The sequence below is a fragment of the Dipodomys spectabilis genome, unplaced genomic scaffold (assembly GCF_019054845.1).
Source record: "Dipodomys spectabilis isolate Male_0828 unplaced genomic scaffold, ASM1905484v1 ptg000002l, whole genome shotgun sequence".
NCBI classification, from domain to species: domain Eukaryota; kingdom Metazoa; phylum Chordata; class Mammalia; order Rodentia; family Heteromyidae; genus Dipodomys; species Dipodomys spectabilis.
Genome location: NW_024870679.1, coordinates 4,482,445 through 4,626,623, shown reverse-complemented (window position 1 = coordinate 4,626,623; position 144,179 = coordinate 4,482,445). Strand labels below are relative to the sequence as shown.

Genomic DNA, 144,179 nt, shown 5'->3' with positions numbered 1-144,179 from the left:
AGCCTGTGACAAAATTCATTAACCTTTTATAAAAGATCTGAAAAAAACAGGAATGTACTGAACATAGTAAAAGCTATATATGACAAACTTATAGCCAACATTATATTAAATGGAGAAAAAGACATCATATTATTTATTTTAATTGAACTCAGTTGTTTTTTATTTTATTTTCTTGTAAAGATACTATACAGAGTGATTAGAGTTATGTCAGTAAGATAATGAGTACATTTCTTGTCGAGCCTTGTTACCCCCTCCTTTGTTTATAAAGTTTGTTTTCAACATCGTGTCTTCTATCATTGTTGTAATGGGTCATCCTGTATCATATTCCTTAAAGTTGGAAATGAGACAAGGGTGGCCACTCTGCCCTGCTTGTACTCAATATAGTACTGTAGTTCCTAGCTAGAGTAGACAGGAGGGGAAAGAAATAAAAATGGGCTTAAATTGGAAGGAAGAAATCAAATATTTTCTTTTTTTTTTTGGTCCGGTCGTGGGGCCTGAACTCTGGGCCTGGGCGCTGTCCCTCAGCTCTTCAGCTCAAGGCTAGCACTCTACCACTTGAGCCACAGTGCCACTTCTGGCTTTTTTCTTTTTGTTTATGTGGTGCTGAGGAATCGAACCCAGGGCCTCAGGCATGCAAGGCAAGTGCTCTACCACTGAGCCACCTTCCCAGCCCCTCAAATATTTTCTGATGACATAATCCTAAACTCCAAAAACTGTATTGTGTCCGGTATTGTGTCCCAGCAACAGAAACCCAGTGAATACACTAAATGGAGAATTTTTGTCTCACTGGCTAGTTAGCCCATTTATGACTAGCTCCCTCTCCAAACATGCTTCTTCCATCATTCTCCTGGTTTCCTACCAGGCTCTGAGCAAGGTCCCAGAGCTTGAAACTCATCCTCAATGCTATTCATTTCTGCCATCTGGACAATCGCCAGATCCTGACCTCTTCAAGCTGTCGGCTGCATCTGTTCTTCCCACAGCTTTAGCTTAGCTCAGTTTTTATCATCTCATTGTTGCCTTGATAACTCATCCTACCATCCTCCACTGGATTGTAAATCCCACTGAGATCCAGACCTCTTTTCATGAGTCTGAGAGCAAATAGAGCCCTGACTTTCTTATTACTCCCCTCAGGGTTTTCTTTTTCGGTTTAAAATACTAAGACTGAAATGAGCTGGGCTGTTGGGTAAATGGGTGTCTATAGTGTATCAGTTACAGATCAGCACTGGTTTCGATGAAAAAGGAAAATGTCCTCTTATAGCTCTTACAGTCCAGTAGGTGTAAGAGTCTGGTACGCAATTGAGGAGGAAATCAAGTTATCCTGAGTTGTATACAGTGATACAAGCCTGCTAGTGTCAGTTACTCGGGAGGCTAAGTCAACAGGATCAATAGAGCCGAGGAGTTGAGGCTAATCTGGGTAATCTCTTAAAATCTAAATTAAAAAAGCAAACAAACACTATGCTGGATTACAAATTGAAATCTATGTTCATAATAGGAAGAGATGTTCTGGAGATAATACAGACTTTCCTTCCCAGGTTGGCTTCAAACCACAATCCTTAGATCTCAGCGTACTGATTAGCCAGGATTATAGGTGTGAGCCCTCAGTGCTTCAGCTTTGTTGCTCACAACTGGCATTCTACCATTTAAGTCATGCCGCCAATTCAGTTTTTCTGCTGTTTCACTGGAGTTGGAGGCTCTCAGACTTCTCTGCATGGGCTGGTTTTGAACTTTGAAGCTTAGATCTCAGCCTCCTGTGAGTAGCTAGAATTACAGGCGTGAGACACTGGTGCCTGGCTGGTAAACTCACTTGTGAAATCCAGATGACGTTCTATGAAGAAGCCTATGGTGAGCAAGACTCACATGGAGTAAACTGAACCCCTCCTCCCTTGCATCCACACTTCAAGCACCAGCTTGGCTTGCCAGCCATCTATCTGAGTGAATCATCACAGATATGAATCCTTCAAACTCAGTGTGCCACTTTGCCTAATTCCTAATAGAGCAGCTTTACCCATATGCATAGGCATATGCTACAACTGTCTGACAATTTGCATCTTTCTAGGCTGGTGCTTGATCAGTGACTAGAACTGGTGTAGCTAGCTAGAGAAGAGTTCATTCCTCTGATCTCAGAATTCAAAACCATAAGAAATAACTTGACTAACTCATCCAGCTTTTTTTTTTTTTTTTTTTTTTTTTTGGGGGGGGGGTCTGGTCGTGGGGCCTGAACTCTGGGCCTGGGCGCTGTCCCTCAGCTCTTCAGCTCAAGGCTAACGCTCCACACTTGAGCCACAGCACCACTTCTGGCTTTTTTTTTCTTTTTGCTTATGTGGTGCTGAGGAATCGAACCCAGGGCCTCAGAGGCCTGCAAGACAAGCGCTCTACTACTGAGCCATCTTCCCAGCTCTCATCCAGCTTTTGGAATTTTGTCATATCTACCCAAGCAGGTAGATAATACTCTACCAAGCAATATGAAGATAACCTTTGGAATATCTTCTCTAGAGAAGAAGATACAAACAAAAAGTCCCATCTTAGCCAGACACCAGTGGCTCAGGGTCCTAACTACTCAAGAGACTGAGATCTGAGAATTGAGGTTCAAAGCCAGCACAGACAGATTAATCTAGCCATAGCTCCAATTAATTAAGAAAAAAAAGAGTCCAATTGGACTCTTAGCTCCAATTAATCAGGGAAAAAAGCCAGATGAGGCATGGCTCAAGTGGTAGTGCCAGCTCTAAGCAAAAGAAAGTTAAAGAAGATCACAAGATCCTGAATTCAGGACCTGGTGCTCACACACACACACACACACACACACACACACACACACGCACACACGCACACACACACACACACACATAAATCACATCATCTCAATTTTCTACAGTTGAAAATCTTTTCTGGTTGTAAAATATTTGGTCCCTCTCATTGGTAGGCAGTAATTCACATAAAGTTGCAACCTCTATTATGACATGGGCTTACTGCTGCAACATATCAAAATGTAACGAAATAATTAGTTTCCAAGGATCGAATATTTTCTTTCTGCACAGTAGCAAAATAATGCTGACTGTCTTTGTTTAATAATGGCCAGTGAAGCATCTGGCCTCCTGACAAGAAAGGGCAGGGTAGAAATTGAATCACAATCTAAATGTAAGCCATGGTTAGTGAAGAAGAACTAAGGTTTGAAGTGCATGAGTCCCAATTAAACCTGGAAAATGCTCCCGGTGTCAGCCATATAAAACTCATTTCATATCCACAGCCTGTAATGATTTTTTTCTTCCAGAGGCTATCATATTATGTAAACTTTAGTCCCCATAAACTGCACTGCCAAGAACAGGGTATAGAGGAAAAGTGCTTGTACAACAGTGCAATTACTTCAGCAACTTTTATTACTCAATGTTCTCTACAGAAACAGAATCAACAGAATGTATGTGTGTATGTGTGGAGAGGAAAGGTGCATCTATTTTAAGAACTGGCTTATGCTGTTTTGGAGGCACAAGTCCAAAATCTGCAGGATAATCAGCCTAGACATCCAGGGAAGAGTTGCAGCACCAGTCCAAAGTCAGTCAGCTGAAAAATTCTCTCTAGCTGAGTCAGGGTGGAAGTGAGAGATGGAAGATTAGAGCAGGAGAATTAGTCTTTAGTCTACAAAGAATTTCAACTGATTAGATTAGACCTAGGCACAATCTGGAGGATAATCTTCTTAACTCCAAGTCTACCGTTTAAGTGTTAATCTTTCTCTCTCTTCCTTTCTCTCTCCCTCCCCTCCCCGCTCTCTTTCTTGGGCCTGGGCACTGTCCCCCAGCTTTTCAGCTCAAGGCTAGCTCTGTACCACTTTGAGCCACAGCACCACTTCCTTTTTTTGGGTGGTTTATTGGAGATAAGCATCTCAAGGACTTTCCTGCCCAGGCTGGCTTTGAACTGCGATCCTCAGATCTCAGCCTCCTGAGTAGCTAGGAATACAGGTATGGGCTACCAGCACCCCACCATAACACGTTTTTGATACATTTATTTACAAATCAATGACCATCACATCTAACACTATAATATTCAACAGATCAACACATCTAGGACAGAGTATATACTGAATTAAATTACATATTAGACACACAGAACATACAACAGACCTAAGAACAACTGGAAACAGAGGCCACTCCATCAATACAAACCACAAAATAGAAACAAATTTTAGAAAATGAGCCAATTCTCTAAAAGTATCTTCAAAGCGACATGAAAAGTGATACAGGAATTCAGGGTTTTGTTTTTTTTTTCCTAGCACTGAGACTTAAACCCAGTGGCTTTAAGAATACTAGGTGATCATTCTACTACTGAGTCATGCTAGATTATTTAAAAATCTAGAATACCAGCTGGGCGCTGGTGGCTCACGCCTGTAATCCTAGCTACTCAGGAGGCTGAGATCTGAGGACCGCGGTTCAAAGCCAGCCCGGGCAAGAGAGACCATGAGACTCCTATCTCCAATAAACCACCAGAAAACCGGAAGTGGCGCTGTAGCTCAAGTGGTAGAGCGCTCGCCTTGAGCTGAAGAGCTGAGGGACAGTGCCCAAGCCCAGAGTTCAAGCCCCACGACCGACCAAAAAAAAAAAAAAAAATCTAGAATACCAGAAGTACCTTCATAGGACCTGGGGATAAAAGAATTAGCAATAGACATTTGCTTACAGTCTTTTTTTTCTTTTGAGAGTACTTGGGTTTGAACTCAGGACTTTGTACTTGCTAGGCAAACATTCTACCACTTGAGCCATGTCCTACCCCCACTCACATTTAAAATAAAATTTGTCAGTTATGGGGCCTGAACTCTGGGCCTGGGCGCTGTCCCTCAGCTTCTCAGCTCAAGGATAGCGCTCTACCCATGACCAAACAACAACAACAAAAAAAGTTATGGCTCAGATTGAAATATACAACCAAAAGGCTCATGTGTTGAAGGCTTGGTTCCCAGCTGGCAGCCTATTGAAATATGAAGAGGACAAGAGAGTACAAATTTACTTGATCCATGGATTAACACATGGATGAGGTCATAGCTGAATGAGCTACTAGGAAGTGAAGCCTAATTGGGAAAAATAGGGCCCTGGAGGACACAATGTTTATTTTTGTGATCTGGATAGTTCTGATGACAGCTTTAATATTTATAATTGGTCATGCATGTCCTAACACTGTGCTAATGCAATAATAACTAGGGTTTTTAGATGTTGTGATACATCTATTAGTAAAGTTTTGTTAATCTCACTCATAACTGGTGCAGCATAATCACCTGTATGGTTATAGCTCATTGCTAGCATTACTAATTTCCTGGTATCCCTAAATGCTTGGTATAAATCTGTCCAATTTAAATTATCTCAGTATCTTGTGGGGTTGCAGAAAGGGTTTTTGTTTGTTTGTTTTCCAGTCCTGGGGCTTGAACTCAGGGCCTGAGCACTGTCCCTGAGCTGCTTTTGATAAAGGCTAGCACTCTACCACTTGACCCACAGCACCACTTCCAGCATTTTATGTTTATGTGGTACTGAGGAATTGAACTCAGGGCTTCATGTATACTAGACAAGCACTCTACCACTAAGCTACATTCCCAGCCCCAGAAAGGGTTTGTGATCCAATTCCATAATGACAGGACTCTGAGAAATCTGTTGTGAGATCTGGTAGATTTGGAGTTTCTGCTAAGAAGATGAGATTTATTTCAGAGCCACTCAGGGCTATTTTGTTTGTTCCTCTGTCCCACAGGTGTACTAGGCAATTGCATTGAACATTTTATCTCTGACAAAATATCTGCAAGAACAACTTAAAGGATAAAACATTTATTTTGATTCATTGTTTCCAATTTTTCAGTCAATGGTTAGCCAACTCCATTGTTTCTGAGCCATAGACAGAGCATCATGGAAGGACATGGAAGAGTAAAATTGGTGCCTCATAGTCATCAGGAAGCAAAGAGAGATATACAGGAACGGGCGAAGGCAAGATACAGCAAGACATGCCCTCAATTACATATGTTTTCTAGCCAAGCTCCATCTCCTAAAGTTTCCAGCTCCTTCCCAAACAGCACCCCCAGCCTTCAATACATGAACCTTTTGGGATAAGACATACCATATCCCAACCACAAAACCAATGCATGTCCATGGCTTGGTTGCACATGAAGTTTCTCCTTCATTTACTCTGGTATATTCTCTGTCTTCTGCTATATCTTGAGGTCTTCCTTGCCCATAGTTATTATAGTTTTAATATAACGTGTCTCTACAAAAGTCTTCTGTATTGCAGGCTTGGTCCTTAGCTGGTGGTGCTACGGAGAAACGATGAGCTTATGAAGGTGCTAGCTTTCTCCATGAATTTGACACTGTCTAGGGTTCAGGTTCATTTTCTCCACTTATTAAAGAATTAAAGGGCAGGAAAGTATTTACAACAGACAGGATAGGTTTATTTGAAAGTAAAAGAAAAAGTGGAAGAAACAACAGAGTGGACCCTTGTTCAAGGAGGGACCCCGAGTTGGCTGTCCACAGCCTCTCTCCAAGGGCCTCTCTCCATTGAGTCCCTTGCCTCTTCCCTCTCAAGATGTGCTCTTGCTCTGATTGGTTGAGGCATGGACATGTGCTGTGGGAAGTATCAGGATTGGCTCCTCTATTTCTGCTGAGGCATTTCCTCCACCACCAAGTCACGTGCACTTTGCTGAGTCATCTTATCCTCAGTCACCTCATTCTGCTTTCTGGCCATCAGATGTGAACAAGTTTGCTTTTCTATGCAGTTATACCTCATGACAGCCCGGAAACAACTTAGTCAGCTAACCAGGGTCTGAAACTTCTGAAACTGTGAGAACTTTTCCTTTGGACTGTTTCTCTCAGGTATGTGACAGAGCAATGAAGTCTGACTAACAGAAAGTTGTCACTGAGAAATGGGATTTTTGCTTGGGACCTATACCCAACAATGTGGTTCAAAAGCCTTTTGAACTGGTTTGCAGGAGGAACTTGGACAAGTTTGGAGACACAGGCTAGACAAACTATAGAGGCTTACAGGGAGCTTATTGGGTGGTTCCTGTGGGTACTTAGAAGAAGAGAATGCCCCCTCCCCCACAGTATAACCCCTGCTTTCACTATATTTAATGTCAGTATAACTTGTGAAGGAGATGGGGAAAAACAAGTCGTTTAAGGATACAGGTGGACCTGTTGCAACAATGAGAAGTACAAGTTGTCATGTCCAAAACGAGCTTTACAACGTCGGGGGAGGGGAAGATTGGGATTGGAGGGGAGGGGGGAGGCTGGGAAGGGATGTGAAGGGTAAACAAAGGAGGAGGCCGCAATGCTTGGTAAGAAATGTACGCATTATCCTGCCCATGTAATTGTAACCCCTCTGTGCAGTATGTTCACAAATTAAATTAAATTAAAAAAAAAAAAGAAGAGAATGCCTATTGGAATGTAAATAATGTTCCCAGCTGGGCCCCAGTGGCTCACACCTGTAATCCTAGCTACTCAGGAGGCTGAAGTCTGAGGATCTCAGTTCAAAGCCAGCTCCAGCAGAAAAGTCTATGAGACTATTATCTCCAATAAATCACCGGGAAACTGGAAGTGGCACTGTGGCTCAAGTAGTAAAGTGCTAGCCTTGAGCTAAAGAGCTGAGGGACTGAGTTCAAGTCCCACAACTGACAATAATAATAATAATGTTCCCAAAGGCTTATTGGGGATTGACTTGGAAGCCATTCATGTTATACACTGGCAAAGAGTATGGCTACATTATATCCATGTCCTGAAACTTTGAGGGAAGGGTGCTATGCTAGTTTTGTAAGAATGTAGAATGTAAGACTTACAAGGGTCTTGAAGATTTACACAGATTTCAGATGAAGGCCTAGAAGTCAGGCAATGTGTAGTAGCAGTCAGTCTCTAGGCAGGATTGTATAAAGCTAGGAGTGAACCTAAAGGTACACTGGTGAATCCAGGAAGTCAGAGATACTAGGAACATGGAGTGTCTGCAGGGAGAGCCCCATGCAGCAAGCAGAGCCCATCCTGGGCAGGAAAGTGTGAGACTTTTTTTTTTTTGTCAGTCATAAGGCTTTAACTCAGAGCCTGGGGGCTGTCTCTTAACTCTTTTTGCTCAAGATTAGCACTTTAGTACTTGAGCCAAAGCTCCACTTCCAGCTTTTTCTGTGATTAATTGAAGAGTCTCACAGGCTTTCCTACTGAGGCTGGCTTTGAACCATGATTCTCAGATCTTAGCCTCCTGCATAGCTAGGATTACAGGCATAAGCACCTAGTGTCTGGTATATGTGTGACCCTTATCTCCAATTAACCACCCAAAAGCTGAGAATAGAGGTGTGGGTTAAATAGTATAGCACCAGCCTTGAGCCAAAAAGGTAAGGGAAAATACCCTGACCCAGAGTTCAAGCCCTAGTACTGGCACATCACACAAAAAGACAAATTCCTTGAATATGAGTAGGTCACTGAGATGAATAGCAGATTAATAAAGAAAGAATTTAGGTAAAAAGGACCTACTTAGCAAGTGTGAGGCCTGAATTCAACCTCCAGTATCATAATAAATAATATCAGGACAGACATGCAGAAGGGTCCTAAGAATAGGATTTATTAAAGAGGCCGGTGTAGAAGTGAGTTTCCTCAAAGGAAACTGAGAGCAAGTAGCTTAACTAAGCAGTGAAGTGAGTCGTGCTCCTGGGGCTGTCTGGTCCTTTTATATAGATACAATTTAAGAAGTATCTTAGGGGTGTGTGTGTGTGTGTGTATGATATATATGTATACATATATAAGTATACACACACACACACACATATATAATTGTGGGGATTTGTAAGGAATGGAAAGGCCTTTCTAAGAACTGAAGAACAAGGAGTACTTTTCCTAATAAGGTGCCCTCACAGCCGAGGTGATGATTTGAGAAGAGTGTGTACAGAAATCTTCAGCTATAATGAGATATACATGAGGCCTCTTGCTAACCTTTAAGATTGGAAGAGTCCCTTTTGGGACCTGCTGGCCACCGTACCAAGAAGAAGCCTTAGTCACAGTTCGCCATGGCTCCAGGACAATGGTAGAGGAGATGCTTGGCAAATTTTACCTAGATATAATGCTATGTGTTAGAAATAGCTCAGGATGTTGGGGTGTCACACAAGAATTAGGACACCAACTCGAAACTAACTTGGCAAGTCAGAGTTTACTTCTGCAGAAGGTTGTACCATCACTCAAAAATCTGACAAGCATGCACACCCCAAAGAAAGCACTCATGCGCGCTCTTGCTCTCTCTGGCTCTCTCTCTCTTTTATCCATAAAGCAGCAGGTTCTGCTCCTCTGTTCAGATTAGCTGAACTCTGATTCATCTTTACAAGGATGTTGCTTAATTAACAGGATATAACTAAAATTCAAGGAGCTTAATTAAAGTGTTCAGGAAAAGGATGTATGTAACTAAAATGTAATTAACAAAGGCCAAGACATCTAGCCAAAGCAGGAAGTTTTTCAGAAAAACATTTCTCTCAAGATTAGCAGAACATAAGTGAATTATTTTGATAGATGCTCTTCTCATATTTACCAGTTCTTTGGCACCTTTCTAATACTTTTCCTCTTTCTACCTGCCTACCCCTATTTCAGAGCCACTGTCATAAGTTGCTAACTTCTAAATCTAACTCTCATATTCTGTATCTAATGGGTCAAGCCTGGCCTATTTCCAGTTGGGAAATAGTTTGTATTATAATTGTTTTTGGAAATCAAAATGGGTCTTCTATTTGGGGAAGATTGATGTTATTATAGGAAGTTACCCATTCATAGAGACAATATTTAATTTGTACCTTAGAAAAGTAGTGTAGCATGCAGGGGACCCTAAGTTCTATCCAGCAAACACACATACTATTTAAAAACAAAAAAACAAAAAACAGGAAGAAAACTATGCCTTTAAGTCTCAGGTCACAAAAGCCACAGTACTCTTAAACACACAATAATGCTTTACATCAAATCCTATAGTTCATTCTCCATATGTTATTCATTTACTTTTCCTAAGAATCTTTCAATTGAGTATTAGTAATTTCATTTTACATATGAGAAACTGAATTAAGGTCATGCAAGTCCATGGTCCCATAAGTAGTACACCTACACTGAAAGCCCAGATTCTTTGGCTCTTGTCATGTTCTGGTTGAAGTTGAGGTTAAGACTGTTTTTTCCTTAGGTAAGGGGGAAAATAACTCTAATTAATGTAAAATATATTCAAAGATGCACAAAAGCTAGATCTTGGAGCAACTTTGAGTCTCTTGAACGCTTCTACTCTTTACCTCTGCTCTTTCTTTCTTAAAAACTCTTTAGAACAGGGAACATGTAAAATTGTTAGGCAGAGATTCTGTGTGTGTGTGTGTGGGTGGGTGGGTGTTCACGTGTGTGCGTGCACGCGCGCGCATGCACATGTGCATGCACATGCTTGTGTCCTGAGACTTGAACTCAGGGCCTGGGTGCTGTCCCACTAGTGCTGTACCACTTGAGCTACAGCTCCACTTTCGTTTTCGTTTTTTTTTTTTTTTTAGTGGTTAAGCGTCTTATGGGCTTGTCTGCCAAGGCTGGCTTTGAACTAAGATCCTCAGATCTCAGCCTCCTGAATAGCTAGGATCATAAATGTGAGCCACCAATGCCTGGCTAGGGACAATCACCTGAGCTTTCAGTGAAGAAGAAAAGCTGCTGACTCTTTACTGTTAATTATCCTGTAGACTGTTTATTTGTTTCAGATAAAGGCCTCCAGAGAAAGCTTACAAGGACATCGCCAAAATTACTGAGTTATTCTGAGTCTCTCTTCATGGTGACCTAGTCTAAAGTTTGCTTATTACAATCCAGGCATACTGGCACACACAATCCCAGCGACTTGGCAAATTGAGAGAGGAGGATCCCTAGTTTGAGACTGATGCAATCTAGGAGTCCAGATTCATTTTCTCCACCCATTACAGAATTAAAAAGCAGGAGAGTGTTTAAGGTAACCAGTATAAGTTTAATGTGAAAGGAAATCTATGAAAGAAGCAAGGCTTTCCATTTGGACATTGGCTCCAAAGAATAGTCCAATAGAGTTCTCTTGGAGGGCAATTGTTATCTCATACCTCCCCTAGGCTTTGTGCTGATTGCTTGAAGGTTTGTACGTGTACCACCACAGCTCTTTTCAGTGACTGAGTGAGCCACCCAGAGCATTATGGGAGGAAGCATTTGAATAGAAATGGGAGGCACTATGGGAACCAGAAACACTATGTTAAGCCAAACGTTATCTGCCACATGTCTGCAACTTTATCCCTATCTACCTAACAGTTCCCCTCAAGGCCCTCAAGGCCAGGGTGAACAATTTAGTAGAGACCTTGTCTCAAAATAATGAAAGAAACAGCAATGTTGCTCAGCTTCATTAACATGTGAGTGGCCCAAGGTTTAATCTTACTATACACACATACACACACATTATAATGCTGAATTCTCCACCCAGGAGGCCTTCGTGTGTGTGTGTGTGTGTGTGTGTGTGTGTGTGTGTGTATGCTCACATGGGCACACATCAGTACTAGGGCTTGAACTGAGGGTCTTGAACTTTCGCTTGGCTTTTTCTACTCACATCTAAGGCTTTACCATTTGTGTCACACTTCCAGTTCTAGCTTTCACTAGTTAATTGAAGATAAAAGTCTCCTGGATGAGTCTACCTGAGCTATCTCTGAACCATGATCCTGGATCTCTACCTCTTGAATAGCTAGTTGTAGAATCATGAGATAATTGGCATTTGCCCTTTCTGCAATTTCTGAATATTTAATGTATGTAGAAGCATGATCTGTATAACTGAGAATGTTCAGGAATGGGCCTGACTCTGTATGTCATATGAGTCTTTCCAATATAAGTGTCCATGTGTTTCCCCTTTGCTTTCTTAGGGAGAAACACTAGTTTGGGAGTTATTCCATGTTCTTCTTACTTGTATAAGTAATGAGGTGTTTGTCACTCCTTTATCTCTTAGTTGTACTTTCTGGCAAGTTGTACTAACCCACCAAAGGGCAAACCCATTGTATTTAGTTACAGAATAAATTCATTTATATGTGTTCCTAGTCTCTCAAACATCTGATTTATCAACGCTTTATCATGGGTTTTAACTAGGAGGCGAGTTGAATTAGGATTTTTTTTTGTCAGTCGTGGGGCTTGAACTCTGGGCCTGGGTGCTGTCCCTCAGCTCTTCAGCTCAAGGATAGCGCTCTACCACTTGAACTACAGCATCACTTCCGGTTTTCTGGTGGTTTATTGGAGATAAAGAGTTTCATGGACTTTCCTGCCTGGGCTGGCTTTGAACCGTGATCCTCAGATCTCAGCCTCCTGAGTAAGTAGGATTACAGGCGTGAGCCACCGGTGCCTGGCTTTAGGATGGGTTTTAAGCTAGGATGTTACGCATTGTTAGCAGGCTTACATGGATAGCTTTCTGACCTAGGAGAAGGAAGGCTCCCTTACCAAATAACATCTATTGTAGCCATAACAGATATTAGATATTTAAGGAAGCCTGGGTTCCCAATCAATTAGTAGGTTACTCTGGAAAATGAAGTTTATTTGGTGGTGAGTAGGGACTGAACCCCAGGGCCTGGAGTAGCCTAAGTAGGCACTCTATCGCTGATCTATACTCCCCGGCCCAGAAAAAAATGAAATTTAAAACATCATCCTTGTTACTGGCAAAAGATCCTGATGACGGTATCCTCATTGTTACTTAGTCACTTATTAAGGGCCAAAAGATGGGTGGGAGGTATTAAGGGAAGTTATCAAAGCTTAGAACACAGCAGGAGGATGAATTCATATCCTTTCAATGATATTTTTGGTTGAAGCCACTGTATCACACATGAGCTTTACCACTGAGCTACACCCCCAGTCTTTCCATGTCATTGTTTAACAAGCTTTCAAACCATTTTAAGTAGTAACATATGCTTGCTTACCACTTTGAGTGGCAGAGACTAACTTAAAAACAAAGTGTTACTTGAGAATAACAAGGGCTTATGTTGGAGGACATTCATGCTGTTGACAGCCCACAGGTACTTTCAAGGGGATTGGGACAAAGGGAAGCTTCTTAAGGTTGAAGATCAGTTCACAGGAGATGTTTTGAATCAAATCTCATTGGCTACAGCAATTTCCTGGCAAGCATTGGCAATTACTCCCTGATAATTCTGGGTATTGCTGAGAAGATAGTCCCACAAGAGTAGTTTATCTGGAATTTTTGAAGTTTTTGTGGTTTTCAGGGAGTCCTGGCAATAGTTCTTATCATAACAACCATGACAGGCAGGACTTCCTACCCTCCTAGCTCCCTTTTGGGGGGCCTGAAACAAGTTAACTCCATTGTGGTATTGAGGACATCTACTCTATTTACTATCTGACTATGGTCTAGACACTGTGAAGTTAAATGTCTACGTGAAGATTTCTGTTGGCAAGAAACATTATCTTAATGATTAGTTGTTAGGTAGGACTTAACTTTTGTTTCTTTTAGCACATTCATTGTTAAATCTTTTATGTCTCCATTATTCAAACTGCCTTTTGAGTTAGCTTTATCATATTACTTTTTCCATTACAAAGTTGAATGCGGTTTTGACATGTATTCACTTGGTACTTAAATGAATCATACTCCCCCCATCCCACTTGGAGGTTCTGGGAATTTTACCCATAGCCTCATGCATGCCAAATACACTATTACTATGTTGAAAATGAATTATACTACTTGTGGGTGAGGACAGGAGGGAAAAACTGGGAGTGAGGGAAGAGGTGACACTATCCAAAAATAAATGTACTCATTGCCTGACTTATGTAACTGTAACCATCTGTAACATCACTTTTATATGATAATTTTTAAAATTACAATTAAAAAAAAGAAAGCAGGGTGAGAGTTCAAAGCACTGAGATAATACCCAACACGGGAATCAGGCTTTTTACTTCTCTTCTAAGCATTTATACTTTGAGGACAAGACTTTGTAGTCCCAATGAGGTTTATGATACTGAAGCACAGAAATGAACTTAATATCAGCCATGCTAAGCTCTGAAGCACCATCCATCATTCCATGTAAGACCTCACTAAAGGCATGGAATCCCTTACCTGTATGTGTTCTTGTAGGGCAATTGACTTTCAATCAATCAATCAATTAATTAATTCCCTTCCTTTATGAGGAGGAATAAGAAGCTATATTTAAATGAAAATCTTCCTTGTGGAAATATTTCAGTATTACTTATTGAAGGTGTTTGGTATATAGCCAACCTATTTTATCTTTTCCTCTTTTAGAGATCCTTTTATCAGGAAAAATGTTTTAGTTAATTTTGTGGCACAGAAAGTAATATATATGTATAGATATATAATTTTATCCATTTTTTTTTGTTTTTTTGTGAAGTATTTTGTTGTTGTTCTGGAATAAGGACTTCAACTTAAGACCTTTGAACTCACTCTGCTTTCTTGCACACTACTGGCTTTCTACCATGTAAACTATCCCGCTAGTCTGGAAGTAGAGCTGTGGCTCAAGTGGTAGACCACTTGCCTTGAGCAAAAGGAGCTCTCAACGACAGAGCCCAGGCCTTAAGTTCAAGCCCCAGGACCAGCAAAAAGAAGGGAGAAAAAAAGTCAGTCTCAGGGATTTTCCTGTAAGAGCTGACTCCAAACCTCCATAGGATTACAGGCTTGAACTCTATGTGCCCGCTTCCTAGTTATTTTTTATTTTTATTTTTGGTTGGTCATGGAGCTTGAACCCTGGGCTTGGGCGTTGTCCCTGCGCTCTTCAGCTCAAGACGAGTACTCTACTACTTGAGCCACAGCGCCACCGCCAACCGGTCCTAGTTATTTCTTAATCCCATCAAACTGGCAATCAAAATTGACTGTCTAGCACTGTGCCAGTGGCTCACGCCAGTAACCCTAGCTACTCAGGAACCTGAGATCTCAGGATTGTGGTTCAAAGCCAGCTTGGGCAGTAAAGTCCGTGAGACTCTTATCTCCAATAAACCACTAAAAAACCAAAGTGGTGCTGTGGCTCAAGCGGTAGAGAGCTCGCTTTGACTTGAAGAGCGCAGGAACAGCGCCAAGCTCAGAGTTCAAGCCCCGTGACCGACTAAATAAATAAATAAATAATTTGACCATCTAAACTGGACGAAAAGTCTGAGAGCTTGTGTTTCTGAGTTCAAGCCTTAGTACCAGCACAAAACAAAGTAACATGGAGTAATCCTTGTTTTAAATATCATTGAATTCCTGATGTTTCATCTTCATACTGAATAGTGGCATTCCATGACCACCATGCCCCTATATATATCTATTATTTGTATCTATATCTGTATATGTCCTGGCTCTCTTCAACTGGACTATTTATTATTTAATCAAAACCTTTCCCTGCCCTATATTCAAGCTGTTCTCTGCCAATAAAACTGCCTACTTTGAGTGCATCTGTAGAAACTTACTCTCTGCAGCCTTAACCATCCATTCGGTCTTTTCTGTCTGTCCCTTTGGGAGCCGAGAATGATGGATTTATTACGTCTTTTCTTTAAAAAAAAATAAGTTTATTATGAAAATACCATACAGAGGGGTTACAGTTACATGGGCAAGATAATGAGTACAATTCTTATCAAGCATTGTTGCCTCCTCTGTTTTTCCCCTACCATCCCTTCCCTCCCACCTCCACAACTACCCCCCCCCAACCCCAACACCTTTTCTTTACCTCCTGTACTCACTCAACCCATCCCTAGTGCAGAGCCCAAAATACTAGAATTGAAAGATCTAGAGTAAGTAAGAAAAAAAAAGTCACCCATCAGTACCTGGAACACTCTACTAGGTGCTACAGGCCAAGTAGCTTCTTTAGTGCTCACAAGATGCTATGACAGGATTACAAATGGGTTGAGAATCTTGAAGAGTTTTGGACACTACAGGCCTGGGCAGAGCTGAAAAACCTTTCATCAGCATCGCCCTGTGGGAGGTGGAATCCACGCCCTTAGTCCTTTCGGGGAGACTCTAAAGCAGGGAACTCAGGTCGAGGCCTCCGATCTTCCAAAGGAGTCACGAACCCCCGAGTCCACAACGGCCCATGCGAGCACCTTTCGGGGCCGACTAGCAACCAGGGCAAACTGCTGGTGCCTAACCCCTCCCCACGTCTCCCCCGCGTGGTAGGGTGTGTGAGGGGAGGAAACTCCTCTAAAAGCCGACACCGCAGCGACTCCGGCACGCAGAGAACGGCGCGGAACCGGGAAGAGGACGCGCCAGCCCGCTCGGGCGTCTCTGATTGGCCGCCGGCGTAGCTTGGAACGCTGGGGGTGTTACGTCACATCCGCCGGGCCCGCCATCTTGTTCCCAGGGGCAGTTGGCGGAAGAGATCGCGCTCCGGGGTCGCCGGCTTTGCCTTCTTGCCCGGAGTCCTCGCAGCCCCGCATCTCGGGGTGGCGGGGCGTCTGCTGTCTACCCCGGGATCCGTTCGTCGACTTCCCCCCCGCCCCCACCCCTCCGTCTCTCTGCCTCGCCTGGCTGGGGCAGAGCCACAGCGCGGGCCCCAGCTCCTGGGGCGGCGATCCATGGAGTAGGGTCCCGGACCGTTGTCCCGACGAGCGAGCGCGACCGAGCGTGGCCCCCTCCCCCGCCCGCCCTCCCTCCCTCCCTCCTCCAGCCGCGACATGGCCAACAACAGCCCGGCGCTGACGGGCAACTCGCAGCCGCAGCAGCACCAGGCGGCGGCGGCGGCGGCCGCGGCCCAGCAGCAACAGCAGCAGTGCGGCGGCGGCGGCGGCGGCGGCGGGGCCGCCAAGCCCGCGGTGTCGGGCAAGCAGGGCAACGTGCTGCCGCTGTGGGGCAACGAGAAGACGATGAACCTCAACCCCATGATCCTGACCAACATCCTGTCGTCGCCCTACTTCAAAGTGCAGCTGTACGAGCTCAAGACCTACCACGAGGTGGTGGACGAGATCTACTTCAAGGTACGTCGCGACTGGGCCTTGGGTGGTGGTGGGGGGGCGGGGAAGGCCTGGTGGGGGGATTCCAGGTCCGGGCTCCGAGGGGGTCTGGAGGAAAACCCGGTGGAGGCGGCCTCTCCCCCCCCACCCCCCTCCCCGCTCCTCCGAGGCCTGAGGCTTTGTGGGTGTGGTGTGTGTGTAGGGGGTGGGGGTGTGTGGGGAGGAAGGGGAACCGAGGCCCGGTTGCCGGGTCGAGGAGAGGGACCCGGGGTCGGGCCGGGGGCCGCCTTGTCTTCTTTACAGATCTTTTTTAAGAACCAGGAGCTCCCCCGCCGCTATCGAGGTTTCCTCCTTTTCTCCTCCGCCTCCTGCCTAGCCCTCGGGGGGGATTCGGTTGGGGTGGGGGAGAGGGTTTTAGGAGAACGGAGAAAAAAAAGAGTAACCGAAGCCTCTCCATCCAGTTCACGGTCTTAAAGATAACATTCCTTACGATGCGGATCTCTCCCCCAAGCGCCAACTTGGTGCTTTCTATCTCTCTCACCCCTGGGCCAGAGCGTGTAGTGACTTCGGTGTTGACCTCGTGTTTGGTACTGTCCAGGACAGACAGGATAATGGTCAGTGCTGTGAGTGTGTGTGTGTGTGTGAGTGTGTGTGTGCGCGCGCACGCGCGTGCCCGCGTGTGTGTGTATGGTGTAGCGTAGAGGGCTGGGCGGTATGAGGGTGGAGAGGTGCCAGGGCAAGAGGTGTACAGAAGGCCTGGAAATTTTCCCAGCAGGAAGTGAGGAGTAAGAGGTCCCAGCCACCTGCGCATTGGGCATATTGCGAATTATCTGGGCCCTGGGCTTCTGCGGCAGGGTCGGTGCTGGCTTGGCTGTGCTGGGGAGCTCACCAGGCGCCTCCTCACTGCACTCTTGTCTCAGTTCTTGTTTCGTTAGCAGGATTGACTCAGTCTTGCAGCGAGGCTCGGAGCAGCCCAGGGTCGCAGGTAGAGGTATGCACTATTAATCATGCTCAATCGCCATAAATGCCTATTTCCCTGGTTAAATGAACGGCTACTTAGATTTTTTTGGGGGCCATTGGTTTTTGGTCGTCACAGACGAGGTTAGCTTTCTCCGCTTCCTTGCAAATTACATAATTTAAAAAATAACTTCCAGGCCTCCAAAGTTAGTTTACGTTTTAACGTATATAAATAATAGCCCAGGGCGCTTAAGCATTTTTAACTAGAACATCAAGTAGACAGTATTTTGTTTGTATTGACACTTTAAAAAATCTCGACATACCCATGTATGTCATTTTTCTGTCATCTGAATACGTGTGTTGACAAAAGGACATTCTCTTTTGCTTGCCATTTTTTCGCAGTTAATTGCTTAGGTTATGTTACTTTTTTATAGAAAACATCTGGGGGAATACAATTTAACTTTGGGTGACAAATTTGGTATTAGTTTACAAGAGTGTAGTAGGTTTAACTGTAACAAAATGTACTAGTTTTAACTTTTTAAAGGTAAGATCTTTCAACATGGATACAGCGTGGCACACAATAATTAAACATGCAGCTAACTTTGAATATGTGAGAATTGGGTTCCTGCACCTTTTGTATAGGCTGTCTTAAAAACTAGGTAAATGTTGCTGTAGTAGAAGATTCTTGTTTACAGTTTAGTTTCAAGTATTGTTTTCAAACAACTTAAGAAAGACCCAGGTTTTGTTAAGGTATTTGGATCAAATAATCATTGACATAGGTAGGCTTATAATACTTTGATCCATCTGATTTTTATCCTTATACTGTACCTACTCTTTGTCTAACTTTTAAGGAATTAAAGCATCTTTATATAGCAAATTCCAGGAAGTAAACTCTAAAAGCCAAGGAGTCGAGCAAAACAGTGTAGTGCTTATATCTAAATGCAAACTTCCCTGTCTAAGCAGTGAGGACTACAAAATGTTTTCACATATATGTGGAAATAGACTTTTAAGAATATGTACTGAAATAACTGGATTTAAGGAACAAGTTTTGTGGATTTCTTTCATATGTAAAAATGTCTTGTATGGTTTTTATAAAGATAATGCTGTTTCTTAATGCCTGTTCACACTTTATGTTCTGGGAAAACCAGATTGGTTTGCATAATTAGTCTAAAAATGAATTAAAACTAGAATGAATTTGAAGCTGGGCAATGGTGGCTCACATCTCATCCTAACTACTTAGGAGTCTGAGATTGAGGATCGTAGGTGGAAGCCAGCCCAAGCAAGAAAGTCCCTAAGACTTTCCTCCAATTAATCACTATAAAACTGGAAGTAGATCTGTGGCTCAAGTGGTAGAGTGCTAATGGTGAGCAAAAAAGCTCAGGGAAAGTGCTCAGCCCTGAGTTCAAGCCCCAGGACCAATACGAAAAAACACACACAAAAAACAACTTGATCCTAGTTAAAATTATAAAATTACAAAAAAAATTAAAAAACTAGAAATGTCTATAATTCTTTATCAAAGTAATTTGTTACAATTCTAGTGAACTTTGAAGGATTCTGGGGATCTAATCCATGCTAAGGCAAGCACACTACCTCTGAGCTACATCCTCAGTCACTACTTCTTATTGTATGATAATAGATTTAAAATCCATCAAAAAATTATACAATTCTGGTTATTTTGAAGATACTCTTCAAGTTAATGCTTAAGTTTTAGTAATACTTTTTACTTCAAATTGTAAACTGAAGTTTTGTTAAAATGTAAATCTTTAAGTGATTCTTAAGAAGTTGTGCAAATTTCCTGATTCTCACGTGTGTAGATAGGAAGGACTATCTAGTTTAATGGGATTTCTGCTCTGCAAACTTTTGAAGGTTTTGTTAAGTGCTAGTAGTTCTGTTTTCTTTCAGAGTCTATACAATTTTTTCCAAAGATTTTTACACTCTTAATGTAAATGAACAATAACGTATACAAAAATGCCAAAATAGTTTTTGGGAAACTGCTCTATTATGAATTTGAGATTACTTCACTCAGGTTTTAAAAAAGTTCAAAGTGTGAATGTTTGTTGTGTTCCTCTTTTCTATTTTCAGGTCACACATGTTGAGCCATGGGAGAAAGGAAGCAGAAAAACAGCTGGCCAGACGGGGATGTGCGGAGGGGTAAGTAGAAGTACGTGCATTTTTTCAGTTCTTCTGTCTGATAACTAAGTTTATTGGAAAACTAAGTCTCATTAAGTCAACTGAGAATTTATTTGCAGATCTTAGACATTTAAAAATGTAAATTCAGTTTTCCAGTGAATGGTCAGGAGAACTGTTTTTATACTTCACTCTTAAGAATTATGGCTTCTTAGGTTTTGATCAGATTTTGGGTGTGAGGTATCTGTTAATTGTTTTCCTTTTTAACTGTTTCCCCTAAAGGTTCGAGGTGTTGGAACAGGAGGAATTGTTTCTACAGCTTTTTGCCTGTTATACAAATTATTTACTTTGAAGTTAACTCGAAAGCAAGTGATGGGTCTTATAACACATACAGACTCTCCATATATTAGAGCCCTTGGATTTATGTATATAAGGTATGCATGTATTTATCTACAATTTTAAATTAATAGCTTCATTTTGATTCACGGCGTAATAAATGTTTCGTTTTCTAGGTATACACAGCCCCCTACAGACCTGTGGGACTGGTTTGAGTCTTTTCTTGATGATGAAGAGGTATGTCAGCAAGGGTAATAATTCGTTTTTTTTTTCTGCTTACTTTCATACTCCTATTCATTAGAGTTTTAGTGTTTTCTAGGATTTTCTATACACTTAATTCAATCACACTTGGAGTTATTGTCCTTTTGCTAAGACTTGATGGCATTAGTATTTTCATTTATTTAATATATATTGCTAATGACCAAAATTTTTCTCTCCAAATTATATCCTGTGTATTGTATTGATCCTAACTTGTACAGTTGATAGTGAGTTTTTTAAGAGGGCATGCTGCAGATTGAGGTAATAAGAGACTTACTTACACATTGCATGTTGATCCAAATGCTAGTATCCATTTGCATAGAAGTACACACTTAGGGAGATTGTTGTGACTTAGGCTGAGAATTTAGATGAGTTAGTCAAGATGACAAAGTATTTTAATTCTAGCTTTTTTTTTTTTTTTTTAATTTTGAAGTGAGAGTCTCACTGTGTTACTCAGGCTGGCCTCCAACTTGCAGTCTTTCCCTTCAGACTCCTAAATATCGAATTACATACATCACTATATCTGGCTAATTAGAACTTTTGGACTCCTAGTATACCACACATGATTTAAAAAGAATTATTTTTTAACATGTTGGTAAAGACATGGGTTTGATGCCTAGCACTGCCAAAAGCAAAAAAACAAAAGAACTTAATTACTTCAGTTTTAAAAAATTTTTAATCTAGCTTGCCACCCTGAGACTCACATGTGTTCAGAAAAGGAAGTTTACTTCAGAAAGCTGTATTTACTGAGTCAGATTTAAAGCATACTTGTGTTAATTTGTTTACATACTTAAGTCTAAAATATATCGATGTACTCAGTTATGAACTGTGTACATGTAATTTCCACTTTTTTTATGTGCTTGTACTGGTACCAGCTTAATTTAGGGCCTCTTGTCCTGCTGAGCTTCTTTGCTTACAACTGATGCTCTACTACTTGCATCATGCCTCCAGTTTGGCATTTTTCCTGGTACAGTGGGGATGGAGTCTCTGACTTTTCTGCCCTGTCTGGCTTCAAACCCCAATCCTCCAAGTCTCAGATTCTTAATAGCTATTACAGGCACAAGCCACAGGCTCTTGGCTTCTCCCCTAATAAAACAGATTTTTGTAGGCTGTATGTTGAGTCCTGTTTTAAAATCTCAAAAAGAATTTGTTGAATTATAGAATGTTCTAAATGGAAAGGTCTTATTTTCACTATTGCACACCTAAAATAGTCTCATTTAGACATTTTTATTTTTCTCTACCCTTTTTCCTTCCCCTTTTGGACTATTTACTGATCAGTTTAATAACTCAGAAGATCCAGAAAGCATTCTAGGTGATAACCATAATCATTAAAGCTTTTTTCTTCTTTAGTTGAGTGTTTTTACTAAAGCACTTCTTTCTGTCTTCAAAAAAAGCATGTCCCTTTTTATAACTGTTACATTAGGTTTTTTTCTGAATGTTTCTGATTAATCTGTTTTTTTTACAAACGCTCAGGTCCTCTATTTAAGCTAACTCATGTTTTCTTCTTTAGATATCTGCAGCGATTATATTTGGAAATACTGTATATCTGAACACTTAAATGTGTGTGAGTGCAAGCAGTTTTACCTTTAGCTCTTGTTTTCCTGTTTAGATAACAAATCTCACTTTCCTTGTGTGCTTGCACTATAGGTTTGGGACTGACAATAGCTGACTAACATGTCCTGAGCTGTGAGAGGGCATAGCAAGAAGGCCTTCATGCGGTAATGACCCTTTTCAGAGACAATGGTCATCATGGATTATGCGTTTCCAATTATTTGTTCATTTATTTATTTTCTACATAACTTTAAATTAGAAACCTCACTGCTTCATGGCAGTTGGTTTGCTATTGCTTCCAGTTTTCTTAGGGCTTCATTTTGTATTGCAGCTATTAAAAGATAGCCAAGAGTTAACTGAACTAGTTCATATACCTAGGTTACATTACCAGGTATAATGTATACAAATGTGTCCACAGACAGATATTCTTAGTAAGTATGTGGAATGGAAATTTAAGTCAGTTGTTAGTCATGTAAGGGGTTTTTCATATTAACTCAGTTCCCTTTATGCCCATGAAACTGCAGGGTTTGTTCTCGCCTGCATGTACACACTAAGCCCAAATACTTCTCTTATCATTCATTACCAGATTAGGATGCAAAAATTGAAACTTTCCTGTTAGAATCTTTTTATACTTGAGATTCCAAAGATGGTAAATTATTTTAGTATGCAGCTATATGCTGAAATCACCTTTTTTTTTGACGGTTAGGGTATCTTTTGTGTTTCATAGGACCTAGATGTGAAGGCTGGTGGAGGCTGTGTAATGACCATTGGAGAAATGCTTCGGTCTTTTCTCACAAAACTGGAGTGGTTTTCTACTTTGTTTCCAAGAATTCCTGTTCCAGTTCAGAAGAACATTGATCAGCAGATTAAAACTCGACCTAGGAAAATCAAGAAAGATGGAAAAGAAGGTGCTGAGGAAATAGACAGACATGTGGAACGCAGACGTTCAAGGTAATGTGACAAACTGTTTCGGTGGGGTTTTTTTGAAAGTATACTCTATACAAGCTGGTGGTTCTTGGTAATTAGTAGCAAGTTCTGAAGAGGCTGCGGCGGCGGGGCGGGGGGGGGGGGGGCGGGGGGAGGGGAGGGGAGGTTATGTGCCACTACTAGGACTTGAACTCAGAGTTCTTACCCTCTCCAACTTTTATAGTCACAGTTGGTATTTCAGTGCTTGGGCCACACCTTCAGTTCCATTGTTTTGTTAGTTAGATATAAAAAGCCTCTGAGATTTGTCTGCTAGGGCTGGTTTCAAACTACAATTCTCAGATCTCAGCCTCTTGAGTAGCTAAGACTATATAACCAGTGTCTGGCAGGTTTTATACTGTTCATTTTACTAGTGTGTTACTTCTTCCCCCTCCCCATAAAAAATAGTCTTTTTGTATACGCCAGTCCTGGCTTGCATGGATACTGTCTCTGAGCTTTTTTTTTTGCCTGTCCTGGGGCTTGAATTAGGGGCCTGGGTGCTGTCACTGAGCCTCTTTGTACTCAAAGCTATAGCACTGTGCCACTTGAGCTATAGTGCCACTTCTGGCTTATTTGAGTAGTTAATTGAAGATAAAGAGTCTCACAGGGATTTTTCTCTGCTTGTGCTGGCTTCCAACTGCAATCCTCAGATCTCAGCCTCCTGAGTAGTTAAGACTACAGACATGAGCCACTGTCACACTGCTCATTTTATTTCTTTATGTGGACAATCAAACCGAAGGATTTATATATGAGGAAGCACTATTCCACTGAAAACTATACTTCCAACTGAGGATTTAATTGTTCCTGATTGTATGTAAGATAGGATTGAACAGTGCTAATGGGATTTTTGCAATATGTTTGGGTAGGTTTTGAAGGAAGGGGCTTAAGGGGCATTGCATGGTGTTGGGAATTCAACCCAGTGCGTTGAGCTATGTCCCCAGCTCTTTATAATATTTCTATTGATATTTCCTTATTTCCCATTTTTTAGATCTCCAAGGAGGTCTCTGAGTCCACGGAGATCCCCAAGAAGATCAAGAAGCAGAAGTCATCATCGGGAGGGCCATGGGTCTTCTAGTTTTGACAGAGAGTTAGAAAGAGAGAAGGAACGCCAGCGGCTAGAGCGGGAAGCCAAAGAAAGAGAAAAAGAAAGGCGAAGATCCCGAAGTATTGATCGGGGGTTAGATCGCAGGCATAGCAGGAGTAGGGAAAGGCATAGGAGCCGCAGTCGGAGTCGCGATAGGAAAGGGGACAGAAGAGACAGGGATCGGGAAAGAGAGAAAGAAAATGAGAGAGGGAGGAGACGAGATCGAGACTATGATAAGGAAAGAGGTATTGATCGAGAAAAGGAGAGGGACCGGTCCAGAGAACGCTCCAAGGAACGGAGAAGTAGGGGGGAGGTGGAAGAGAAGAAACATAAAGAAGACAAAGATGATAGGCGGCATAGAGAGGACAAAAAAGATTCCAAGAAAGAAAAAAAACACAGTAGAAGTAGAAGCAGAGAGAGGAAACACCGGAGTCGGAGTCGAAGTAGAAATGCAGGGAAACGAAGCAGGAGCAGGAGCAAAGAGAGATCAAGTAAGCACAAAAATGAAAACAAAGAAAAATCAAATAAACGAAGTAGAAGTGGCAGTCAAGGAAGAACTGACAGTATTGAGAAAAAAAAACAACATAGTCCCAGCAAAGAGAAATCTAGAAAGCGTAGCAGAAGCAAAGAACGTTCCCACAAACGAGATCATGATAGTAAGGACCAGCCAGACAAGCGTCGGAGGAGCCAAAGTGTTGAACAAGAGAGCCAAGAAAAGCCACAGAAAAACAAAGATGAGACTGTGTGAAGATTTTTGTATAAGTGGATCACATTGAATCCTATCAACATTTGATTAAATCTTTTTTTTCCCCTGAGTTAAAATTGTGCAGTAGTTAAACTCTTCAAGCTCTCCATAGGCTGCATTTTCATTTCTTCATTTGGTGTAGGGAAGTGCCTTTGTAATCCCATTCATTGCATTGACATTTTCACCCACTTGTTGAGTTGATGATACATGATGCACAGAATGTTCTTGCATTTTTATTGTTTGGTTGTTGTTGTTTTTTTTTTTTTTAAGATGTACAGTCTGTACATATGTCCTGAAAATGTTTTAATTCCTTTAGGCATGGTTGCCATGTTGGTTAAATTTGTATAAGGCAATAAACTGCCGCTACTTATATTTTTTTGTAGGTGTGGGATTATGGTTGTGTACTGAAGTTAGCATGGCTGTGCTTTCATAATAGAATGCTGAAGACTTTGGGAATGGATCTTGGATGTCGTCTTCTAGGAGAGTTGTGTTTTCAGTGTACATGAAGGCGACAATTGTAGGCTTAACAATTCTTGTCCACTGTATATTATCTTGAAAGGCTCTTGTTAATATGTTGTACTTAATATTCTCCACAGTTAACTTTAGAGAGAATTTATAAGAAGTTAGTTTCTGATGCAGAAGTTTAAATTAGGCTGTGATTGGATCAGGTCCTTTTAGCATTCTACCTCAAAGGGACATTTAGTATGCCTAAAACGTATTCACTTAGTTATCCTTTTTTATTTGAAAACTACATGTAACCTTTTTTTTCCTTGATTCTTTCTCAGATTTTTAAAGTACTATATTAAAAAAAAATTAATGTCTAAAGCCTAGCATTCTTGGAGCAACCCTGTACTAATATGTAATTGGGAGAGGGTGGGGCAGATGAATAGAGAAACATATTCAAGCCTCAAGCTTCCAAAGCATTTTTATAAGTGGAAAATACTTAAATTATGAAACAGCTTGATATAGCATCCTTTTTTAAAACTCAACTTTTTTTATTGATAATGAAGATTGCTGTTTTGTTTTTAAACATAATATAGAACAAAATTAAAAGTAATGCTGTGCTGCATTATTTAAGACTATCAGCAAATTGATAGATTGTTCTTATGACCTGTATTCTGAGAACTATCATGAGTGTGGAATAAATACTGGATTAAATCCTTTATTCTGGGTGTTGGCTTTTCCCCCATTTGTTACCTTTTCTTTTTTAAAGTTCTCTAAGTGGATAAAATACTAGTAAAGTCACACTGTGTGGAGAAATAACCTTGGCTATAGATAGATAAAAGTCAATTTTAAACTAGATTCAAATCTGATATTCTTAATAGCCGGTACTTTTGTTGGAGATGTTTTGTCAGTCACTGAGGAGGGTAATCTCCTGATTAGTTAGTTCCATGTTAAAGGTGCTTATTGGTGTTAATTTTTCTTGGACTGTATGTTAGTATTTACCATCTGAACTTGAAGGAAATTTTTATAACCAGTTATTTTTAAAACAAGCCCAGAGTGATAGATTTCATTAGTGGCAGGACTAAGTGAGTGTTGCTGACAATATAGTGGTGTTTCTGTACCAACATGTATTTTAACCTAGTGGTTACGTTTGCCAACCGAAGGACACTCAGAAGCTACCTTGCAAAACTGCTACATGGAGCCAAGAGTCCTCCATAACATGGGCTAAACATTTGTACCTAATTAAATTTAAGAAGAAATTCATTAAATGAACAAATTCCTCTTTAAAAATGCTGTTTGGTTTTTTGAAGAAGATTCATGTTTGAATTGACCATCAAGTGACATATGTAGGTAGACAGAAAAGGTAAAAATCTTCATGAAAGCCAGTAAGGTGGGGAGTAGGGGTGTATTTGGATTTTTTTTGTGTGTGTTGGGGGGGGGGGGGGGGAGGTCCAGTTGTGGGACCTGAACTCTGAGCCTGGGTGCTGTCCTTCAGCTCAAGGCTAGTGCTCTACCACTTGAGCCACAGTGCCACTTCTGGCTTTTTTTTTTTTTTTTTCTGCTTATGTGGTGCTGAGGAATTGAACCCAGGGCCTCATGCATGCAAGGCAAGCACTCTACCACTGAGCTACCTTCTCAGCCTGGATTTATTTTATTTTATTTTTAAATATGTAGTCTCAGTACAGCCCTGGAAGGAAGGCCTCAATCCTGCCTTCACTTCCTAACTACTGAGGTTCTAGGCATGTACCACATACCCAGTGTAGAACAAACTTAAAAATGGGTTTCTGGTTTTTGTTTTTGCCATGCAGAGGATTGGAGCAAGGCTTACAGTAGGTAAGTGTGTTGCTTCTGAGCTCTATCCTCAGCCTCTGAAGAATCTGCATTTAGCATACCTAAATTATGCTACTCCGTTCAATACAACCCTGCTTGAAATAGTTTGGTATTTAAATGGTTTGGGCATTTAAAATACCCAAGTTGAAGCTGGACTCCAGTGGCTCACACCTATAATCCTAACTATACACATACTGAGGTCTCAGGTTCAGTGACATCCCAAGCAGGCAAATTCACAAGACCTCTCCAGTTAGCCACAAAAAGCTGGAACCAGAGGTGTGGTGTAAGTGAGCACCAGCTGTGAGTGGAAAAAGCTCAGCAACTAAAAACTCAAGGAGTGGAGTTCAGGCTCTCCAGTACTAGCACAAAAAAATGGAGTTGAAAGTGCCATCACAAGTTATGATTTTGTTTTTGGTGGCCTTGTGGCTTGAACTCAGCCTTACACTTCCTAGGCAGGCATTCTACTAAGTTACTCCTAGCCCTTATATGTGCTTTTATGTTGTCAGTCATATCTCTTACATAATCATGATCTGTGCTGTAGCATGCAGGTATAATATATTCAGGTGTGTAGGAGAGTGCTATTTCAGCTCATGGAACAAAGGATTGTGCTGTTCAAGTTGAGCAGCTGACCTAATGCATTTCATACTGCACATAAACCATGAGGTTTATCATAAGGGTTGGGAAAATTCTCATAAGCTCTGATCTGCAAGTACCTTCTCCTGGGGCTTTATTCTGTCAATTACTTAGCTAATTGGGTCAGTTTTAACACACACAATGGATGTGTGTGTGTGTGCCTGTGTATCCCATCAATTCTAACCCCCTAACAACTGAAATTAACAAAACAAATGGCACTTGCTGAGCAGATGCAAAAAGTCTTGTCCTCTCTCCCTCTTAGAGACTTTCAAGTCACCAGACTCCTAGATCCAGCAGTGCCAGCAAAAGACATTTCTTCCTGAATGGAATATCTGATCCTTATGTGGGAAATGGAGTTATACCAAACCTTGTTCAGTACAGCTATTTTTGAACGTGCCAGTTAGCTTTTAAACTTTTTTATGGGAGATAATGTGTGGGTTGTCGGGTTCCAAACCCACTTTTCATGGCCCTGCTTTGTGATTGTGGAACTCAGGTCTTCCAAACTTTCCTTTGCCATCTGAGAAAAATTTTACTATGGAAGAGGCTGCAGAGGGCATGAGCTTCTGGCTACTGTCTTGGTTCTGCCAGGTGTAGAAGCCAGTAGGATAATCCAGGTCATTCCGCAAATTTCAGTGGCATGTCACTGATGGAAGTTCTTAGCAAATTCTCCCTGCCAGCTTCCCAGAAAGCCTTGTTGCACCCCAGCAGGCAACTTCCCAGGGAGTCATAGCACTTCACTTAGTAATGGCCTAGTTTTTTGTTGACAATCCTCCTCTCCCCCATTCTCCAGCCCCCCTTCAAGATCTCAGCGCCTAGGTCAAAGCTACATTCTCTCCATCAAAGTCAGTTTTTCAAGAGAACCTCTTCTAAATTTGTGACTTGTTGGGCACTCACTATTGCTATATTTGTTCTCTTACTAATCCCCTGTTACTGATTACTAATTCTTTACGTCAGACTTTCCTTGTTGAAATTAGTGTATTCAATAGACATAGAACATAGGTCCTGAATGTGTGTTGATGCCCATCCCCTAGGAACCACCTCATTAAGTTGATGACTTCTGATGTAAAGGGCTTGCTTAGCTCAGTACATTTACTGATAATTTAAATGAATTAGACTGGCTTTCTTCAGAGGTTTAATTGAGAAATAAGAATTGAAGGATGGAGATGTGGCTCCAGTGGTAAACTTTTGCCTATCTAGCAAGCATTTTGCCTTGAATTCAAATCCCAGTACTTAAAACATAAAAACAAGCCGGGTGCCGGTGGCTCACGTCTGTAATCCTAGCTACTCAGAAGGCTGAGATCTGAGGATCACAGTTCAAAGCCAGCCTGGGCAGGAAAGTCCATGAGACTCTTATCTCCAATAAAGCACTAGAAAACCAGAAGCGGTGCTGTGGCTTAAGTGGTGGAGCGCTCACCTTGAGCTGAAGAGCGTAGGGCCCAAGCCCAGAGTTCAAGCTCCATGACCGACTAAAAAATAAAAACAAAAACAAAAAAAGTGTCAAACAGTTTAGCTGGGTGTGGGTAGTGCACACTTGTAATCTTAGCTACCTCTAGAGGCTGATCCAGAGTACTGCAGTTTGAAGCCAGTCTTAATAAGACTGGAAAAGCTAAAAGCTAAGCCACAGGTATGGTCCAAGTGCTAAGATTTGCCTAGCAAGTGAAAGTTCAGGCTACCATCAAAAATAATAAAGAATTGCCTAATTCTTAAAAGTTTGTGCCAGACTTGCATTCTCATCATGTGAGGTTTTAAGGATTGTCATAAGAACCAGGCACCAGTGGCTTATACCTGTAATCCTAGCTACTCAGGAGGTTGAGATCTGAGGATCATGATCTCAAGCCAGCCCAGGCAGGAAAGTCTGCAAGACTTATCTCCACTAAATTACAAAAAAAAGCTGTAATGTAGTTGTGGCTCAAATGTTTCAGCATTAGAAGCTCAGGGACAGCCCCCAGGCCCTGAATTCAAGCCCCAGGCTGGCACCAAAAAAGAAAAGAAAAAGGCAGTATACCCTAATGCTACCTTGCTTCCTGCTAGCCATCTAGTCATTTTCTAGTCTGGCCAATGTATATCCTTGTAATTTCTCTTTTCCTTAAGATGGCCTGAGTTTCTTTTCCTTGAAACCAGGAACCCCTCCCTGGTTTATTTTATTATAATTCTGGGGGAGGGGGCTGGGAAGGTGGCTCAGTGGTAGAGCGCTTGCCTTGCATGCATGAGGCCCTGGGCTCGATTCCTCAGCACCACATAAGCAAAAAAGAAAAAAGCCAGAAGTGGTGCTGTGGCTCAAGTGGTAGAGCGCTAGCCTTGAGCTGAAGAGCTGAGGGACAGCGCCCAGGCCCAGAGTTCAGGCCCCACGACTGGACCAAAAAAAAAAAAAAAAATTCTGGGGGAAATCTCTATCTTTCTCAATCTCTGTCTGTGTCTGTCTCTCTTCATGGGATCAAATCCAGGGCCTCATGCATACTAAGCACATATTCTACCACTGAACTAAATACTAATCCTAAATACTTTTTAATTTTTTTTTTTTCAGTTATGGGACTTGAACTCAGGGCTTAAGCGCTATCCCTCAGCTCTTCAGCTCAAGGTGAGCATTCTACCACTTGAGCTACAGCACCACTTCTGTTTTTTTTTTTTCAGGTAGTTAATTGGGGGTAAGAATCATATGGACTTTCCTGCCTGGATTGGCTTTGAACTGTGATCCTCAGATCTCAGCCTCCTGAGTAGCTAGGATTAAAATCTCCAATCTTCTTTTGGCCTCTGTATCACTGATATTTTTTTTTTTTTGAGAAGGGAGGTGTCAAATCCAGGTCCCCACACTGTCTAGGCAATTGCTCTACCATTGAGCTAAATCCCCAAGTCCTATATTGCTGGTTTATCTTTTTATTCCTCTCTTTTAAAAATTGTTATGAAGTAGTTGTACAAAGGAGTTACAGTTCCATAAGTCAGGTTATGAATACAATGTTTCTTGGTCAATGTCACTCCTTCCCTAGTTTTCCCCCATTTCCCTTCTTTGCTGGTTAACCTTAATATTCTTAGTGTTACGCTACTAGCACACTTACAATGTTGAAACAGACATGTTTGTTGTTTTGCAAAAAAAAAATCTGAAAAAATTTCAGGCAGCCAGTGATTTTAGTAATTTCAAAACAACCAGGCACTATGGTGCACAGCTATAATTGTAGCTACTTGGGCCATACTTCAAAGCCAGCCCAGGCAGGAAAGTCTGTGAGACTCTTATTTCCAATAACCCCCCTTCCCCCAAAAAGAAGTGGGGCTGTGGCTCAACTGGTAGAGTGCTAGCTTTCATCAAAAGAAGTTCAGGGACAGTGCCTAGGCCCTAAGATGAAGCCCCAATATCATCACAACACACAGGAAGGAAGGAAGGAAAGCAGGCAGGCAGGCAGGCAGGCTATACTTTCTTTTTTTGGGGAGGGGGGGGCGTCTGGTCATGGGGCCTGAACTCTGGGCCTGGGCACTGTCCCTCAGCTCTTTAGCTCAAGGCTAGCGCTCTACCACTTGAGCCACAGCGCCACTTCCGGCTTTTTTTTTCTGCTGATGTGGTGCTGAGGAATTGAACCCAGGGCCTCAAGCATGCAAGGCAAGCTCTCTACCACTGAGCCACCTTCCTAGCCCAGGCTATACTTTCTTGTTTGGATTACCCTTGTACTTTTGTTGAAAGCCAATTGTCTATACAAGTGTGGGCCTATTTTTTTTATCTGTCCCATTGATCTTTATTTCTCTATCTTGATGCCAATACAACCAGTCTTTTGTTGTACTGTTGTTTGGTTATACGGGAATTGAATCCAGGCTCTCAGACTTGCTAGGTAAGCACTTTATACTTGATTCACATCTCAGTCCTGATCCTACCCTAATTATGAACCTTTATAGTAAAGTACTAGGTAAGCACTTTATACTTGATTCACATCTCAGTCCTGATCCTACCCTAATTATGAACCTTTATAGTAAAGTAGGAGAGAGTAAATACAATCCTTTTTTTAAAATACCATTTCTTGGTTAAAAGCAGAGATCAGATTGGCTATTTTGAAACTCAACCATTTAATGTGTGATTTCAGACAGGTACTCATTTATGTATTTTAAGAATTAGATAGTAGGTCAGATGCTGATGGCTCACATCAGTAATCCAAGTTACTCAGGAGGCTAAGATCTGAGGATCAAACTTCTAAGCTAGCTGAGGGAGGAAAGTTCATGAGCCTCTTATCTCCAATTCTGTCATGAAAAAAGCTGAAAGTCACCAAAAAGCTGAAAGTGAAGCTGCAGTTCAAGTGGTAGAGCACCAGCCTTTAGTGAAAAAGCTAAGGAACAGCACCCATGCCCTGAGTTCAAGCTCCTGTATTGGCACCAGAAAAAAAAAAATACACTAAAGTGCTTAGATTAAATGCTAATTTTTACTTAGCCTAAACTAGAATGGCTTTGGGAAAAGGTATTGGAACTACAGGGTGGTGCTGGGGGCAAAGAACAGACAGTGCTTAGAAGGAAGATCTCTCCATCTTTTCTCAGTTCTTTCCTCTTTGGTCCTAAAGCTCAGCAACAACTTGCTGTTGACAGCAAAACGGATCCACTCAGACCAAAATAACCACCCTGAGCAAACCACTCACATAAGAATGAAAATTAAGCAAAACTGATAGGGATCTTAGAGTTTAAAATTCCATGGCACCAATAATTTTCTGTATAGTTTTGCCAATTTTTTTTTTAGGGAAGTATATTTCACAAAAGAAAATAAGCACAATCTACACATTACCTTGAAGCCAAGATTACAGCCACGCTTTTGGCCCGCTTGGCATGGCTTTCTTCACCTCTCTTTTCAGTCTTTGTAATACCAATCTCTGCCAGTTCTCTAAATGCTCCTAGTACAGGTAAGCTCAACAGAATCCAGCGTCCGCTCCCATTGCAGCCCCACATCCCATGAACTTCAGTGCTGCCCTCCTGAGGGCCAGAGGACCCTAACTCTATTCTTTTGTGCCCATGAGTTTTGCTATCTACAGGATGGCTAGGGGACCAGAAAAATATCTGTCTTTGATTGGATTCAGCGTCATCTGTCTTAAAATGGTGAGTTCACCTTCACATTCATAATGTCTCTCTCTCTCTCTCTCTTTCTCTCTCTCTCTCTCTCTCTCTTGTTTGGATTACCCTTGTACTTTTGTTGAAAGCCAATTGTCTATACAAGTGTGGGCCTATTTTTTTATCTGTCCCATTGATCTTTATTTCTCTATCTTGATGCCAATACAACCAGTCTTTTGTTGTACTGTTGTTTGGTTATACGGGAATTGAATCCAGGCTCTCAGACTGGCTAGGTAAGCACTCTATACTTGATTCACATCTCAGTCCTGATCCTACTGAGGGGTTAGAGGAGATAGAACTCAAAATACTCTAGGGTCATACCAAGATGGTATGTTTAAAATTTAATGTGACATATTAGAAAAAGAAAAGATTATCATTATATTTTAAGAACAAAGATTTTTGGAAGAAGAAATCTGTCAGCAGCTTCTGACTTAGTTCAATAGGCAGATTCAAAAGGGGGAAAATGAAACAGTAATATGAACTACCTCTGGCCTGTAAATTCTGTTTGGATTCCTTTGTGGTACATTTGTGAACTGGAAATGAGTTGTACAAAAGAATGCTTGTGTGGATTGAAAGATTGCTCACATTCTGTACAGAAATATGATTCACCTATTACTGTTCTCATTGTTATTAGTTGTCTGTTTGAGGGCTCTGATTTATGTTTTATATTTCCCCAAATGATGTTTTTCCCTATGGTTCTAATTTCCTCAACTTTTCTTTTTCAGGTTGTTTCAGCTAAGACAGGTAAAATTTTCTAACTTATAGGTTTTCCTTCCTCATATTTTGATTTTGATCTCTATTATCAATTCATGGGCTGCCCTCAAATCTAAAGGCAATACCAAGAAAATAATAATATTTTCTGAGCACTTACATGAGGTGCTAACCCCACTGTATCAGGTATTGGGAAAGTTATAACTGGTAAGACAATTGGATCATGTTTGAAAATAAGTTCTTGTAAGTTATTCTTAATTGTGTATCAAAATGTGTAAAGTTATATAGCAATGAATTTTCTTGTATACAGTTGGTCATGAGCAAAATATGACAGGGATCATTATTCTAGCCAAACAAATAAAATCTTAGCTACAATAGTCTACCTTACAGAACTTTTCTTATTCATCTTCTGGGAAATTAGAGAAAACTAGAAACATTGTACTTCATTCATGATTTAAGATTCCCTGCTTTAAACAAAAGACAGTTTACACTTTCAAAGCTACATGTTTAAGATACAGTAACTCAAAGCTGAAAAGGAGCTTGCTCTTCTTTTTTAAACATGTATTTGTTGAAGTCTGCATTTTCTTTCTTTATGAGTTATTTTGTTTTGAACTTCAAAAGGTTGTACAATTTAATGTGCCCATCTAAGTATCCAGTGAGGAACTCTCTTTTAAAAGGATTTAAGATTTTTCTTAAATTAGTGACTGAAGGCAAAATAATTTTTCTAGGAGGTTCTCCTGGCTTATTCATCCAGAAATCTAAGCCTTCGGGATGAAAAATAATGTTTAATGTAATGGAATTTAGATTATCTGTAGGAACCCTCTAATATTAAATACTTCACTGATAAACACTCAATATAAATTAGAACAATTTTCACTTTTTTGTCTACATCATAGAAGAGGGAAGTAGAGTTAAGACGATTTTAAATTGATCATATACGGCTGGGCAATAAAATTTCATGAAATCCATGAATATATAACTTTTTTAAAGATGACTTTCTGCTTTATTCTCATTTCTTTGTTCTTGATACACCCATAGTGTTATTGAGGACGATGAGAAGGGACTATTTTGCCATATTCCAAGTGGTTTTATTTTTTTCTATTAGTTTTTATTTATTTTATTTGAGTTAGGATCTCCCTATATTGCCCAGGCTAATCTCAAACTCCTGGCCTCAAGCAACCCTGCTTTAGCCTACTGAATACCTGAGACAGGTATATACTATCACATGCATCGTACAGTTATTTCTTAAATAATCAACCTTCAGGTGACAAAACCCAACGGTCTCTTACAAGGTCTCACCCAACCAGGACACACTGACCTCTTACAGTCCTCCCATCACTTTCTCTATACAAAAGAAGAGGGGTGTTCTGATGGAGATATCAGTGAATCGTGTTTATTAATTCATCCTTGCTTTTCAGTAGCTTGGATGGGTTTGCACTGTGTAAAAGGCTTCATGGAGGATGAGTGTATTTTGCTTTTCCTTAAGTTCTGGCTATTTGTGTCGGGCCTCTGGGGTCTCTGGGCTAGTTTAGATCTCTGAGTTGGTAGAATGCACAGAGGCTGAGTATCAAAGGTCGAGTGTCCGAGTGGTTGGGTGCACGGTCTGGGAATAACGTCTTATCTTTCATCAGTCCAGTTAGTGGGCTAATTCGAGAAGTAAGAAAGAGAACAATTGCTACTCCATAGAGCAAGACATTTACCACTCAAGCATCTCAGTGTTCTGCCTCTGTCTAATTGGAGATAAGAATCTCATGGTCTTTACTGCCCAGGCTGGTTTTGAACTGTGATCCTCAGATTTTAGTCTCCTGAGTATTATAGGTGTGTGCCATTGGCGCTTGGCTAAATGATGTCATTGAATAGTATCGTTCAGCTGGTGGTATAGTTTGGTGGTAAAATGGTCATGTAGCTTATATGTGTGAGGCCCTTGGTTTGATCCTCAGCAACAAAACAAAACTTTTGATCACACACAACGAAATGTCTCTCAAGTCTCTTACTATAAATGTGTAGCTGTTACTTATGTTTCCAAATTGTAATCAAATGACATAGTATCAATAGGTTTGTCAGTTTGCTCAGAACTATCATTTCCTTCTCTAGTTCATGCTCATTCCTCTCTTCTTTCCATGGTCTTGCTTTGTTGTTCTGTTCTCTGAGAGTTGTTGAGGTTTGTCATAGCATGAGGAGTACCTACTCACCCATCCCTCCCGCCAAACAAATATCCCCTATGTCTGGTCCTACCTTTTATCCTGCTGTATCATGACTGGCACTGGGCATATGAGTTTACTCATGTTATAGCTGGTGACTCCACTTGCTCCCTACACAAAGCCCGCTGGCCACAGCCACACTTGAATTCTCCCACCCAGACTATTCTGCTCTCTCCTTGACTCTCCTACCACCCCAGATAAGCCTTGTGACATTGTCACATGACTTGCTGTCATGGCTGGCACTAGTCAAAGCCTGCTGAGTGTCAACCATAAAACAGCACACTCTCTCTCCAGCCTGCACTCACCCTTTACTTCCCAGAATCTCATTCTCACTGGCATCCTCCATGGTAGTACTGCATGGTCTGGCTTTCCCAAACACACACACACACACACACACACACACACACACACACACACTTTCAAACTGCCCTTACATTGACTATCTCGCATAACCTTTACAATAACTCAGAACCATAAAGGGTTTACATTTTAACGTAAACCCCCAATTGTAGATCTTATTAATATTCCACCTTGCTCAGAAGAGAAACTGGAGATGAGAATGGTTGAAATGACTTGCTCTTTTTCCCACACAAAGGTTAAAAATAGAACCAGGACTGAAACCTAGAGTTTATGAATCCACATCCTTTTGTATTTCTCTACCACATGCTTCTAAATTTCACTCAGCTAACACTGGCTCCTGGTGGACTCCTCTCTGAAGAAAGTGCCTGTCCAAAAGCCAAGTCAGGCTTTTGTCAGGCTCTGTGACAGGCAATATGAAGCTGATCTAACATGCTAAACTACTTATTATTACCATTCATATAATAATTTTGTACTAGTACTGGGGCTTGAATTAATAGCCTCACACTCTTGCTTGGCTTTTTGCTGAAGGCTGGTGCTCTACCTCTTGAGGCACATTTCCACTCCAGGCAATTTTTTGTGGGCAAATGTCCAAGCTGGTTTCGAATCACAATCCTCAGATTTCAGTCCCCTGAGTAGTTAGGATTATAGGCATGAGCCACCATTGCCAGACATGCCAGTCCTTTAGATTGGCTCTATGGAAGCACTGTCTCTTTTGTCTACAACTATTATTTTTTTTGGTCGGTCATGGGGTTTGAACCCTGGGCCTGGATGACAGCTGTCCCTGAGCTCTTCAGCTCAAAGAGGGTGCTCTACCACTTGAGCCACAGCACCACTTTCAGTTTTATGGTGGTTAATTGGAGATAAGAGTCTCACGGACTTTCCTGCCTGGGCTGGCTTTGAACTATGATCCTCAGATCTCAGCCTCCTGAGTAGGTAGGATTACAAGTGTGAGCCACTGGTACCTAGCTCTGTCTACAACTATTTAGCTTATTATTTCCCCAGGAAGTTAGTCCATTCCAATGAGTAGGAGTGACTATCACAGGAGGTAGGAGGTAGAGGAAAAAGAATGAGTTGGGAGAGATCAGAAAATGAGAGGAAAGAAAACACAGACTCCAGGACAAATGACTAGGAGGAGAAGAGGGATGTGGCCCAGGGAGGAAAAGGGAGCTCCAGCTGTTCTTTAGGGGCTTCCTGCAGAATCAGCTTCCACAGGCAAATGGCTCTCAGGCCTGGTCCTTCCTCTAGCATACATTACCAGCATGATTTTCTTTCAATAACAGAAGAGACAGTTGTGAGTGATGTTCCAGGAATGTCTGGCCAATGCACAGTGGAGACATTGTTCATTTTTGCAGCACGGTTATTTCTGAGATAATGCCAAATTCAACTTTGGGCTATTGGTAGAGAAAGAGAAAGTTGCCTGTATTGTGCACATAGGGATTTGGCTGGGGAGAGGGGACTTGAGAAGAGTGGATGCCAGCAAATCACTCTTCTGTGTCTGTTCCTCCTTCCTCCTTGCTCTATTCCTTTTGCTTTTTAGTTTTGCATCCAGGTCTTGGCTCATCCCCTAGGCTGATACGGAAACGATCCCACTGGAGATTCTCCTACCTCTGCCTCCTATGTGCTGGGATTATAGATGTGCACCACCAGGCCCAGTTTGCCCTTTAGTTTCAAAATTGGCATGTAGTGATTTGGCCCAGCAAATAGAATAGATTAAATATAAAAGGCCAAAATCTCTAGTTTCAAATATAAAACCTAGCTATGTTCATTTGACCTTTCCTTCCATTTGAATCTCTGATATCCAGGACATTGCTGTGTCTGTGTCTGTTCTAAGGTGGGAAATTGGATTACCATGCCATTATCTCCCAGCTCATTTCCAAAGCAGAGAAACGAAGGCCTTGTGTGCTCATGGTGAGCATTCCTATTCCTATCCCCATGGCCAACAACAGCTGAGCCCAGGAGGAAGCTCACAGCCCATTCTTATACTGATAGAGATTCTCAGTAGGGAAAGGGAAAACAAGGTCTACTTTTGTTTTATATTAAAAAAAACTAAAAATCATTTTACCTCAATAGTAAGAAGGTACCATGATGTAATTATAACAAAGGGCTCAACTCTCCCTCCTCTTCTGTTAGAGTAAATACCATTGGGAATTGCATGAAGTGCCTGAGAGAGTGCACTGGGAGGTAGAGATGAAGGGGTTCAAGCTGGGAGCATGCAGCCAGTTTGGGGACATGATGCTCTCTTTCCTTTCAGCATTCTTTTCCATGATCACTTTCCACTCCGAATTCTTCATAGCACAGAAAGTACAAATGACTCCACAGGCAACTGGGGGAAAAAGTCTCTGTAATCTAGGCTGGCACTTTACCACTTGAGCCACATCACCACTTCCAGCTTTTTTTTTTGGAGGGTGGCTGGTTAATTACAGATAAGAATTGCTCACACTTATCTGCTTGGGCTACCTTTCATATCTTCAGATCTCAGCCTCTTAAGTAGCAAGGATTATAGGCATGAGCCACTGGTTTCCTTTCTTCTTCTTTTTCTCCCCCTTAGCTTTTTTTTTTTTGCTTATGTGGTGCTGAGGAATCAAACCCAGGGCCTCATGCAGGCAAGGCAAGCACTCTACCACTGAGCCACCTTCGCAGCCCATTTTAAATGTAATTTTATTGTTATTATTTAGGTGTTGTATAGAGGGGTTACCTTTTCATAAGTCAAGTGACGTGTACATTTCTTTTTGGACAATGTCACTCCTTCCTTCACTTTCCCCCAGTTTCCCCCTCCCATTCCTGCCCACAAGTTGCATAGTTCATTTTCCACAGAGTCCTATCTTTTCTCAATCTGGAAAGTGAGGGCAAAAGCTTATATCTAAAAGAGGGAAACAGAATGGTATAGTTTGAAGAGAAACTGATACAAAGATATCCCTGTAAGATATCCTGGCTAATGGACAACTTCACAATGTCTCTCAGCTCCTGAAATACCCACTATTGACCAGGCATATTCAAAACTCAGCAATAGTATCACTGTAGAATGGGCCACAGTACCAGGGGCTACCAGTTACCTGCTCACCGCTGAAGATGGAGACACAGTCATTGAGACCATGGTGGCCAATTCCCCAGGCACTGTGACAGGCCTGAAGGCTGCCACCTTGTATCAAATCACCATCAGATCCATCAGTGCGGCTGGGAGAAGTCAGGCATCACGTCCGAAGCAGGCAAAGACAGGTAGGTAGCTGAATGCTGCTCAGAAGTTGAACATTTTCCATGACTTGGATCAGTGACAATCTAAACATATATGTACAGTGTAGTTTGATGACACTTGATGGCTACAATTTAGGACTCAGAAGTGAAAGCCAGCTGGGAGATTGTGGTTCACAAACCTGTAATCCTAGCCTCTCAGGTAGCTGAGATCTGAGGATTACAGTTCAAAGTCAGCCCAGGCAGGAAAGGCCTTAGGACTCTTATCTGTAAGTAACCACCTAAAAAACAGAAGTGGAGTTGTGACTCAAAGGGTAGAGTGCTAACCTTGGGCAACAGCAACAACAAAAACAAAAAAGTTCAGGATAGTGCCCAGGCTCTGAGTTCAAGCCCCATGACCAAAAAAAGTGAAAGCCACCAATGATGGTTCATTTTGGTGTCTTTTTCTTTTTCTAAGTAACTCAGCTTTCTGTGATAGGGGTAGCATTTAAATGCCAGATGCTTTCTGCTTTGGAAATTAAGGCCTATTTCTGGACATCTTTAAAAGCATTCTTGCTTTTAAATCTCTGAAAGACAGATTTCCATTTTTTAATCCAGGCCAAACAAGCAAAACATGGAAATGATTTTGCTAAATATGCCATAGACACATGGCATGTATGTTAACAAATAAAAACATTTGGTTAAAGCATACCTAAGTATATTTCTGAAGGAATATAGCTTGCAGTAGTGCACTTGTCTAGTATGTACAAGGGCCTAGATTCATTCCTCCATACTACAAAAAATGTTATGTGCATATTAAAATAGTATAAACTGTCATTTACCCCACTTCTGGTTTTCTGGTGGTTTATTGGAGATAAGATTTCATGGACTTTCCTGCCCAGGCTGGCTTTGAGCCGCGATCCTCAGATCTCAGCCTCCTAAGCTAGGATTACAGGTGTGAGCCACTGGTGCCTGGTTATAGGGATATTTTAATCCAACTGTTGACTAACTTCTGGTTGAAAGTACTGTCTCATATTTATAGTTTTTTGATATCTTTGAAACATTATGGTTTATGCAATCTTAGACTATTTATTTTTAACTTCCTTCTTTCCTTCTTTCCTTCCTTCTTTCCTTCCTTTATTCCTTCCTTCCTTCCTTTTTTCCTTCCTTCCTTCCTTCCTTCCCTTCCCTTCCCTTCCCTTCCCTTCCTTTCCTTCCCTTCCTTTCCTTTCTTTCGCCAGTACTGGGGCCTGGGGTTTTAACTCAAGGCTTCATGTTATCCCTTAGCTTTTTTCCCTTATGGCTGGTGTTCTATGAACATGAGCCACATTTTCAGGTTCAGCTTTTTACTGGTTAATTGAAGAAAAGAGTCTAAGGACTTTTCTGCTTTGAACAACTCAGCTTCCTGAGAAGCTGGGATTATAGACATGAGTCACTGGCACCCAGCTTTGTTTATTTATTTCTTCAATGTTATCATGCTGGGGATTGAACCTAGGACCTCCCACATGCTAGGCCAGTGGTCTACCACTGAATTGAATTCCTAGCCCACAAGTAGCAATCATTTAATAGTGCTCTGCCATGAAGCCTGCCTTCCTTCTTCCTTCCTTCCTTCCTTCCTTTCTTTTTTCTCAAAGCAAATAGTTGTTTTTATCACATGGATAATCAACCTCTGTTTACTCACTCCTCAATAATTTGAATTATCCTCCACTGGATTTCTATAACACAGATGCATGACCTGGTATTGTTTGTCTTTCTAGTGTTGGCAGCACCAGTTCTAGAAGTAAGCTCTCCGGGTCCAGATTCCATCCTTGTGCAGTGGGAAGCTGTATATATGGCCATTGGGTTCTCTGTTTCCATTATGCAAGCCAATGGTTTGGGTAGGATTTGGAAAGAGAATACTACAAACACCTCCTTGACCTTCAGCAGCTTAGATGCGGGGACTCTCTACACGATAAAAGCCTATGCCTGGAACGCCAATGGAATCCCTGGGGATGACTCCACCTGCAATCAGAGAACAAGTAAGGACTCTGGTTAATGACAGGGGCCATGTACAACAGCTCCCGGGAGCAATGTTCAATGATAAGTAGAGAGCAGCTGGCAGTTTAAATTTATTACAAAGTTACTTATAGTGCTAGCTGCCTCAGCACTTTAGACACTTGCTACACGGGAAAAGAGATGGCTAGGGGAACCAAGCAAGCACTTGGTGGCCCACACCTGTAATCATAGCTACTCAGGAGGCTGAGATCTAAGGATTGTGGTTTGAAGCCAGTCCAGTGAGACCAATCCGAGAGACTCTTATCCTCAACTAACCAATGAAATGTTGGAAGTGATGGTGTGGCTCAAGTGGTAGAGTGTCATCCTTGAGTGGAAAAAGCTAAAGGATAGCACTTAGTCCCTGAGTTCAAACACCGGTGCTAGTACAAGAAAAAGAAAAAAGAAAAAGGACTGTTGCAAGGAGTACACAGAAGGGAGTACCTCTCCCTGTGATCCATCTCAATTGTAACACCCACTTTCCATGTCACACAGGACATGATTCTTCTAAGGTGCACCAATCACTCCTGTCCCTCCTGTTTTAATGTCCCCCCCCCCTCCCATTTTCTCTTTTATTTCCTTTTGCGCCACTACTAGGGCTTGAATTCAGAATCTGAGCTCATCCCTTAGCTTTTCCCTTAGCTATACTCTACCACTTGAACCACAACTCCACTTTTGGCTTTTTGGGTGGTTCATTGGAGATAAAGAGTCTCATGGACTTTCCTGCTTGGACTGACTTTGAACTTCAATTCTCAGATCTCAGCTTCCTGAGTAGCTAGGATTTCAAATGTGAACCAACAGCACCCAGCCCCTTTTGATTTTTATTTATTTATTTATTTGTGTTTTTTTTTTCTTCTGCTTATGTGGTGCTGAGGAATCGAACCCAGGGCCTCATGCATGCAAGGCAAGCGCTCTACCTCTGACCCACCTTCCCAGCTTTATTTGTGTTTTACCAGACATCTCTTGTCCTGTCCTGGCTCCAGGTTATAATGAAAAGATCTGGACCAAACAGGGATTTACTTATTTAACAAACGTTTAGTGAGTGTGTGCCACCTTGGAACTATCATTGCTCCAGAAACACAGCAGCAAACCTGACAGATATACTGCTACCTGGTGCTTTATATTGTCCTAGGAGTCCATGTGTTACATGAGGGCAACGTGGAGCTTGCCACCACCTCTTCCCTACTCATGACAAGCTGGACTGTAGTGTGTTTTCTTACCCTCTCCGTGCTAGGAAAGCCATAAGGAGGATTCCTACAGCAATTTGGAAGGCCAAATTGAACTGCTGCAGCAAACCAAAGAATAAGAGAGAGCAAGAGAGGAAGGAGAAAGTCAGAGACAGGCAGCACGAGGTGTGGTTCTTTTCCTTAGTAAGCAGTCAAGTAAGACAAGTAAGACAAGTAAGACAAACAAATAAATGACAGGCTTTCCCCAAACAAGCTCAACCAGATTAGCTGTTTTGCTACTTGGGAAAGGATCTAGGAAAGGATCGGAAGAAACCAAAAGTATTTTCTTCAACTTGAGTTTTAGAAAGGAATGAAAGACTCATTGTCTACAGGCCAAAGCAGAAATGTAGGGAGAAGGGAAGGGCTTTGTACAGGAAGAGACCATAGCAAGTAGCCCCAAGGTGATCGAAGAAGGAACTGGTAAGTTGGCGCATTGTGACAAATCAGACTTCCTGGACCTTTACTTACCTTCCTTCCTTCCCTCCTTCTTTATTTCCTTCCTTCCTTCTTTCCTAACTTTCTTCTCTCCCTCCCTCCCTCCTTCCCTCTCTCCCTTCCTTCATTCCTTCCTTCCTTTCTTCCTGTCTCCATTCCTTTGTTTCTTCCTCCTTCCTTTCTCCATCCTTCTTTCTTCCTCCCTCTTTTTCTTTCTCCTCCCTTCCTTTTCCCTTCCCTCCCTTCCCCTCCCCTTCCTTCTACTCCCCTCTCCTCTCTTCTTTCCTTCCCCACTCCTTCCTTTTTCTGCTTTGCTCTGATGCTCTCCTCTTTTTCCTTTCCTCTCTCTGATCCCTTCTCGCCCCCTCTCTATTACTCTCTCCATTTATTGAGGTCCCACTATGTGCTGAGAGAGTTTAGTTGATGGAATACAACATTAAATCAAGCATGATTCCTCTCAAATAACTGATTATGTCCAAAGGTGCATTAATCAGCTGTTAGAGTGCTGTGTAATGAAGTGTTCAAGTGGAAAGTGTGCAGTGGCACAAAAGGGAGCATTTCCGTGAAGTTGGGAATTGAGAGAGCCATTTGGCTTCTTGAGGCTTTCCCTCTCATTTGTTTCCTCATGTTTTAAAATGTTTTTAGAGAGTTTGCACCTTTGTATTCGATTTTATACCAGCTATACTAAGTATCCCAGATTGGGTGGCTTACACAACAATAGTATGTATTGTTTCACATCAGTGGAAGCTAAGTCTGCAACTAAGGTATTGGCAGGGTTGGTTCCTTCTGAGGACTGTTGGGAAGGATCTGTGCAGCCTTTCTCCTTGACCTGTGGGTAGTCATCTTTATGTTCATATGGTATGTGTGCGTCCACTTAAAAATACTTCTGTATTTATTTATTTGGTGTTGATTCTGGGGCTTGAACTCAGGGCCTGGATGCTGTTTCTATGTTCTTTTGCTCAAGGATAGCACAGTACCTCTTGAGCCACAGGTCCATTTGTGGCTTTTTGGTGGATAATTAGAGATAAGAGTCTCATGGACCTTCAGGAACCACAATCCTCAGATCTCAGCTTCCTGAGTAGCTAGGATTACAGGCCTGAGCCACTAGCACTGAGACATTTTCTTCTTTTTTTATAAGGACATGAGTCATGTTGAATTAGGGCCTACCTTAATGACCTCATATGAATTAATTGTACCTAGTATGACACTATTTCCAAATAAGACCATATTCTGACAGTACAATGGTTAGAATTTCAGCATACAAATTTTAGGAGAGCCCTATTCAACCTGTATTGTCTCCCTCCCCCACCCGCCCACCCCCCCACCCCCGCCCAACAATTGTACCCATGTTTCCTAGTTCTCAATGTAAAGCTGCTTGTCTGAAAACTCTGTAGGCTGCTCCCTTCAGTCTTGGACCCAGCATTTCTCCAACACAGGCCTGTCTCAATGGAACCCCGCCATGCAATGAGGAAGAGGCCTGTGGAGATGGTCATAAGGACAACACAGCACTTGTCTGACTTGCCAAGAATGAGTTGGATTCCTTCTCTGTATCCCAAAGTGTGCAGAGTACTCTCTGTCCAGTGCATTCTCTCTCCAAGTAGTCTGTTCTCCTTTGAAATCTTTATTATAACGCAGACTCAAAGGGGAACTGAGGCCAGCTTTTTCCTCTGCAACCCAGGAGGACATTTCAAACTTCAGATTTCTGTTTGGTTTTATTGGGTTGGGTTGTGTGAGAGTCTCACTTTTATTATGTAGCCCCAGCTGACTTGAAACTTATGATCTTCTTGCCTTAGCCTTCTGGATGCTGGGATTACAGACATGTGCCTTCATACTCGATTTTCCTCAAGTTTTTAAAATGCATTAACTCTAGTGATAGGAAGTTGGGTTTCCAATTCGGGTTTCACTCAAGGCTAGAGCCACAGCCTCTGGAGCCTTAGCCCCATTTCTGGCTTTTTGGTACTTTCTTTGGAGTTAAGAGTCTCATGGACTCAATTGCCTAGGCTAAATTTCAAACCTTGATCCTCAAATCTCAGCCTCCTGAGTAGCTAGGATTACAGGCATGAGCCACTAGTGCCCAACCATATCCAACTCTTGGGGTACCATATTCTCTGGATTTTCAGCATTACTAAGCTGAATCTCACTTGGGTTCTTGAATCTATCACAAATCTTGATTATTTCTCAAACACACAGGTCCTCGTGCTCCTGCCAACATCCAAGTGTCTTTTGACAGTGGGGCTTTGAGGGCATCTGTTTCATGGACCCCGACAGAAGGGGCTTTCAATTATACTGTGAAGGCACTGAGTGACTCTTCTGAGCAGAGCTGTAGCACAACTTTCAGCTCCTGCAGCATCTCTTCCCTGCAGTGTGGCACTGAATACCTGATTTCCGTGTTAGCAAGTAACGATGCGGGATCCAGCGAGTCCTCTTCAGCAGTGACCTTGAAGACTGGTATGTAAATGAATGAAAACCCTTCTAGTCTGGCAAGGCACAAGAGGCCACCCCAAGGGAGACAGAAGTCTCCAGGCAATATTCCAAAATACTCTGAAAGCCATAGAAATCAAAGCCTTTTCTCAATGAAAGCATTGAGTGAGACATCCTTATGGGTTTGAATATTGATTTGGAAAGCAGGTACTATACATTGCAAAATGCTCCTTTGGATATTCAGAGGCCTGGTTTCTATTCTAGATCTTTTGTTGTAGGTGAATTCAGTAGCAAGATACAGAGAAGCCACATTTTGCTCCAATCGGGAGTCTTTATTAAAAAGCCAGCGACTGCATGTGGACTCCTGTCTCAAAGACATTGAACCATGAAGGCTAGAGAGGAAAGAATTAAAAAACAAAAATAATACCAATAAACCAATTCAGCTCCAGTGGAGAGCTGAAATGGGACACCAGGGTGACCAGAGAAGAGCCAGGAGACTGGAGACAGGACATGAATACACAGAGATACTTGTCGCATGGTGTCATGGTGCCAGGGCCTAGAGTCAGGTCAAGGGGCAGGGTCACAGGAAACTCAAGTCCTAGCACTGGACTGACAGTAACTTGTCATCCAAGTCCCCACCCCTGCTTCCAGGGATTCAGGCAGGTCCATCACCTGGGAGGTGGGGGCTTCACCTTCCCCGACCATGAAGACAAGATGCCAGACTCTACCATCCACCATGTGGCCAAGATGGCGCTGGCCAGACAGATCTCCCTACTTCATTTTCATACACTTTTCTTCCCTCAAATTTCTATTTATTTATATATTTATTTACGACAAGTGTCCCCAGTAGCTGCAACATTCTTTTTTTTTGGGGGTCCGGTCCTGGAGCCTGAACTCTGGGCCTGGGCGCTGTCCCTCAGTTCTTCAGCTCAAGGCTAGTGCTCTACCACTTGAGTCACAGTGCCACTTCCGGCTTTTTTTTTTCTTTGCTTATGTGGTGCTGAGGAATCGAACCCAGGGCCTCATGCATGCAAGGCAAGTGCTCTACCACTGAGCCACCTTCCCAGCCCTAGCTGCAACATTCTTGACATGGCTTTCTTTCTTTTTGATTGGGGTATGGAGGTGGCTGATGGGAGATGACAACAGAGTCTCATTATGTAAGTCCAGGCTGGCCTGGAATCCATAATATTCCAACCTTAGCCTTCCAAGTATAATCCATCTGAATCCAAGCTTGGACTACAGATGTGTACCACCACTGCTAGCTTCTTGTTTTTGTTTTGTTTGGGTTTTTTCCATACTGAGGCTTGAATCTGTAAGCATTATGCTCACCTTTGGTCCTCAGCTCCACCCAGACCTGAGCTCCTCCCAGCTCTGGAGTTCCCACCATACAGCTGGCCCCTCCCTCTCTCTGCCCAGACCCACCTGAGCTCCCATCTACCTCACTTCCTACCCCTCAGACCCTGCTGCTACCTATAGTGGAGGCTGCCATGCCCTCTCTCTCCGGGGCAAATATGGCTCCTCTAATAAACCTTGTAATAATCTTCCTCCTGTGCCTGCCTGCCTCTGTGTGGTCCCCTGGCAAGGATATGATGATCCCTTCATGGATCCTTTCAGAACCCAGGGCTTCACATTGTTGCTTGGCTTCTTTTTCATCAGTACTCTGCCTTCTGAGCCAACTTCTGTTTTTGTTTTATTTTTGCTGGTTAATTGGAAATAAGAGTCTCTCAGATTTGTGTGCTCAGGCTGGCTTTAAACTGTGATCCTCAGATCTCAGCCTCCTGCTTACCTAGCTACTTTTTTTTTAAAAAAGATAAAGCCTGTTCTGAATATGTTCTGAATTTCTAGTTCTGAATATGTTTAGATAATTTCCTATTTTCATTCTAATAGGAGATGTAAAAGGCACACAAATGTGGAAGTTTACCCCTTTATTAAGACACACTTACATGTTTTTGTAATTGTAACTAACGTTTAGTGGGGCATACTGTATCTCAAACACATTATATTATTTACTTTATATGACAGAAAGTTTAGTGTGGAAGGTTCCATTATCTTCATTTTTAAGATAAGAACATTGAAGATCAGAGAGACTCAATAATTATTTTTCCAAGGGCACACTGATAATGAACATTAGAGGTTTAAGTTCAAGTTTGCTGGACTTCAGTTCTCTATGCCAAAGAAAATGTAATAATCTCCACTTTATCCAACAGCCAGAATTATGTCATTGTTAGTTAAAAAGGCATCTGAGCAGAGAAAAAGAGTTCTTATCAAGCCAATGAACTCTATTTTATTGGGGGAAAAAACATAATGCATCTAATCTCAAACACGGTTTCTTAGAGTTATGTCAGTTATCACGTATAAACACAGTGGTTGGGAATCTCTTTTGACATCTCTAGTTTAATGTGGATGGGACATTAGGTATGGTCATAAGAAAAGGGTAATGAATGGTGAGAGAAGAGATAAGAGTTACTCATTTAATGCAGGAGAGAACCATCCAATCTTCCATACACATCCAAAGGGTGAATGATACTGAAGTACATTCTCTATGTATATAGATGGCACAAGGCTCCCATTGAAAGCTGTTGAACAATGGAGAAACAGGGAGACAGAGCAATAGAAGAGGTTAATCCTGTCAATGTACAACATATACATACTGTGGTGAAATTCCTTTGCTCAATTAATATTCACTAACATACAAGAGCACTTGAGCAGCTTTTCATAAAAATCTCAATACTCAGACTTAAGGCCACTTAAGTTGGCATTCCTGGGACTAGATTCTACATAAGAATCGATTTTAAGGGGCTGGGAAGGTAGCTCAGTGGTAGAGTGCTTGCCTTGCATGCATGAGACCCTGGGTTCGATGCCTCAGTACCACATAAGCAAAAAAAGCTAGAAGTGGTGCTGTGGCTCAAGAGGTAGAGCACTAGCCTTGAGCTGAAGAGCTGAGGGACAGTGTCCAGGCCCAGAGTTCAGGCCCCACAGCCAAAAAAAAAAAAAAAAGAATCGATTTTAAAAGCTCTTCAGCAGATACTAATGCACAGTCAAGGCTAAGTGTTGCTGAAATTGTCTGTGATGTTTTTACTTCCTGTCCTTCCCAGTCTAGAAAGGACCACTGTAATTTTTATATAACAATATCAGTCATGATCATGGGAACAAATGTGATTTATAGTAAAGGAATTATGTTTGGGAAGTACTATGGTTTCCTGGGGCCCAAAAAATATGTGATATATTTTAGGAAGAATCTGTTTAAAGATCATGAATAAAATTTTGAAAGCAAGGGGTTTGAATGAATAGTTTTCATTGGAAATTGTTCCTTCAAAGACTTCATGCAATGTTGATCTTGGATAAATAAAATAGTGCCTTACAAGATGCTGGTGGCTTATTTAAAAATCCTAGCTAGGAGGCTGAGATGTGGGGATGAAAGTTGGAAGCCAACCTGGATAGACAAGTCCTAGAGATTCTGTTCTCCAATTAACCAGCAAAAAGCTGGAAGCAGAGATGAGGCTCAAGTGGTAGAGCACCAGCCTTGAGCAGAAAAAGCCAAGTGAGAACACTGAGTTCAAGCTCCGGTACTGGTAAACACACACACACACACACACACACACACATACACACACACACACACACACACACAGATGTTGGAAATAAGCAACTTCAATCAAAACAATCCATGCCTATTTCATACATAATCAAGCATCTATTATAAAAAATGAAACAGGACATCTGAGCATATCTACTTGGTTTGTACCAAATTGTGCTACTATTTGATTTGTTCAATAATACCCAGCATCTTAACTCCCAGCTTGATGTCATGGGCATGAAATTGTGTTGTCTTTTGGTACATGGGAGCTGCAGCTAGGAGAATGTCCCAGGTTTTCTGCTTTGCCCAGAAAGACCCTTTCTAACTCTGCAATCCTGGGCAACTCATCCAACTTCTATGAGCCATATTTTCCTCAACTGTAAAAGGCCCAGACCCAGAGTTAAGACCCATGACTGACAAAAAAAAAAAAAAAAAAAAAAAAGAAAGAAAGAAAGAAAAAGAAAAAACCAAATACCTAACTCAAAGATATATGCCATATCACTCAGGCTACACAAGCTTAATAAGAATGAGGCCAACTGTTTCAATGAATACTTGAACAATGCAAATCCTCATATCTTAACTATCAAAAGCTAGGTACTGGGCTGGGAAGGTGGCTCAGTGGTAGAGTACTTCCCTCACATGCATGAGACCCTGGGTTTGATTCCTCAGCACCACATAAACGGAAAAGGCTGGAAGTGGTGCTGTGATTCAAGTGGTAGAACACTAGCCTTGAGCTGAGGGACAGTGCCCAGGGCCAGAGGTGAGGCCCCACAACTGACCAAAAAACAAAACAAAACAAAACAAAAAACAAAAAAAGCTAGGTACTGGTGTCTCATAACTATAATCATAGCAAATCAGAAGGCTGAGATTTGAGAATAACTTTTGAAGCCAGCCCAAGCAGACATATCTGTGAGACTCATATTTGTAATTAACCAGCAAAAAGTCAGAACAGGGTATGGCTCAAGTGGCACAGTGTCAGCCTTGAGCAAAAAAGCCAAAAAGAGCACTAAGCACTGAGTTTAAGCCCCAATACAATACCAGTAAACACACACACACACACACACACACACACACACACACACACACACACACTCTGATGGATATTATTTCAAATATTATTTCATAGAAAATATTATTTCATAGAATTCTAGGGGCTGGGAATGTGGCTTAGTGGTGGAGTGCTTGCCTAGCATGCATGAAACCCTGGGTTCAATTCCTTGGTACCATATGAACAGAAAAAGCTGGAAGTAGCATTGTGGTTCAAATGGTAGAGTACTAGCCTTGACCAAAAGAAGCTCAGGGACAGTGCCAGGCCCTGAGTTCAAGCCTCTAGACTGGCAGAATGAGAGAGAGAGAGAGAAAGAGAGAGAGAGAGAGAGAGAGAGAGAGAGAGAGAGAGAGTTCTATTAGTAAGGGTTTGGCACCCCTAGTGTACATTGTGGTTCTACAAAGAAAAGAATTCTAATGTTTCTGAAATATAGTTTTGCCTGTTGGGTACCAAATTCAAACTTAAGAATTGCTGACTTGGTTGTGTTGAAATTATGCAAAGAAAATCTGCAGTAGTCTCACCGGTACTTATGATCGCTCATTTCCTAGTGGCTTGTGCACCTGCAAGAGTGACCATCCAAGAAGAAGCCCCTGGCCACCTGTCTGTGGCTTGGTCGAATGTAGATCTGGGTGATTACTATGTGGCTTTTGTGAAGAGTGATGATGGCTTGGAAGTCCACTGCAATACATCCCTCACACAGTGCAACTTCTTGTCCGAGTGTGGCTTTACGTACTTTATTAGTGTCTTTGCCTATAACAAGGCAGGGCAGAGTCCTTTGGGTGATGTATTCAATTATACCACAGGTAAGTCACATTTGAAGCTTGTGAAGATTGTTCTCAGCAGCTGAATAAGTAACCTATTATACTCATTGACTTAACGAATTGGGTGGAAGTCATCCTAGGGCCAAGAACAAAAAATGCCTCTCTGGCATATTCTTTGTAGAGAGTGAAAGTTTAGTTTCAGGAACTCAACATAATAAGAATGCACGATTGAGGAGTAAAAAGGGAAGAAAGAAATTCTCACAACTCAGGAGACTGAGATCTGTGGATCATGATTCGAAGTCAGCCTAAGAATGAATGTCTACGAGACGCTTACCTCCACTAAACTACCATGAAAACTGGAAGTAGAACTGTGGCTCAAATGGTAGAGCATTAACTTTGAACAAAGGAAGCCCAGGCACAGTGTTCAGGTCCTGAGTTCAAGTCCCAGGACCAGTACAAGAGAAAGAGGGAAGTGGGGAGGGAGGGAAAAAAAGAGAGAGGGAGGGAAGAATGTTGTTCAACCCTGCTTTGAAATTTAAACCCTCCACAAAGATGTGCTCAGTATTCAGGCCTGTGCTAGAGCCCAACAAAGATTCAGCCCTTCCATATCAGGAGTTTACTGTTTCCCTGAGACCAGAGAGACACAGCAATGGCTAAGATGCTCTATGATATGGAGAGGTTAGGAGCAGGACACTTGGGTTTAAGTCCTAACTTCCTATCTTGACTACTAACTCATTCATACAATGGAAATAATGGTGGCTACCATGCTGTTTCCATTGCCAAATGGAACAACTAATAACCATAGGACAAGTATGAAAAGATCTTTGTGGTAAAACAGAATGCTAATATTTTCATGCGCACCATTATTACCATCAGTATCCTCTCCATTCAGCTTGGGTCTTACACTAAGCAAGAGCTTATGTCATAATATATCTTATCTATCCCTTTTTCCTCACTTCTAATCAGAGTGATCAATATAAGAGAGATGCTCTATTTTCATTTTTTTTTTTTGTGCTGGTATTAGGACTTGAACTCAGGGCCTACATGCTGTCCCTTAGCCTTTTTGCTCAAGGCTGGCACTCTACCACTTGAGCTATGCATCCACTTCTAGCTTTTTTTGCTGTTTAATTGGAAATAAGAGTCACAGAGAGTTTTCTGCCTAGGCTGGCTTCAAATCCAGATCCTCAGATCTCTGAGTAGCTAGGTTTACAAATAGGAACCACTGGTGTCCAGGTCCATTTATTTGTGTGTGTGTGTGTGTGAGAGAGAGAGAGAGAGAGAGAGAGAGAGAGAGCGAGAGAGAGAGAGACAGACAGACAGACAGACAGACAGACAGACAGAGACAGAGACAGGGAGAGACAGAGAGACAGAGAGACAGTACTAGGGCTTGCACTCTTGCTTGTCTTTCTTTTTTTTTTGGTCGGTTGTGGGGCTTGAACTCTGGGCCTGGGCGCTGTCCCTGTGCTCTTCAGGTCAAGGCGAGCGCTCTACCACTTGAGCCACAGCGCCACTTAGGTTTTCGAGTGGCTTATTGGAGATAAGAGCCTCACGGACTTTCCTGCCCGGGCTGGCTTTGAACCACGATCCTCAGATCTCAGCCTCCTGAGTAGTTAGAATTACAGACATGAGCCACCAGCGCCCAGCTTCTCCTTTGTCTTTTGAGCTCAAGGCTGGAACTCTATTCCTTGAGCCATGCTCCAACTTCAGGCTTTTTGCTTGTTAACTGGAGATAAGTGTCTTAATATACTTTTCTTTTTAAACTGAATTTGAACCTCGTACCTTAGATCTCAGCCTCCCAAGGAGTAGGTAATTATAGGCTGATAGTAAATTTTATCACTATGAGGGATCCAAGTAATGGGTGCTTTTGGAATTTGGAGTAAGAAGCTATTTATCAAGTGGCTCAAGTGAGCCTTGCAGAGGGAGTAGCTAGCTCGAGTAGTTCAAATGTAAATGGAATGTAAGTGGGCAAGAACGGATCTTAAAGGAACTCCAAGGTAAATTAGATGTTTATTAGTGAGCTCCTTTCAGGTTTCTTCTAAGATCAACTAGGACAATTATGTTTGCCCCAAGCCCAGCTTTGTCTAAAGAGACTGAAAGGATTTGAGGAGTTAGACTCAATATGATTGTGTGAGGCGGAAGCACAGAAGAGGAGCCGGCTTTCTAGAAGAGAGTTCCGTTGTCTTCAAAGATACAGAAGTGAGAGCATGTGTGGGGTGGAGAATTGAGAAGTCAGCTGGGGCTAGGAGATGGGGAGGTACAACTGAACATGACAGCTTGGGATGACCCGGATGTCAAACAGGGTTTATCTTTTGTGCTGTGGGACTTAGGCCAATCTTAGAACTAACCAGAGCTGTAGGTTTCTACAGTAGTGCAGGAGGCCAGTGGTCCTGAGGAGGCCAGCACCCAATGGCATTGCTCCTGTAACTGCCCTTTGTTCCCTCTTTCAGCTCCCTGTTGCCCTAGTGACATTAACCCTGTGTTAGTGTCCAGTGACAGAGTAGAGATGGTCTGGTCTCCTGTCCGAGGTGCGGAACTCTATGAAACCAAGGCCAGAGCTGGGTCCCGCGTGGTGGAATGCAATGACACGGCCCCTGCCTGCACGCTCTCGGCTCTGCAGTGTGACACCAAGTATGACGTCACAGTGTATTCCTTCAGTGAGATCCGGGGCAGCAATATGTCCTGTGCACCCCAGTTGATTACCACAGGTGAGGTACAGCTAGTGTCTGAATGATTCGCTCGAGCTACGCATCTTAGCATGGACATTCAATAACACTTAAAGGCGAAATCCCCTTACCCACTCTTTGTAGGGACCAGTTGAGTCTCTGCTGTATTGAGGAGAAGTAGAGGAGAAGGTGGAGGTGGAAAGTGAGAAGAAAGAAAGGGAAAAAAGAGACTAGGGAGAAGGAAATATTTTACTGATGATTGCCTCAGCCATTCAGTTCTCTCTGTCTGTCTGTCTGTCTGTCTGTCTGTCTCTCTCCCTCTCTCCTTTATCTCTCTCCCTTTCCCAACCCGCTTTGTTCCAGTACTAGGGGCTTGAATTTAGGGCCTTGTTCTCTTACCCAATTTTTTTCACTCAAGTCTGGCACTCTACCATTTGAGTCACAGTTCTACTTCCAGTTTTTTGGTGCTTAATTAAAACTAAGAGTCCTATAGACTTTCCTGTCCAGGCTGACTTTGAATCATGATCCTCAGATCTCAGCCTCCTGAGCAGCTTAAATTACAAGCATGAGCCTCTGGCTCTAGGCTAGTCATTCAGTTCTTTCTGCCTGTGGGTGATCAGCCTGTGTGGGCGACTGTGCAGGTGTGTAAATAGTTGTTACTTTGCTTTTGGAGATCAAAATGCTTTTTAACATTTTCTAGTTGACCCAGCAGTACAAAAACCCAATCCACTATGTCAATGACATCAAGTTTCCCACACCACATCTCTATGAATTTCTCCTATAGGTAATGGGTATGCTTGAAAGCTATGATCATTTTCAGTGGGCAGGGATCCGTTTTAGATCAAATGGCATATGTGATGTTTTTGACTCAAGCTGTTCTAATGAATAATGTACAATGAATCTCTCAGCTCCTTGTAGTCCTGAAATAAAAAGTATTTCCACGGATGAATTCTCTACAATTAATGTGCAATGGCAAGCCACTAATGATGATGCCACATACACCGTGACTGCCCAGGGGGAAAAGGGGTTGTACCAGTGCCGCAGCGCAGGACAGGCCTGTGCCATGGGGGGTCTGCCCTGTGGCTCAGTGTTCTCTGTCACTGCTGTGGCTGAAACCCAGGCAGGAAAAAGCCCACCCAGCTACAGCATCTCTCTGGAAACAGGTATGTAATGGCCACAAGCCCAAATATTGACTTTGGTGGGGGGCTAGGAATTGTTTGAAGGCATGAACTTTATTTAATCAACCTTATGTATGACAGAAATATGGTAAACTCAGAAGCCTTTCAAAGAACCCTCATCTTAGAAAATAGAACTGGCAATCCTTTGGGTGTGTGTGTGTGTGTGTGTGTGTGTGTGTGTGTGTGTGTGTGTGTGTGTGTGTGTGTGTGTGTGTGTGTGTGTGTGTGTGTGTGTGTGTGTGTGTGCTGGTACTGGGGCTTGAACTCAGGGCCTGGGTACTGTCCTTGGGCTTTTTCTGCTCAAGGATGATACTCTACCACTTCAGCCACATCTCCACTTACAATTTTGTGGTGGTTATTGAAGATAAGAGTTTCATGGATTTCCTACTCAGATCAAGGTTTTAAACCTTGATCCTTAGATCTCATCTTCCTGAATAGATAGGATTACAGACATGAGCCACTGGCTAGCACGTTCAACATTTTACTTATTCTGGAAAAATAGCTTATGTTGGCATCAAAGGAGCAATATATTGACTCATTTATTAGAATTTATAGCCTCCCATGATACAAACTGATCAAAACAACTAAGAAGGAACCAAATGAGCTGATTCATTATTCATATCCTTGGCTTAGTGCTTTCAAATCTTTCTCTAAGACAAATATGCTTTCTGAGTTTAAGTTTCCTAGTGTCCAAGGGGGATAATATTCTTATAGGGTGTAGCAAGTACTGAATTAATGTCACAAGGCACTCAGCACAGAGACTATTGCAAAGGAATAGCTCCAGTGCTTCATAACACTGAATGTGAGTGAAATGAGGCAAAATGCTGGGCACTGCTGACTCACGCCTGTAATCCTGGCTACTCAGGAGGCTGGAATCTGAGGATCACAGTTCAAAGCCAGCCTGGCAGACACTTATCTCTAATTAAACAACAAAAAGCTGAAAGTAGGGCTGTGGTTCAAGTGGTAAAGCATCAGCCTTGAACAAAAAAGCCAAACAAGAGGGTGAGGCCTTAAGTTCAAGACCCAGTACCAGCACACAGAAAAAGAACTGTAGCAAATTACTTAAAGCCTTTGGGCATTATTTCTTATTATATACAATGATAGATGACATTTTGGACTGTGAAAGTTGAGCCACTTCCACCCAAAAGTAGCAAAACTTACTTTTTAAAGTATTTTATAATAGAGAAAATGCTAAATACACATGAAGGTTCTGTGTATCTATATCATGTATAAGGATTCTCTGGAAAATTGAGAAGGTGTAGTATCTTAAGTAGCTAAGAAACCAAGCTTTGAGCCGGGCATGGTGGTATATACCTGCAATCCTAGCACTCAGGAAACAGTGGCTTTCAAGTTTGAGGCCAGCCTGAACTACAAGATCTTGTCTTAGAAAAGACTGAAAGTGAGCATGCACGCACATGTGTGTATGTGTGTGTGTGTGTGTGTGTGTGTGTGTGTGTGTGTGTGTGTGTGATGCATTACAAAATGCATGGGAAAGGCAAAAAGAATTTTTTGCAAATGCTACACTGGGAGAAAAAGTGGATGCAACTATTGTTTTAAGATTATTTTCTTGCTCACTGCTGGCTCTCTACCACATTGGCTCTGCTTCCAGTCCAATGATTACTATTTTATTTGTTTGCCAGTTCTTGGACTCGAATCCTGGGCCTGGATGCTGTCCCTGAGCTTTTGAGCTCAAGGCTAGCATTCTACCACTGCTCTATTGCCAGCTTTTTGGGACTAATTGGAGACAAGAGTCTCACAGGCTTTCCTGCCTTGGCTGGCTTTGAACCATGATCCTCAGAGCCTCGCCTCCTGAGTAGCTAGAATTACAGGTGTGAGCCACCAGCACCTGGATCAATGATTTTTTTTTCTTTAAAAAATGGTTTTTGGGGGAGGGAAACCTCATATTCCCACATCTTGTTAGTGTACCGCATTTTACACAGTTGATGTTACAAAATGTCTCAGAGGGCACAGACAGAAGGAAAAACTTGATTAACATTCATTACAAAAACTGAGAAATTTAGGATATTGAGTGAAAGGCAGGTAGAGTGGAAATAAAACCCCAATTCTTTTACCTTTTTTCCCCTCATTTAAGTACCATGCTGCCCAACTGGACTGATGGTAACTCAGGTCACCCAAGCAATAATCAATGTGAGCTGGAGTATTGGGGCAGTGACCCAAACGTATGTGACAGTTCTGGAATCCCATGCTGGACAATCCATGTGTCAAACCCATCAGAACCATTGTCTCCTGGGATGCATTACATGTGGCATCAACTACACGGTGGCACTAAAGGCTGTTAGTGCTACAGGGTTGACTTCAGAATGTGCCTACCAAAGTTACTCTTCCAGTAAGTGAATTCTAAAACTCTAGCACTGGAATATCACTATGAACTTGACTATTCCAAGGCTAGGCACAAACTTTCTTCCTTTCCATCTTTAAAAGGATGCTGCAAGCTGGGCCCTGGTGACCCATATCTATCATTCTAGCTACCCAGGAGGCAGGGACTGGGAGGATTTCAGTTTGAGGTCAGCCTGGGCAAAAAGTTCATGAGCCGTCATCTCAACAGAAAAAGCTGGGCATGGTGTGATGTGTGTCATTCCCGCTCCAGGGAGAAGTATAAATACCAGGATCAGCTCAGAGAAAAAGCCAGACCCTATCTCAAAAATCACCAGAGCAGAAGGGGCTGGACAAGTCACTATGGAGTGTCTAACAAGTGCGAGGCCCTGAGTTCAAACCCCAATACCACCAACAAAAATGCTGCATTTCCACCCAGCTTGTACTATCATTCGGATTCTTAAATGTTTGCAGTTTTCCCCTTGACTTAGAACCTCAAAGCTTAGGCCTCTCTTGGTAATCGAGAAGCCCCAGCCTCCTGAATAGCTGGAATTACAGGTGTGAGACACTGGCACCAGGCTACTGTTAAGCATCTTTATGTTGGTTACTGAGAATACTGCATCTGGTATTCTGACTGACAATATGTGGCCCTTTTCAGATTTTCAGAAGAGGCCCAAAGAAGACCTAACATCTACTACCAGTGAACTAGGAACAGTGAACTTGGTCACCAGACTGTCAAGGAAATGGCTGCTCTTGAGGCCACATGCCATTCGACTCAGCAAACTGTTTTCAATTCGAGCTGAACACATTGCATTTTTTTTTTTGAACTAGTACTTGAACTCAGGGCCTCATCCAGTTGTTTAGCTTTTTTGCTCAAGGCTGGTAGTGCTCTACCACTTGAGCCATTCTGCCACTTCTGGCTCTTTGCTGGTTAATTGGAATTAGTCTCACAAATGACTCTGCCCCAGTTTTGAACTGAGATCCTCAAATTTTAGGCTCCTGAGTAGCTAGGGTTACAGTATGAGTCACTTACCCCCAGCTTCCCAATGAATTTTTGTGTTTTGCCATTTACTCCTGCCTCGATTCCTGAAATGAATGACATTTAAGCTTAATTCCACTGAGGTCAAATGAAACTAAGACATCACAAGAAATCTTGAAAGGATTCTTTGCACTTGACTCACAGATTAAGTCATGTACAATACAATTTAATCTCTTCCAATTGTGGGCCTTTTTGACTCATCCGTAGTCTATATTAAAAAGTCACAACCAGCACTGGTGGCTCACACCCGCAGTCCTAGCTATTCAAGAAGCTGAGATCTGAGGATCACAGTTCGAATCTGTGAGATTCTTATCTCCAATTAAATAGCAAAAAGCCAGAATTGGAGCTCAAGTACTCAGTACTCTCTCTCTCCGCCTCTCTCTTCCACACATACACACACTCTTTCTCTCTCTCCCTCACACACACACACAAATTCACACTCCACACCACCGTCACACATGGATCTCTAATCATTTGGCTCAATAAGGGAAGAATTTGAACATCCCTCCTCCTCAAGTTCATTCCTTATGCTATTCTAACCAGTAATCAAGCATATCACTTAAAAGTATTTACGTGTGTGTGTGTGTGTGTGTGTTCCTGTAGTATTAAAGGCCACATTTGATCCTTGATTGCTTTTATCCTGCAGGTGTCTGCTGTCCTTTGGGGGTGAAGGTGTATAGGTTGGGCTCTAATGGCATTCGGATCTACTGGCAAGCTTCCCGGGGCTCTGCCAACTATAGCGCTGACCTCTATGGCTCCAAAGGCATCTTCACGTGTGCCCCAAGTGCTGGCCTTAGTTTCTGTGATGTCACTGAAATTCCCTGTGGGGATGTATACACCGTGATGGTCTCACCAGTTGCTGAAACAGGACTGAAGCTTACTTTCTGTCCCAAAAAAATATATTCAGGTAAAGAACGTAATGGCCCTTTATTTAAAATCAACTCTTCCCCCTGTGCTCATACCTGTCACCCTAGCTACTCAGAAGGCTGAGATATGAGGATCAAGGCCCAAAACTAGCCCTGGCAGGCAAGTTTGTGAGATTCTTATCTCCAACTAAAAATTTCAACTCAAAACAATCACACTTAATTGATGTGAGCTCTCTACAGATAAATGAGAGCTTTCTACAGGCTACAAGAGACCCTCCAAGTCTCTGGAATTGTGATGCTTTCTTATTATTTAATTTGGAGATTTTCTTCTCATTCCTTCCCTCTCTTCTTCAGAAAAGGGACTAGAAGCTTACACTTAAATAGTAAGGAACATTTTAAATGATTTGAGATTTTTAACTTGTCATAGAGATTATGTTAGACACCCAAGAACGTTGGAAAAATAGAGATCTGAACTTAATTGTTGTTGTTGTTTGTACCAGTACTAGGGCTTGAACTCAGGTCCTAGGTGCTATCTCTTAGTTTTTTCACTCAGGCCTGGTGCTTTACTACTTGAGCTCTGCTTCTGGCTTTTTGGTGATTATATGGAGGTCACAGTCTTCTGAACTGTCCTGCCTAGGATGGAATCCTTAGATTCCATCAAACTGGAATCCTCAGATCTCAGTCTCCTGAGTAGGATTACAGGCATATGCCAGAGATGCCCAGCCTGAACTTTTATTTGAAACTAAGAATTATGACTGCTGGTAGAAGATCAGAGAAAAAGAAATCTATAAATCATAAAGTAGGTTTGGAAAGATGTGTGGGCCATCTGTGATCACAAGACACGGCAGTCAGCTGTGCCATCATAGCTGAGCTGAGAGGAAAACATTCACAAGTCTCCCACTGTTCTAGTACCTTCTGCCACCTTGCCCAGGGCATAGTCATCTATTTTTCATGTATTTCTAAAGGAAAAAAAAAAAAAAGAGATGTGGAAGCACTCGAGCCTTGCAGGTGAACTCAGAAAGATGATCCAGTGGCTCAGAAACCTTTATTAATAAACTATGAAAAATTTCTCATTAAATGTACTCCGACAAGAGGTTCAAGATGGCTCTTAGTGTTGGAACAAGGCCAGCTCCTCCTGAAAGCATGTCCTCAGACCTTGAATGTCATGCTCTGATTCCTTGTCTTTTCATTACCTTGTCCCCGAAGCAAAGCTCTATGGGAAGAGACAGAAATAGACTCTTGGGGGGTGAGAACTAGCCCTTAGGTTGAAGAGCCTACAGCTCAGTAACCATATTTCATCACATTTGCCTAATGTTATGCAATTTATCAAGTGTTGCTGCTGTTATTTTGTTAATGTTCACAATAACCCTAAAAGGTAGAGTCTGCAGATTTTATTGGCTCCAATTAACAAAAACTGAGTCTCAATGGTCCCCAAATCTACAACCTTTCTGTTCTCCTAATCTCTAAATTCATAGTCACATATTTTTTGTTTGTTTCTGACTTTGAATTTTATTATGTTGTCTATACTGGCCTCAAACTCCTGAGCTCAAGTAATCGTCGGCTTCATCCTCTGGAGTAGTTGGGACTATACAGGTGCATGCCTTCATCTCAGGTGCCTAAGTCCATATTCAGACCTGATATTTTCCACCTGGAGGTCCCCCTGACAAACTCCTCAAGGTAGAGATTGGGGGATTGTGGCTCAAAGCCAGCCCAGGCAAAAAGAAGTTTATGAGCTTCCATCTCAACGAATGGCTGAATGTGGTGGCACATGCCTGTCATCCCAGCTTTAGGGGAAGCATGCAGTCGTGAACCCCAGCCACAAGGAGGAGCACAGCCAGTCCAGTGCTGGTAGCTCAAGCCTGTAATCCTAGCCACTCAGGAGGATGAGATCTGAAGCTTGTGGTTTGAAGCCAGACTAAGCAGGAAGGTTCGTTGGACTCTTTAGCTCCAATTAACCATCAAAAACCAGAAGGGGAGGTATGGCTCAAGTGGAAGAGTACCAGCCTAGCAAGCACAAATTCCATCCTCAGTATTAAAAGAAAAGAAAGGAAAAGAAAAAAGAATAGGTGAATTGATGTTTATAATTGCACAGCTAAGTAAATGATCTGATGGAAGTCTTCCCACCTCCTGGCTCCTTGGCATTCCACAGGCTAGGCATGTGGCTTAGTGGTAGAGTGCCTGCCTAGCATGCATGAAGCCTTGGGTTCAATTCCTCAGTACCATATAAACAGAAGCTGGAAGTGGCTCAAGTGGTAGAGTGCTAGTTTTGAGCAAAAGAAGCTTAGGGACAGTGCCCAGGCCCTGCGTTCAAGCTAAGGACTGGCAAGAAGAAGGAGGAGGAGAGGAAGAGGAGGAGGAGAAAGCAACAGCATTCCTCTGGTGGCTTGCCGCCAGAAGTCCTTGTTAGAACTCATCCGAATACCCTTTGGTTAGGTGCCCTATCAAGTCTGAAGCTCTTCACTTTCGCTAGACACAAATTAAAAATTCACCTCTGCTCTGTCTCCTTGGTATAAAACAAACATGGCTTTTATGTCTGCCTGTTGGAGGCATTATTGGTGGTGCCTTATTTTGGTCGTTGGGACAATTTTGTAAATAATAATTAGGAAATACTATTTATTAGGTGCCCTGTGCCAGGCACTATCCTAAGAGCTTTACACATATAAACTTAGTCCTTACTGCAAATCTGGCTTCAAATAGATATTCCTACCACTCTATAGATAAACTGAGGCACAATGAAATGATTTGTCCAAGGTATCACCTTTGCTTATCATCCAAATTTGATCTTATTCATCGTTGATTTACTTTACTCCCTTTCTTTTGTGTGTGCACTGGTATAAGGGTTTGAACTCAGGCCTCAGACTCTTGTTCTGGTGCCCTTCCACTGTGAGCCACTCCTCTAACCTGGCTTTTTTTTCCTGATGTATGCCTCTACTTCAAGTGCAATTAATTGAAGATAGAGTCTCCCAGACTTTTCTTCTTGGCCTGGCTTCAAACCATAGTCTTTCAGGTCTCCGCCTCCTAAACCAACATCCTTCTTCCCTCCCTTCGTTTTTCTTTCCATCTTCCTTCTGTGATACTGGGAATCTGCCTGAGGATCTCGTGTCTATCTACTTCTGAGCTAATATCCTCAGCCCTTTTTCATTGTATTTTGAGACAGGATCTTAGCAAGTTGTGAAGCCCTCTTATACCTCTGTTTCTTAAGGATGTGGGATTACAGGTGTGTGACACCACCCCTGGTCCTTTTAGATTATTGCCTCAATCTTAAATACATCATTCAGTGCTTGTTTTTTTTTTTAATTGTAGTAACCTGCTCTGGAAGTACACTGGGAATGGGTAAGTCATTTTTCTCATAAATAATCAGAAGAGGGCTGGGAAGGTAGCTCAGTGGTAGAGCACTTGCCTTGCATGCTCAAGGCCCTGGGTTTGATTCCTCAGCACCACATAAGCAAAAAGGCGGAAGTGGCACTGTGGCTCAAGTGGTAGAGTGCTAGCCTTGAGCTGAAGAGCTAAGGGACAGCACCCAGGCCCAGAGTTCAGGCCCCACGACCAGATCCCCCCAAAAAAATAATTAGAAGAAGAAATTAATTAGAAACAAATAATTATTGGTGCATTTTGGAGTTATTTAATGAAGTTAGGTTTGAAACTGAAGGTACATTAGTCAGAAAGCCAAATTCTTTCATTGATAACATGTGAATTCTGCTCTCTTCTTTCCATTAACCTTCCTTCCCTTAGTATATATATATTACCTGCTCTCAGATTCCACTAATTGAGATGAATTCCTTTGCATTGTGAATTCTTTTTAGTCTTCTAGAAAGTTGTTGTTTTTTGTTTTATTTTCTTTTTGGAGAGGCAACTGTTTAACGCTTCCTACTTCTGAAGTTGGTTCCCAGCTCTACTGCCTTGGAATTCTCTGGAGAGTTTGAAATTAACTGATGCCTGGGCTCTCCCTCCAACTACCACCATCAAGTCTACCTCCCCCCTGGTGATTCTAAATGGTGTAGCCAAGGCTGCATTAGAACCATTATAACAGGGCTCCTCCAACTGTGCATGCAAATGACAGGCACCTTGTTAAAGCTGAAGTCTAATTGGTTAGGCATGGTAGAGTCTGAAACTTGGTACTTCTAATAAGGTCTGTCCACTGCTGGTATAGCTCATTACTGATTTGGCCACACATAGTACATAGTTAGAGGGGATTCCTTCCTACCTTCCTCTCTCCCTCCCTCCTTCCTCCCCTCTCAACCTTTCTTTCCCTCTTCCTCCCTTTCTGTTTCTTTCTATTTGGCACTACTGGGGTTTGAACTCAAAGTCTTGTGCTTGCTAGGCAGTCTTGCACTTGAACTATGCCCCCAGTCCTTTTTGCTCTTGTTATTTTTCAAAGAGTCTCATATTTATTCCTGGAACAGCCTATTTACCTTTCCAGATTAGCAGGGATGATACACACCAACTTTTTGTTGTTTAGATAGTCTCTCTCTCTCTCTCTCTCTCTCTCTCTCTTTTCCTCCCTCCTCCTCCTCCTGCTCTCCTCTCCCCCTTCCTCTCCCTTTCCCTCTCTCCCTGTCCCTCATGCTGGTACTGAGGCTTGACCTCAGGGCCTCATGATTTCATTTGGCTTTTTTGTTCAAGGCTGGCTGTCTACCACTTGAACCACACCTCTACTTCTGAGATGGGAGTCTTTTGAATTTTTTTTTGCCGAGGTTGGGCTGCAGAATTCAGTCTCTCAAGTAACTAGGATTACAGGCATGAGCTAGGATACATAGCTGTTTAAAGGGATTTTTTTTTCACAGCCTGCAGAAACATAGATATTTGCATCTGGTGTATATGGTGGAGAAGAGGGCTACTGAAGGAAGTAGGAGAAAAGGGAGCCCAGAGTGTCTCTTCAGTTTTGCTCAAGAAGATCCCATTTACCCCAGGAGGTTACTCTTGAGCACACAGAATAGTGGAGAGGACCCGTGGAGCTAAGTAGGGTAACATAGTAGTATATGTTGCTTCTTGAGGAATCCTTGTTACTCTCCTCTAGGGTTTGGAGCGGGGGAGGGTGGCACACAGGAACCCTCCCAGGACTATGATCCTACTATAGAACTCACCTTCGGCTACCAGGCACACATGGCTAACTTCAAGTGAGAGCGGAAATGAAGCCTTCCTGCCAACAAGCCCAAGGGACAGGCTGGGTTGAGGGGGCTAGCCCTGCCACCCAGCACCTCCTTCCACTACAGGGTGTGAGTTTGGAGCCTCTCCCACTGCCTGTTGTCTATTGCTTCTGAGAGCCCAGCGGGGATACGCTTTCCTGTCCCACCTGCAGGTCTAAAATAAGCACAGTCCCTATCAATTTTGCAAGTGTGTTTTGTTTCTTGTGACTACAGGAAAAACAGACCTGGCTTAATGAAAACAAACTGAGGAAGAAAATAAAAATGTATTTAGGAGCTGTAGTTTCATAGTAGAACACGTGTTTAGCATGTGCAAAACCCTGGGTTTGATCCCCAATACTACCACCAGAAGAAACAAAAAAGGAACCTTTTCAAAAGGCCTAGTTTTCAGCAAAAGGCACATGAACCTAGGACTGCAGTCCTAAAATGTAATTCTAGTTTTATGGTTGTTTTATATGGATCTTCCCCTGAGCCATAAGGAGGGTAGTAGAAGTGTCTTGGGAGCCTACAGAAGGTGAGAGATGATGTATTATCTCTTGGTCTTCCTTAAGATATTGTTAAAATAAGAGTGACAATGCAGTGGGGTATGGGTAGCTCACGCTTGTAATCCTAGCTACTCAGGAGGCTGAGATCTGAGAATCATGGTTCAAACCCAGCTTGGGCAGGAAAGTCCATAAACCTCTTAATCACAATTAACCACCAAAAAGCCAGAAGTGGAGCTGTGGCTCACATGGTAGAGTACTAGCCTTGAGTGAGAAAACTAAGGGACAGTATCTAGGCTGTGAGTTCAAGTCCCAGTATTTGCTGGCGTGCACACACACACACACACACACACACACACACACAGGTGCAATGATGCTTTAAATAAACTCTTGGAAACCATTATTCCCAGAATGCACTACTCAGCAGCACCAGAGAGCTTGTTTAAAAATGTATATAATCTAAGCCAGATGTGGCCAGGAAAACTCAGCCTTCGGGCAAAAATCAATCATCTCTTAAAATAGATTTTTTTGTGTGTGTAGAAATCCTGCAAGATCTTCAAAAATCAAAAGTAAGCCAGGTCATCTGAGGTTCCTCTACAGTAATACGGAAATCATTGTATCTGGGAGGAAGTTCCTGTCTCCCGTTATAGTCTCCACCCTAAACACAGGACAAGTCAAATCAGAACCCAGGCTGACACAAAACTGAAGGATATGCTCAGGGAAGCTGTGGGGATCTTGTTACTTTAAGATATTTGGTCTTACTTGTCTCTGGGATTATCTTAAAGCTTGTCAGGACATGAATTGACTTTCTAAGCAATAGATCTAGATTCATATCTGTGTGTGTGTGTGTGTGTGTGTGTGTGGGGTGTGTGTGTGTGTGTGTGTGTGTGTGTGTGTGTGTGTGTGTGTGTGTGTGTGTGGCTAATGGGATTGGAACTCTGGGCCTCATATTCTCACTTAGATTTTTCACTAAAAACCAAAAGGTTAGTGATTTGAGCCATACCTTTACATCCTGGATTCAGAGTTTATTGTTATGATTTGTCCACAAGTTTCCTAAATTCTCTCTAACCTGTATTTAGGTTTCTTTATAGAAAAATTGGAATAAATAATAATTACCTCATCAAACATAATCATTAAATGAAATGTAAATTTCTGTACTCAATGACATATCCATACTAAGTAACCAATAAGTGGCAGTTATTAATTCAACAGGTATCAATTTAAAGTCACACCATACTCTATTATATTATGAACCAGTTATTAATTTAAAAAATTATAGCCAGGTGCTAGTGGCTCATGCCTGTAATCCTAGCTACTCAGGAGGCTGATATCTGAGGATCTCTGTTCAAAGCCAGCCTAGGCAGAAAAGTCTGTGTGATAACCACTTCTAGAAGTGGTTCTGTAGCTCAAATTGGTAGAGTGCTAACCTTGAACAAAAAAATAGCCCAGGGACAGTGCCTAGGCCTGAGTTTAAGTCCCACAACCAACCAAAAAATATTGTGTGTGTGAGTGTGTGTATATGTGTGTGTATGTATGTATGTATGTACATTTAACCAAGCAGTTTATTAATACATCTTGAGCAATGTCATCTTTTTCAACCTTCTCATTCATCCCTCCCCTATTACCCCTTATTGATATGTTAATGTGCTACTTCTAACTATGGTACTTGTATTTTAACCTTGAAAACCAATACCTCTAGAGTTTGCTACTCATCAGTTGTCACCAGAGCTTGTTCGAAATGTATGATCTGGGAACCCAGACACTGGTGGCTCATGCCTGTAATCCTAGTTACTCAGGGAGCCTGAGATCTGAGGAACATGGTTTAAAGCCAGCTCAAGCAGCAAATCCAAGAGACTCTTATCTCCAATTAACCATCAAAAAGCCAGAAGTGTGGCTCAAGTGGTAGGGTGATAGCCTTGAGTGAAAAAGCCAAGCAAGAGAGGGAGGCTCTGAGTGCAAGTCCAAATGCATACATATACACAGCAAGAGAGTGAGGCTCTGACTTCAAGTCCAAGCACACACACACACACACACGCACACACACACACACATGTCAGGAGGACCACGAGTCTAATACTATCCTGTAAGAGCCCCCAAAGCTAAGAGTAAGCTTGGTCATCTAAGGTGCCCTCCTTAGCCCTTATGGTACCCTAACTACTGTTTTTTTTACACTGTGTTTCTGGTCACAAACAGCAGCAGCAGCAGCAGCAGCAGTTCTGGAACCCTTATAGAAATGTAGTTGCAGAGGTTTTTCCAAATAACTATTGATGCAGGATTCTGGAGCTGGGCCCAGCCATCTTTGTTCAAACAAGCCTAAAGCTTGAACACCATGGCTCTAATTCAGGAAAGCTATTTTGATGCTTGAAAGTTGGTGCAGGTTGGAAGAGAAAGGAGAAGAATCTATTTGCAATGACAGACGGAGGGGCTGGTGTTTGACATCTCTCTGTGAGACAATCCTTACCTTTGGCATCCAGTTTGTTTCAGTGTCACCTGAACATGCAGGGAACTTTTAGAACATTTTTCTTTCCTCGGCTTCTGTGGTGGTTGAACAGGTTTTAGGTTTGTAGATAGAACTGGCTGAATGGGCAAGCAGGGACGGGGGTGGAAGGGAATGCTACTTACCCTAAGTCTAAGAAGCCCCAAAGAGATTCTTTCTTTTTTTTTTAAATTCTTATTTTTAGATCTGAGGACTGGACTCAGGGTGTTGCATTTGCTAGACAAGCTCTCTACTACTTGAGCCACACCTTTAGTCTTTCACTTTTAGTTTACTTTTATCAGATAGGGTCTCGAGCTTTTGCCCAGTCCAGCTTCAAACCATGATCCACTGTGGGTCTGAGAAGACTGAAAACAAATATGTACCACCACATCTGGCTCAGAAAGACTCATAGGGAGAATTCCATGAAGCAGCAGAGACTCACCCTGGTTAGTCAGAAACGCTGGTCAGTTCAAATAGTGTGTCCTTTGAACCATTCGGATTGTCCCATTTCCTCCTTACTTATTATATGGTGCTGGAAAAAAAACCCTCACATTTCAAACTAAAATTCTAGTAAAAAAAATCTCAGGGACATTCATACTTTTCAGTTCAAGAGAACACTTGCATATTTCCTTGACCTTTCCTCATCCTTTTCAGTGATTTACAGAGGGAAGAGAAATGCAGAATGACACTGGGACCCCTGAATAAAAACAGGGACTTGACTGAGTAAGTAATATAAATTGATTTTGTATGATTCTACAACAAAAAAAGTTTTTTTTAATAAACTCTCCTTATTTCTTTTGCAGAGTTGTCTCAACTTTTTCGTAGTTAGAGATGGAAAAGATCCAAAATGCCGCTAGGATAGGAAAAGCTCATTTTTGGCTTCCTAGAAGAGTAACTGACTCTGCTTCCAGAAGACAAGGTCAAGTGTGTCATCAGCTGCAGAGGAGTTCATGATAAGCTGCTCAGAGGACTCTATGGAAAAATGGTTCCAGAAAAGTCCCTCTGGAAAGCAGCCAGAGTGAGCCAGCAAACTCCAACAGCCCTGAAAGCATAAAAGCTCTGCTTAAGCCAACTTTTCCTGAGATTTCACATCCAGACACACTACAGACTCTTTTTTTTTTGGAAACAGCCCCTTTCTATCCCTTGCTGGGATTACAGGTGTATTCTACTGTCTTCTGTTCTATATTACAGACTTAACACATCTACTTCGTGAGTATACCATTAACATCAGCAATCGCAATGCAGCCCGCTAGCCACTGGAGGATTAAACAAAAATGGTCACTCCCAGAGAAATCAAGCCACACAAGGACAGCCCTCATCCCCAGCTCAGCATCCACCAGGATATTGGGTTGAATAACAGCAGCTGCCAGTGGTAATAAACTCTCTCACTGCAAGTTACCAGGGAAGCTGAGCTGCCCGCAGAGTTCTCAGAGCCAATCTCTGTCACATGACTTGACATCTGGAAAAGCAGAGCTGCTGTTGTTCATCTGTTGCTCTAAAGATTGCTGGCCTACTTTCTGAGTGAGCAAAGGTGTCAGATGGAGGGGACACAAAGGCAGGGCCTTGAAATAAAGCAGACAGGCTGGCATAGATGCATCTTTTCAGGGGAAGATTGTCAGTCTTGTTGGCTTTGTAACCGCTTTTCTCATCTTTGGAGAGGAAAGGCGATGATATATAACATAAATCTGTTGTTGTACCTAGAAAAATGTTTGTCCTTTGAATACCAGGAGCTTAATTAAAAATAGTGTGAGTGCCAGGTGCCCGTGCCTCATGCCTATAATCTTAGCTACTCAAGAGACTGAGATCAGAGGATTTCAGTTAAAAGCCAGTCCAGGCAGGAAAGCCTGGGAGACACTTACCTCTAATTAACCACACACACACACACACACACACACACACACAGCCAGAAGTAGAAGTGTGGCTCAAGTGGCAGAGCACTACTAGCCTTGAGAAAAAGAAAGAGACAAACAAAAATCTTAGGGACAGGGCCCAGGCCCTGAGTTCAAGTCCCAGGACCAAACCACACACACACACACACACACACACAGTATGAGTAGTAGTTATATGTAACACATATACATATACACACAGTGTGTGTAATGTATGAGAGAGAGAGAATATGTTTAGCCCCCCGCAAAGCATGATTATGGATCCAAGGATGTCTGTGGCTGGGAACAATTATAAAATGGGACCAACCCGGGCGCTGATGGCTCAAGCCTGAATGCTAGTTACTCAGGAGGTTGAGATCTGAGGGCCACGGTTTAAAGCCAGCCCATGTTCCAGCAGGAACATCCATGAAACTCTTATCTCCAATTAGCCACCAGAAAACCAGAAGTGGTAGAACACTTGCCTTGAGCTGAAGAGCTGAGGGACAGCACCCAGGCCCAGAGTTCAAGCCCCACAACCAACAAAATAAAATAAAATAAAATAAAATGGGACCAAGCTGGGTGCAGGTGGCTCATGCCTGTAATCCAAGTTTACTCAGTAGGCAGAGATCTGAGGATCACAGTTCGAAGCCAGCCTGGACAGGAAAGTCTGCAAGTCCCTATTTCTACTAAATTACCCCCCCCCAAAAAAAGCTGGATGTGGTGCTGTGGCTCAAGTGGTAGAGCACTAGTCTTGAGCAAAAGAAGCTCAGGGACAGCACCAGGCCCAGAGTTCAAGCCCCAGGACAGGCCAAAAATAAACCCCAAACATTATCACGAAGTTATAAGGCCAGCATTGGAAGGAAAATAAATGTGCCTCCTTTCCCTTTCTAAGGTAGCTTATTGAAATCTAAGAGAGAAAGTGACATAGTTTGTCAATAAGACTCATCAGCAAATTAGGTGTGGTAGTACATGCCTAGAATCTTAGTTTAGGAGGCTGAGGTGGGAGAATCTTCAGATTAAGATCCAGCCTAAACTACATAACAAAACCTTGTTTTAAAAAAGATGGGACTGAGCCTGGACACTGCTAGCTCTTGTTTTTAATCCTAGCTAATCAGGAGGCTGAGGTGTGAGGATAGTGTGTTGAAGCCAGTTGGAGAAGGATGGTCCATGAGACTCTTATCCCCAATTAAAAAAGCCAGAAGTAGAGCTATGATTCAAGTGGTAGAGTACTAGCCTTGAGAAAAAAGAAAAGAAAAGCTCAGAGACAGCACCCAGGCTCCGAGTTCAAGCCCTAGAATCGGCATACCACAAAAAAATTAAAATTAAATTAAATTATATTAAAAAGGGGGTCTGGAAGCATGGCACCACAATAGAGCTCCTATCAGGCAAGTACAAGGCCTTGAGTTCAAGTTCCAGCACCACCAATAATAAATAAATAAATAAACAAGTAGAGAAACATAATGTGCTACTGATAGTAGACTCATCCCAGAGTATCTGCACTTAGAAAAGACACTGATTTTTTTTATATTAAATTTAAAAAATTGTCAGTTGTGGGACTTGAAATCAGGGACTAGTCACTGTCCCTGAGCTCTTTTGCTCAAGGCTAGCACTCTACTTCTTTGAGCCACACCACCACTTCCCTGGGATGGGGAACTTTGACCTGTGATCCTCAGATCTCAGCCACCTGAATAGCTAGAATTACAGGCATGAGCCACCGGTGCCTGGCTTTTTAAAATTGTTATTATCCAAGTGATATATAGAGAGGTTGCAGTTACATAAGTCAGGCAAAGAGTACATTTCTTTTTTGGACAGTGTCACTCCTTCCCTGGCTCCCTCCCAGTTTTTCTCCCTCCCATCCCCGCCCACAAATTGCATAGTTCATTTTCAACATAGTGTCCAGGGAGTACCACAGCTATGTTTGTTCACCCGTGGGACACTGGTTCTTTAAAGTGGAGGGGTGCATCAGGCAGCGCATAGAAAGGGGCTGAGTGCACTTCACTGTTGCTCCTAAACATCAGAGAGTCTCCCCAAGCAGAGCAAGGTGCAGTAGTATCACTCAGAGCCTCATTATCCACATTACTCATCAATTATTAGTGAAGAAAATCTGGAAAACACAATGGAGCATAAGCCACTTGGCCCAACTCTTGTGCTTGTACATTTAGCCCTTTGTTATTTTGCATTTCTTTGGTTTTGTAAATTATAAGAAACAGCTTTTGATCTCTGGCCAGCGTTGGATTTTTACCTTCAGTCTGCTGTGTCATGAGACTCTGAATTCATGTTTTAGTTTGTTTAGTAAGCCAACTAGAGGCCACCTAGAGAAAGAGCTCAGGAAAATTATGCAGAACTGGGGAGCAGGAAGGAAGACAAGAGTCTGGGAAAGGAAAAACCCTTACAGGCAGATAGATCTGGATCCTGATTTATCTGGAGAATTTATATTCTTCTCATTTGTGAAATGAGGGTAAAGATCGTTTTTGTGCTGGGTTGTTGCTAATACAATGGAAATGCTTAAATTTACATTGCTATGGCTCTGTGTGCCTGATTGTGTGTGTGTGTGTGTGTGTGTGTGTGTGTATGTGTGCGCACGTGCAAGCATGTGTGCAACAGTACACCAATACTAGGTCTTGAACTTAGGGCTTTGTGCTTTGACTTGGCTTTTTCACTCAAGGCTGGCGCTCTACCACTTGAGCCATATCTCCACTTCTGGCTTTGTGCTGATTAGTTGGAGATAAAAATCATAGAGATTTTTCTGTCCAGGCTGGGTGTAAACTTCAATCCTCTCATCTTAGCTTCCTGCAAAGCTACGATTGCTATAGGCATGAGCCACTGGTGCCCAGTATAAATCTAACCTTTAGAAGGATGCTCTACAACGTCACTCTCCGTGACCAACCCAGAAAGGCACTTTATGTCATTCCCTGGCACTTGCTTATTCTCCTCAAGGATATGAGGTTTCAGCCACTTTACTCTTTTCTCTTGGTTTGATTGTCCTCTACCCTGGTGAGGAGCTCCACTTGAGAAAGGTTTGAATGTTACGGATTTTTCTTATAGATTAGGTCTCCATCCTAATGCTAAGCTGGTCCTAATTTAAAATCGAAAAGAGAGCAGGAGAATAATGGTGCATTTATTTAAAACTTTGAGTAGCCAGGTCAATTTAAAGTAAGAACAAAGGACACCAGGGCTCCAGCTTCTATTTTTCAGAAGCCATTATTTAAAAAAAGTCATGCCACAGGTTTTGCCAGAACCCATTTTATGCTCCCCTCCCCCTATTCTTCACTATGCTTTGCTCTCCTACAAGTTGAAAGTTGTCTTACTATAACTGTTCTGTTGCTTTTGGTGTAGGCCACCCCAGCACTAGCTGTGCACTCTTGGCATTAATTTAACTGCATTAATCCTGTTTCCTTATCTGTAAAAAGTGCTTTGGAGATTAATCAGATCATTTACTTTACTCAGTACATAGCATACATTAAGCAGTCGGCAAATATTGAACATAATTAGCAGTCCTAGTCATCAACCATTTCCAGCTGTTTCTTGTTGTCATTTTGTTTTGTTCTGTGCCAGTCCTAAGGCTTGAATTCAGGGCTTCTCACACTCACTTGGCTTTTTTTGCTCAAAGCTGGTGCTGTATCATTTGAGTTACATTTCCACTTCCAGCTCCTTGCTGGTGAATTGGAGGTAAGATTCTCATGGGCTTTTCTGTCCAGGCAGGCTTCGAACCTTAATCTTCAGACCTCAGCCTCCTAAGTAGCTAGAATTACAGTTGTGAGCCACCAGCACCTGGCTATCATTTCTTTTTATGACAAACTTTATTAAAACTATTAGCTCTTAGTCGAGCTCCAGTAGTTTATGCCTATAATCCTAGCTACTCAGGAGGATGAGATCTGAGGATCATGTGTTGAAACCAGCCCAAGCAGGAAAGTCTGTGAGACTCTTATCTCCAATTAAGCACCTCCCGCTCAAAAAAAAAAAAAAAAAAGCCAGAAGTGCAGCTATGGCCCAAGTGGTAGAGCACTAGTAGCTCAGGGATAGTGCCTAGTCCCTGAGTTCAGGCCCTAGGATAGGAGGCCACACACACATACACACACACAAATAAACTTTTGGAGAAAGTAAATTTTCCATTTGCTAGCTGAGCTGCCTTCTGGGTGAAATATACTGTAAGTCTTTGTGAATGAAAAATTTATTTTATAGAGTCTCGTTTTCTCTATCTAGATATATGTTATCTAGATATATATGTATTTATATCCATCTATCTATAGATATATATTTTATGTAGATATAGCTATATCTATAACTATTTATATATCTATCTGTATCTACATATTTGTAGATACAGAGGTTGTCTAGATAGATATAGATGTATCTATAGATATCTATAGATATATCTATCGATAGATAGCTAGGTATAAATACATAGATATGTATGTCTAGCTATATCTATAGTTATATCTATGGCTAGACATAGACATCTAGACAGACATTTGAATGAATAATTTCGGGGATCTTGTTAGTTCACAATCAGCTGCTCGCTCACAAGTTTGCTTTCCGCGGTTTCAGTACTTGGAACCTCCAGCTACAGCAACCTCCCGCCAGGGGGCAGCAGACCTGCGCTCGGCATTCCGCTCATTCTGGGGGCCCAGCCTGCGTCCCGGCGTGGGCGGGAACCCGACGCGAGTGACGTCACCAGAGGGCGCGGTTCCCGGCGGGGGCGGGGCCTTCCCGCCGCGAGGGGCGTGGCCGTCGGGAGCGCCGGCTTCCAAGGCCAAAGTAGGTTGTGTGAGCCGGAGGCGGAGGCCGCGGCTCCTCAGCTTGGGGGAAGATGGCGCCGCCGGTGACAGAACGGGGGCTGAAGAGCGTCGTGTGGCAGAGTGAGTGCGCTGGGGGGGTAGGACCTGAGAGGAGGAAGGCGGGTGAGCCGCCTTGCAGGGCCTGGCTCTCCCGCCGCCGCCCCGCAGCGGCCTCGGGGCGCCGCGCCGCGCACTTGTTGCTTTGGGTCCCGCGTCCCCGCGAGGACTGCTTCCTGCGCTCGGGACGCGCGGGGCGCCCCGCGACGCGGCCTGCTCGTGGGGCGGCGGGCCCTCCGCTCCCCCCCCCCCCCCAGGCGGGGCTCCGGCTCCCAAGCCCCGGGCCCGGGGTGAGCCCTGCGGGGCCGCCTCCCCCCTCCCGAGGCCCCGCGCGCCCCGGCCCCGCCACCCGGGGACGTCTCCACCCCGGACAGGCTGGGCTCTGCGTCTCCCTTTCCCGCCCTCCTCTTCCCCACGGTGCTGTGTGTTCTCCTGATCCGGTGTGTTTGGTTTTTTTATCAAGGAGGGTTTTTCACTCCTTTTCAGTGTCTGCCCCAACAACAGACCGGACGGTTCACCGGCCTCTCCGCTTAGAGGTGCCCACTGCTGGCGCTGAAGTTCTAGAGAAGGGACCACCGGACAGATCGGGTCTCTAGCCCTGTCAGCCCCCAGTGTAGTCAGGCAGGGTTGTTCCTTTCCCTTAGGCCGGGCCACTCCCTGCGCCTGGGATCTTCCTTACTCCTTGCTGGTTACGGGTGTTCCTGCCCCATCATTTATGACTTTTCCTAAAAAAATCTCTCCAAACCCAGGCCCGGGAGGCCAGGGAAGGAAGGAATGAAGTCACCGAACAGGAAGAACCATCACGTTGGCATAGCCCAGTTCGAAGTAATGATCGTCTAGTCGTAGCAAGGGGGAGTAACATCTAATTAGTGTTCGTTATTCCAACTTGTTGAGCAAGGAACTTTTTTTTTTTTTTTTTAATTTTAACTTACCAGCACTTTGAGGAGTCAAACAATTCCTTGTATAAAATGTAAACATCCAGATCAGTAACGGAGATGGTGCTTAGCCGCAGGCACTTAGAGATAGATAAAAAATATAACAAAGAAAAAAAAGTCTTTTTAAAATTAGTTCAATTTTAAGGCTGGCAGCTTGTAATTCACGCTTAACATGGTAGACTTTTAAGAACTGAGTGTGTTTAAAATATGTGGCACACTGATACGAAAACAGGTACCAAATTGTGTTGTATAAACAACTTTCTGGTTATGCACGGTGCTTTGCAGTCAGCATTTAGGAGAAAAAAGAGATAAATGATAATGGCAGTCTTGATAGCTCGAAACTAAGCTAGAGGGTGAGTGTAGAGAGAAAGTTTCTGTCCTGTGCTGTTAATTTGAGGTAACAGTAGGCTGTCTAGACAGAGTGTAAGATAAAGGCAGAAACTGAACGGGTGGAAAAAGACGTAAGTTGGTAAAATAGTTCTCAGAAATTTTGTGTATCTAGGAACAACCAAAAGACAAAATATTTGCCATTTGTTGAATGAAACATACTTGAAAAGGAATCTTTCAATTAATTTAACAAAAGATGAATCTGAAAAAATGTTGAAGCTAAGAGGTAGAAGAATAAAAAAGTTTTGTTGGGTTAGAGATATAATTAGGTGAGGATAAGAAAGTTAAACATAAGAACCTTTAATTTACCCAGAAACTGTGGTAAATAGAATGGAACTACTACTATTTCTTAAATATTTTCACTGTGCCAGGCATTATTCTTTACATATATTAAACTTCATGAGAATATCAGTATTTCACTGACATTGAAATTGACAGAGCTATTAGAATGACTGCATTATTCATATAGTCAAAATTGGAAATGAGGTCCACATACTGATGCGTGGATAAGGCATGATGCAGCATGGATAAGACAATAAAAAAATGAAATATTGACATATTTTACATCATCACTGAGTCTTAAAAACATTATGCAAAGTAAAACCCCAGTCACATTGTATGACTCCACTTATATGAGATGTCCAGAGTAAGCAAATCTGTAGAGACAAAGTGTGTTAAGTGAATGCCTTTCTGGAGAGAGAGAGAGACTGGAGGAATGGAATCTCTTTTCAGATTAATGAGGTTGTCGAAACCAGTATGGTAACATGGGGATGGATGTATGGTTTCATGAATATAGTGGGAAAATAAAACAGTTGTATTCTTCAGATAAATTGAATAGAATGCAAATTATATCTTGATAAGGCTATTAAAGCAAACTCTGTCAACATCTGTTAAATCTAGATCTAGGGTTTACACCTAGGTCTTTTTGACTACAATGCTAACATTTGATCTGTAATATGTAAAGTTTAGTTCAGGGTCTTAAACATTAGACTCTTAACTGTTCTCCTATCTGGCTTCCTTTTTCTTGTTTCAGTCTACACAGACAATAGCTGTCAGAAAAGTTTTCCTTTAATAGTACCATTGTATCAATGTGTGGTTCTCTTGCTTAAAGACGGCAGTTGCCTATAGTTCATTTCAAAAAGTCTCTCTCTCTTTCCCTCCCCCCCCCTCACTCTCTCCTCTCTCTTTTGCCAGTCTTGGGGCTAGCACTTCAGCCACGCCTTTAGCTACTCAGAAAGCTGAGATCTGAGGATCATGGTTTGAAGCCTGGTGGGGCAGAAAAGTCCCCATGAGACACATCTCTAATTAACCACTCAAAAACTGAAGTGGTGCTGTGGCTCAATGTGGTAGAGCACTAGTGATCAAAAGTGTTCAGGGACAGCTCCCTGGCCCTGAGTTCAAGCCCCATGACTGACAAAAAACAAACCAGAGTCTCACAGACTTTCCTGCCTAAGCTGGCTTTGAACTTCGACCTTCAGATCTCATCCTCCTGATTAGCTAGGATTACAGGTGTAAGCAAGTCTCTTTTGAAGACCTTTAACCTAGCCCTAATCTGCCTTGCTATTCTTACCTACTTTCACTTGTATTATCTGGATTTTTTTTCCATAGTCCTTACTGTTTACTCATGATCTCTTTTAACTCCATATCTTATGTTGATGACTTGGTCCTCTGTCTAAAATGCTACCCCTTTCCCTAATTTCTAGTGGTCCCCAAATAGGCTTCCATCTCCATAATGGCTCCTCGTTTTCACTCAGCTTCTTATGTTTATTTTCCTTTCTTGAATGCTACTCTGATACCTTGATAAGATAGGTATACTTGTTGTTTCTTGCAGGAGTTTAACAGTAGTGCTTGTGTGCTGTTCCTAGATCTTGAACTTGGTGCCAAGGTGCCTGTCTTTGAGCTCTTTTGCTCAAGGCCATTTGAACCACATCCCTGTCTGATCTTTTGTGCCTTAATTGGAAATGAGAGCCTAACAGACCTTCCTGCCCAAGCTGGCTTCAAACTGCAGTCCTTGTATCTTGGCCTTCTGAATAGCTAGGATTTACCCTGGAACAGTACATTTAAAAAAATAATTTACTCTGTTTTACTACCTATATCCCATTTATTAAATACTGAATTTCTATGGGAATATAGCAGCTCTCCTCAAGCTTACATAATACTTAAGCTTAAGTAGGTAATAGAAAACAAGATAACAAATAAATGTGATTGTTTCAGTTTATTGTATAGTGGGGAGACAGGCTATTGTAGGTAGGTAAATCAGAAGTTTATCTGATTAGGTGACATTTGAGCTGAGACCTAAAACATGATAAGGATTCAGGTTTAAAACTATCTTCAAACTCCTTCAAGGAAAATAAACAAAACAAAACAGAACACCTTGTATTTCAAGTGTGAAAGTTTGTTTTTATAAAATGAATTTTTATATTTAAAAATTAGTGAAGATTTCTATGCTTATTTGCTTATTATGCTTATATGCTTATTTTTTTTCTTGCTTTTGGGAAGTGGTAACAAAAATAACACAGGTTTTACATGAAAAGTTTATGAAGTTTATGTTTTTTAAAGAACCACATTAGAAAATGACAGTGATTAAGTCAATTATGAAGTAAAAATCAAACCATTGTTGATATTTTACCCTTATTCATGAGTTTTATTCAGCAGTTTATTTTTCTCATCTATAAACAGTAGTTTAGTATAATATCTAATTATTATCTGTTAAATACTTCAGTGAGAATGCACATAGGTAAATTATAGATGTTGATTTGTGACAGTTCTTTGCATGTTGAATTGCAGGCTTTTTCCACTTTTCATATTTTCCTCCAGGTCTTTCCTTCTTGTGTTCTATCCAGTGACACACTTTTTTTTTGGGTCCGGTTGTGGGGCCTGAACTCTGGGCCTGGGCGCTGTCCCTCAGCTCTTCAGCTCAAGGCTAGTGCTCTACCACTTAAGCTTTTTTTCTGGCTTTTTTCTTTTTGCTTATGTGGTGCTGAGGAATCGAACCCAGGCCTCAGGCATGCAAGGCAAGCGCTCTACCACTGAGCCACCTTCCCAGCCCCTCCAGTGACACTCTTAAGTTCTCTTTTTAAATAGCAAACATTAACTCAACATTTTTCATGCTCCTTCAAAAATCTGTGTGTGTGATACTAAGGTTTAATACAGGTTTGATACAGGGCCTCCTGCTTGCTAGCTAGGCAGGCTCTCTATCACTTGAGCCATGGCCTCAATTTAAAACTTCAATGCCAATTTAATTTTTTTAACTTTGAAATAGAAAAAGATTGCAATAGCAGATGCAAGTATAAAATAAAAGTCAACTTCTTCCTGACCCAAACCCTAAGTCTTTCTCTCCAGAAACAATTACTTTTAGGTCTTTAAATAAATCCTTCTTAAAGTTTTCTGAAAATAAAAGCTTGGATAGAGAAACATACTTTTGTTTTTGTTGTAATCAGCTATCTTTATGGGTTTTTTTTTCCTAGTCACTTCCCCTTTTAAGCTTATTTTGTTGAGCAGTTAAAAATTTTTTTTTTAGAAAATCTTTACACAGTCATTCATTTAAATCATCGTTTATTGAGTTACTGCCCTGTTCTTTGGCCTCTTGAAATTCACAATAAAATGGGCGAGACTGGTGCACAAGAAGTAGGTGCTCGATTAGCAAATATGAAGACGTTTTCTTGTAGAAGAGAGGAAAAGGAGTTGGTTTCCTCTGAGAGTGGGTCAGGAATACTCAGAAGCAGGAGTGACATTTAAGATGGTTCTTGCAAGATGCTGATATTTTGCCAGGCAAGGGGAAGTCTGGGATACACTCTAAAGATGACAAAAATATGTGATTATTTATAAAAGAGGAAACAACAACAAAAAAGAAACACTTCTTTTTAGTTGCAAAGGTTAGGAACATGTAGGCAAAACAATTGTGAATGCTGTGGTAAATAGACTTTTTTAGGCAACGAGGAACCATGACAGATGATTTTTCTTTCTCTTCCTTAAATATCAGTCACCACATTTTCACACTTCATTAAACAATCCCAAAGGAAGCTATTTGCTTTTTCCTATTTTGAAGGGAAATGACATTAAAATTTAATTAAGTATCATGATAAGGTACACTAATGTCGTGTATAACTAATTTTTTTTGCCTAAATAACTACCACCCAACCACAGCTATAGAATGTTTTCAAGCACCCTCATGACTTCCCCAGTTCAAACTCCACCTGTTCCCTCAGTGTAGCCATTGTTCTATCACATTTACTCCAAACCGTTTATTAGGTCCCATATGCATGAATTTATCTAATTGTGGGTTGAAAATATTAGGGGAAAAAAATGGCTCACACCTACAATTCTAGCTACTCGGAGGCTGAGATCTGAGGATCACGATTCAAAGCCAGCCTGGGCAGGAAAGTCTGTGAGATTCTTATCTCCAGTAAACCATCAGAAAACCAGAAGTGGCTCTGTGGCTCAAGTGGTGGAGAGCTCTCCTTACACCGAAGAGCTGAGGAACAGCGCCCAGGCCCAAAGTTCAAGCCACATGACCAACAAAAAAGAAAAATCCTATTTGTACTGGACATGTATAGTTTTTTTTGTCATCTTGTAAACAATACAACAGTTATTTGTATTAGGTATTGTATGTAATCTAGAGATGCTTTAAAGTATAGGGAAGGATGCCCTAGATTATATGCTAATATTGTATCATTCTATATCTGCATTTGTTTTGAGACTGGATATCTCTACAGTGCCCAGATTGGCTTGAACACATAGGCTTAAGTGATCCTCCTACCTCAGCTCCTGAGTAGTTGGGACTATAATCATGCCCTATGCCTGGCTTACTACACCCTTCCATGTAAGGGGCTTGTGTATTTACAGATCCTGTTTAGGGGAAGAAGGAGATTCTGGAACCAGTCTCCTGAGAACACTAGAAGATGACTGTATCTTCTTTAAAAATAAGAATGATTAAATTTCTACCTAGAAATAATTGCTTTAATATTTGCCTTTGTATAATTTCAGTTCTTTTTCAGTGCTGGGAACTGAACCCAGTCCTCACACATGGCTAGGCAACCACTGAACCCAATCCTGCCTTTGTATATATTTAGTATTCTTGTAGTAATTCTCAGTTTTCTTTTTCTTTTCTTTTTGGTTCTGGTCATGGGGCCTGAACTCTGGGCCTGGGTGCTGTCCCTCAGCTCTTCAGCTCAAGATTAGCGCTCTTCCACTTGAGCCACAGCACCACTTCCGGCTTTTTTTCCTTTTTGTTTATGTGGTGCTGAGGAATCGAACCTAGGGCCTCATGCATGCGAGGCAAACGCTCTACCACTGAGCCACCTTCCCAGCCCCGTAATTCTTAGTTTTCATATACTCTACTATGTTTTTTTTGAAGCCTCATGCACAGTTCATTATGTTTTTATTTAAATGATTTATGATGCGTACTTTTGCTTCCTACTTCAACCCCCTTATTTGACCTTTATAAAGATTGTTACCCGCAAACTGAATGTTATAGGCCAGAAGTAGGCAGAATCAGATAATAATTAGGAATTTAATAATGTGTTGCTTTTTTTTGGAATCTTAATTCCTTTATGACCTGCAGTATGATTTTTTTTTTTTTTTGCTTTTGGCTATTTTTCAAAAACATCATTATGCATTATTTATAAAAGCCTCATTTTTCTCCACATCACATATATTTGGGAGACTTGGTTTCTAGTCTAGGTTGTATTTCAGTTTACTAATTTAAACAATGAGCAGTTTGCTTTAAAAAAAAAAAAAGTAGTCATTGAACTCAGGGCCTTACACTTAGTAAACAGTTGCTCTACCACTTGAGCCACACTTCAGTCTTTTTTCATTTTTAGTTGCTTTTCAGATAGAGTCAGGCTTTTGCCAGGTCCAGACTTTGAGTATGATCTTCCTTTCCCTACCTCCTGGATAGCTGGGATCACTGGCATGTCTCCTATACGTGGTTTGTTTTAGGGGGATAGAATCTCAGTAACTTTGCTGGACTAGCCTCAAGCTGCATTCCCCTTATTGCCAGTTCCCTAGTAGCTGGGATTACAGACATGTATTGCTATATCCAGCCTAGACTATGCCCGCCCCCCATTTTGACTCTTTCATAATTCCATTTTTTAGGTCTTTAATTTGTTATGTTTTATTTTTACTTGCATTCTTGTTAGTTTTCTCTTGTGCTATATTTTTCTCATGTTTTATTTGTGATATAAATACTTAACATTAATTTTCTTTTTAGCTTAATGACATTCTATAGATTGTTTCTTGCCTTTTTGCTCTGACATGTTTTCTTATCATTCCTTGCTCTTACTTATTTTGGTACTGGGGTTTGAACTCACGTTGTTGCACTTGCTAGGCTGGTGCCCAATCATTTGAGCCACACCTCCACCTCTTGTTATATTGACTGTAAACATCTTAGTACATCATCAGTGTATTAAAATAAACTATGCATTAAAAATCTAAAATACAGAAAGTGAAGCAATAGAATATGGAGAAACTGTAGGCTAATATGGGTTAGACTTAAAAAATTTAACTGATAACCTTACCCAGATGCTGTAAAAATTTTTATTATGTAAAAATTGTAAGTTTCTTGGTAGAATAGTAGAACACAATAAACAAATCAAGAGCTATAGATTTGAAGAAAATACCAACATATATAAGACAGAAAGACTCAATATTTAGAGAATGCCTAGGAATTGATTGGGAAGAGATAATGACCCAGTAGAACAATGAGCAAAGGAAATGAGCAGGCAACTTGCAGATTAAGTCATTTATTTGACTGTTTTTGACTTGGAGAAATGCACATCATTTTTAATCCATAAGATTGGCAAAAATCAGGGTGATTAATTTCATGTGGTAGTGGGAAGCTTCTTGATGGGAATATGAATTGTTAATGACTTTTGAGAAAGTTTCAGTTTAGTAAAATAAGAGACAGATGCCTTGTGATGTCAGCAATCTTACTGTGGGTCTTTCCACTTACATATGTATGTTTAGAGATTCTTACTGTAACATAGTGGTACAATTGGAGACAGAATGGCAAATAGTCTAGCAAATAGGAGACTATTTGAATAGTATATTATACCTATACTAAGGAATATTCTTTTTTTTTCTTTTTTCTTTTTTGCCAGTCCTGGGGCTTGCACACTGGGCCTGAGCACTGTTCCTGAGCTTCTTTTGCTCAAGGCTAGCACTCTACCACAGAGCCACAGTGCCACTTCTGCTTTTTCTGTTTATGTGGTACTGAGGAATCGAACCCAGGGCTTCCTGCATGCTAAGCAAGCCCTCTACCACTGAGCCACATTCCCAGTCCCTACTAAGAAATATCTTGATACTGTATTTATTTTGATACTGTATTTATATCTTGATACTGTATTTGGAGAATATCCATAAAACATATTTAGGGAAAAAAACAGTGATAGAAATGTGTGTAAACTGATGCCTTCTTGTAGCAATTTGATTATGACACCACAGACTCCCAGAAGTTAGAAAAAGGACTATGCTGTTGAGAAATAAATTGGAGTGGGAAGCAAAGAGTTGGTACAGATGATCCAGTACTTGTTTCTTCATTCTGGTTTCCATATGGTTTGCCTGTGTGTGTGTGTGTGTGTGTGTGTGTGTGTGTGTGTGTGTGTGTGTGTGTGTGTGCGCGCGCATGCGTGCGTGCGTGCGTGTGTGTGTGTGTGTGTGGTGTTAAGAGTCTGGACCTCAAGCTCCAGGACTGATGCTTTTGCTCATTGGCAGGCAGTTTGCCTTTTTTATTTGCTTTATTTCCTTTAAGACTCCATTATTCATATATTATTTCCTATTTCCAGGCAAACCAGTTTCTCTTGCACTGTTATTATCAGATTTATTCAATGTTTTCTGAACATACCATTAGCATTGCTCATGTTCTTGTACACATAATACCTTATTCTTTCTTCCAGTATTTTCACTGCATTGACATTACCATTTTAAGTATATTTCCTTTTATACTTCAAAGAAACAAAATGAGCAGATAGGAGAGTTGGTATTAATAGGTCTTTGAGTGACATTTGGACTTGTGGAAAATCAGTTTAGAAATGAGGCAGAAGCTAGTTATGGGAGGACATTGAATAAGTAGAGTTTAGATTTTATTTTGTAGGCAAGAGTGAACATCTGAGGGACTTTTAAGGTAGATATAGATGTAAACAGAAGGGTTGTGTATTAGGAAGCTGACCTACAGCACTGTGAAAATTGAGAAGGCAAAGGGTTGAAGGTGGAAAACAGGAAAGCCAAATAAGAGTCTATTGCAATAGTTCGTTTAGAGATGATAAGAATCAAAGTGTTCATTATCTGCATTGTGGTAGGTATTTTCACTAATGAAGAGATGGTTTTAAAGTACACAGGAAGGTGTTCACAGGTGAGATGTAAACACTACTCATTTTTTACCTGTGGATTTTGGTATCCATGGAGGTTCTTGGAGCCAACCCCCCATAGATACCAAAAGATGCCTGTAATCACCAACTTTTTGGACTTGGACATCCTAGCAGTAGTAGCTATTCCCTGTATACAATTTCTATTACCTACCTGTGCTCTATTTGTTGTTGAGGTTCCCTGACAGTTTATCATATTCCCTAATTCACTTTACCTATTGAAATAATGGTATGAACAGAGGAAGCCATCTGGGCTCTCGATGTGGTTCATATGAAAGATGGCAGTGGCAGTGGAATGTGGCTTACTGGCTTAGCAGTAGAGCGTTTGCATAGCATGCATGAAGCCCTCGGTTGGATTCCTCAGCACCACATAAACAAAAAAAGCTGGAAGTGGTGCTGTGGCTCAAGTGGTAGAGGCTGGCTTTGAGGAAAAAGAAGCTCAAGGACGGTGTTCAGGTCCTGAGTTCAAGCCCTAGGAATGGCAAAAAACCAAAATTGTACTCATTACCTGACTTATATAACTGCAGCTCCTTTGTACATTACCTCTATAATAACAATAAAAAATAAAAATAAGGTTGGAAAGGTGGCTCAGTGGTAGAGTGCTTGCCTTGCATGTGTGAGGCCCTGGGTTTAGTTCCTCAGCACCACATAAATGGAAAAAGTCAGAAGTGGCACTGTGGTTCAAGTGGTAGAGTGCTAGCCTTGAGCTGAACTGCTGAGGGACAGCGCCTAGGCCCAGAGTTCAGGCCCCACGACCGGACCAAAAAAAAAAAAAAAAGTGTGATTGAAAAAAAAAAAACTTGACTGGTAACTGGAATGCTATCCAATAGCCCAACATTATTTACTAAAATTGATCATTCTATTTTGCAGTGCCAAGTTCTTTTGTACAAATCAAATCACCATGTGTGCATAAATCTATTCAGAACACTTTGTTTTCACTTTTATTTGTCCTCTTTCATGGCAATAACATTTGTTATATGTATTGTAATAAATCTTGACATTTGGCATTGTTACAAAAGAAAAAAAAAAAAGAAATCAAGGTGTTGCTGGTAACAGCACCAGTAAAAAATAACGGTCAGCTATCAGAAGAACAATCAGTACTGCCTAATGGAGGTACTGAATATGGAGGAAAGAGGGAATATCCAGAGGCTGTGATTCATAAGATAACCCACAGTTTACAGAAATGAAGCTTAGAGCAGCTTTTAGGGAACTATAATCTCAATTTGAGGCATATAAATGCTTAAATCTGTACTTTATAGTTGAATGAAATCCAAGGAGAGATGAGCTTGAATAAATACTGAAGGACTGATCTTGATAGATGAAACTTTGGCAAAGAACCTGATGTCTAAAGAAGAATGTAATGTAGGCAGAGCAAGGGCAAAACAATAGTCTTGAGGTATATTCATGTTTAGAATGCTGCGATAATAGATATAGAGTTCAGTAATTTTCTTTTTTTTGGGGGGGGGAGGGGTCCGGTCGTGGGGCCTGAACTCTTGGCCTGGGCGCTGTCCCTCAGCTCTTCAGCTCAAGGCTAGCACTCTACCACTTGAGCCACAGAACCACTTCCGGCTTTTTTCTTTTTGTTTATGTGGTGCTGAGGAATCGAACCCAGGGCCTCATGCATGCAAGGCAAGCACTCTACCACTGAGCCACCTTCCCAGCCCAGTAATTGTCTTTAATATTGAGCAGGTAGGATTGGTTAGGGGGGCGGGGGAGAGGGAGGGAGGATGGGAAGGGATGGGAAGGGGAAACAAAGGAGGAGGCTACAAATGCTTGATAAGAAATGTACTCATTATCTTGCCCATGTAATTGTAGCCCCTCTGTACAGTATTTTCACAATAAAAATTAATTAATTAATTAATTAAAAAAAAGTCTCACGGGCTTTCCTGCCCAGGCTGGCTTTGAACCATGATCCTCAGATCACAGCCTCCTGAGTAGCTAGGATTACAGGCGTGAGCCACCGGAGCCCGGCTTCCCTGAGCTTCTTTTTCAAGGCTAGCACTCTACCACTTGAGCCATAGCACCATTTCCAGCCTTTTCTGTTTCTGTGGTATTAAGGAATCGAATCCAGGACTTCATGCATGGTAGGCAAGAACTCTAGCACTAAACCACATTCTCAGCCCGAATCCTTAGATTCTCTTTTTGTTGTTGTTGGTCTTGGGGCTTGAACTCTGGGCTTGGGCGCTATCCCTCAGCTCTTCAGCTCAAGGCAAGCGCCCTACCGCTTGAGCCACAGCGCCACTTCCGGTTTTCTAGTGGTTTATTGGAGATGAGTCTCGTGGACTTTCCTTCCCCGGGCTGGCTTTGAACCATTATCCTCAGATCTCAGCCTCCTGAGTAGCTAGGATTACTAGGTGTGAGCCACCGGTGCCCGGCTCCTTAGATTATTCAATAGAATTGAAATGTAAGGACCAGAGAGATGTGGCTCAAAAGTGGAGCAGGATCCTGAATTTAATCCTCAGTACCACTGAAAAAATAATGCAAACCACATATGAAATTTAAAATTTTCTAGTGGCCACATTGAACAAAGTAAAGAGAAAAGAGTGAAATTAATTTTAACAATATATTCTCTTCGGGCTGGGAAGATGGCTCAGTGGTAGAGAGAGCTTGCCTTGCATGCATGAGGCCCTGGGTTCAATTCCTCAGCACCACATAAGCAAAAAAAAAAAAAAGCCAGAAGTGGTGCTGTGGCTCAAGTGGTAGAGCTCTAGCTTTGAGCTGAAGAGCTGAGGGACAGCACCCAGGCCCAGAGTTCAGACCCCACGACCGGCAAAAACAAAACAAAACAAATACATTCTCTTCAACTTGATGTATGCAAAATGTTATCTAAATATGTAATTTAAAAGTTAATTTGCTTTTTTCATTTCAAAGTTTTGTGGATTTTTTGTTGTTTTCTGGTGTGTATGTGTGTGTGTGTGTTTTGTATGTGTAATTTTTGTTGTTGTTGATTTTAGTAGTGCTAGATATAAAACCCAGGACCTTAATCATACTGAGTATGTGCTGCACCCTCTCATATATAGTCTGTGCTTGCAGGACATTGCAGTTCAGACTATCAAATATCACATGCTCAGTAGCTACCAGGTCTAGTTTCTAACTACTAGGGCAGTGGGTTAAAAGGTTTTTCTTTCTCTTATTTTTAAATTTTATTATCTTTACGTAGTTAAAACAGAGTTTCAATCCAACATGTCAGTTTGAGTATAATGCATCTTGATCAATGTCATCTTTTTCATCATTCTTCCTCACCTCTCCCAATATCATACATCCCCTCAATTTATCTGGTGCCATGTTCACATATGGACATTGAATATTATTACTTCATTGTTGAAGGGAAACACTATTGGAATTCTCTCCTGCAGCTGCCATACTTTAGTTAGCGTGTGTATATGCATATGATCTTTTATATGTTTACATGTATATTTATAATTTAGATTAACTTCCACATATGAGAGTAAACACGCATCCTTTATCTGAATCTTATTTCACTTAACATAATTTTTCTAGGCCTGTTCATTTCCCTGCAAATGACATAATTTCAATCTTCCTGATGGATGAGTAAAATGCCATTATGTGTGTATATGTGTATATCTGTATATATGTATACACACATTTTCTTGTTCTATTTGTCTGTTGAAGGGCATCTAGGCTGTTTCCATAACCTGGCTATAGTGAATAGTGCAGTTTCAAAGACTGTTAATAGGATGACCTCTGCCTATGGACCTTTTCTGCAAATCTGATCCATTATAAATTCCATCAGCATTCATTTCTTAAAGAGAAAGACACAGATAAATCTAATTAGATCAAATAAAAAGTCTTCAAATTTCAGCTTATGTGAAGTATAAGAATGAAACTAATTCAGAAACATGAGTAACATATTAGTTTAATATCAGTTCTGTTTGAGATGCTTCATGTTTTTGTCTAAAGCATTAGTTGTGTTTAAACTACTGTGTGATCTTCTGATTATTTCCCTGCCCTTAACAGTGTAAAAAATAGCCTCCCCGAAAGTAAAGTAAAAGTTTGATAATCCTTCCCAAGCTCCCAAAGCCATATAAATGTGCTTAATTTAGGCAAAAGTTTTAGATTTATTGAAAGGTAGCATTACAGGAGAAATGAATCCAACATCTGCAATATGAGAAATAAGGAGCATGAAATATCTAACTTTTTTATTGTTGTTGGTTGTGGGGCTTGAACTTGGGGCCTGGGTACTGTTCCTGAGCTCTTTTGCTGAAGGCTAGCTCTCTACCACTTTGAGACACTGAGCCACTTCCAGTTTTTGACAGTTAATTGGAGATAAGAGTCTCAGGGGGACTTTTCTGCCCTGGGCTGGCTTCAAACTATAATCCTCAGATCTCAGCCTCCTGAGTAGCTCGGATTACAGGCATGAGCCATCAGTGCCCAGCAAGATCTTTTGATGAGCAGTTTTAGTGAATAGAATGTAGCCTACTCTATGAGATTTCCAGTTATGAATAGTCAGACCTACTGCATTATGGTACGGTAAATTTGATTAATTTTAGAGTACTGAAACTCTATCGTGAATATTAATAATTTCTCTTAGCAATCTCCTTAGAGCCATATATGCATGGATATCAAGGGTCTACTTTGTGTGTACTTTTTATATAGTTTAACTAGTTTCCAAATTGGAATTTTTCTCAGGTATTTTGGAGCTTTTGAGTAGTGTGATATTTATCTAACTTGATTTAAATCATAATTCTTATGTTTTAAACAGAGATAAAGTCAGCTGTGTTTGATGACTGCAAGAAAGAAGGAGAATGGAAGGTAAAATTTGAATATTTTTCCTTTATATTGAGGCTTTTATTAGAGAACGTGGACATGCCCTATTTGCTTTTAAATCCTAACTTCATCATTGAATAAGTATGGCTCCTTGGGCGGGTAATACAATACAACCTTTGGCTGCCTCTGTTTTCTTATCTTTAAGATGGGGATGTTAGTGGTCTGGCATGTTGCTTAGCATGACCTAGATTAAATCTGCAGCACCAAAAATAATCACCCAATAAATGGCTCAACTTTTTCTTAACTCAAGGGCTTTGCAAATTCTGATCAGCAACCTTCCGTTCTTACTCACCTAGTTCTTTATACTATTCCCTGACTCCGTTCCCAAGAGACTAGTATAGTATTTTCTCTTATCTAGTACATAAAGTAGAATGCTATACTATAATTGCCTGTTACTACCTGTTAAGTGTTCTCAACACATAGCGTAATGCTTAGGACTCATTAAAGAAAGACAACATTTCTGTATGGTGATGTACTTATTGACACAAGTGTAAATTGTTCGTTAACTCAAAAGTGCCCTTATTTTAACCAAACTCTCCCCAGTTAAAGAAAAATTATATATGAAACAAAATCAGGATGATAACTCATAGGGTAGCCAGAAAAAAATAAGTGAACAGTGCTTGAAACAATGTGTCAATTTATTATTTTAAGAAAATTTGATGTTGAACATTGTATTAAAATGAAAATGTCCTTCAAAGTAAAATATACACATATATTCTATATGTATATGTATAGTGAGAAAAATCTCTAGATCGTGAGCCAAAACATGAATTGAGGTCATTTCATATACTGTACTAATATTTTAATTTTATGTTATAAAAGATTGATAAGTTTGAATAGATTCAAGATCTGAAATTCTGTCTTTTGTGAATTCTTGGCAATTAGATGCTTATACTTATTTCTTAATTTATGTTTAAGATAATGCTTTTAGATGAATTTACCACTAAGCTTTTGGCATCATGTTGCAAAATGACAGATCTTCTAGAAGAGGGAATAACTGGTAAGTGTTACTAATTCTTGTTACTAATTTTTAAAGTGTTACTTTAAAAATTGGAAGGCTGAAGAATTAAGAAATTTTTGTCAGTAATCTTTTTTTTAAAAAAGGCTATGTTTTATTTTTTATGACATAAGCAAATTTGACATTTTCTTTATGAATCTTCAGAGTCAGTTTTTCTGCCAAATGAGACATTATTAAGTGGTATTAACTAAGACTAAGTCAGTTGCTTTATTGAAGGTTGTTTTTTTTTATTTTTTTATTTTTATTTTGTTTGCCAGTCATGAGGCTTAAGCTCAGGGCCTGAGCACTATCCCTGAGTTTTTTTTTTTTTTGGTCGGTCGTGGGACTTGAACTCTGGGCTCGGGTGCTGTCCCTGCGCTCTTCAGCTCAAGGGGAGCATTGTACCGCTTGAGCCACAGTGCCACTTTCAGTTTTCTAGTGGTTTATTGGAGATAAGAGTCTCATGGACTTTCCTGCCTGGGCTGGCTTTGAACCAAGATCCTCAGATCTCAGCCTCCTGAGTAGTTAGGATTACAGCCGTGAGCCACCGGTGCCTGGCTCCCTGAGTTTCTTTTGCTCAAGACTAGCACTCTACCAGTGGAGCCACAGCGCCACTTCTGGCCTTTTCTGTTTATGTGGTACTAAGGAATTGAACCCACGCCTCATGCAGGCAAGGCAATCACTCTACCAGTAAGCTACATCCTCAGCCTTGGTGGTGGTGGTGGTGGTGGTGGTGGTGGTGGTGGTTTTTTAATGTTTAACAGTTTTGTTATTGATACACTCAGTTAACTTTGCTTGTGGTTTTCTTTTTTCTTTTTTGGTTTTAGGAATCAAACCTAGGATTTAATGAGTACATACAAAGAGTTCTACCACTGGGCTATACTCCCAGCACTTAGGGTTTTTTTTTTTGCTTCTAAATTGATGGTCTAAAATCAATATTGATACATACTTGAAAATATATGATGTTGATTTTGTAAATTTATTTTTTATTTTTATTTTTATTACCTGGAAATGAGATAATTAAAATTTTAAATCAGTTCTAGGAAGAAAACTGAAAATACAGATTTGGGAAAATAATCATTATACCATGAGTAGTCCAGGTTTATGTTAGTGAAATATAATCCATATTACCTTCTAGGGAAAATATCAATGTCTTGCAACATTTATAATGATGTTATCTTTAACTCATTCTTTAACTTATTTAAATTTGATCTTTTTAACAGCCCTATAAACACAGATAAATACACCCATTTCCCCATTTGCAATAGGAAAACACTTGAAGTCAGATATAATTTGTTTATATGTTGGATCCTAATATACTATTTTTTCTGGGAGTTTGAACTTTGAGCCTTACACTTGCTATCTAGGTGCTTATTATTTAAGCTATGCTTCCAACCCTTTTTGCTTTTATCATTTTCAAATAGAGTTTTACTTTTTGTCCCCACTGGCCTGAACTTTGGTGCTTTCCTGAGTCATTAGGGAAATAGCTACCAGTAACAAAGCCAACTTTATATTGATTGAGATGTTGTTTCACAATCATTTTGCCTGAGCTGGCCTCAATTCATGATCCTTCCAGTGCCAGCTTTCTGAATGGTTAGGATTATAGGCATGAGCCACCACATCTGGTTAGTCATTCCTAATTTCTTTGGCTCAGAAGTAAACCTAAGATTCTTTAGAGAGTATTCTCTGACTTTATATTTGTTTTGATATTTATGCATAAAATAATCTCTGTTGCCAATTGCATATTAAATATGTGCTTTCTATCACCTTTCATAGGAAAACAGAATTGATTTGAAAACAAATGGAGGAAAGCTTACTGAGCATATCACTACAGATGAAATTTAGGAGAGGAAGTATAGCATGATTAATAGTCTGGGTTCTACAGCTCCAGAGTCCTTGTTTTGAAACATAGCTTATCCACATACCAGTTGAGGCTACCTCCCTGAGCCCTGCATCCCCTCAATAAAATGCAAATAACTATGCCTATCTCATAGGATTATTATAAAGATAGAATGAAGTAATGTGTTAAGTAGTTAAGTAGATGACTGATAAATTACTAATAACAAACATTTGCTGATAGATGTGTCAGCCTTAAAGAGTTTCCTTAAAGGTATTGACTCTGGGCTGGGAAGGTGGCTGAGTGGTAGAGTGCTTGCCTTGCATGCATGAGGCCCTGGGTTTGATTCCTCAGCACCACATAAGCAAAAAGGAAAAAGCCAGAAGTGGCCCTGTGGCTCAAGTGGTAGAGCGCTAGCCTTGAGCTGAAGAGCTGAGGGACAGCGCCCAGGCCCAGAGTTCAGGCCCCACGACCGGACCCAAAAAAATAAATAAATAAAATAAAGGTATTGACTCTGGAAATGTTTAGTTCATGTTTTCCTTTCTGATCCTTATACATATTAAGAAATAAATATTATAAGGTCTTTCAAATTTTCATCTCTATATATGAAATATGTGTTTGCGTATATGAACCAAATGTATATAAGTATGCAGGTATAAATATCTTTGTCACTATATGTATAGTTGCAGAAAATTAAAAGCAAGGTAGTGAGGTTTTGGTGGCTCCCACTGATAATCCTAGCTACTCAAGAGGCTGAGATCTGAGGATTTAAATTCAAAGGTTGGCCCAGACAGACAAATCTGAGAGACTCTTCAGTTTTCAAGCACAAAGTATGGCTCAGGCAAAGTGCTGGTTATGAGCAGAAAAACTGAGCAAGTACAAGTTTGAGTTCAAGTCCCAGTGCTAGGAACAAAAAAGAAAAAAAAGCAAACAGCAAGTTCTTTTAAGTTTTTGTTTTTGTTTTTTTTTTTTTGGTCAGTCATGGAGCCTGAACTCGTCCTGAGCGCTGTCCCTCAGCTCTTTAGCTCAAGGCTAGAGCTTCTACCACTTGAGCCACAGCACCACTTTCGGTTTTTTTCTGCTTATGTGGTGCTGACGAATGGGAACCCAGGGTCTCATGCATGCGAAGCAAGCACTCTACCACTGAGCCACCTTTCCAGCACAAGTTTTTTTGTTTTTTTTTTTTTTTAATGATATAAAGATTATCAGAGCAAAAAGAAAAAAAAAAACTCTTAAAACTTGAAATTAGAAGATTAAAGCCCTGACTTTTCTGTTAAATAAGTGAAATATTGAATGATGGTAGTTTGTTGTGAGTTTTAAAAAAAAATTACATTGCCATAGGTCATTCTGATATGAAACAAGAGTGAATACCATGTGACAAATGTATGAACACACTATGAAGTGACAGAGCTATATTATGATCTAGGAGTTTTTGTTTGCCCCTTAGAGAATATTATTTCTTACTGTATTTGCAATGTTGATACCATATTCTTCAAGGAAAGGATTCTGTGGCCAATAAGCTTGGAAAATAGTATCAAGGACAAACAACAAGTGTTATTGGTACCTTTTAAAAGGTTTAATATAACAATGTACATGTAGATTCCCCAAGGTAACAATGCAGTATTCATTTTAAAAATTTGTTTGGCCACAGAAAGACCTTTTTTTTTTGAGAAACATTTTCTTGGATAGAACACACAGCTATGGAATGTTCTTGATATTTTCCAGAGTCATCTAGGTTTGTTCTGGCTTAGTCATTATTATTTTCCATAGTCGTTATCCTCCAAGTTTCACTGAGAATCCATCTGTTAGATTTGGCATGGGCAGGTTCTGTGGTCAGATTCTCTGTTGTATGCCAGTCATTTATAAAAATGATCAGTATGTATCTTTTAAAAAATACATGAGGGAAAAGTGTTACTTTAGTATTTGCTACTGCAGTGCAGGTTTGGTTAAGTTAAAATCTTTTAAAAACAGTTTAGAAATTAGACTATTCATTTTTCATTATCAAAGACTTTAAAAATCATTTAACACATAGATACTCTTCAGTGAGTTTGAGAAATGGCATTTTCTGCTATCAATAAGCAGATTTAATTTTCACAGTTATATAGCATGTACATTATTCCCTAAACATACTAGTATATGTAGCATAAGTGTTAGACATTTCATTTGGAGTACTAACTAGTGGAAGTAAATTAACATATACGAAACCTTAATTATTATTTTCATTTTTTACTTTTTGGAGGGACATGAGGATTGAACCCAGGACCTTGTGTATGCAAAGAATATCTTGTGTCATTGAACTGCTTCCCTATGCCTGTGAATCTTAGTCCTTTTCAGATAAAATTATAATTAAAGGAATTATAAAATCCTCATTTTAAAAAAAAATAATTAAAGTTTTCCTTGAAAAAAATTTATTTGGTCAGTCATGGGGCTTGGACTCAGGGCCTGTATGCTGTCCCAGAGCTTTTTCACTCAAGGCTAGTGCTCTACCATTTTGAACCACAACTGTACTTCTGGTTTGTGGGTGGTTAATTGGAGATAAGAGTCTCATGGACTTAGCCTCAAAATCTTAGCCTCCTGACTAGCTAGAATTACAGGCATGAGCCACCAGCGCCCAGCTTTCCTTGAAATTTTTATTTAATATCTAATACTAGCCATGATGAAATTACCATATTTAAAAGGAAAATTGAGCTGTGGCTTGCTTACTTTGCATGTCATAATGCCGGTTAATGTGATTAATGATTTTTTTCTGGGTCTTTAGCTAACACAAATGTTGAAAGATGGTTTTCTTTATTTGTAGAAGGATACTTTAAGTTAAAATAGAGCTGGGAGTCAGTGGCTCACACCTATAATCCTAGATATTTAGGAGGCTAAGATCTGAAGATTGAAGTTCAAAGCCAGCCCAGGCAGGAAAGTCTACCCAAAAGCTGGAAAGGGAGCTGTACCTCTAAGTTGTAAAGCATTAGACTTGATAACAAAAGCTCAGGGACAGAGCCCAGGCCCAGAGTTCAAACCCCAGGACTGGCAGAAAAGATAGATTAGATAGACAGATAAATAGATGGACTTTAATGTGGGAAGTATGACTTAGCTATAAAGCACCTATCAGGCAATTGTAAGACCCTGACTTTAAAGCCCAGTACCACCAAAAATATACACATACGTGTGTATGTATAAGCACACACACATATACATGTACAGGTGATAATCTCCCCAACACTTGAGTGCTCATATGTAATCCTGTCTACTTGGACGGCTGAGATTGGAAAGGCTGAGGTTCAAGGCCAACCAAGGCAAAAAAGATTCATGAGATCCCCTTCTTAATGGAGAACAGGACACTGTGATATGTGCCTGTTATCCTAACCACAAAAGGAAGCCTAACATAGGGATATTGAGCCAGCACTAAATGGAAAATGGACAGCTTGTGGGTAGAGATAAGTGGGGAAAACTGGGAGAGAGCAAAGAAAAGAATGACATTGTCTAAAAAGAAATGTACTCATTACCTGACTTATGTAACTAGCCACTCTATACATCACCTTTATACTAATTTTTTAAAAAAGATAAAGGATACAATTTAATTTTTTTTAAAAGAACTTTTAAAAAACAAACCCATAGAATTAGAAGCATGGCTGAGTGGTAAAAGTGCCTGTCTATTGAACTCAAGGCCCTGAGCTATATCCCAATGCCTACAAATAAATAAGTAGATAAAAAATACCTTTAAATAGTTATTTGTGTTCACTTTGTATTAGATATTTTCTTAATTTTAGTAAATTGACTAATTTCTAGTGATATTATTGAAAAATATAAATTCTTATGTGTGCTTTTAAAATGATAAATGTTTCTGTAACTGTAACCCCTCTGTACAGCATCTTTACAATAAAACAGAATTAAAATGACAAATGTTAATTGGCAACTTAAAGAATATTGTGGTAGTTAAAAACATAGGCTCTTAGATATGAGTTGGAAGCATGCCTGTTCTACTTTTTATCTGCTTAGGCAAGTTATTCAACTACTTTAAGCCTCAGTCTCCTCATCTTAAAAACTCATCTCATTGTTATGAGGGTTAATAGTTTATGTAAAATTCTTAGCCTGACATAAATGGTGTCATATTAGCTAATATTATAGAATACTTTTGAAAGAAATACCTATTTTTTATTTTTATGCATTTTCTCTCTCTCTGTCTCTCTTTCTCTGTCTCTGTCTCTTTCTCTTTTTCTTTTTCTCTCTTTCTCTGTCTCTTTGTTGTGGAGATTGAACTCAGGGCCTGGGAACTGACCCGAGCCTCTTTGTGCTCATGGCTAGCACTCTACCACTTGAGCCACAGCATCACTTCTGGGTTTTTTGAGTGATTAGTTGGAGATAAGAGTCTTGTTGGTACTTTTCTGCCCAGGCTGGCTCCGAACTGTAATCTTCATATCTCAGCCTCCTGAGTAGCTAGGATTACAGGCATGAGCCATCATTGCCCAGCTCTCAGTTTGTTTATGTCATATTGATTGCTTATGCTGTTAGGCTGGTAGACCTACCCGTGATATAACTTTTTTTTTCCTCATAATAAAACAAGCATATGGTTTACCCTCAGGAAAGAACATTTTCAGGATTTGTTCATTTATCAAATGAGAACAAAATGTAAACCTAGCATATAATGTGGTTTTTTTTATTAGAGTATGGTAAAATTTGTTTAAAGTTAGTCTCAAGGCTGGTGCTGGTCCCTCATGCCTGTAATGTTAGCTACTCAGGAGGTTGAGGTCTGAGAACCTAGGTCCATAACTGCCCAGACAGACAATACCAAGAGGCTCCTATCAGTAACTCCCAAAAGCCAGAAGTGTGGCTTGAATGTAGATGCCAGCCTTGAGTGAAAAACCTTGAGACAGCATGTAGCCCCAGTACTGTCACACACACAAAAAGGTTTCAAGTATGTACATTTGATTTTATAAAATGTCTTTTTCTGTTGGTAGTTGTGGAGAATATTTATAAAAATCGAGAACCTGTCAGACAGATGAAAGCTCTTTATTTTATCTCTCCAACGCCAAAAGTGAGTATTTTGAGTCCTTAAAAAGTTAGTTCTTGGGCTTGGGTGTAATTCATTGATAGTGTGTGTGTGTGTGTGTGTGTGTGTGTGCATAGCATGTTTAAGCTATGGGGCTCAATCTTTAGAACAATTTTTGTGTGTATGTGCAGGTCCTGGGGCTCAAATGCAGAGCCTGGTCACTGTTTCTGAGCTTTTTCACTCAAGGTTAGTACTCTACCACTTGAACCATAGTTCCACTAAAGTTTTTTGATGGTTAATTGGAGATAAGAGTCTCATGGGCTTTCCTGCTCAGGCTAGCTTTTGTCTCAGCCTCCTGAGTAGCTAGTATTATAAGAATGGGCCACCAGTCCCTGGCCAGAACACATTTTTTAAAAAGCAGATTCTTCATTCTTTGTCACCATTGTCATAATTTGCTAATAAACTGGTTCATGTAATTGTAATCCATCTGTACATTACTTTTCTAATAATAATAAAAATGCATGAAAGAAAAAAAAACAAGCAAAAAATCATAGTAATGAAATATTCTTTATTAGAAAAATATTCCTATAAACTGCATTATTTAAGAAAGATTGTGTGTTAAATTATTGGGCTTTTTTTGGCAGTTATTTTTTTATTTTTTTGCGATACTGTGGATTGAACTCAGGATCTTGCACTTGGTAGGTAGGTGCTCTACCGTGTCAGCTATGTCTCCAGCCCAGACTGTTGTTTTATTTGTGCTCTTTCAAGTGACAGTGTGCAAGTGAAAACAAGTTAGTTATATAAAATGATAGTTTCTTTGCAATTTTTGTTCATGCTGCTCTTATTGAACCATAATTTTGGGGAAGATGGAAATATAGATAAAATAGTCTTTGATCAATCCTTTATCTTAGTGATTTCCTTATTGCATACATGCATGTATATGTGTATGTCTGTGTGTGCGTATACAATTATGTTACTTTGTGTGAGGATTTTTAAGTTTGTAATCTGACTATATGACTTAACTCACATTAAGTCAAATTTAGAGCCAAAAAAGTATCAAGTTCCTTTAATCTGTGTAATATCTGAGAACATATTTTCTAGTACCACCTTTTATTCATTCCTTCCTAGAATGTTAATTAGTAGCCCTAGTTTCATTTCACCTTTAATTTTAGCAAATGGTAGGAAAAAGGCAGATATTCTCTATTGGCTGCTGGTGCAGAGAGGTTTTAATGACATAACATGATATTCTATTACAGAAAATTAATGATTGGGAAAAAATGCAAGTTAAAAGCACTATGCCTCACCTAGCAGTTTGGCAGACGGATTTTATTTTATTTATTTATTTATTTTGGTCTAGTCGTGGGGCCTGAACTCGGCCTGGGCGCTGTCCCTAAGCTCTTCAGCTCAAAGCTAGCACTCTACCACTTGAGCCACAGCACCACTTCCGGCTTTTTTCTTTTTGCTTACGTGGTGCTGAGGAATCGAACCCAGGGCCTCATGTGTGTATATGTGTATATATTTATACACAGATAAATACATATATAAGTATACATACATATATACACACATATGTCACATTCTAGTTGTTTTAGCTATCAGTTTAGCAGAAATTACTATATATTGCTGGTGGAGATATAGATTAATACAGGTTTTTTGGAAAATAATTTGGTGTCCTTTCTCAAGAATCTTAAAAATGTTCCATGTTTTTTAGCTTGTCATAGGAAATAATCAAGTGACTTTTCAAATTAAGTTCCTAGGAATAAACAAATCCAGTAAGGTCTTAGAAAAATAATAGTGCGAAAGATCATATGACCATTAAAAAAAGGTTTATAGATATTTTTATGACCTAGGAATTCACTTTTAATGTCAAATAACAAAAGTAGAATATAAAGATTTCAGGGATGGAGCCCAGATTCAGAGAAGATGGTACCTAACGATGATTCCTTTCATTCCTACAACCAATTTCAGTTTCTTTTACTGTTTTAAATCAGTTGACTGCAGAGTCCTACAGGCCTCTGTGTGTAAGTGAAGCCTCAGGGTCCTTGAGGACTCTGGAAAAGAAACGTAGTGTGAGACTTGCATCCTCATGTGCTGGGAGTTCCCACACAAGGCTCATAAAGCAGCAGATCTCAGGAAGAGTTTGCGAAAAAAGATCTGTGATCTCCAGTGAAAAAGCCCATCTGATGTCTTAGAAAGACCCCAGTGGTTTGTCTACTGTGCTTTGGTGGTTTTGCCTTCAGAGAAACCACTAGCTTCCTTCTTTTGTGGAACTAGCTATACTTGAGTTATTCCAATAGAAAAACCTAAGTCTGCATTGAGTGGACAAAGAAAAGCAACCACTTGCTAAGTGGGTCCAGCTTCCAGAGAAGAGGAAGTTCAGGCAAATGAAGAAAACATAGCTGGCAAAATAAGAGTTACTTGAAGAGGATGCCAACCTGAATAGAAAGACAGTATCTATATGGCGAGACCAATGTAGTACCCAGAACAGTTTCTGAGGTCAGTATGTGATTTCTTACTTAAACAGTTAATTGAAAGAGAGGATAATCTCTATAGAAATTTGAATCAGTGGCCTAGAAATCAAAATTGAATATTGCAAAACAAAAACAGGCAAAGAAAAAAAGTTATAGAAATCATGGGTGAAAAGATAGACTTTTGACATCAAACCACATGAGCTAACAGAAATATAGTTTTAGGATTTCCAGGAGAAAATAGATGGAGGAGAGATAAATAAGTTTGCCATCTACATTTTTGCATTTAAATAATTATTTTTAAACTACTACATGGGATTATTTTTACACTACTACATGGAGGTATATACTACCAACAATATTACCTGCTGTTTTTCCTAGAAGTCATCTACCAAGCTCTGTGTGTTTGATTATCCTTTGACAGTTTCAGCTCCAAATTCACTGTCACTTTGTTTAACACTTCTCCAGCCATATGTCTTGGTGGTTTTATTATTCATGTAGATGATACTCCTAGCATCTTGGCTTCTCAGCCCTTGATCTGTTATCGTCTGATAATCTTTTCCTCTGTTTTTTCAGCTTTCTTAGACTACTCTTCATTGCCTTTGTTTATCTGTATTACCATACTGTTTGCTACATGTTATTTTATGGACTACCACTGGCTAAGCATCTTTAAAAGTCAGTTTATAGCCGGTGCCTGTGGCTCACGCCTGAAATCCTAGCTACTCAGGAGGCTGAGATCCGAAGATCATGGTTCAAAGCCAACCCGGGCAGAAAGTCCATGAGATGCTTATCTCTAGTAAACCACCAGAAAACTGGAAGTGGTCAGACCCAGACTGACCAAAGGAAAAAAAAAAGTTCAGTTTATAAACTGACTTGACCAAAAAAAAAAAAAAAAGTTCAGTTTACAAACTGACTTTTTTTTTGTTGTTGGTTGTGGGGCTTGAACTCTCGGTCTGGGCACTGTCCCTCAGCTCTGGGCACTGTCCCTCAGCTCTTCAGCTCAAGGCGAGCACTCTACCACTTAGGCCACAGCACCACTTCAGGTCTTTTCTATTTACGTGGTGCTGAGGAATTAAACCCAAGGTCTCATATGTGAGGTGAGCACTCTACCACTGAGCCACCTTCCCAGCCCCTAAATTGAACTTTTAACCAGTAAGGTTTTCTTTTCTTTTTTTAAATTTCTTTTTTTTTGGGGGGGGGGGTCCTGTCGTGGGGCCTGAACTCTGGGCCTGGGCGCTGTCCCTCAGCTCTTCAGCTCAAGGCTAACAATCTACCACTTGAACCACAGTGCCACTTCCAGCTTTTTTCTTTTTGCTTACGTGGTGCTGAGGAATCGAACCCAGGGCCTCATGCATGCAAAGCAAGCGCTCTACCACTGAGCCACCTTTCCAGCCCAGGTTTTATTTTCTTATTCCAATAAAATAATCTTAGTTATTTTAAAAGATATATAATATGTAATTATATATAATATTATAACAATATATATAAAAATACATGTATTTATAATTAAATTAGTAACGAAGTGTGTATTAACTTCAAACCCTTTTTAAGTCTGTAGATTGCTTCTTACATGATTTTGCAAGTAAATCAGAGAACAAATATAAGGCAGCATATATATACTTCACGGACTGTAAGTATCTTTTTTTATGAATTATTGCTTTAAAGTTTAAAGTCCTATTCATTTGAAAGTATCTGCTTTTTATAGTACTGTTTAAGTACTGGTAGTTTTTCTGTTTATCATTTGTTATTAGGCTAGAACCTAAAAAATACAAGTTTCTCTTTTGATTCATGTTGTGGTTTAAAAAAAAATAAAGAAGCAGGACACCTGTGGCTCATACCTATAACCTTAGCTCCTCAGGAGGCTGAGATGAGGATTGTGGTTTGAGACCATCCTGAAAGAAAAGTTCATGAGACCTTATCTTAATAGAAAAAGCTGTATGTGGTGGCATACTCATGCCATCCATGCTATAACTAGAAGCATAAATAGAAAGGCTAGTCTGAGAAAAAATAAAGCAAAAAGTGCTTAAGACATGGTTCAAATGGTAGAGTGCTTCCCTAGCAGCACAAGGCCTGGAGTTCAAACTGCAGTACTACCAAAAAGACCTTGGGAAAAGCATTGAGTAAAACAGCCATCAGTTTGGTATATATTAACAGAGAAAAATGTCATTTATTAATTCCTAGACTTTATCAGAGATTCCTTACTTTAAATATTTTCCCTGTATCTAATGCCTAGTAGTAGTGTGCATTTTATTATAAAGTCAGGTTGTATAGGTCACTCAAGTAACCTTACTATACAGAACTTCATGCTTATGGAATCGATCAAATTTAATGAATGTGAAACCTCTTCTAAATTAAGTAAACTTTTTTTAAAAAATCACTAGGATTTGAACTCAGGGTTTGAACCTTGAGTTTACTAAGCAGGTACTCTACCAATTGAGTCACACCTCCAGCCCAGGAATAATTTTTATGGTGCTGAGATTGAAGCTGGGGCCATATGCATATTAAGTAAGTGCTCTACCACTGAGTTACATCTTCTTTGTTTGTTTGTTTGATTGATTGGTTAATTTGTTTTTTTTTTGTTGTTGTGGTTGGTTGATATAGGGTCATAGTATGTAGCTCAGGTGAGCCTTGAACTCAAAATCCTCCTGCCTCCATCTCCTGAATCCTGGGGTTATTACATGTACAACCACACTGAGTTAAATTAAGAAATCTTAGGGCTACAGAACATCATGTTGAAAGAGAATAGGAATCAACCTTAACATTTAAGAGTTGATATTCCAATCAAGATTTAATAACACCATAAACATGTAGGTGAAAGAAGAGAAAACATGACCTCTAAATTCTGGAACTTTCTAGTTCTAGGAAACTTGAATTAGAAAAGTTTCCTTTCAAACATTTAGTTTTAGCAGATCTCTAATGAACTAGCTTTACAGGAGATGTGAATGGAGAAAATGAAATTATCACAGCCCTTTTGACCCGAATATCTGTAAAGTAAGAACAATTTATATTATCGTTATTCTCATAGTGTACTACTGTGTGGAAGGCAGTGATTAAATATAAAAATAGTCTTGAATCATGGATTGAGATGAAGATTAAATGAGTAAAAATTGAGATGTAATTATATGCCTTGATTTTTTTTCTTTCAGTTTGTCCTGATAGTCTCTTTAACAAAATTAAAGCATCTTGCTCGAAGTCAATAAGAAGATGTAAAGAAATAAATATTTCTTTCATTCCACATGAATCTCAGGTACTTTCTATTTTTAATTTTAGTTCTCAATGGATTTTCATATTTGATTTTACAAGCTTGTTAATAAAGCATATTTTAAAGAAGTTTTATTATCTATTTGGTGAATTTTTTTTACCTTATCTACAAATAAATGTCCCCTATAGTGAAGAGAGAAACATAAGCAATGAAATTGGAATGCGTTATTAATTATGAAAAGAGGAACTTAAGTTTCTTATCTGCCACCAAGTTCTAGGTATATAAGATTTCAGCATTACTAGAGTATGGAATCAAGAAATTTGTCTTTATTGGTCATGGGGCTTGAACTGTGGGCCTGGGTGCTGTCCCTGATCTCTTCAGCTCAAGGTGAGCCCTCTACTACTTGAACCACAGCACCACTTTAGGTATTCAGGTGGTTTATTGGAGATAAGAGTCTCACGAATGTTCCTGCCCTGGCTGGTTTTGAACATGATCCTCAGATCTCAGCCTCCTGAGTAGCTAGGATTACAGGCATGAGCCACTGGTATGAGCCACTGGTGCCCGGCAAGAAATGCTTTAGTATCAACTTTGTTGGGTGATACAAAAAATAGTTCATTTAGCTATTTCAGGGATATAATAAACTTAACATTAAGTCATAATTTATAAAACTTTTGTCTAACAGCTTTTAATTAATAATAGTACTTTGTATTAGATATTTTATTGGATGTTTTACATAAATTAGTAATTTAACCATTGCATCATTACTGTTTCCAGTAGAAGGATAAGAAAACACACAGGTTAAATAACTTACCCCAAAACCCATAGCTAATGAACCTTTCAGATTTGTGGTGCTCTGTTCTCTGCGCTTGGATTGTAGCATTTTATAGAATTTAAATAATTCAGTGTTATTTGGTACTCTAACTATATAGGGGATAGAAAAATCCTAGGTAAGGGAATTCTCTTTTAAACTTTGCTGTTTTTGACAGAGACTATAAATCATAAAATTTTAAATTATCTGCTTAACTGTTTTCCAAAAGTTACCTGTAAAGGTAATCCTTTAACACTGTGTAGAAAATTTCTAAAATCTCCTCTCATTACAAGAACAGCCCTTTTGAACAGAGAACAAAGATTTATTTCTCATTCATGTTTTACATTGTTGAGGCTAAAAAACAAGTAGTCTGGGACATAACAGGGGGAAAAGAGAAAATGTGGCCATGCAATGGTTCTTTTGTTTTAATTTTGGTAGGGTTTTGTTTTGTAGTTTGTCTTTGTTTTTCTGTGGAAGGGAAGAAAGAAAGTGTTTGTGATGCTGGGGATTATAGCCATAAGGCCTTCTACATGCCAGGGAAGCATTGTATCCTTCCTTACATAATGGTTTGTTTTTGTTTTTGTTTTTGTTGGTTGTGGGGCTTGAACTCTGGGCCTGGGCACTGTCCCTCAGCAGTTCAGCTCAAGGCAAGCACTCTATCACTTGAGCCACAGCACTACTTCCAGTTTTCTGGTGATTTATTGGAGATAAGAGTTTCATGGCTTTTCCTGCGGGGGCTGGGGGCTTTGAACCGTGATCCTCAAATCTCAGTCTCCTGAGTAGCTAGGATTACAGGCATGAGTCACCATTGCCCAGATTACATAATAGTTTTTAAAGCTTGTTGTGTAATTGATATGTCTCTTCTATTTATGTTCTATAGCTAAGTACAGTATAACATCAGTGGGAGGAAAATATACTCCCATAGAGACAATAAGAGGGATAAGTATCTTTGAACAAATTATATTATTGGTAGGGATAGTATACTATGGTAAGGATACAGTGCTGGTAATACAGCAAAAAACAGGTTCTTTGAGTAGCAGAGATAACTAGATTGACCACAGCTAAATTATACTCTATATTAAGGCTGCTCTGTTGGTATTGATGGGTTATGATCAAATAAATGAATGACTTTGAGTAAAAGGAAATGTAAGGAAATTTGTTCATGATTCATTACTTAGTTTATAATATTTATTACTTGCTTACTTTTATATCCAATATATTAACCTAGGTGGAGAGGGCTTCCTATCACTTTTTTTTCCTTTCATTGACATGGAGTTTCATGGGCTTTTTTTTTTTTTTTTTTACCACGGGCTGACTAGGAACAACAATCCTCCCAATTTTAGCCAGCGACATAGGTTAGGATGATAGTCATACACCACTGTGCTTAGATATGGGTTGAAAAGGAATTTCTCAAACTTTCCAGCCAAGACTGGTCTTGAACTATAATCCTCCCATTCTCAGCCTTCCAAGTAGCTAGGGTGAAGATTTGAGTCACTGCACTAGGCTCTACTGGGTTAGGATTTTTAATCTTTGACATACAGACCAACTTGGCTTTGTTGTAATTCTTTTTGCCAACTATAAGGTCTTTATTTTAGTTTCATTACCTCAGATTCCTTCATCTGTTGCATTGGTAGTGAAAAGTAAATAGTACAATCTATATTTGAGGGAGATAGGTAGACTAAACAGGGAAGACATGGGAGAAAAGAGATAAAGGATGAAATCAAGATGACAGAGAAGACAAGATTTCATTAAGGTAAAGGTGCAGTTGTTCCAGGAAACAGCATTAGTAGTATTTTTCTTTCTTTTCTTTTTATTTTTTTAAAATTTTATTATGAAAATACTGTACAGAGGGGTTACAATTACATGGGCAAGATAATGAGTACATTTCTTATCAAGCATTGTAGCCTCCTCCTTTGTTTCCCCTTCCCATCCCTTCCCAGCCTCCTCCCGCCCCCCATATTTTTTCTTTAATGTCTCATAATACCATTTTCTTGATGTATTTTTGAAATGAAGTCTCCTGATTGACAATATCAACTTCTTTTGGCCTAACCTAGGTATATACTCTTGATGTACCCGATGCATTCTATTACTGTTATAGTCCAGACCCTGCTAATGCCAATGGAAAAGATGCCATTATGGAAGCAATGGCTGAGCATATTGTTACCGTATGTGCCACTTTGGATGAAAATCCTGGAGTAAGATATAAAAGGTAAGGCACAGTATGATCTGTAGATATTATGCTTTCTGTTGAAATCTAATCAAAGTTAAGCAATATCTTTGTGCTTTCTGTACTGCTGTGCAAAACTATATTTTCTTTGTATCATTACCAAGTTCTATATGGCTGATTTAAAGTTTTAGGTTTAAATTTCAGATTGCCTAATAGCTTCTGTTAACTGAATTTCAGAGCTCAAATTTAGTACCATTTAGAGACAGTTTTTCATCAGTTTAAGGCATGCTTAGAGGAATGTTTTTACTGTCATAAAAGAAATATAGCCAGGCTGGGAATGTGGCTTAGTGGTAGGGTGCTTGCCTAGCATACATGAAGCCCTGGGTTCGATTCTTCAGTACTACATAAACAGAAAAAGCCAGAAGTGGTACTGTGGCTCAAGTGTTAGAGTGCTAGACTTGAGCAAAAAAGAAGCTCAGGGCCAGTGCTCAGGCCCTAAGTTCAAGCCAAAGAACTGGCAAAAAAAGAAAAGAAATACAGCCTTACATTTAATGTTTTATCATTTTCACAAATTTAAATGGCCTTACTTACTGTATACTTTTCATAAAGTCTCAGTTTCTTGAGTATATTTAATCACAGTGGCCATTCTAAATTAAGAGATAAAGTTTATCTTTTATGCTACATACATCTGTTTATTTGTTGCTTTTTAAAAATGCTTAAAGTACACTAATTTTATATATGGTTTTATATACTTCATTCCAAAATGACTATACTCTACCCTCTTAACCCCTCTAAGATAAAAGAAAATAATATTAATAATTAATATTAATAATCTTAGATCATTAGAGGGCTAATGAACCCTCCCAGAAACTATTCCTTTTACTACTCAGGGATAACTATTGTCCAATTTCTAACATACAGTTTAGTTTTGCCTGATTTTGAACTGGTATACATGTAATTCTGTGATTGATTTTGTTTTTTACTCAACGTTAGTTTCTGAGAGACATTCATGTTGTGTGTTAACAGTTTGGGCTTTTTCTGGTGCTTGCTTGGTATCTGACTCTTCTGGCCTTCGTTGCTTTATCTGTGAAATGGTAACAATAAGAATGCCTCTGTCATAGAGTTGTTAGAATTAAATGAATTTAGTATCTGTAAAGCACTAAAAAATCACATGGAGCTAATAAAAATAGTATTAAGTATATGACTACTCAAGGAATAAGTGGTATTACTGATTTTTCTTTGAGAAAATTTTTTAATCTGAACATTGGCATTTGTTAAGTTATAAACTATAAATTGACTGAATTATTTAAATTTTATTACTCTCAATGTAAAAAATTTTTAAATCAACTATCAATTACTTAGAAAAAAATACTAAATCTCCTTAATTTAAGTAGGTATTACAAAATAATCTCTTTACCATGGGAATTAGAAACATTCTTCTTATAAGCAGTGTGCTAATTACATGCTGAACATAGTGCAGCCAAGCTAAGTAGTTTGTCTCTTGTAAGAGTTTCTGCTGTTAGTAGTTGACTATACTCAGAAAGAGTAAAAGCCAATTAATACATACTAATTAATATTTATATATTAATGTATTATATATAGTTTATAGGTCTCTTAGGGATATGCTCTGAGTTACTCAAATAATAATCTTGGCTAAAAACATTTGCTGTTCTTTCACAAAATAGTTCTTTGTAAACTGGGCGATGGTTGCTTACTGCTGTAACCTTAGCTACTTAGGATGTTGATCTGAGGACAGCAATTTGAAGCCACCTCAGACTGGAAAGTTTATGAGACTAAAGTCCACTAACCTACAAAAAAAGCTTTAAGCAGATCTGTGGCGCAAGTGGTAGAGCACTAACATTAAGCAAAGGAAGCTAAGGAACACCCAGGTTCAAACACTCCAGAATTGGCATTTTTTAAAAAAAGTTCTTTCTGTTTTATAGACTTTTAAAGTATAATGACTTTCCTTTTGAACATGTTTTTAGAAAATGTACAGTAAATCACTCATTCGATGTACTGCTTTTTTTTTTCTTCTTTTCAGTCAGTCCTGTGGCTTGAACTGAGGACCTGGGAGTTGTTCCTGAGCTTTTTCTGCTCAAGGCTAGAGCTATGCCACAGTTCCACTTCAGGCTTTTTGGTGGTTAATTAGAGATTTGGTGGTTAGAGACTTTCCTGCCCCAAATGGCTTCAAACTTCAATCCTCCAGATCTCAGCCTCTGAGTAGCTAATATTATAGGCATGAACCACCAGAGCCTGGCACCACTTTATTGTTTTAAAGTATGAAATTATTTAATACTTTATTTACGTCCCTCAAACTGAAACACATTCCATCCCACCCCCACTTTAAGGCTAATGTACTAGTTGAACAGTCTATTCTAACATTTTTTCCTGTAGATTTGGAAAATATATTAATGCTAGTGGTCATGAAGTTAATTTAAAGTATGATGTTATAATATTAGAAGACAGAAACATGCAAGATTTTAAGCAAATGAATGTATTGAAAAATTGACTAAATGTTAGAGAACATAGGAGGAAAATATCACATTGATAGTGGGAGGGATAACTGGTCAATTAATTTGAAGAATAATTTGCTGTTATCTAGAAAAGTTGAAAATATACATGCTCTATGATCCATCAATTGCACTTTTATGTGTAATATACCTGGAGAAACATGTACCTGAAGAAATAAGTGCAAGCATATTTGTTTTAATGTTGTCCATAAAAATATAAAATTGAGAATGACCAAAATGTGTAAAATAGTATAACATTGAGGATGCCCTAAATAGTGTAAAAAGGAGAATAACCTAGAGTTTAGGGTACTTAATATACAGAAATTATTGTAAATTATATGGTGGAATGCTATATAGAAGATAATAAACATGTCAACAGAGATGGATCACACATACACACTTGTACATGCACACATTACTGAAATAATACATTTGAAATTTCATGGTAATGGTTGTCTTAAAGTAGGGTATTAGAGGAGGGCTGGGGAGAGGACCCGGATTTGATGGGGGAAGGGTGAATAACTCTTAAATATGTAATACTTTATTTCTTTTATTTAAAAAGAATGTAATATACAAGGATAAAGTTTACAGTTGTAATTCCAGGTATAGTAAGAATATTGTATTTGGTATTATTTCAACTTTTCCATTTTTACAACTTTCTCATTTTATGAGTATTTTATAAATAAATTGCGTGATATTGTAAAATGTCACCTGAAAGAGAGATAAATGAACATTTTCTTAAATTTTTAGTAAACCTCTAGATAATGCCTGTAAACTTGCACAACTGGTTGAAAAAAAACTTGAAGACTATTACAAAATTGATGAAAAGAGCCTAATAAAGGTAATGAATAAAAGACATTGTCTATATTGTTTCTTTCTAAGCCAAATAACTTATTTATTCCTTTTCTAGTATTGATTTGGGAATCATTAGCATAGACAGTAGTGTAAATGTTAATAGACAGAGTGGTTTTGAGAGGAAGATAAAGGCTTTGAAATCAGCATTGTGTTCACATCCTCACTCTTCCATTTAATTCATGTTATTTTAATTAGAGCTAATTCTATAATTTTCTGTACTTAAATTATCATTTCTATAAGATTCACCTAAGAGAATTTTTTTAAGTTAGAGGATTAATTAAATTAGTATGGATAGTCTTCAGTATAATGCCTGCCACTGAGTTAATATTTAATAAATGTAAGGGTTCCTGCTTTTATGATGACCTCAAGTTGTTTTTCTTTATTTGTAAAATGGCTGAGATAGTAAGAACCTTGCTTCTATAATATGAAGACTGAATTAGTGTGTATTTGGAACACTTATAGGAGTTTAATAATAAATAGCAACTGTTATCTTATCAAAATTAATGTAGTCAGAGACTTAAGATTGAATCAGCATGTGGGTGAGTAAAGAGACTGACAGAGATGCATTCAAAGGGCTGGGAATGTAAAGAATTAAAAGAAGGAACTATCCATTGTGTAGACAAGGAGTTGGCTCAGGAAACAACCACTTGCTGGGTTATGTAATAAGTAAACTGGAGAGGAATATAAACATTACAATGGGAAGATAAGATGCAACTCAAGTTCCAATAAATAAACTGGCGTCTTGGAAGACATCCAAGAGGAAGAGGCTCTTGCACTTTAAAAATGAGTATAACATAATAAAAGGAAGTTTATTGCATGGATTATAGTATCCTTTGGGTACAGGCATAGAACAAAAGGTAAAATTCATAATTAAATAGTCTGGTTGGAATGGAAGATATAAGTTTAGATTTTATGTTAGTTACTTTAAACGTTAATCAAGTCAGGTGCTGGTGGCTCACACCAGTAATCATAGCTACTCAGGAAGCTGAGATCTGAGCTTTGAAGCCAGCTGGAGCAGGTAAGTCCATGAGACTCTGTCTTCAATTAATCAGCAAAAGGCTAGAAATGGAGCTATTGCTCAAGTGGTAGAATGCTAACCTTGAGCAGAAAAAACTAAGAGATAATGAGTTCAAGCCCCAGCATTGGTACACTGGTTTGGAGGTGTCATAAAAACTGTTATTCTAGGGGCTAGGAAGGTAGCTCAGTGGTAGAGCGCTTGCCTTGCATGCATGAGGCCCTGGGTTCGATTCCTCAGCACCACATAAGCAAAAAGAAAAAAAAGCCAGAAGTGGCGCTGTGGCTCAAGTGGTAGAGCACTAGCCTTGCACTGAAGAGCTGAGGCACAGTGCTCAGGCCCAGAGTTCAGGCCCCATGACTGGACCCAAAAGAAACAAAAAAACAAAAACAAAAAAAAACCCTGTTATTCTACTTATGAAGATAAAATAGCTTAGTATACATAGTGGATAGTAAATAGAATGTTTATTTAATGAAAGAAAAGCTATACAGTCAACTTATTAATACATTTACTTTAGTTCTTCATGATTTCAATGGACAAAGGGCAAAATACACAAAAGATAAATTTATCCTTTACATTTTTTCTTCTTTGGAAATTGTACATCCTATAAATTCTTGATACCTAGTTCTTCCTGATAAAAGTCTCAGTTTCTTTTTGAAGTATTTTCTGATCTGAAGAGTCAGAAAATATACTTCCTCACCTTTGCTGTCCTAAGCAAACCCTGATAAAGAACTTAGGTTGACTTTTTCTTAGGCATATTTTTGAACATATAGCTTATAGCTCAAATACTAATTGTCAAGCACTATGCTAAAAATTATTTCATGGTATTACTACATTTCATCTTTATAACAATCTTATAAGACTGTAGTTATACTATTTTGCAAAGAGAATACTCATGTAACAGGTTGGAAAATTGATCCAACATGTATAGCAATGATGAAATCAAGGATGAACTCAAAACAGAAATCTGATTCCAAAGCCTGTGCACCTAACCACTGCAACATACTGTCATGAACTTCATTAGGAAAGTAAAGAGTAAACATACTTTAAAAATCTATCTTGTGTAGTTTACCTCTGTCTCCTATATGTAGACAAATGAGAAATATTTATCTAATGCGTTGTAGTTAAACTCTTATTGCTTTGAATAACAAGCTGAAGATTACTCTTGCTAGGTACCATAGTGGCTCACACCTGTAATCGTATCTACTCAGGAAACTGAGATCTGTTGAATCATGGGCAGAAAAGTCCATGAGACTTTTATCTCCAATTAACCACCAAAAAGCTGGAAGTGGAGCTGTGGCTCAAGTGGTAGAGTTCTAGCCTTGAACAAAACAGCTCAGGACAGTGCCCAAGTCTTGAGTTCACGCCTCAGGACCTGCACAAAAATAAATAAGTGCCATAGCCTAATGGCTAAAAGTATAGCATTACATTGACTCCAACATGGGTTTGAAATTCCATTCTGCCATGTATTAACTATATGGCTCAGGCAAATTACTTAATTTCAAGTTTAAATCTCTTGTTTGTCAATGGAGGTAAGGTAATAATACCTGTCTCACAAGGTTGCTGTAAGAACCATGAAATAATACTTAAATTAGATGAAAAAATACTTGTATTTCTTGCTTAGCAAAATGTCTAACATAAAGAGCTCATGTAGTAGATAGCTTCCATTTATAATTTGTGTTTATGAAACTGAATTAATAATAAAATAAGTTAAGCCAGACAAGGTAGCTGTATATACCTGAAATCCCCACCCTTGGAAGATTGAAGCTGGAAGATCTTGCATTCAGGGCTAGTCAGGCTACATACCTAGCAAGACCCTATCCAAAAGGAAGAGAGAAAAAGAGATGGAGATGCGGATGGGGATGGGGGAGAGAAAAGAGAAGGGAATACTGGAAGGGAGGGGAGGAGAGGAGAGAGGAAGGAAAACAATACAAGTGTTACTGTTTTAAAAGAAAATTTGAGGAAGTTACTCCGTATAGCCTTTTAATCCAATTATGAAAGTTTCAAATTTTGTCATTTTAGTGTTTCTTCCTACTGTGCCACTCAGATTTTTATTTGTTTTAATTCAGTTTACATTCTTAAGGAAATTAACCGTTTGTTTTCTTGCATTGTATGTTTTTTGGTGGGCAAAAGAACCAGGACTTAACAAAAGTCTGCTTCTGTTTTCTAAGATATTAAAAATGTAAAAATATGTCAATTGCTTAAGATAATTTTATTTTGTTATTCTAGGGTAAAACTCATTCCCAGCTCTTAATCATTGATCGTGGCTTTGATCCTGTGTCCACTGTCCTGCATGAACTGACCTTTCAGGCAATGGCATATGATCTACTACCAATTGAGAATGATACATACAAGCAAGTATAAATTGAAGGGCATATAAAGGGCATATACAAACAGAATAGACTTAAGCATTTAATAACCTATAGAGGCATCAGACATCTGAACCGCCATAATCTTTTGTACAGAGAGAGACTTTATTCTTTCAGCCTTGACAGTCTTTTAAAACTTTGTGAGTTAATGGGCAATTTCACTGCTTTGCAACTTTTCGAGTATTTGTGTGCCTCCTTAACTAGTGTACCTACATTTAAACAGACAGAATTTGCATCTTTCACCTAAATTTTGAGTAAGCACCAGTCCCAGCTTTTTATTTGTTAAATAGACACCCTATTCAAAATGATTAGGCTGTGATTATTCTGAATCATATACAAAGTAGTATGTGTAGGATAGTATAATGTAATGTATTTTTAAAAGTGGTAGAAAATGAAGTAGTGTGGATATTTGAGAATAGGTACGATTTTACCATTTTGCTACTTAGTGTCTGTCTCTATATTTATATGAAGCTATTTACTTTTAAAAAATACCAAAAGTAAATGAAATTACTTTTCTATCAAGGAGCCATTTTACTTACTATCTTATCATTATGAGCAGGCCTATGGACACATTAATTATATAGTCTTAGTTATCACCAATCTCCAAAACTAAGTTGGTATTTTTCAGCCAAGATTTGCTACTTTAAGCCAGAAATGTTAACACATGTTTATGCTCCCTGGGGAGTTAAAGCAGGAGAATCACAAGTTCTAGGCTAGCCTCCATAACAGTTCTACAAAGCAAATTTCAGGCCAGCCTAGTCTAGTGAGACCCTATCGCAAAAGAAAAAGAAACGCTATTTGAATACAATATAAAAATTAAAACTAGTTTTCTGACTTTTTTGTTTAATAGTTTTCTTTTAAAGATAAAACTTTTGGTAATTATGTCTAACTTTTCTAAAAGTAGATATTGCTTTAATATTTTTCTGATCATTCAATTTTTCTATTGTATTTTTACTTGCATTCTAGTCAAATCCTAATTTCTGAGCTTTCCTGGGTTATCTGTTATTGTTAACACAAGGAAAGCAACATAGCAGTTTTTCTCATATAAGTTGTTTTAAGCAAGTTATTGCTTGTAGCTTTTATTTACCATATTTATCCTTTAGTCTATAAGTGTACATTGTCTTTTTTTTTTTTTTTGTCGGGCTTGGGGCTTGAACTCTGGGCCCGAGCGCTGTCTCTCAGCTCTTCAGCTCAAGGCTAGCGCTCTACCACTTCAGCTATAGGGCTACTTCTGGTTTTCTGGTGTTTTACTGGAGATAAGAGTTTCATGGATTTTCCTGCCTGGGCTGGCTTTGAACCGTGATCCTCAGATCTCAGCTCCTGAGTAGCTAGGATTACAGGCGTGAGCCAATGGCACCCGGCTGTGCATTGTCTTATAATAAAGAAATTTAAAAATGACTTAATAACCAGGTGCTTGTGGTTCACACCTATAATCCTAGCTACTCAGGAGGCTGAGATTTGAGGATTGTGGCTTGAAGCCAGTCTGGGCAGGAAAGTCCATGAGACTCTTATCTCCAACTAATCACCAAAAGGCCAGAAGTGGAGCTGTGGCTCCAAACAGGAGAGTAATAACCTTGATCACAAAAGCTGAGGGACAGTACTGAGACCCTGAGTGCAAGCCCCCACATTCACACGAAAATAAATAAATAAAATACACACCTACTGAGATTTGCTGGCAAACAAAAGAAGGTTTCATTTTATTGATTGATTGATTATACCGGGGATTGGACTCGAATCTCATGCTCTCAGCCTTTTCTGTTTATGCAGCCCTTTACTTACTAGAGCCATGCTGCCAGTTCAAGCTGAGATGACACATTACTGAAAATAAAATATATGTTACCTCTGTGTTATTAAATCCAATATCCCTTCTCACTACCTTCTAGCCCTCCATTCTCAGTATGAAAATATTCTAATGCTCAAGTTTTTAGGTCTTGTTCCTTGTTTTTTGGTGCCAGTCCTGGGATTTGAACTCAGGGCCTGAGCACTGTCCCTGAGATTTTTTGCTCAAGGCTAGGACTCTGCCACTTGAGCCATAGCTTCACTTCCAGCTTTTTGGTGGATAATTGGAGATAAGAATCTCACAAATTTACTTGCCTGGGCTGGCTTTGAACTGTGATTCTTACATCTCAGCCTCATGAGTAGCTAGGATAACAGGTATGAGTCACTGAAACCTGACATGGACCTTGTCCTTTTTTGTATATTCTTACAAGCACATCCATTCTGTTTGTTGATGTTGCTGTTACATTGATATGCCAATTCTGAACCTTCCTGTTTCAAACCTAATAAGCATCTTACAATTTTTTTTTTTTGCAGCCGTGGGACTTGCACTCTGGGCTTGGGCGCTGTCCCTCAGCTCTTCAGCTCAAAGCTAGAGCTCTACCACTTGAGCCACAGCACCACTTTCAGTTTTCTGGTGGTTTATTGGAGATAAGAGTCTCATGGACTTTCCTGCCTGGGCTGGCTTTGAACCATGATCCTCAGATGTCAGCTTCCTGAATAGCTAGGATTACAGGCGTAAGCCACCAGCACCTGGCTAACATCTTAAACTTTTATGTCCAAACCTGCGCTCCTGATATTTTCCATCAGGCTACTTCAACTATGGCCTTTTTTAGCTCAGTAACAAAGCTCTAGTTTAGCTAGAGTTTACTAACGTTACATATCAATTTGTGGGTGTGTGCGCGCGCGTGTGCACACATGCGTGCGCGTGCACACACGCATGTGCACGCATGCATGGGCCAGTTCTGGAGTTTAAAGTCAAGGCTTCTTACATTTTCTTTTTCCCTCAAGTCTGGTGTTCTACCACTTGAGTCACACTGTCACTTCTAGCTTTTTAATGTTAATTGGAAATAAAATAATCTCTCAGATTTGTTTGACTGGGATGCTTTGAATGTCACACTGTCACTTCTAGCTTTTTAATGTTAATTGGAAATAAAATAATCTCTTGGATTTGTTTGACTGGGATACTTTGAACTTCAATCCTCATCTCAGCTTTCTGAGTTGCTAGGATTATAGATGTGAACTACCAGTACTGGGCAGGTCAAAAATTTTGATCATCATCTCTCTCATATCTTTTGGCCAATCAATCAAGTCCAAAAACTTGGGATTCAAAATCTATCCAGAAGCTAACATAGTCCCAATCAATCAATTTTCATCTGGTTTTGGTAACACACTTTTCCCCCCTAGTATTGTACCTTGAACTCGGCTTCATGTTTGCTTCATTTGCTATTTGGCTACTGCTCTTTTACTTGATTCAAGCATCTAGCCTGCCTTTTTGGTTATATTTGGAGATAAGAGTCTCAAGAATTTTCTGCCCAAGCTAGCTTCCAACCTTGATTTTCAGATCTCAGCCTCCAGAGAGAAGCTAGGATTACAAGCATGGCCACCAGCATCTCACTGTAGCAAACCTGTATTTTTTCTTCTTCTTCTTTTCTTTTTTGTCAGTCATGGGGCTTGAACTTAGGGCCTCAGCACTGTCCCTGAACTTTTTTGCTCAATGCTAGCAGTCTGCCACTTGGAGCCACAGCTCCCCTTCCAGTTTTTAGGTGGTTAATTGGAGAAAAGCATCTCATGGGGACTTTTCTGCTTAGTCTGGCTTCGAACCATGATCTTTGGATCTCAACCTCCTGAGTAGCTAGGATTATAGATGTGAACCACCAGCACCCAATTCCCTTTTTTGTTTGTGATAAGGTCTTGAGGTTTAACAGACCTCAAACTCACTGTATGCCCAATGCTGCCTTGAACTATTGTCCTTCCTCAAACTTTCCTTCCTCAGCCATGAATGCAACAGACTTCTAACTAATCTCCAATGCTTCTGCTTCTGTCTTTGGACCACTTTCAGTGTTCTTTCAACACAGCACAAAATAAATTCATTCATTTTTAAAAATAGAAAAAAATCAGAGTGACAATGGCTCATGCCTGAAATCCTACTACTCAGAAGGCTGACACCTAAGGATTGTGGTTTGAAGCCAACACAGGCACTCTTATCTACAATTAACCACCCAAAAGCCAAAAATAGAAGTATAGCTCAAGTAATAGCTCACTAGCCTTGTGCAAAAAAGCTCATAAACAGCACTCAGGTCCTGAATTCAAGCCCCTGGGCCTGCACAAAACAACAACAAAGAAGAAAAGAACCAAATGCTAGTGGCTCATGCCTATACCCTAGTTATTTGAAGAGGCAGGAATTAGGAGAATCTTAGCTAGCCCAGTCAAAAAATTTTAGTCTCAAATCTCAACAGAAAATGTTGGATGTAGTAGTATGCACCTGACATCCCAGCTGTGGCAAGAAACATAAATAAAAGAATCTAGATCCAAGCTGCCCTGGGAAAAAAACAAGAACTTCTCTCAAAATTAAAAAAGGTAGGGTGAGGGCTGGGAAGGTGGCTCAGTGGTAGAGCGCTTGCCTTGCATGCCTGAGACCCTCGGTTCAATTCCTCAGCACCACATAAGCAAAACGAAAAAAAGCCGGAAGTGGCGCTGTGGCTCAAGTGGTAGAGTGCTAGCCTTGAGCTGAAGAGCTGAAGGACAGTGCCCAGGCCCAGAGTTTAGGCCCCACGACTGAACCCTTCCCCGCCCCCCCAAAAAAAAGGGTGGGCTAGGGGCATGGTTTAAGCAATGGAGTATTTCGACAGACCTCAATCCCCCATGCCACCTTCCCCTGCAATAAAAGATCTTGGTAAGACATTGGTCAATTCTTATCTCTTTGTTCCTCATAATTTAAATGGCTTCCCATTTTCTTCATACTAAAAGCCAAAGTGCTTGTAGTAGTCCTCAAAGCTTGTGATCTCCATTAATCTGTGTCTGCCATTCTTCCCATGATCACTCCTGTATAGTTAGACTTACCTCTTACCAATCCTTAGTTTTGTTCTGGGGGTGCAGCTCTAAAGTTTGAACATGGCCTTGTTTTTGCTATGTAATTGCCCTACCTCTGACCTTTTCCTGTAGTCCTTTTTTGCAACAGACATGTACCTGGTCTAGGGCAAGTGGAATGACATACACCAAATCCATCCATTTCTGTTGAAATTGGTGGGGGGCAGGGTCTCACAAACTTTTTTTTTTGCGGTCATGGGGTTTAAATGCTGGGCTTGGGCAGTGTCCCTGCGTACCTCAGTTCACGCAAGTGCTCAACCACTTGAGCCACAGCACCATTTCCTGTTTTGTAGTAGTTATTGGACATAAGAGTCTCATGGACATTCCTGCCTAGGCTGGCTTTGAACCGCTATCCTCAGATCTCAGCCTCCTGAGCAACTAGGATTACAGGTGTGAGCCACCGGCACCAGGCTTCTCACAAACTTTTTGCATAAGCTCACCTCAAACCATGATACTCTCATCTCAGTCTAATACAGAGCTAGGATAATAGCTGTTAGTTGAAAAGGTGTCTTACGAACTTTTTTTTTGCTGGGACTGGCCCTGAACTGGATGCTCTCCATCTCGGCCTCCCAAGTAGCTAGGACTGTAGTTGTGAGCCACTGGCACTAGGCCCTCATCACAATTTTAAATGGAAACAAATAAAGCAGGAAATTCTAGGTATCCATTTTCATCTCAATGACTTCTTTAAATTTACTCCAAAAGAATTATCATTATCTTTTGTGTGTTTTCACACTTGTTACTGATAAGTTATGAACCACTTAAAAGTCAAAAGTATTACCTAAATACAAGGTGGTACTTTAAATGACAAAAGGGATTTCATCCTTAATGCAAGCATAATTAAACGCAGGCATTTTATCTCTGAGTATTAAGACCACATACAAAGTTGGGCAGACCTATAATCCTGCATTCAGGAGGCTGAGATCTGAGGATCAAAGTTTTGAAGCCAGCCTGAGCAGACAAATCTGAGATTTTTATTTTCAATTAACCAGGAAAAAGGTGAACGTAGAGGTGTGGGCTTACATGGTAGAAAGATAGCTGTGATAGAAAAAACCAGGTGAAGAGTGCAAGATCCTGAGTTTAAGCCCCAGTACTGGCTGGGCTGGGGAAGGGGGCGGGAAGACCAGATAATGAAGGTGAATTTGTGGGTAAGACCTACAATTTTAGGGCGAGGGGAGGAGGAGGTTATAGAAATGGCTATTAGTACAGTCCTTTTTAATTTTAGCTCAGAAAGTTGACAGTCTCAGGACAATTGAATTTCCCTAGCTCTACAAATGGAAGTAAGGTATTTGTATAAAAAGAGAAAGCGGAAGCTGGGTGACAGTGGCTCATGACTATAATCCTAGTTGTTCAGAAAGCTGACAATTCAGGGTCACAGTTTAAAGCCACTCAGGCAGGAAAGTTCTTGCCACTCTTGCCTCCATTAACCAGAAATAAGTCAGAAATAAATAAATAAGTCAGAAATAAAGGTATGGCTCAAGTGGTGGAGCACCAACCTTGACCAAAAAAGCTAGCAGACAGCACCTAAGCCCTGAGTTCAATCCTCAGGACCAGCATAAATATAAATAAGAGGATTGTGGTCCAGGCCTATCTGGGCAAAATTTGGAGCCAGAGCAAAAGGGGCTGGAAGCGATGTTCAAGTGGTAGAGCACCTGCTTAACAAGCATGAAAGCTTGAGTTCAAAACCCCAGTAACAAAAAATAACAATAATAAAACAGATGAAATACTCTGTTTTTAAATGTTGTACCAGCTCCAAAACACATTCATTAGGCTGTATTGGGGTGACATACCTGTTTTAATGGATGCTTGATATTAGTGGTGTAAATTATTTGCACATTACAATAGTTTTAAGTAGTTAGAACGCATATTATTAGTATTTTCAGGGGTTTGTTAGTTTTTTTATATTCAGGTATGTGTTGTTTGTTTTGTTTTTGAAACAGAATTTTGTTGAATAGTCCAGGCAAGCCTAGCACTCATGATTCTCCTGTCTCAGCCTTCTGAGGGATAGGATTAAAAGTATGCACACCAATACCTGACTAGTATATTAAGTGTTGTTCTGAAAGTTGATTACAAGACATTGAATTTTTGCTTTGTAAGATAACATTTTGCCAAGATTCTAAATTTTATTGAGATTAAAAGTGTCTTACAATAAAATGGGGAAAAAATACAAGGCACAGATAGCACTTTGAAATTTAGTATAATGATAACATACCTTAGTTTTGATAGGTATTATCCAAAATGATGAATTGAGAATATGTAGTTTTGAATTTCTTTTTCCAAATTATTGTTTGTAAAAATGTTTTTTCCACTTTTGAGAAAAAATACCAAAAATGTTCTGCCTCTGTCTTCTTGTAGATATAAAACTGATGGGAAAGAAAAGGAAGCAATCCTTGAAGAAGAAGATGACCTCTGGGTCAGAATTCGACATCGGCATATTGCAGTTGTGTTAGAGTATGTCAGTCCATTTCAATTTTTAATTCCATGGTTTTAGATACTAAATATGTCATAGCACATTTTGTAATCTTAAAATTGTTCTGTGAGAATTATACCTAATTTAAAGAATTCTCAATTTGACAGGGAAATTCCGAAGCTTATGAAGGAAATTTCATCAACAAAGAAAGCAACAGAAGGAAAGGTAAGAGCTTTACTTAACTTCCAAAATAATAACAAAGGTGAACTACTTATTTAAGTTTCTATGTTTGGCACATTCTATAAAGAGAAATAGAGAAAACAAACTCTTATTACCCATTATCTTATTTCAAAAATTAGCAGCATTTTGACTGGTCACTTCACTAAGTTTATTTTATTACTATTGTTTTCTTTTTGGCAGTTCCAGAGTTTGAATTCAGGGCCTCATACTTGCTAGGCTGGCACTCTATACTTGAGGTACCCTTCCAGCCCTGTTTTTTGGTGGTTATTTTTAGATAGGATTTTGCCTCTCAGCTTGATGTACACTTGAGCTGTGACCTACCTTCTTTAAGCTTCCCACTTTTGCTGGAATCCCAAGTTACACCACTACATCCAGCTTTTCTCTGAAGAGATGGACTTGTCTACTTCGGCTGCCTGAAACCAAGATCCTGCCAATCTTAGCTTCCTATGCAGCTTGGGATATAGGCTTGTATCATTGGGTCCAGACATGGGGAAGGAGGACCTCATAAACTGCTGTTGGGGCTAATAATCCTCCCAATCTCAGTCACCTAAGTACCTAGGATTACAGATGCAAGCTACTAAACTCAGATAAGGTTAACATTTAGTTGACTAGTTGATTTCATCAGTGCATTATTAGAATTTTTTTTTTTTTTGGTTGGTCATGGGGCTTGAACTCTGGGCCTGGGCGCTGTCCCTCAGCTCTTCAGCTCAAGGCAAGCGCTCTACCACTTGAGCTACAGCGCCACTTCCGGTTTTCTGGTGGTTTATTGGATAGGAGTCTCACAGTCTCTCCTGCCCGGGCTGGCTTTGAACTGAGATCCTCAGATCTCAGCCTCCTGAGTAGCTAGGATTACAGGCGTGAACCACCAGCGCCCGGCTATTATTAGAATTTTTATATTAAAGTATAATATATAGAAGCATAGTACACAAATCTTAAATGTACTGCCACATAGATCAAGTTATAAAATACTGCCATGAGCCAAGTGTTGATAGCTTATGCCTATAATCCTAGCTATTCAGGAGGCTGAGATCTGAGGATCATCGTTCAACACTAGTCCCTGCAGGAAAGTCTGACACTCTTATTTCCAATTAACCACCAAAAAGCCAGGTGGGGCTGTGGCTCAAGTGTTAGAGTACGAACCTTGAACAAAAAACGCTCAAGGACAATGCCCAGGCCCTGTGTTCAAGCCAGGACTGGGAAGAAAAATTGCCATATAATTTTCATTCTAGAATGGTTGCACATTTTTTTGTTATTTCTAAATATTTTTGGTGCTATAAATAAATGCTATTTTTTAAAATTTTATTTTGTTTTGTATCTTTAGACTCTTTGGCTAATATAATACCTTCATTATAATGTGAAATAGAACTGATGGTAATGAATATCCCTGTCTCATTCTTAGGGAAACATGTTCAGTATTCCATCATTGAGAATTTTGATAGTTTATTTTACTTACATGCTTAATGAAATTAAGAAAGTTTCTTATTCTTAATTAGCCAACATGTTTCTTTTTGCTCTTTGTTATATTGGAGTTTAAATTCAGGGCCCTATGATGCTATGTATACTACTTGAATCATACCTCAAGCCCTGTTAGTTTGTTTTTTTCTTTAAAACATGTTTGGTTTTGAGATAGAATCTTACTAGGTGGTTCAGGCTGGCATAGAACTTACTATGAGAGGCCAGACTTGCCTTTAATTAGTATTGCTTTTTTCTTCTTTAATCTCATAACTGCTGGATGCCACCATTCCTGGCTATGAACAAGTTTTTTTTTGTTTTTTTTTATGGTGCTAGGGATCAAACCTGGTGTCTCACACATGCTAGGCAAGTGTTCTATCTCTGAGCTACACCCCTATTTCTGTTTTCTTTTAACTGGCGAATATTGTTGTATTTTATCAAATGCTTCTTCAGAATTTTATTTTTTCTTCTTTATCCTATTAATGTAGTGTTGGTTTTCTAACATTGAATCAGTTGTATCTTTCTAGAATAAACTGTGCTTGGACTTGATACATTCATGATCTGCTGAAATTAATTATGATGCTCTCTTTCATTTTATTATCTGGAAGGATTTGTACAAGACCATTATTTATCTTACTGCTTGAAAGAATTCACCATTTGGGCATGGAGTCTTCTTTATGGAAAATCTTTAGTTATAAATTCTTTAACAAGCAGGCACCACTGGCTCCTACCTACTCAGGAGACAGATCTGAGGATCACAGTTTGAAGCCAAACCCAGCAAGAAAGTCTATGAGACTCTTTATCACCAAAAAGCCAGAGTGAGATTGTGGCTCAAGTGGTAGAGCATTAGCCTTGAACAAAAAAGCTCAAGGACACTGTCTAGGTCCTGAGTTCAAGCCCTAGGACCAGAACAACAACAACAACAACAACAACAACTATATATATATATACATATATATACATATATATGTATATATATATATATAAAGATTTATGTATTTAAATACATGCTTCTTAACAGACATATAGTTATTCAGAAATTTTATTTTTCTTGTCAATTGTGGAATATTGAATTTTCAAGAAATTTAGCACATTTAAATTTTGAAATATTTTATCCTCTCAAGGTGAATAAAATCTGTATTAATATTCTGTTTTCTAATTTTTGTGGTCTTTTACTCATCTTAATTTATTTTCCTTATGTCATTATTAATATTTATATATTGATAATATATGTTTATTATTTAAAAGAACTTTGACTATTGATTTTCTTTAGTTTTATATTGCTTTCTATTTAGTCTTAAGTTTAAAGTTTTTTTCTAGTTTCTTGAGTTGGATGTTTACAACATTTTTTTTATTTACCTTTCTTCTTTCCTACTGTTAATATTTAGACTTATTTCTTTCTTAACATTAGATGCATCCCATGTGATTTGAAATAACTTTTGTGAATTCAAGTCAGTTCATTTTCTAATTTTCATTATGATTTATTTTGGCTATATGTTATTCAGGAATGTATTTTTAAATTTGAAACCACTGGGGAATTTTCTAGTTATCTTTATGCTATTGACATATAACCTAGACAGCAGTCAGATAACAAGTGCTATATGATTTTAGTGCTTTGAGTTTTGTTAAGACTTGATTTATGATCCAGAGTAATACATTATACATATATACAGTAATTTCTTGTGTGCTTGAAAAAAATATAGATCTTTTCTTTTTCTGTTTGTATTTGATAGATAGGGAACAATGCTGAGCATTGAACACAGGGTCTTGTGATTGCTAGGCACAGTACTCTAACACTTGAGCAAAAGCCCCTAGTCCTCTCTTTGGTCTGAGGTAGGGTCTCATTCTAGCCCAGGCTGGCCTCCAGCTTGCTCTTGGAGTGCAGAAATTACAGGGTATGCCACCACCATGCTCAACTTTTTCTTTTAACAGTATTAGGGTTTGAATTTAGGAACTTATGCTTACTAAACAGTGCTCTACTGTTTGAATCCCATCTCCAATCTATCTTTGTTCTGTAACAGGAAGAGAATATAAAATTACCACATGCATAAGCTTGGGTTTGTTATACTTCTGAGGTGTATTTCTTTTCTTTTCTTTACAAAATATATATTTACTGCATACCTGGAGATTCTTCACTATTATGTAAATACAAACTTTCCCTGAAAGATAGTTTAAAAATTTTTCCAAAACAATGGAGACTGTTTAACCTCCATAAGTACAATTACATATAAAGAAATCTCTGCATATTGATATTAAAGTGTTAATGCTAATATCACTAGGTAATATTTGCTGACCAACTTTTTCTGGGCTACTGCCTGACCCAATCAGACTCTGTATCATCTCATTTAATCCTCAGACAACATTAAATACTACTGTCCTCAACAATTTCCAGAGAAGTAAATTTCAATTTAAAATATTTAAGGGGCTGGGAAGATGGCTCAGTGGTAGAGCGCTTGCCTTGCATGCATGAGGCCCTGGGTTTGATTCCTCAGCACCACATAAGCAAAAAGAAAAAAGCCAGAAGTGGCGCTGTGGCTCAAGTGGTAGAGCGCTAGCCTTGAGCTGAAGAGCTGAGGGACAGTGCCCAGGCCCAGACTTCAGGCCCCACAATAGGACCCCCAAAAAATAAAATATTTAAGGTAACAGTGTGTACTGAATGAGGTGGTGAGAAAAGATGATGGAAATCAAGATGGCTATATGATCAGATTGGTTGCAAATGCAGCTTATAAAATATTGATTTATTTCTTTATTTCTTAGCCTTCTAATTTACTTACTTAAAAATATACCCAAGAATACCCAAGAGCCAGGCACCGGTGGTTCACACCTGTAATCCTAGCTATTCAGGAGGCTGACAACTTAGGATGACAGTTCAAAGCCAGTTCAGGCAGGAAAGTCTATGAGACTCTTTTCTCCATTTAACAATCGAAAACGGGGCTGGGAAAGTGGCTTAGTGGTAGAGCGCTTGCCTTGCATACCTGAGGCCCTGGGTTTGATTTCTCAGCACCACATAAGCAAAAAAAAAAAAAAAAAAAGCCAGAAGTGGCGCTGTGGCTCAAGTGGTAGAGCGCTAGCCTTGAGCTGAAGAGCTGAGGGACAGCGCCGAGGCCCAGAGTTCAGGCCCCACGACTGGACCCCCCCCCAAAAAAAAAAAACAGTCAAAAAGCCAGAAGTGAAGCTGTGGTTCAAGTGGTAGAACACTAACCTTGAGTGAAAAAGCTAAAGAGATAAAGCCTAAGTCCTAAATTCAAGCTCCAGTACCAGCGCTGCTAGTGTCTCAAATGATAGAGACTACTTAACAAATGTGAGGACCTGAGTTCAAACTTCAGTACTACTAAAAGATAATAATAATGTAGGCTTATTACTTATATTATTGTATGCTTTCTATTATGTCCTGAATAATTCAGAAACCTTAACACAAGTTTAACTCCATTTATCTCTTTTTTTGTGTGTGTTACTTCTTATATTTTATTTATACTTTGCATATATTATAAGCTCACTGTTGTTTTGGTTTCTTTGGGGATTTGGGGGTTTTGTTTTGTTTTGGGGGTTTTTAGTACTGGTCCTAGAGCTTGAACTCAGGGCCTGGGCATTGTCCCTGAGCTTTTTTTTTTTTTCCCCCCTCACGCCTAGCACTCTAACCCTTGAGCCACAGCTCCATTTCTAGCTTTTTTGTAGTTAGTTGGAGATAAGAGTCTTATGGTAGCCAGGCACTAATGGCTCACTCCTGTAATCCTAGCCACTTAGGAGGCTGAAATCAGAGGATCACAGTTCAAATCCAGCCTGGGCAGAAAAGTCCCTGTGAGACTCTTATCTCTAGTTAACTATTCAAAAGCTGGAAGTGGAGCTATGGTTCAAAGTGGTAGAACACTAGCTTTGAGCAAACATTGTGCAGGGACAGTGCCCAGGCCCGGAGTTCAAGCCCTGTGACATTAAAAAAAAAAGTCTCATGGCTTTCCTGCCCAATCTCCAATCTTCAGATTTTAGCCTCCTGCTAGGATTATGGGCATGAGCCACCAGCACCCAGCTCACTTATTTTTTTGTCTTAAGCACTCAGTGGACTTTTATTACTCATATATTTATCCTGTCTGGTGATGTTTACTCCTATTGCTCTTTCCATCTAGCTAGACTGAATTATCTCAACTTTGGTTTTTTTTTTTTAGGACATTTTGTTTCACAAGTTGTTTTTTCAAAGATATTTTTCTAAACTAAATTTAGAATCTTGTGCTGGCAAGGATTTTTTCTTTTCTATCAATTTAAAGGTTTTAATATATAACTTCTGACATAATTCCTGTTTAAGAAGCTAAGTGAGGGGCTGGGAAGGTGGCTCAGTGGTAGAGCGCTTGCCTTGCATGCCTGAGGCCCTGGGTTCGATTCCTCAGCACCACATAAGCAAAAAGAAAAAAGCCAGAAGTGGCGCTGTGGCTCAAGAGGTAGAGCGCTAGCCTTGAGCTGAATAGCTGAGGGACAGCGCCCAGGCCCAGAGTTCAGGCCCCACGACCGGGAAAAAAAAAAAAAAAAAAGAAGCTAAGTGAAGCTGGGCACTGGTGGCTCACGCCTATAACCCTAGCTACTCAGGAAGCTGACATCTGAGGATTGCCGATCAAAACCAGTTCAGGCAGGAAAGTCCATGACTCTTATCTCTAATAAATTACTCAGAAAACCAGAAGTGGCGCAGTGGCTCAAGTGATGTAGCACTAGCCTTGAGCTGAAGAGCTTAGGGACAGCATTCAAGCCCAGAGTTCAAGCCCCATGACAGACAAACAAAGAAGCTAAGTGATAGCTGGATATTGGTGGCTCATAGTTATAATTGTAGCTACTGAAAAAGCCAAGACCTTGAGGATCAGGGTTCAAAGTCCACGAGACTCCCATTTTGACAATCAGCAAAAACCTGGGCTGGGAATGTGGCTCAAGTGGTAGAGCATCAGCCATGAGGGAAAACTGAGCCAGAATGAGAGGTACACATACACACGGAAGCTAGCTGAATATTTTCTTTTTGACTTTCAATAATTTGACATGATATATTATTCTATGATGTAGGTTTCTTGAATCATTGTGTTACTGTTTCATCATCTTTGTTAAAATTGTAGCCATTTTCTCCTATTATGATTTTTCCCCATTTTTTCCTCTCTAGGACTTAATCACATGTATTTTAGATTTGTTACGTACCATATTCTACATCTCTTACATTTTGTTTTTATGTTTTCCCCTCCTTTTTTTTAACATCTCTAATTTTTTTGTACTCAGCACTTCATGCTCTCACTTGGTTTTTTGGTTTAGGACTGGCTCTCTACCATTTGAGCAACACTCCCACTTTCAGCTTTTTGGAGATAGGAGTCTCATGGAGTATGCCTGGGCTGGCTTTGAACTACAGTCCTCAGATCTCAGACTGCTACATAGCTAGGATTATAGTATATGTAAGTCACCAGTCCCCAGCCCTCCTGCTTTTCATCAGCTGCCTCACGCTCAGGATTGAACCCTGGCTAGAAATAGGTAGCAGGACATTCTTTCTCAGAAATTCTTAGATGTTTTCATCATGTCAAAGCGTCCTTGTTATGCTTTATGACCATGTTAACAGCCTTATGGTCAAAACGCCTTCCACAACTGAGTCTGTAGCTGTAGTTTTACCTGTTAGTTGAAAGGTCATAGTTGATAACTAAAAAAAAGGTTATGAATTAATGCCTTTGGCCAATAATAAATACTCTGCCAGAGTATTTATGATCATATCTCCTATCTTTCATCTATATCTCTATGCATGGCAAACATGAAAGCTTAGACATATATCTTCCTAGTGAGCCAGTCACTTTCCTTCTGGTATCGATGAACATAATTGCCCTGGTTGATTGTCAGTATTTCCTACAAGCCACAGTATCTAGCTTCTATTCCTCTTATTCCAGATTGATGTCAAAATTGGCAAATAGGTTCCATAACCAATTTTTTTCCTTCTTGATGTTAATCAGAATGAGATCTCTCATGAACTTCTTCGTCACCTTAAGAACACTAGAAGACATTGTAGCTGACAGCAGAAAACACTTGGGTTGTTGCTTTTTTAGCTGTTGGAATAAGTCATAAGTCTTATCTAATCCTTGACTACTGCTTAGTATTTTATCAACTTCATCTAATACATGCATCTTAATATTGGAGGACACAGGTAACTGGTTAAGCATATCAAGCATGCTGTCAGGGCTATCTACAATGATATGGATAGTTTCCATCTGTAGCTCCTGCACTTTGGCCACTTCATTGGCACCCCTAGTACAGACATGACAAGAGGTAACCCTATAACTTCCTAATGCCATAGCCACCTTCTTTGTCTCCTAAACCAGACTTTGAGTGGTTGCCCTTAGATCCAAGTTAATCTGCTTCAGAATCCATAATAGCAATTTTATACAGTTTTCGTAGTCCCGGCTTTAATATTACATTATAACCATTGATATAAGGAAGAATGCCTGCTGCTGGATGGCAGAAGGCTTATCAAAACCATAGGCATAAGCTGGGCGCTGGTGGCTCACGCCTGTAATCCTAGCTTCTCAGGAGGCTGAGATCTGAGGATCATGGTTCAAAACCAGGCTAGGCAGGAAAGTCTGTGAGACTATTATCTCCAGTTAACCTCCAGAAAACTGGAAGTGGTGCTGTGGCTAGGTAGCCTTGAGTGAAAGAACTCAGGGACAGCATCCAGGCCATGAGTTCAAGCCCTACACCAACAAAAAAACAAAACATAGGCATACATACCCCAGAGGAAGGACTCAGATTCATGGCCTAAAAGCAACTTCATTGGAGTTATTCTCTGTGATGCTTTAGGCTCTATTCCCTGTATCTCATGATTAGAAATCCTGACTAGCAGACACAATCCTTAGAAACTTACTGAATATTTTATCTGAGTATTAACCAATTTCCTGTTTAACTTTCTGTTAATTTTTAGTTGTACGCTAGCCATTGTGGATGATACATCCCAGTGGCTATAGCTATTGTTTGCGCTACAGAGTATACTGAGTTCCATTCTGGTGGGAGTTAAATTGCTAAAGAATACCTTGTTTCTTTTAAGACTGTGTGTTGTTAGGCAATGTTATGGTGAGAGTTTTCACTTTTTAGTCCTAAGGCATACTGAGATTGAATATCTGGGTATTACTTCTCCACTTAGGAAGTGCTAGCATTTTGTAGTTATATCTAGTAGTTGTTTCCTAGTAGGCCTTTGAGAGTTATGCCCTGTACACATTCAGAATAGGGGTTCACCGCCAATCACTCAGTGCATGTTTGGGTTATGTTCTGGCTGGTGACTTTCTGTCTAGCACCTTTGCTTCCAAACCCTACTTCAGCAGCCTCAAACTCTGGTCTCTTTTTTTTTTTTTCTTTTATTTTGCACAAAGAGATAATTGTTTTCTATTTTAACTCGGCTTACTTTCAGTATGGAAAACATAACCATAGAGAAGAGAAGATGAATTCAAGGATCACTTTTGTGCTTTCTTTCACTCCATTGTTCCTTATCCATTGCCTAAAAACTATTGTTTTATTTGTTTATGTTTATTGTTTTTTATTTGTTTATGGGGACAGAGTCATTTTACTATTGACTGCAATTAGAAGCATCTGAAATTTCTTTAAAATTTTTCCATATGTTTCACAAATAACTAGTTTTGATAATATTTAATACTCCAGGATTGAAAAATTATAGAATAATTAAATCAGAAGTTTACTTAAAATTTTTTCTTTTTTCTAGACATCACTTAGTGCTCTTACCCAACTGATGAAAAAGATGCCCTATTTCCGTAAGCAGATTACTAAGGTAAACAGTATTATATATATTGATGCTTTACTCTTTTTAGCCAATTGATCTCTGTAGTTCTGTATTTGTATCATTTATACTTATTCCAGCTTAAACTTTTTTTTTACGGGGGGGGGGGGGGGTCCAGTCGTGGGGCCTGAACTCTGGGCCTGGGCACTGTCCCTCAGCTCTTCAGCTTAAGGCTAGTGCTCTACCACTTGAGTCACAGCGCCACTTCCGGCTTTTTCTTTTTGCTTATGTGGTGCTGAGGAATCGAACCCAGGGCCTCAGGCATGCAAGGCAAGCGCTCTACCACTGAGCCACCTTCCCAGCCCCCAGCTTAAACTTTTTAATCTTTGTTTGGATCAGCTTAGAATAATGTAAGAATTTACCAACTTAGTAGGAAAATTCAGCATTAAAATTGACCAGTTGGTGGTTGGTATTCTCATGTTTCTTATAATTAATAACATATTAGTAGATTTAATAACATATTAGTAGATTTAGCAGTCTGTAAGTGGTAAGATTGTGTGTGTGTATGTGTGTACTCTGTGTGTATACATATATATATAATATATATATATTATATATTTTTATATTTTTTAAATTTTTACTGATATAGCCCTTATAAATCACTATCATAATAATCTTTACATTTTTGTGATGTTGTTCCCTAGTCAAAAACCAGTGATTTAAATGAAACATTTTGGTGTTAGTTATCAGCATTTCATTTTTCGTTGCCTCATTTTTCATTACTCTCAAATTCAACACAATTTATCGTTTGCTGTCTGTTGATTATCCCCTATCATATTACTACTTCTGACTTCCTTTCTTGATTTAGCTTTTACTTACATGTTACTCCTTTTCACTTATGACCACACATTCCTTCAGACCTATCTCAAAAATTTAATTTTACCATTTGCACAAAAAATAATTAAAATGCTAGAAATAATCCATTCTTCTGTTTTCCAGCAAGTTGTCCACCTTAACTTAGCAGAAGATTGCATGAACAAGTTCAAGCTTAATATTGAAAAGCTCTGCAAAACTGAACAGGTATATGTAGAATCATAAATGCCTATGCTTATATGAACTTTGTGAATTAAAATGTAGGTTTTATCTGCTAAATTTAGTGCTTGTTTTCACAAAAAATAAAAATAAGACTTTTTTTGGGGGGGGTGTCAATTCTGGGGCTTGAACTCAGGGCCTGAGCATTGTCTCTGACCTTTTTGCTCAAGGCAAGTGCTCTACCATTTGAACCATAGAGCACTTCAGGCTTTTTCTATATATGTGGTACTGAGGAATTGAACCCAAAGTTTCATGCATGCTAGGCAAGCACTCTGCCACTAAGCCACATTCCCAGCCCAAAATAAGACTCTTAGAAAGGACCTCACCTAGGAAGTATTTAAGATGCAAGCCTCTACTATGTTCAACTATAACAAAGTACCTGAGATAAATCAGCTTATAAAGACAAAGGTTTATTTTTGACTCACAGTTTTGTTTGTGTTTTTGATGCTGTGAATAAAATCCAGAACCTTGTGCATGCTAAGCATATTTGAGGTTCACAGATTTGGAGGATTCAGGTGTAATCAGCTGCCTTCATAGCTATTTTAAGGCCAGTGGTGAGGCTGTGCATAATGGTGAGGGTATCTTGCAGAGCAAAGCTGCTTAACCCACAGCCATCCTCTATAAAGGCCCACGCTGAATGACCTGAAGGCCTCCCAGTAGGCTCCACTTCAAGTTTCTACCACCTCCCAACAGGATTGTTGTGGGCTAAGGCATTATCACATGGGTCTTTGGAAACACTCTAGATCCAAACTATAGCCCATTAAGAATGGGCTCAGAGGCCCTGAATTCAAACCCTTGTACCACCACACAAAAAAACAGCTTTTCGTATAATGCTTCATCCTAACAGAAATAGGAAGTAGGCAGGCTCGGATGGCTCATGCCTATAATCCTAGCTACTCAGGAGGCTGAGATCATGGTTCAAAGTCAGTGCAGACAGGAAAGTCTGTGAGACTCATCTTCACTAAACTACCAAAACAAAACCAGAAGTGGAGCTGTGGCTCAAGTGGTAGAGTGCTAGGCTTGAGTACAAGAAACTCGGTGATAGCACCTAGGCCCTGAAAGAAGGGAAGGGGAAGGGGAAGAGAAGGGAAAGGAGAGCAAGTTGCATGTAATTTTAAGTATTCTGGTAGCCATATTACAAAAGTAAAATATACAATTTAATAATATATTTGACTTAACCAAATACATTAAAAACATTGTAGTGTGTAATCAGTATGAAGATTACTAGTAAGATAATGATATTGTTTGTTTGTTTTTTTCATACTATGTATTTCAAATCTGGTCTTTTGCACCGCACCACCTCTTTTTGTTGTTGGTAGTGGTGGTTGTGGGGCCTGAACTCTAGGCCTGGGCGCTGTCCCTGAGTTCTTCAGCTCAAGACTAGTGCTCTATCACTTCAACCACAGCTCCACTTCTGGCTTTTTTCTGCTTATGTGGTGCTGAAGAATTGAACCCAGGGCCTCATGCATGCAAAGCAAGCACCCTACCACCTACCACCTACACCTTAGCACCTCTTACTTCAGATGGCCTACATTTCAAGTACTTAGTAGCCATTTTACTTATGCTGGATAGCATACATTTAGATTAATGATTTTCTTCTTTTCTGCTTTATTTTTTACTTTTTTATGAACTACTTATAAGGGATAGTAATATTTTTCTGTAAAGTGTTATCAATATTCCACTAAAGTTTGATGGTTAAATGGGTACATTTAACAAAACTGAATTTTGATTGTAACCCACTGGTTGTATTTTATTTTCATTAAGGACCTGGCGCTTGGAACTGATGCAGAAGGACAGAAGGTGAAAGATGCTATGCGAGTACTCCTTCCAGTTCTCCTCAGCAAAGATCATGATAATTGTGATAAAATAAGAGCAATCCTACTTTATATCTTCAGCATTAATGGTAATGAAGATTTGTTTTCATAAATACATTGAAATATCCAACTCTAAAATCACTGGTTTTTTGTTTTTTTTTTTTTGCCAGTTCTGGGGCTTGAACTCAGGGCCTGGAGACTGTCCCTTAAGCGTCTTTTGCTCAAGGCTAACACTCTACCACTTGAGCAACAACATCACTTCCAGCTTTTTTGAGTAGTTTATTGGAGATAAGAGTCTTACAGGTACTTTCCTGCCCGGGCTGGCTTTAAACCTCAATCCTCAGATCTCAGCCTCCTGAGTAGCTAGGATTATAGGTATGAGCTCATTGTGCCCAGCTAAAATCACCTTTTAACATGTAGTTTACTATTGATCATTGGAGAATCTTAGAAAACTCAAAGGGGAGTTGCTGAAGTTGGTTAAGTAAATATGTGGAAAATAGGAAGTTGGTTAAAGTAAGTATGTGAGAAATAGGAAATTAAGAGAAAACTAAAGGGGATATAATTTGACTGTTCATTTTTTTTAAAGCCAAATTCATGTTCCACTTAAGAAGAATTGGTTGCAGTAGCAGTTATGTGATTATGTGCTTACATTTTTACTTACATAAGGAACTACAGAAGAAAATTTGGACAGACTGATCCAGAATGTAAAGATAGAAAGTGATAGTGACATGATTCGTAACTGGAGTTATCTTGGTGTTCCCATTGTTCCCCAGGTAAGAAGGTTACACTGTATTATATTGGTGTGTGTGTGTCTGTCTGTCTGTCTGTCTGTCTCTATGTCTGTGTCTGTTCTGGAACCTAAACTTGGACCTAACTCTCTACCACTTGAGCCACACACACGTCTAGCTTTTTTTTTTTTTCTTTTTCTTCCTTTGGTGGTTAATTGGAGATAAGAGTCTCATGGAGACTCCTGGGCTGGCTTCAAACTGTGATCCTCAGATCTCAGCCTCTTGAAAAACTAGGATTACAAGTATGAGCCACCAATGCCTGGCTTAGCTAAACTTTCTTTATGTAGGAATCCTTGTGCACATTCATACCATAGATTTTATATGTGCATGCTAGTACTGGGGCTTGAACTCAGAGCCTTGGTGCTATCCCTTAGCTTTTTCTACTCAAGGCTGATGCTCTACCACTTGAGCCACAGCTTTACTTCTAGCTTTCAGGTGGTTAATTAGAGATAAGAGTCTCACAGACTTTCCTGCCTGGACTGGCTTTGAGCTGTAATCCTCAGCTGTCAGCCTCTTGGTTAGCTAGGACTATGGACATGAACTACTAGTATCCAGCCTCTTTTTTTTTTTTTTTTGGTACACTGTAGATTTTGATTATTTTTTTTTAAGAAAAAACTTCTTTCCATTTCCTGATAGTTTTTTTTATTATTAAGTAAACAAATAAATGTTGTTTCTCTTTTCCATATATAATTTGGACACATGTTTTTCTAGTGTATTTGTATTTATGGCTTCTGTTGCAGTTTTTTACTTGTGCTTTTTTATGATTCATTTATAGTAATAATTTGTTATATTTTAGTTAAACATTTAACATTTATGTAATATTTATATAATGCAAAGAAATAATTATATTCTCAAAAAAATGTAAGCTCAAAGCTATGAGTAGAGCTCAATGGTAAAGTACTTGCTTAGTAAGCTTGGTTTCAATTTCCATCCAACACTAAAAAAAGAACCAAAAAAACCTCAAAGTTAAAACTGGAAGAATTCTTTTTAGAATCTCACTCTTTCGCACTAAGGTTTATATTTTTATTTGAGAAAGCATGCCTAATCCTAATCTGATTGTTTTTAAGTAGGTACTTTCACTCTATTTTAAGTCAAAAATAATATTTTCTGGTAAATTGAATTTTTTTTTTTTGGGGGGGGGTCCAGTTGTGGGGCCTGAACTCGGCCTGGGCGCTGTCCCTCAGCTCTTCAGCCCAAGGCTAGTGCTCTACCACTTGAGCCACAGTGCCACTTCCGGCTTTTTTTTTTTTTTTTTTTTTTTTGCTTATGTGGTGCTGAGGAATCGAACCCAGGGCCTCAGGCATGCAAGGCAAGCGCTCTACCACTGAGCCACCTTCCCAGCCCCAAATTAGATTTCTTTTTTTTGGGCGGGGGGGGCAGGTTTCAAATTGTGAGGCCTGAACTCTGGGCCTGGGTGCTGTCCCTCAGCTCTTCAGCTCAAGGCTAGCACTCTACCACTTGAGCCACAGTGCCACTTCTGGCTTTTTTTCTTTTTTGCTTATGTGGTGCTGAGGAATCGAACCCAGGGCCTCATGCATGCAAGGCAAACGCTCTACCACTGAGCCACCTTCCCAGCCCCTAAATTGAATATTTTTGTTAAGAAATATAAAGAATACTATATTATTGGTTTTTAATTTGTTCCTCTATATTAGTCTCAACTAGGCAAACCATTAAGAAAGGATCGATCTGCAGAAGAAACTTTTCAGCTTTCTCGATGGACACCTTTTATCAAAGATATTATGGAGGTAAGTCAATAGCTTTCTCTTTATATTTGTTTGCTAGCCATTTGCATTTTTTGAAAAATGTTTTATTCATTTATTAATTGGGGGTTTTGGTATTTAATTTTCTGAGTTCTTTATATATTAATCTCTTGAAGAGTCTTAAAGACCTCAGGAAAATTCACCACAGGCTGTCTGTACATTAAAAAAAATAAGCTGGCTGGGAAGGTGGCTCAGTGGTAGATCGCTTGCCTTGCATGCCTGAGGCCCTGGGTTCAATTCCTCAGCACCACATAAGCAAAAAAAAAAAAAAAATGCCGGAAGTGGCGCTGTAGCTCAAGTGGTAGAGCGCTAACCTTGAGCTGAAGAGCTGAGGGACAGCGCCCAGGCCCAGAGTTCAGGCCCCACGACTGGACTCAAAAAAAAAAAGCTAATTAATCAAATACAAATACACATGTACTTTATATTTTGGCGGTGCCAGTCCTGGAGCTTGACCTCTGGGCACTTCTCTGGGCATAAGGCTAGCACTCTACCACTTGAGCCATAGCTCCACTTCTGGATTTTTCCTGGTTAACTGGAGATGAGTGTCATAGACTTTCCTGCCTAGGCTGGCTTTGAACAGTGATCCTCATTATAGCTGCCTTAGTAGCTAGGATTACAGGTATAAGCCTATAAAAAAACTTTACTATTGTTTCAAATAACCATATAGCATAAGTTAAGATCATTTGAATGAAAGCTTAACAAAGTAATATTCATACATATACCACTATACTAATTTGCTGAGAAAAGTATTGTGATTAAAGTATAAACTTGACTAGAGTTGGCTGTTAGATCCTAGATCCAATTGATAAATGATACTTTAGTACTGTTTGCTTTTAAAGATAACATGGAGGCATGGCTTGACTGGTAAAGAGTACCTGACTAACAAGTTCAAGACCCCAACACTGCCAAAATTTAAACAAAATGCAACATATAATCATATGATTCCGGATTGAATCCTATACCAGAAAAAAATTTTAAGAACATAGCATTTATAGGAAATTAAAAAATAAACTAACCCGAAAGTTGCTTATGGCTTTAATAAAATAATTTTTTATTCCTGTTTTCCTTTAAAACCCAGTTCTTACTTTCCTTTGGGTGCTAATTTAGTGCAGTGTATTATTATGATTTTCCTATTTTGCTTAGTTAAGTTTTTATTCTGCACATAAATGTTTATGAAAAATCTAAAGAATTTCAGAAGTGGCAAAAAAAAAAAAAAAGAATTTCAGAAGTGGAAGTGTGGCTCAAGTGGTAGAGTGCCAGCCTTAAGTGAAAAAACCAAGTAAGAGCTCAAGTCCTGAGTTCAAGCCCCAGTACTGGGATACATACACATACACATAAAAAACAAAATCTAAAGAATTTATATTTTATTTAATGTATTCCCTTTCCTGCAATGATTATGCAGACCTAAATAGTTACTCTAAGCTGCTGTTTTAAAATGAGTTGATATTCTTGACTTTTAACAATAATTTACATGTTAAATTCAGGAGATCTACATTTGGATCTGTGGTAATCTTAGGCTCTTAAGTTTTTCCTGAAACATGGTTTGTTCCTTTCTTAACAGTCTTATTAAAATATTTTTTCATTACTTTGTACTCAACTCATTATACCTAGTAGTATTTTTGTGTTTTATGTTTTGTGTTTTGGTTTGGTTTTGGTAAAAACTTGCTATGTAGTCCTTGAACTCACAATCCACCTCCCTCAGTCTCCCCAGTGCTAGTATTAACAGCCACTGTGCTCAGCTTTGTGGCCAGTTTTCAGTACTATTATATGTCATGTAGAGATCTCCAAGCTGTTTTAATTATCTAATTATGAAAAATACAATCATGAGCCTTTTTGTTGACATGTTATAGATTACTAATAAAACATTATATTGTACATTTTGGGGGGGGAGGGCCCGGTCGTGGGGCCTGAACTCTGGGCCTGGGCGCTGTCCCTCAGCTCTTCAGTTCAAGGCTAGCGCTCTACCACTTGAGCCACAGCGCCACTTCTGGCTTTTTTCTTTTTGCTTATGTGGTGCTGAGGAATCAAACCCAGGGCTTCATGCCTGCAAGGCAAGCACTCTACCACTGAGCCACCTTCCCAGCCCCTGTACATTTGTATACCAAGTATATCATAAAGTGTAGCACTGAAAAGGGGAAATTTTTTTTTAATCAAAAATGTCCCACATTCATGGATTATCTTGAGTATCCCTAGGCCAGGTATGTGCCTCACATTTTAGAGCCACTACTATGAAGCCTTCAAGGTGTATAGGATTGGGATGGTAGTCAGGATCTCCTAATACTCTAGAGCTAAAAGGTCCTCCAAATGAAAAAGGTCTATCTGCAAAAAATATTAGTTTAATACATAAATGATGATGCTAAGTTTTGAAGCAAAGTATGTGGAATTCAAAGAAAGAGAAAATCATATATAAAATATATACCCTTAATGTTTATTAATTATAAATATAAATTTGTCCTTCATGCAAAACAAAAAAAAGTCCTGAATTTATAGCATTTTCTTGATGGTGTTCACTCTTTCTTCCTTAGGATGCCATTGATAATAGATTAGATTCAAAAGAATGGCCATATTGTTCCCAGTGTCCAGCAGTATGGAATGGTTCTGGAGCTGTAAGGTAAAACCTACACATGAAAGTCAGTGAAATTTTCAGTATGGCACTACAAACTAATAACTGGAAATGGTACACAGGTACTCATTTGACAACTGCCTTCAGATAATACATAGTTATGCAAGAGATGGTTTTTATTTAATTTTAGTCAGTTAAAATGAGTCCAGGAAAGCAATACCAAAACATACTTTCTTATATAAAATACTTTTACAAAATAAAACTATCCATGCACACACCCACACACACACACCTTTTTATTCTTAATATAGCAGAGAGTTTAGTATATTTTTTTTGTTTTGTTTTGTGTGATACAGGGTCTTGCTGTATAGCCCAGGATAGCCTTGAACTCCTGATCCTCCTGTCTTAGCATCCCTTAGCTGGGATTACAGGTGTGTACTACCACACCCAGCTTGGCAGAACTTTGTTTATTTTGTTGGGGGGAGCTCCTTTTTTCCCTTTCCTTTTTTCCCCCACTATGTATTCCAGGCCAGTCTAGAACTTTCATTTTTTCTGCCCTAGCCCCCCAAGTGATAGGATGTGCCATGACATGTGACTGGCTTAATCATCTTAGATGATTCATAGTCTTATTCTCAGTACCCGACTTAACACATAAAATCATTTATTCTTTTTTTTTCTCTTATGCTCAATTTCATGCTTACCATTTACCTGTTAGTCTTTATGCCTTTTCTACCTGTATTTGTAACCTAGAGAATGTATTCTACTCAGGAGGATGAGATCTGCGGATCACAATTTGAAGCCAGTTTGAGCAGAAAAGTCCCCAAGAGACTCTTATTTCCAGTTAACTACTGAAAAACCAGAAGTGGTGCTGTGGCTCAAAGTGGTTGAGCACTATCTTTGAACAAAAAGAGCTCAGGGTCAGCACTCAGGCCCTGAGTGTAAGACCCACAACTGAGGAAAAAAAAATGTCAGGGAGTGAGTATTGTATGTGTGTTATTTGTGGTACTGGGGTTTGAACTCAGAGCCTTGTGCTTGCTCAGCTGGCATTCTACCATTTGAACAACACCTCAACCCTTTTTGCTCATTATTTTGGAGATGGATTGCTCATTATTTTTGGAGACAGCACACTTTTCTTCCTGACTGGCTTCAACCTTGATTTTCCAGATCTCAGCATTCTGAGTAGATAGTATTACAGATGTGAGTTACCCGTACCTATCTTTAAGTTTTGTTTTGTTGCTTTTTCTCTTGGCTTTCAGCAGTTTATGGTATATGTAGGTACATTTCTCTTTGTGTTTATTCTACATGGGTTTTTTTTTTTTCTTTTTTCTCTTGTGAGTCGTGGGGCCTGAACTCTAGGCTTGGGCACTGTCCCTGAGCTCTTTAGCTCAAGGTTAGCGCTACACCACTTGAGCCACAGCGCCACTTCTGGCTTTTTCTGCTTTCATGGTGCTGAAGAATTGAACTCAAGGACTCATGCATGCAAGGCAAGCACTCTATCATTGAGCCACCTTCCCAGACCCTCTACATGGGGTTTTAAGTTAATTATTTCATCAAATTAAGGAATTTTTTTCAGGCATTATTCCTTCAACTTTTTCTTTTCCTGTTTCAGAACTACTTTCAGAAACTAGTTTCAGACATGTATGGAAAGATCTGGTATTCACAGATCACGCGAGCTCTGTTCATTCTTCTTCCAAATCTTTTTCTGTTCTTCAGCTTTGAATTATGTTTTCTCTTCAAACTGTCTTGAGGTTTCACTGTTGGTTATAACATGTCAAATCCTCTTTTGAGCCCACCTGGTAGTTTTTCATTCTAGTTATGCATTCATATGAATTTCTATTTGGCTTTTGTTTTTGTTTCCTCTCTTGTCTGCCTTCCCTCCGCTCCCCCACCTCTCGTGGTGCTGAGGATCAAACCCAGGACCTTGCATATGCTAGGCAAGTATTCTACCACTGAGCCACTTCTTTAATTTTACTTTCCGTTTCTTGTAAGATTCCTTATTGGTTAACTAACTTAGGATATATTTCTCTCTATCTTTTTTTTTTTTTTTTTTTGGTCGGTCATGGGGCTTGAACTCTGGGCCTGAGCACTGTCCCTCAGCTCTTCAGCTCAAGGCGAGCGCTCTACCACTTGAGCTACAGTGCCACTTCCAGTTTTTTTGGTGGTTTATTGGAGATAAGAGTCAAGAGTCTCACGGAGTTTCCTGCATGGGCTGGCTGTGAACGGTGATCCTCAGATCTCAGCCTCCTGAGTAGCTAGGATTACAGGCGTGAGCCACCAGCGCCCGGCTTTCTCTCTCTCTTTTTTTTTTAATCATGTTTATAATAACTTGGAGGTTTTGCTAAATCTATTATCTGGATCTACTAAGGATGTTTCTATTAGCTATTTTTTCTCTCCTAAAGTGAGCTACACTTTCTTGACAAATCCACTTATTTTGAGTTGAAAATTGGACCTTGGGGCTGGGAAGGTGGCTCAGTAGTAGAGTGCTTGCCTTGCAAGCCTGATGCCCTGGGTTCGATTCCTCAGCACCACATAAGCAAAAAGAAAAAAGCCGGAAGTGGCACTGTGGCTCGAGTGGTAGAACGCTAGCCTTGAGCTGAAGAGCTGAGGGACAGCACCCAGGCCCAGAGTTCAGGCCTCACTACCGGAAAAAAAATATATATATATATATAAAAAAAAAAAAAGAAAATTGGACCTTTTAGGTAATGCATTGGAGCAACTGCCTTTTGTTATATTAATTTTTGGAATTAAACTCTGAAATCTTTCACTTTTCCTGCATGTAGCACCTACCTTTTGTTGAGAGCTTTTTGTTAGCATAAATTATTTGTGGAAATGGGAGTTTCATTGTGACATTTCCAAACATATGAACAATATATCTCAATCAACTAATCTATCCCTGTCTTCTCTGCACTCCCTTACCCTTTCAAGAGTTTTAATTTTTTGGCTTGGCTCTTACTGGCTACCTTTGTGTCTGTATAGAATAGGGAGTCAGCCAGTTGTCTGTGCAGACATTGTGTTACATGCTTTAAACATGTACCTTTCATCCTTTGCTGGTCAAACTGATTATGGGTTGAGGAATGCAACAAACCTGTTCTCAAATGTCCTTTTTTAAAATATTTTTTTCTGCAGATGTTCTCAGGTTTCCCCTGAGTGCAAGTAGTTTAGCAGTCATCTAGCACAGTCGAGAGAGTATATCCTTACATCCAAGATTTCTTCATTAACTCTCAGACTGATGGGATGCCCATATCAGTTGGGATAAAGACACTGGGCTATCAAAGATTCATGTATCTTTACTCAAAACCACATCCAGCCAACTTACTGCCATAATCATCTGAAGTTCAGCAAGGGCTATCCCAGTGCCTCATCAGCTCCAACTCTTTCCTTTATCTCTTCAAATGCTTACTGTCTCAGTGCCACTTTCACCCACTGAGACACACCTCCCTGAGAGACAGTGCCCAGGCCCAGAGTTCTTTTTTTTGTGAGGTGGGGGAAGGGATGGTCATGGGGCTTGAACACCAGGCCTGTGCCTGTACACTGTCTCTGAGCTTTTTCCCTCAAGCACTCTACCACGTTGAGCCACAGCGCTGCTTCCAGATTTCTGGTGGTTAATTGGAGATAAAGATCTCATGGAATTTCCTGCCATGTCTGGCTTTGATCCTCATATCTCAGCCTCCTTAGTAGCTAAGAGCTACCTACATGTGTGAGCCACCAGTGCCCAGGAAAAAAATTGTTTCTCAGTGAATCAGACTTTTTAGGTATATTATGTCTTCATGTAAAATAAATGAGGAAGGATGTTAGTTCTACTTTATAGGTAAAAATGCTGAGCTGGACTATAAGTGATTCTTTTTGTTTTGTTTTGTTGGTCATGGGGCTTGAACTCTGGGCCTGAGCTCTGTCCCTCAGCTCTTCAGCTCAAGGCCAGCACTCTACCACTTGAGCCACAGCGCCACTTCCAGTTTTCTGGTGGTTTATTGGAGATAAGAGTCTCACGGCTTTCCTTGCCAGGGCTGGCTTTGAACCGTGGTCCTCAGATCTCAGCCTCCTGAGTAGCTAGGATTACAGGCATGAGCCACTGGTGCCCACCTGACTTTTTTAAGACAGGTCTTCCAGTGTAAGTGATTTGTTAAAATTATACATTTTAAATAGGCCTGTCCTACTTAAGTCTATGTGTTCTACTCATTTTGGAAAATCAACATAAGTAGTTGAGTTTGGTTAAATTAGGCTTTGTAAAAAAAAGGTGTTATGGGAAAGATCATGGTCTGAGGCCATCCTAGTCAAATAAAAAAAAAGAAAGTTCTTGAGACTTCATTTCAATCATTAGTTGGGCACAGTTAGTAAAAATGTCGTACGAGGGATGTGGGAAAGCACAATAGAATCACTAGGCAGGCTGATCTGAACATAAAGTAAGCCTTATCTCAATAAATAACACAAAGGGGGTTAGAGGAGAGTGGAGGAATATATTGCTCAGGTGGTAGAACACCTGCCTAGCACGTATGAGGCCCCAAGTTCAAGTCCTAGTATCACACAAAAAAAATTTTTTTAAGGTCTTTATGAACATGATGAAAATGTTTTTAACATGTTTGCTTTCTTTTTACTTTTTAGTGCTCGCCAGAAACCCAGAACTAATTATTTAGAACTAGACCGGAAAAATGGGTCAAAACTGATTGTTTTTGTAATTGGAGGAATTACATACTCTGAAATGCGTTGTGCTTATGAAGTTTCTCAGGCACATAAATCCTGTGAAGTTATTATTGGTAAGTCATCCATTTTCTTTTTTAAAAATGAATTTTAGGGCTGGGAAGGTGGTTCAGTGGTAGAGTGCTTGCCTTGCATGCATGAGGCCCTGGGTTCGATTCCTCAGCATCACATAAGCAAAAAAGGCCAGAAGTGGCACTGTGGCTCAAGTGGTAGAATGCTAGCCTTGAGCTGAAGAACTGAATGACAGAACCCAGGCCCAGAGTTCAAGACCCATTCCCCCCACTTCTCCAACAAAAAAAAAAATTTTTTAAACTGGCTACTGGTGGCTCACACATATAATCCTAGCTACTCAGGATACTGAGATCTAATTAACTTTGAAGCTAGCCAGGACAAGCAAAACCATGAGGCTCTTAGCTCCAATTAATCAGTAAAAAGCTGGAACTAGAGGTATACCTTAAGTGGTAAAGCACCAGCCTTGTGCAAAAAAAGCTAAACAAGAGAGCATGACCTGAGTTCCAGCCCTAGTACTATCATGCACAAAAAAATGCTAAATGCACGGGGCTGGGAAGGTGGCTCAGTGGTAGAGCGCTTGCCTTGCATGCCTGAGGCCCTGGGTTCGATTCCTCAGCACCACATAAGCAAAAAAGAAAAAAGCTGGAAGTGGCGCGGTGGCTCAAGTGGTAGAGTGCTAGCCTTGAGCTGAAGAGCTGAGGGACAGCGCCCAGGCCCCACGACTGGACCCAAAAAAAAAAATTCTAAATGCAAAAACTTCCATGTAGGACTGGGAATGTGGCTTAGTGGTAGAGTGCTTGTCTAGGATACATGAAGCCCTGGTTCAATTGCTCAGTAATACATAAACAGAAAAGGCCAGAAGTAGCACTGTGGCTCAAGTGGTAGAGTGCCAGCCTTGAGCAAAAGAAGCTCAGGGACAGTGCCCAGGCACTGAGTTCAAGCCCCAGGATTGGCAAAACCACCACCAAAAACTTCTATGGAAAATTTCATTTTGTGTTACACAGCTAAAACCGCATTATTTAAAACAAAAAAGAACTTTTAACCATAGTATATTTTATCTGCTCAGTTCAGTGGCTCACACCTATAATCCTAGCAGAGTTGGGAGGATATTGGTTTTAAGGCCAGCCTGAACAAAAAGTTTGTGTGATACCACCCCAGCAGAAAAATCTGAGTGCAGTGGTACACACTTGTGGTCCTATATACATAGGAGACTATAAGTAGAAAGATAATGTCCTAGGCCAGCTTGCAAGAAAAAGCTAGACCCAATGTGAAAGACAACTAAAAAAAAAAGCAGGAGGCGGGGCTAGGGGCAAGTCTCAACTGGTAGAGTGCTTACTTTGTAAGTAAATCGTGTTCAAACCCTACTACCTTAAAAAAAAAAGTCTTTCATCTGATTTGCTAATTTTCCTTACTAATCTTTTGTCATATTTTAATTTTAAGTATTCTGATTTGGGGAAAATAACCTTAATCCTTTTTAAAGTGCATGCCCTTTAATTTTGTTTGCTCTAACCTTAAGTAATTTTCAATTCATAAATACATTTCTACTTAAATATTTAAAATTTTTATGGACATGGATCTGACATTGGTGAGGTCCATGTAGAACTGAGTTTAAGAGTTGCAGTCAGGGAAGAGGTGCTGTGGCTCAAGTGGTAGAACGCTTGCCTTGAGTGGAAGAGCTCAGGAACAGTGCCCAGGCCCAGAGTTCAAGCCCCACCACTAACAAAACAAAAAAAAAAAAAGAATTACAGTCAGCCAGGTGCCAGAGACTCTTGCCGGTGAGCCTAACTACTCAAGAGGCTTCCTGGTTCAAGACCAGTCAGGCAGAAAATTTGCTAAACTCCATCTCAAAATAAAGAGCAGGATTGGAGTTCAAGTGGTAAGCACTAGCCTAGTAAGCTGTTGAAGCAAGTGTGAAGCCATGATTTCAAATTCTGGTACCACAAAAAAATTCAGTCGAAGCCACTGATAGGTAAATTCCACTGACCAAGGGAAGTGCAAGATTTGACATGTGTTGTTTCACAGCATTGCTTAGTTTTGTTGTTGAATGAAAACCAATATAGTTCTGTTATGAAAATAGAGAACATTCCCTGTTTTGTTCTTTAGTATACAAATCAACATACAGCACAAAGTAGACAAAACATTAGAAATCAGAAGTGTTTCTAAAGGGTTACTGATCCTGTTCAATGACAAGGAAGGATTAAAATTGTCATATAGGGAAGATGTCTTGTAGAAATTTTGTTAAAATGGTGTAAGCATTTTGCATATTTAAAAGACAAAATAGTAGATTAAGCCAAGAAAAATTAACTGCTGGCTCTGAATAATTGTCTTTTTTCCCACCAGGTTCAACACATATTTTAACACCCAAAAGGCTGTTGGATGACATAAAGATGTTGAATAAACCCAAGGATAAAGTCTCCTTTATTAAGGATGAGTAGCTTTTTTTTCTAGTTTAGAGGTGTTTATTAATATGCTCGACTAAAATAGAATAAGAAATATTGCTATCATGTAATTTAAACAATGTAAATATTTTATGAAATAATAGCTTTTCAAGTATATTTCTTAAGACTGTTTATGTATCATTGGATTTACCATTTCTAATAATTTAAAATATTATTGCTGCTTTATAGATGATAAGAAGAAATATTAAAATGCTTTCTAAAACAATTTCTAAAGGATTTCTCCTTTAAAGCAGAATGTATTAGAATTATGGGTAACTTTTCACAGCTACCCCCATGCACACTAATTATCCATTAGATACTTAGTCATCTCATGTCAAAGTAAATAATTTTTTAAAAAACAATATTAAATGAATAGGTTATGAAAGTAAAAATTGTAAATATGTATGATAGAATTATTCCTATAAGTAGTTTTTTCTTTTAACTCAAATCCACAATTTCTTTTATGTGTAAAGTAATTCCAGTTAGTAATAGGATGATTTCACAATGTATACTACTTTACTAGATACTCCTAAAGAACACAGTTTTATAATTATGTATATTTAAACTACAAAACAAAATTGTGAACATTCTAAGAGAAAATAAATACATAGAAAATTTGTCTGAGTTGGTTTTTTTTCTGGTGGGAAGGGAAAAGTTGAGAGATTTAAAAATTCTAAGAATTACAAAGAAAGAAAAAAAGGTATCCTAATACTCCTACCAAGCTAACTTTTAATTAGTTTTTTTTTAAAAAAAGAATGTAATGTCTGTATAGGGTTAAGACAATAAGGATAAGTCTGCAAGTATGTTCATGTTACACTGGGGGAATGTCTTCATTTTGAATCTCTGTTTACATGATTTGTCCTCATTCTGTCATGTGATAGACCATAATTTTACGTATCATTCAATTTTGCTTTTACAAGTAATGCTGTTATTTGGATACATACCTTTACAAATATATACTTATTCCAAATGCAG

General features: G+C 39.9%; 3 protein-coding genes across 3 annotated transcripts; all 3 read left to right on the top strand.

Annotated features, from left to right (window-relative positions):
- The first annotated feature begins 16,233 nt into the window (after positions 1-16,233).
- Prpf38b (pre-mRNA processing factor 38B) lies at positions 16,234-26,033 on the top strand. The gene is made up of 6 exons (XM_042675756.1): positions 16,234-16,871; positions 19,887-19,955; positions 20,214-20,365; positions 20,444-20,504; positions 22,804-23,027; positions 24,028-26,033. Exons 1-6 carry the CDS (start codon positions 16,572-16,574, stop codon positions 24,869-24,871), a joined length of 1,650 nt encoding a protein of 549 aa, XP_042531690.1. The 5' UTR covers positions 16,234-16,571; the 3' UTR covers positions 24,872-26,033.
- Positions 26,034-32,770: 6,737 nt separating this feature from the next.
- Fndc7 (fibronectin type III domain containing 7) lies at positions 32,771-68,117 on the top strand. Its single transcript, XM_042683717.1, has 13 exons — positions 32,771-32,833; positions 33,571-33,589; positions 39,079-39,333; positions 41,043-41,303; positions 45,168-45,425; positions 50,572-50,826; positions 53,232-53,489; positions 54,356-54,610; positions 56,718-56,972; positions 58,645-58,905; positions 62,168-62,197; positions 67,621-67,689; positions 67,770-68,117. The coding sequence occupies exons 1-12, from the start codon at positions 32,771-32,773 to the stop codon at positions 67,650-67,652; spliced, it is 2,202 nt and encodes a 733-aa protein (XP_042539651.1). The 3' UTR covers positions 67,653-67,689; positions 67,770-68,117.
- Positions 68,118-73,574: 5,457 nt separating this feature from the next.
- Stxbp3 (syntaxin binding protein 3) lies at positions 73,575-143,823 on the top strand. Its single transcript, XM_042680992.1, has 19 exons — positions 73,575-73,693; positions 88,078-88,127; positions 89,061-89,142; positions 95,926-96,002; positions 99,977-100,055; positions 101,572-101,672; positions 104,490-104,644; positions 107,863-107,953; positions 111,212-111,336; positions 118,570-118,665; positions 118,792-118,849; positions 128,028-128,093; positions 129,042-129,122; positions 130,899-131,037; positions 131,615-131,721; positions 133,389-133,481; positions 136,022-136,107; positions 140,659-140,810; positions 143,107-143,823. Exons 1-19 carry the CDS (start codon positions 73,645-73,647, stop codon positions 143,199-143,201), a joined length of 1,782 nt encoding a protein of 593 aa, XP_042536926.1. The 5' UTR covers positions 73,575-73,644; the 3' UTR covers positions 143,202-143,823.
- The last annotated feature ends 356 nt before the right edge of the window (positions 143,824-144,179 follow it).

Bases quoted from the DNA above. Each gene is read 5' to 3' on its own strand.
- Prpf38b (XM_042675756.1), top strand. From the start codon at position 16,572: ATGGCCAACAACAGCCCGGCGCTGACGGGCAACTCGCAGCCGCAGCAG. The intron at 16,872-19,886 runs GTACGTCGCGAC...TTCTATTTTCAG, and splicing joins TGGACGAGATCTACTTCAAG to GTCACACATGTTGAGCCATG. The intron at 19,956-20,213 runs GTAAGTAGAAGT...TTTCCCCTAAAG, and splicing joins AGACGGGGATGTGCGGAGGG to GTTCGAGGTGTTGGAACAGG.
- Fndc7 (XM_042683717.1), top strand. From the start codon at position 32,771: ATGGCTAGGGGACCAGAAAAATATCTGTCTTTGATTGGATTCAGCGTC. The intron at 39,334-41,042 runs GTAGGTAGCTGA...TTGTCTTTCTAG, and splicing joins TCCGAAGCAGGCAAAGACAG to TGTTGGCAGCACCAGTTCTA. The intron at 54,611-56,717 runs GTATGTAATGGC...CCCTCATTTAAG, and splicing joins CAGCATCTCTCTGGAAACAG to TACCATGCTGCCCAACTGGA.
- Stxbp3 (XM_042680992.1), top strand. From the start codon at position 73,645: ATGGCGCCGCCGGTGACAGAACGGGGGCTGAAGAGCGTCGTGTGGCAG. The intron at 104,645-107,862 runs GTAAGGCACAGT...TTAAATTTTTAG, and splicing joins CCTGGAGTAAGATATAAAAG to TAAACCTCTAGATAATGCCT. The intron at 131,722-133,388 runs GTAAGAAGGTTA...CCTCTATATTAG, and splicing joins GTGTTCCCATTGTTCCCCAG to TCTCAACTAGGCAAACCATT.